Raw genomic sequence first — 142207 nt, 5'->3', positions numbered from 1 at the left:
GCCAACTGCTGGGAGTGCTGACAATCACGCTCCTAACAAATCCATGCAACAGGCAAATCCATGCCACAGACTTTTAACAAAAGTCATCCTCAATGGGTAACATTCCTGTTAATCCAAACCGTTCAAAAGTTTCAAAAATGAAAGAAAACCTGGTCTACCTCTTGAAATTAAAATGCTCCCTACTATCCTGGATCTCATCTTAAACACTTGGCCCATGTGGTCCCTACTTTTCCCAGAAAATTCATATGGCCATGAAGAGATGACACTGCACCAAAGTCAAAGGACATAAAGCAGCAGTGGAAAAACTGAATCCCAAGCTATGTGACCAACAGCTTATCCCAAGACAACAATGTTTATGCCACAAGTATGAAAGGAGAGGAAAGAGCAAATGCTACCCACCAACTCTGATATCAACAGGCCAGCCCTCCTTTTCTGCCACAGCACCAATATCTGACACAGGGTGCGCTAGGTCTGGTGTAAAAGGTCCATTGATATGTGGTTTCAGCTTTAAGAAACAGTGACAAAGTCAGAAATCACAGTAGCAAAGAAGAACCCCAAAACACAGCAGCAAATCAATTCCTCTCACAGCTCTATCTGGAAGTTGTTAAACTAGAATTCTCCTATATGAACACTGGAGCATAAGCTGTCAGTGAAGCAGACAATGTATTTCACCTGCTCTAGCACAGCACCGGGGGTGTTGCATCAAACTCCCAGCTTGGTCCTCATTCACACAAAGCAGTCATGTCACAGCACTCAAGATTGCAAGAAGAAAGGAAGCCTTACCTCACTGAGGTTGATTTCTATCACCTGGTCATACTGACAACCAGAATCTGGTACCAAGTGTTGCTTGAATTCATCTGCCAGTGCAGCTATATCTGGAATAAGAAAGAAGGAAGATCTGAAAAGTGCAGCAAATATGAGGGAGAAAAAAAAGTCTAGAACAACTAAACACAGGAGGGTCCACTGCATAATTCCCCAGCCACTTCATCTACAGACTGCCTACTTTTTGCAGATGACCTACAGGACCACACAAGGTCAAAACTCACATCAGACAACATTGCAGGAACATAGTGCTCCCAGAATGCACCTTCACTTGAACCCATACTTCTACCTATTTCAATCCCCAAATCCTCTTACCAGCTCGCCCAGTCTTGCCCAAGTATTTCTTCATACGTTGATTGTAAGGGAAGATCGATGTGGTAGCTCCAATTTCAGCCCCCATGTTACAGATTGTTGCCATTCCTAGAGAAGTGGGAGAAGAGACCACGGCATCAAAGGAGAAAGTCCAAAGCCACCCAATTCTCTAAAAGTCATGCAAAAGCCAGCAAAGCTAAAAGAGATCGGGGCATCAGCCACAGAAACCTAAAGCCACAGCTGAGAGGAGACTGACAACATAATGGCTGGCTCAGCCCCCTACGTTTCTGATCAATACAGTGCCTGGGACCAGACTCTTGTGGAAGGAATGGGCCAAAAGTTACACTGATATCTGCAGGTACTGGAAGGGATAACAAAGAACCCCTGTTTGCACCGAGCATCAAATAAATCTACAGCAGTGAGCAGTGTCTCTGCTACCTGCAATGACTGTCCTGTCCTTCCCTACCATATCTTTTACCTTTACTGGAGGAGCCAGACATTTGTGAGAAATTTAATGGGCTGAATAAAATGCTTCTAGTGACAGAACACAATAAAAAAAAAAATCCCAAATATTTGCTGACAGCAAAGGAGATCAACCACCCCTTTCAAGAACACAGCAATGAAGCTGTAGAACCTCCTGTTTTACATTTAACAAACTAGAAGCAGATGTAAAATTCTTCTGATTTCAAAGAAGAAAAATCCCAAATTGCTCTCAGTTTGTAAAACCAAGTATTCCAAGTTGTGGCCAACTTATGCAAGTTGAGAGTAGAAGTACAGCTTGAAGGCTGCACTTCAAGCTAAAGGAAGACACATTTCTTGTAATTTGGTCCTAACTAGCATATTACAGAGAACTGCAATTTTTGCTAGTTCAAATTCACCACCCAAGATCCACAATTAGCTAGTATAAACTGCATGTTACAAACTGCTGTCTGGTCTCAGAACCTCTGCTCTTTGTTTAGCAGCTGTCACACATATGTTCCCATTAACCTATTTCTTTTTTCTTTTCACAGCCTATGTAGGCTGAAATAAAAATGTCATTCCTTTATCACAAACATCTATATCCTCTAAGTATACACTGAAATACATCCACACTTATCCTGGCACATAATTTTACGGGATTCATCACAATTAACCATTCCATGGTCTCAGAATCACAGTATTTAATGGAAAGAGGTCACTTTTTCACTGAGAGGGAGTGCTATCTTGTTACACCACTTTTCCAGTTTGCCATGTACAAACTGCCGGGTCAGGCTAAGGGAGAACATTTAGTACTTCTTGTTTGGTTTCCTTCCCAGCCCCCACAGGTAGTTCAACACCCAGCTCCACCAACGATCTACTCAGATAAGAGCCCTGTGTTGACTTACCTGTGCAGGAGATTGAATCCACACCTGGCCCATGGTATTCAATGATGGCACCCGTTCCACCCTTGACAGTGAGGATGCCAGCCACTTTCAGGATCACATCTTTTGGAGAAGTCCAGCCTGAGAGCTTGCCAGTCAGTTTTACACCAATAACCTGAGTAACATCAATGAGGGGGAAAAAAATACTGATGTCACTTCCTGTCAGAAAGATAACAGGATACAGTTCTCCTGTAGAATATATTCCTGTCACAATGCAGTGGTATCTGGTGCCTTATATACACAGTGCTTGAAAATCAGTGCTCCTTACACATCACATATCTCATCCTTGGCAGTAAAGCTTAGTATTCCTTCTGCTCCTACCTTTGGACATTTGAGCTCCCAAGGGATTCCTGCCATGACATCCACAGCATCAGCTCCACCCACACCAATGCAGATTCCCCCCAAGCCACCTCCATTAGGGGTGTGTGAATCTGTGCCGATCAGCATAACCCCAGGGTAGGAGTAGTTCTCCAGAATGATCTGAAAATAAAAATGGATTGTTTGCTTGCTTGTTTTGTGGGAAAGGAGGGGAAAGACAGCAGAAAGAAGACAAGAACAAGAGTTTAAGTCTGTATTTGCAGATTTCAGTAGCAAGAAACCCCCCCCGAATCTGGGTTGGAATGGAAATTCTCTTCTGTTTCAAACTCCTTGTGGAGGATGTAATGACAGAACAAAATATCATGTCTCAACCCCAGCATCTTTGCTCATCCCAGGATAAAGAAAAAAAATTAGAAAACAATCCCCTTTTTTTCTTTTCTTCCAGTTTAGGCTTTTGCTAAGGTGCCACCTTTGTTACAGCTCAAGAGTCTGTTCCATAATCTCCATACCCTTAATGAACAGCTGAGCAAGTCAGTTCACTTATCCAACGCTATCAAGACTTTTCCGTAGCCTTTGTGCTCCCACAGCAGCAGAATACCAACAGGCTCTTCCAATCCATGCTGCCAGACAAAACTTAATTACATAGAAGAACTTCTCACCAAGACACCAAGAGGCTGCCCTTCCCTTATTGCACTACCAGTTCCATGCACGACTTTTCAACTATTAACAAAACCACAAAACCATTCTTCAATGATAAAATGAGATTTCTGTGGTAGCAACACTGTAGAGAACTCAAACTAATGAACTTCTCACTGCATGTGCCACACCAACACTAGGGACAGCCTTTCTGGGAAGCACAGAACTCACAGCACATGCATCACAGAACAGCTAAAAGAGAACTAAGGCAGTCCTTTACCAAAAAGACCAAGGCTTTGCTTTCAGAACTTTCAGCTTTATATTCTTGTAGCCACATTAATGTATTTGTGTGAGAAAGGTCACTCTCAAGGCCTCAACTTTGGCAAAGTTGTACTCAGGCTATGCAACAGGACCAGTTTCCTCCAGCCAGAGAAAGTCAGCCACAAGAAGACCGGTAACCACAGCATGGAGCTATGTTGCCGCATGACAGATGCTACAAGTGGTTTCAGAACACATATGACCTGAGGTATTCCCATAACCTCTTGAAGAGTTCATCTCTTGCATCACATTAAGTTAAGGCAACCTTAGTAACTCATTCTGCAGCTAAGAAAACATAGCAGAGAGCTCTTGACTGCACCTGGTCATAAGTTTCCTGATGACAGGATGCTTACCAGTCATCCATTCTCCTCTCCACTCCTTTTGCTTCATGCTGCTCTTCAACTTTTGCTGCCTGAGACTCAGAGGAACAATGAAAAATGACTACTGGGCCTTCAAAGCAAACCAACCACAAGCAAGTTAGGGACATCCTGACAGAGGATGGTTTTTGTTGGTTTTAAAAAAACAAAAAGCCTCATTAAGTGGTAAGTTACCTTGGGACTGTCATATTCTTTTTCAGATCCAAGTGTAATAACAAGAGAATCTCAGACTTGGAAACTGTTTTGCATTTTATTCAAATTCACCTAGCAACTCCTTATGTGTCACCACTCTTGAGTACTTGATGTACACTACTCTGTTGTGTCCTCATATACTCTTCTGGGTTTTATAGAACTAAACATACATAATAACTCTAAAAATGTATGTTCTCAAGGCTGCTTTCCTTACCACCAAAAGCAATTCACATTAACCCTATGTAGCCAGCTTCATAGCCTCACCTCACTGTCTGAATTGTACTAAGAGAAGCCAGCCCACAAGCAGTTAAGGTATTTCGAGCTCCTGTGATTCACATGGCATGCTGTTGGCACTACCTCATCACACATCAGGTTACAGTTTGACCAAAATAACCTTTAAAAAAACCCCCACTGTTGTCAAGATAACTGAGAGAGCAAGTAAGAAACCTTGCCTGCCTTGAGCAAAGCAAGTTGTTCCCCTAAACTGGTCAAATTCTCTAAGGGTTTGTACTTGAGCTCTCTTTCCACCCTAAGGTAAAAGACCCACTGCATGTTCAAAGACTGCAAACACACACACACACACTTTACCTGGTGAATGATTCCTGACCCAGGTTTCCAGAATCCCACTCCATACTTGGCACCAGCCGTTGATAGAAAGTTGTACACCTCCTGGTTTATATCCTATTCACACAGGGAAGCACAAAGCATTAGTACCACATTCTGTTCTTCCATACATCGAAAGCTTGTTCTAACACATTCTCTTCTCTCACATGCCTGCCTATAGTTCCCACTTTTGCAGCAGCTAAGGGAGAGGCACATAATTTTTCAAACCAAAAAGCTAAGATTAAAACCGTTTGACAGACAGTTGTAACAGGCCATTTAATTTCATCCCACTTGTAGCTCTAATAAAAGCATCTTCTTTTTAGTTTCTAATTCCAAACAGCACACTTTAAAGAAAACCCTGCCAATAAGGCATTTAAAAATGCTGTGGTCATTTTTCCTGTTCTCAGGGGGTTTTTTTAACCGGTTTCCCTCACTCATTCTAGCCCCTCCTTCCTTCTCTATCAGGTGTTCTTCTTCCTATACAGATGCTCTGGATATATTTCAAATCCCTTAGGTATTCTGGCTTTATTTTTAAAGATTAAGAAATGGAACTGGAAATTGTTCACTGCCAGGGGAGTTGGTGAATGTCATTTGTCATTCTAGCAAGTCCCCTCTTTAAGACTCACACAATGCTACCTTTCTTGCTATACTGTCACCATTGTTGGTGGAGGTCACACAGTGAAAACTGCTTGTCGACACTATTTTATCCTAAGAGTTCTCGGCAGAAGTGTGCTGGAGTAGATAAGATAAGCACTAGAAGGAGAGAATTTCTTAAAGACTGTTCTCATGCAGCTAAGCTTCAGAATAAAGGGAAAGGGGAAATGAGATAATTGAAGAATTGTCTCAGCACACATTTGCTGAAGTTTCCCAAGAGGCAGCAAGCAGCTCTTTAAGCCTCATTTTCCACTGGCAGTTGGGTCATTCCACACTGTTTGCGCATCCCTCCCCCAGTAAATCCAAACCACCCTCTGGCCTGCCAGCATTCATTGTGTGCCAACTGGCGCCAGCAGAAGCCAGTCAGAAGAAGGCAGGACCTTTACTTGCTCTGCTCAGAGCGGATGGCAAAGAAGGGACTCGTCTCAATTCGGGGCTGCAGCAAATATAATTGCACTATTGAGAATAAATGCAGGGATAGGGGAAAGAGGAAAACAGGAGGTGAATGGGAGAAAAGAAACTGTCTGATTTAGTTAAGTCTCAGACTGTTAATGGCACAACTTAGGCCTGAGACAAGCAGAGCAAGAACTCCCCAAATCACTCCTGAGTGGCGCAAGTTGCTTTATTGCGGCCCACTCAATAAAGCCAAAAGCAGATATTTCAACACCACAAGTTTCTGAGAACAGATATGGACTAAATCTTAAAATGCAGCTGACCCCTGTTTAGTGTTTGTAAATTATGGTATCAACATTCAAGGTACAATACCTCCTGTCTCTGACAGTGGACTTAGGCTAAGCCCACTCAGACTAGCAAGATTTCATTGACAGATGCACTGTGGTATGTCTGAGATAAATGTGTCTATATATTACAGAAGCTCATCTGGGGAGGAATAAGCAGTGAAACAGTTGAGTAAAATTTAAAAATTGCAATGAATCAGCAGTTGGACAAACAACACTTTGAAATTCCCAAATAAAACGCAACACTCTCCATACTTTTACACACATTTATACTATACCCATGAGCCACGAAAGCTGCACACGATTCAGTTATTGCTCTGCAGATAATCACTAGCAAATGATTTGGGAAAGTAACTACTTGCCTCCCCCCCACAGGATACACCAGTGCAATGCTGGAACATATGTTCATTAAGTTTTTCACACTGCCATACTGCCACACAGAAAAATCTGACTTCCTTTTTTTCCCTTTGAAATAATTTTTTTCTCTCCTTTAGATGAAATATCTTTTCTCCCCAGAACACATGTGATCTGGGCTTCCATCACTAACTTAAGACTAGCTTCTCCCACATTCATGGTCCTTTAAACCATGGACCATGGTTTGGATGAATCTGAGCCGAAAAACTCCCAAAAATCCATTTAGTCTGCTTCTTCGCTGCATCTGACCAAGAGAGCTGACCACCACAGGCAATCTGTTACCATATCTTATTCATGGCTGTCCTTCTGGGAGAAAATTTAAAATAAGCTCTTCCTTAAACCGGAAGGACATTTACAAACAGACAGAAGTTAAGTCTCTGCAATAGTGACCTTGGCTCTTTGAAGATCCTTTTCACCACCTGACTGGGCCTCGATGAGGTGATCACAGTGGATGGTGGAAGGCACAGCCACTTTTGGCAGCCCGCTGCTGATGAACTGAAGCATTGCCATCTGAGCTGTGGCGTCCTGCATGGCCACGCGGTCTGGCCGTAAGCGCAGATAGGTCTTGCCGCGCTCAATCTCCTGTTTTGCTGGGTCATCCAGGTGTCCATATACAATCTTCTCAGACAAGGTCAGAGGGCGGTCAAGCCTGTGGAGAATAATTTTAGTATCTGCATCTTGCGTACTTCAACATTTGCCCTTTTAAGCACTGTAGTGGTTTTACGTTTATTGAATTTTGGTTTTAGTCTTTACTCTTTTTTTGTGGGAGAGAGATTAGGAGAAAAGTAAAGCAGGCTTAACTTTAAAAATGAACAGATAGTTTTATTAATACATATTGAAAGAATGGAAAAAGGAAGTTTGGGGGAAAAATTAAAACAAAAGAGAGTGAAACTTTAAAAATACTTCTCTTTCCTCTTATAAACTGTTAACTTTCTTATAAAACATTATAAAGAGATAAAACTTGTAATTTTTAGTTAGTTTTACTATTTGATAATAGTGTTTTATTTTTTTTTAGGAGAAGAGGTTTTTTTAGAGTTAAGGATTTTACTGATAATTTAGAATGGGGTTTTTGTGGTCTTTTTAATTGTAACAAAAACAGTTCCTTGGAGAAATTCGCTTTTGTGACTGTTTTTATTAGTAGGTTCTTAAGCTGCTTATGGGTTTTAGATTTTTGTATATTGGGGTGTTAGCTTTTAAAGATGAATAACTTTAAAGGTAAAGGATTTTTTATTTTAAGGTACAGAGATTATTTTTACTTTTTTATTGCTGCAGAGGGTTTTATTTTTGTTTAAGTCTTTTATAGGATTAATATTACTTAGTTTATTACAAACATTTTTGTTAAAATTTACATATCATTTTAAACTATTATTTTTTAAAATGTATATTTTTTATTATTTAAAGGAATAATTTAAATATAGAGTTCATTTTTATGGCTTAAATAAGAAGGGAACAACTAATTTTTTAACTTTTTTGTTTTAATAGTTTATTTACTTTTGCTTTATTGACTTTATGTTGGGTTTTTTTAATGTTTATTTTGTCTTCTTTTTTTAGAGAAGGGTTAAGTTTTGGAACCTTTATGTTGCTAGGGTTAAATTAGATTAGAGTACTTGGGTAGTCTGGAATTATAAAAAAATAGGCACGATTATAAATGCTTTTTTGGCCCACCCCTCAGTGTAAATCAGGGGGGCATTAGTTTAAATGGTGTTTATAGTTTTTATTAGGGGTTTAGTAGAGTTCTCTCCCTGCTTTAGGGAAGGCTGGAGAAAGTAGTTGCCGTAAAGTAGTAATTTTTTTTTTTTTTTTTTTTTTACTATTTGGGAGCTGATAGAATCTGGCTAGGTTTTAGGCCAGCTCCCCCTTAAAAAGGGGGGGAGCAGTAAGCTTAACTTGATGTTACTTGTCTTTTTTTGGTTAAAGGAAAAAAGGAAAAACTTGACTTGCAGGAAATTAAGGGGTTTTTATATGGTACTTTTTAGAGTAATAGTTGATAATTTTTAGTGGTTAAAACAGATGTTATTATTTTAATTAACTTTTTGATAGGTCTTTTTTTAAAGTAATTTTTAGGTTTTGATCTGGAAAATTATTTTATATTTTTTATGACTAAAAAACTGTACTAACTTATGATAATTTACTTTTTGACTTTGGGAATATACACATAAACTTTATTACTATGGTTACATACAATATATAACTTTATTTACTTAAAAGTAGTAAAACTATTCTACTCTTAGATATTTTATTATAATCCTACTTAATTAATACTTGCTTTGCTTTTAGATTTTCTTCGTTAATCTTATCTTATAGTTTTACTAAATGCCTGCTTTTTTTACTAAATTGTAATGGTTTTAATTTTGAAAACTGGGCAGAAACACCAAGTAATGTAGTGGTTTTACATTTACTAAATTTTGGGTTTAGTATTTACTCTTTTTCTGTGGGAGAGAGACTAGGAGAAAAGCAAAGCAGGCCTAACTTTAAAAATGAACAAATAGTTTTATTAACACATACTAAAAGAATGGAAAAAGAAAGTTGGGAAAAAAACTAAACCAAAACAGAATGAAACTTTAAAAACACTCTTCCCTCCCCTTACAAACTGTTAACTTCCCACAAAACCATATAAAGAGACAAAATTTGTAATTTTCAGTCAGTTTCACCATCTGATAATAGTCTTTTATTAATTATTTAGGAGAAGAGTCTCTTTTAGAGTCATGGATCTTACTGATAACTTAGAACAGTTCTCCTGTGGGTTTTTTAAACTGTCACAAAACCAGCCATCCGGGGAAACCTGCCTTTGTGACCCCTCCCATTAGCAGGTCCCCAAGCTGCTTATGGGTCGTGGGTCTTAGACTTTTGCATGCTGGGGTGTCACCTTTTAAAGATGAATAACTCTAAAGGCAAAGGATTCTTTACTTTAAGGTACAGAGATATCTTCTTACTTCTTTATTGGCACAGAGGGCTTCTCATTTCTTTCTCTGTTTAAGCACCTTATAGGATTAATATTACTTAGTCTATCACAAACACTTTTGCTCAAATCTACACATAAATCTAAACAATAATTTCTTCAAATGCATATCTTTCCTATGATTTAAAGGAATAATCTAAATATAGAGTTCATTTTTATGGCTCAAATAAGAATGGAACAACCAACTCTTCAACCCTCTGTCTTAATAGTCTTTTTACTCTCGCTCTACTGACTTCATGCTGCTGTTCTTTATGTTCACTCTGTCCCCTTTCTTTTCTCTCTCAGAGAAGGGCCAAGCTCTGGAAGCTTCATGTTGCCAGGAAAGGGTTAAATCTGCCCAGAGTCTTTGTCTCTCCCTCTGTAGCTCATGGTATTAGATGTTCAAGGCTGCGCTGGTGAGGGAGGAAGAACTCACACAAAAACATCAGGGATCAGAGCACCGGGGCAGTCCGGAATCACAAAAAAACCAGGCAGGATCATAAATGCATTTTCGGCCCAACCCTCAGTGTAAATCGGGGTGGCCTCGGCCCAAATGGTACTCACAGCTCTTATCAGGGGCCTGGCAGAGATCTCTCCCTGCTCCTGGGAAGTTTGGAGAAAGTAGTTGTAAAGCAGCAACCTCTCCTTCCCCCCCGCTTCACCCGGGAGCTGATAGAACCCAGCCAGGCCTCAGGCCAGCTCCCCCCAAAAGGGGGAGCAGCAGGCCCAACTCGATGTTACCTGTCTCTCTCTGGACAAAGGAAAAAAGGAAAAGGCTGACCTGCAGGAAATTAAGGGGTTTTATATGGTACTTCCCAAAGTCATAGCTGACAAGTTTCAGTGGTTAAAACAGATGCTAATATTTTAACTAACTCTCTGATAGGTCCCTGTCTTTTCTAAAGCAATTCCCAGGTCCTGACCCGGAAAATCATTCTACATTCCTCTATGATTAAAAAACTAAACTGTACTAACCCATGACAAGCATGTAACAGAATGCCTCCCTATATTGCTCAGACTGCTAAGACCTATTAGCACACAGAAACCTCCATGCTCTTCTTACAGCACTGAAATATCAACTGGCACGTGGTTAAAACAGGGGTTTCAGTTCATAAAGTTCAAAAACATATGAATTGATGTAATTTTATGCTTTCCTTTTTAATCTTCCTATACTGTAAAAAAACCATTAACTACTCATTTCTTGAGTCATACTTCAGGACAGCAAATATAGAGGTGAGACAGAGGTAAGACTCAAGTCACAAATACCAGATCCTACAGCAAATACAACTAAGTGGAAGTTTTGCGACCTCAGACCTTTCATCCTGCAGCTGTACCAGCTGAGGAATCTATTCATGTATGTAGCAAGATCTTCTGAGAAGTAACTAAATCAACACAACTTGAAATGAGAGCTACTGTATTTAACAAAAGACACAAAGACTGAAGGACAAGTCATACCAACCACTGCCACAGTAAGTGGAGTAGGAATGACAAATTAGCAGGCACACAATCCTGTATCAGCAGATTAATGTCACTACGTTTACATATGCTATGAATTCCTAGCCCGCTGCTCCATCCATGTAACGCCTACAGCAGAACACAGGTCAAACCATCCATCCATCGCCCATATACCAACCATCGCCCATGCGCTGCTGCCCCAGAAAGAAGCAAGGGCCAATGTGAAGACTCCTCAATGAGGTTATTAAACAAAGAGGATGGAGCCCTTTCCAGTACCTCCTCTGCACTGGCCTGGTTCTCTGCATGTTGCAGTGTTTCCTCATATCCTTCAACCCTTCTCACAGTGCCCCACCGCTGTGACGACACTACAACTTATGCTTGACTATATTTACAGCTGCCACTGTTCAGCGTTGCTTTCTCCAGTAAACATTCCTTGTGCCAGGGCTCCACGACATTTTTTTCTTCCTCTCCTGTCACTGCAGAGCTCTATTCAATACACTGACCCTTCCCTTCTTCCCTTCTCCACGCTTACCTCTTACGGACAATGTTGATGTTCTTCTCCAGCTTTTCATAATTTATATATTCATTAGGTTCAAAGTGGCTCATGGCCACCTTGGCCCGCTGGCACAGGACAGGAGCAACATGGTAGCGTCGTACCCCGCTATTCAAGGCATGCTGAAAAAAGGAGAGTATTAGCACTGGAATTCGGCAGAGTGAATTTCTGTAACATATCAATAAAAAGTGTTTTTCAGTTTTTGTGACTGGGATTTTACAGACTGAGGAAAAGAAAAATTGTGAAAGTTTTTGAAGGTACCCAAATACATTGCATCATACAATACTGCATATGATCTTAAACAGTGAGACACCAGGGTACCCACAGGGTACCCTGCTACCAGAACAGGTAGCATTTACTAAATTATTCTGCATTTTTATTTGTTGCATCAGATCCCTTTTTCTTTCAAATGAGAAATCTGCTTTCAGGCAATGCTGAGCCAATTCTCAAGAAAGCACCACACTCTTGACACTTCAGAGATGTGGTGGAGAAGAAGCAATGCCATTTCTAAAGCAAACTATCCCTAGGTTAGGCAGGGTCCCTCCTAGGGACTGCTACAAAATACTGCTACAAAACTTACTGTATTTCCACAAGGACACTTTGGTGTATAAGCCTGGTCTACAATGTAACACAGAGAAGCAGAAGCAAGATGTGAAAAAAGCACACCAGCCCCACCAGCCTGGCTGCATTCAGGTGCTCTTTTCCCCACTCTCACAAAAGCACCCTCACATTTCTTCTCCAAAGCCTTGTACTTACTCTACAGGTGAGTTAACTGCATGACAGGTGAACTATACCGTGAGCTGAATGCATCAGCAGAAAGTGCCAGGGGGAAAAAAAAAGCACCCAAATTTCACTGGGCAGCCTCCAGAGTTAGACAGTTTCCTGGAACACGAGAGAAGGGCAGGCTATGTCGAGGTGCCTTTACAGCACCTGACCTGAAAGAGACAGATCAGTGCCCAGGGCTAAAAGCTCTCACGCAGCTTTGAAAACTGAGTCAGACAACAGCCTCCAAAAAAACTTCCAAGGACTTGGCACATGCATTTCTTACATGCTTTCAAAGTCTCACTCATCTGCATTAGGAGTCTCGAAGCAGACTGAAGAAGAGTTCAGAGTTCTTCCTCCTCCGCTATTACACCTTAATCTAAATCACACTTTTTTTATTCATCCACTACTTCAGAGTTACAAAATTTTGATAAGTACAGGTTAATATATGTAGCTGTTCTACACTAAACACCCCTTTTGCATGTGATTGTAAATATTCCTTGTTCAGAACACAATCATTGTAGCTACCACTGTTTGGGATTTCTTTTAAAACCACTGTCAAAAAATTAATTAGTTAATTCTTTAAACCTGTGCAAGCATTTTAATGTTTCCCTGTGAATATTTTTTCCAGCTTTCTTGTTACCAGCATTGAAAAGATTGCCTGAAATAATTACAATCAAAGAGACATCACCAATTTTTAGCCAAATCTTTTGTTTTACTGTCCTTTTGACAGCACTTGTTAATATCTTTTGCAACAAAAATTTTGGGAAAGTGAGCCATGATCACACTATTCAGTGCACTAGCAATAAAGGTGCAATCTGCATTTATACCATACTGTCCTAAGCCATTATACAAAGAGCTTTTGGTAGAAGCAGTACAGACCTACAGCAGCCGCACAACACTGTTATGAAAGAATATCTGAGGAAAGTGAACCTGATGGTACAAAGAGGGCACTGCTTCTCCATGACTGCATGGGAAACCCAGTCATCAAATTTCACTGTGATGCACTTTAATCTTAGAACTTCCAGAACTTGTCACAGGTGTCAAACTTAAGACCTTTCCTTCTTCCACCAGCGAAAAAAAAAAAAAAACAAAACAACACAAAACCAGAACAACCACTCACATAAAATCAAACACCACCCAGCTTCTCATTGTTTAACATACAAACTAGGCAAAGCTGCTCTTTATCTAGTAGCCTCGTAACTTTTATGTTTGCTTTGTCCAGGCCCTTTTTTTTTTTACCTCATAAGATATTCAGTGTCTTGTGAAAGTTTCCAGCTGCTAGAGTGGCTGGAAAAAAACCTACTGAGCTATTTAATCACTGATCATGGAAAATTAATCTTTTTCCCAGGCCAAGAAATGTATTGTGGTTTAATCCAGTAATTTCTTCTTAATTAATCATAGAGAAGAACAGATATGCAAATAAAAGTAACAGCAGAGGCTTCGTAGCATCTTAATCTTGCCTGGGACCAAAGCTGATTAAAACATAAATCTGAAGCATTGCACTCCAAAAAAAATTACAACAAAACTTTTCAAACAAAATTCAGGTAAAATCTTTTATGTTTGAACACACATGTCTATGGACCCTTTCACTCCATGAAATGGCACAAGGAAATGTAGTAGTATTTTTTCTAATACTATGTCAGCGTTCAGCTGATAATCACAAAATCAGATCTACAATGTAGCTGAATCCTGCCGACCACAGCTTCAGCCTACCGGAAGCAGGAAGAGAGCACGTTTAAGGTGAAGGATTCTGTCTGAACCTGAAGTCTGGAAAACTGAAGGTCTGTTTCTGTGATGGCCACTATGACCCAGGGAAAATAACTGCCTAGATCAATCAGCTTCAGCAGACCGGACAATCATTTTTCTCTACCTAAGAATTTTAAAAGGCACCTATTTAAAAAGTGCCATCTTCATTTTACTGAGATATAAATCTAACCCCATATTTCTGCTGGGAATTAATCTGATTCAATATGGTTGTTCTCATGTTTGCACCCAGCAAGTCTCCACCACCACCCACCATCAAGCTTAAACTGCCTGGTTCAAAAGTCTGATCTCTCCTCACAAAGAATCTACAATATATCACTCATCACACCTGTCTATTCTCCACCCCTGTCCTTCCATTGCATCCTCAGAAACGGAGTGGCAGAACTGCAAGATTAAGGAAAAAGTCACAAGCCTGACAGTTCCCAGCTTCACTCCCTCTCACTCTTCTCTGAGAGGCAATGTACTAGTGCTTTGCGGGGGCTTCCATGGTGTTTTTTTAATAAGTAGTGAGAAGTCCCTTGAGCCCAACAGCCAAGGGAAGTAGACAGCCACCAATCTATAAATTTTCCCTTTTATCCAGGAACTGTTTATTTCCAGGCTGACCAAGTGACCTCCTCTCACCTGGCACTGAATCCCTTATTCCAGTTTGAGTGCCCTTATTCAAATTTCAGTAAAAGGCAGTAATCATAACAGGGCTCCTAAGACTATTGGTATTTTACGAGGTGAAAGCTTCCTTAAAAGACAGAAGAAAGCCAGTCTAATAAATGGGTCATTATTTCTGAAATCTCTGTAAGGAAGCTAACACTGCTCTTTACAGATTTTAAGGTAGCTATCTTGCATTTAGCTCATTACAGTGAATGTTCCAGGATGCAAGGGAGTCTGAATTCAGGAAATAACTTGCATTTTGGCAGTCAGTAAGGCAGACGAGCCCAGTGAGCAAAAGCTCATCTTCAAAAGAGCAGCAACTGTGTTACATGCACTCCTATCTGGGAAATCTGTCCTAGAAATCCCAGCTGAAACCCAAAATACCATCTTTCCTCATCTTCCCTGATCTAAGAACACTGGCCAAGTTTCCAACATTTACCATGATTCAGCTGAGGGGCGGGGGAAGAGTAGTAATCAAATTGTAAATGCAGGCTCATTTTCTAGACCCACCTCAAAAAAGCAACCAAAATTATGGTTCTGAAGATCAGTTTAAACCTGGCCAGCATTTCTGCCAGATACACAAAGCTGCCCATGCATAATTTCAGTACTTACCCACAATGCCTTCAAACTCAATTCAGGCAGTTTAGAGACTTAGAGTCCTCCCTTTCAGTCAATCTTGAGCCAACGTGGCTCAAAAAATGAAATGCTACAAAAAGCATTATCTCAGGTAAGCAGAAAAGAGATCTTGACCCTTTGAGGCTATTAGAACTATACTTTAAATAGGACAGTCAGTCCAAATCAGGCTAATTCAAATTTATTTCCCTCAGGGGCCAGTCTTCTTTGCAGTTCTAGTTTCAAAACAGTTCCAGGATGGGAGGCAAACAGGACCAATAGTAGTAATATGTGCCATGGTCAATGCTAGCACTATCACAATGATTGACACGACGATGCTCATATTCATTAATCTCTAGGCTGCTACACAGGGCAAAAAACCCTGTCTCCTAAAGACATCACCTAGAGGCATGTTTGATTACCGTCACAGATTTAGTCTTTGGATGGGAGGGTGGGGGGCGGGGAAATAATATGCCACTACAACCTCCTGGAATACTAAATTCCCCATATCAACTGTGCCGGCACAGCCTTTGTTTTGCATCATACAATATTAATTTTAGCAAATGACTGCTTGTTCTCATGCAATGTCACACCATAAAACAAGAACCAATTTATTACCCTAATAAAAGACCTGCCTTCAATTTATGAGTAGTCATGTCTGTTCAAGGTACAAACTAAAAACTTTTTAACAACTAAGAACAAATAGACCAACCTAACTAAAATGGTGCTATTCTGTAACTTTCATTCAAATTTAAAAACCCCTACACTTTTCCAAAACATCTACCTCTAGAGTAAGACAGTAATAACAAAATTGGAATAAAGATTCACAAAAGACCTTCAGAATACTAAAAGCCAATCAAATTCTTAATTCAGTTCCCTAAGAAAGGGGAACACATTGGCCAAGGTCACAAATGGCAAACTGAGAAGTTACACTGCCTGCCTTTATCACAGGGAAGCAAAGACTTCCTTATCCCTCAGCAGCCCTAAACAGAAAATTGCATCTGGTAACAGAAAAAAAGCACCTTACTGGCTTTAAAAGATCATGAAAACTTTATTACTTAATAGCCGCTAAACACAACCAAGTCTCAAGGAAAGCAATCTCTGTAGCAAGATCATATTAATGGCAAAGGTGAGTTTTAGAGGTCATGACAGACAAGACAGAGCCTTCTCGGGAAAAATGGCAATTTATGAGCCTGACCCGCTTGCTTCTCCAGCCTTCCTAGCTCCCATTTATACAAATATGCTGGCATCTTTGTCACCCAGGGGCCTCTGTTCATATTAGGAGGTTTTTTGAAGCAAAGTAGCCAAAAGACAGCTCACTCACACAAGGAGTCAGTCACCTTGTGCTGTCGTACGCCCATAAGGGGAAGTAATACAAGACGAAGGAAAGAAAAATGCTTGCCCCGGGGAAAGACCTTTTATTTCACCGCTCGGGCTCGAGCCCTCGGGCTCTCTGCCCTGCTAGGCCGGGGCTTTGATAGCGACTCCAGCCCACCGCGGCGGGGTCCGGGCGGACGGGGGAGGCGGCAGCGCCAGGCCGCGTCGTTCACCTTGCACTCACCTTGACGACCGGCCGGGCCCGGTGGCGGGAGACGCCCGGTCACAGGGCCCGCGCAGCGGCCACGCCGCCGCCGCCAAAGCCGCGGCCGCCCTACCATTGCCATGGAAACGGGGAGAAGGGCTGCAGGAGGGACACGCTGACCTACACGCGGAGGCGGGGACGGCACGATTCCGAAGCTACAGGCGTGCGGCCGCCGTCCCAGTCGCCCAGCGGGCAGTAATCTTGTCCCTGTCGCAATTCCCGCCGCCCGTCCCGCCCGCTGCCTGCCCCGCCCGCCGCCGCCGCTCACCCTCAGCCGAGCGGTCAGCACGCAGTACGGCGCCATTTTGTTCGCTGACAAAGATGAAGTCGCGCCGCGATGGCGTCACGCAGCCCCTTTGAGAGCTCCGGCGCGGGTGGGGGGCGTGGCCGGTGGGTCCTGGCAGGGAGACACGGACTTCAGGGAATGGGTCGTTGGCTGCCACGCGGAGCTCCTCTTGGAGGCGGAAGGTTAGAGATGGAGCGGTTTTAGAGGGGAAAGTTTATCGCGGCATCCTCCGGCGTTTTCCCGCTCGGGGGAGGTGCTTTGGGAGGCGTCGCTCACACCCCGGCCAGGACCCGAGGACGGCGCGGCGGTGAGGGCTCCGTGGGGCCTCAGCGGCAGCGTTGGGCGAGTATCGCTTCGCCATGGCCAAGCACCACCCGGACCTCATCTTCTGCCGCAAGCAGGCGGGCGTCGGTGAGGCCTGGAGGATAGGGAGGGGGATGAGGATGGGGGGAGTCCCTTCGTCCCTTTTCCCGCCGCGGGGCGAGCGGGAGGTGCGCGCGCGGGCCCGTTACCAGCGGCCGTTGGGCCCGGCGGAGGGCGGGGGGAGGAGGGGTGGGCGCGCCACCCGCTCCTCTCTCCTTCCTTCCCTCCCTCTCTCCCTCCCTCTTTTATTTTCCTTTTGTTTCAACGCCCCGCCGACCGTTACGGATCCAGCAGCATTTGGGATCTTTTTCTGGCTGCGAGACAAAAGTTATCTTCCGAGTTATCCCTGTAATACAGATAACGGGATTTATCCTTGTCGCATCTGAGTCAGAATTAGGGTCGAGGTTCAAAGATCTCGTACACAAGATTAGAAGTTGAGGTATCCCTTCCAGGCTCTTGTCACGCCTTGGAAAAGCAAATTTAAGGAGCAGCTTTCTGCCAGATTAGTAAACACTAAACATTCAGCTGCGCTGTCCATGGGAAATCTCTTTTTAAAATAGTCAGTGCTTTTAACCATCTATCTACGTTGAAAAGTTACGTCCTGACAAATCACTTCCGCTAAATCACTATTTAGTCTCTCAGACTTCAGCTAAATCACTATTTAGTCTTTGTGAATGTGGACGTCTAGTCTTTGAAACTCGATATTTATGGCATTTATTCAAGTTCCTAACATCATTGTTGTGAGTGTCCCATACAAGTGACAACATTTCTAAGATACATTTAACTACCTTCATGTTCTAAATCAAAGAAGGTGCTTGGGCTGCTTTAAACAAACACTTGATTTTATCCCCCCCCCTCAAACTAGTGTAAAAGCTGTGCCAAGACTTGTACAGCATTTCCTTCAGTCAGAAACACTGGCTGTGTTCGAAATGGAATGATGAGTGTAGGTTTTCTTACTGCAGAGGGGTGTCATTGTGCATTCATACTGCATCTTTGGTCTTGGTAAATGTCTCCAGGAGGATATATATTGTTTATCATGAATGTTTGTATTTGTGCTCAAACTGTTTAACCTTTAATTTTTTAAAGGACTGGTCATTGCAGAAGATTTGACATTCAAGCTTGTAGTTACTTAGATCTTTCTCCTGCCTCAAATAATATTTTTCTTCTTTTTTTTTTTTTTTGCAGCAATCGGAAGACTCTGTGAAAAATGTAAGTATAGCGTCCACATTTAGTTGCTTACTCTGAGAAGGGAACCTTAACGATGCAAGTGTAGCTCAAGGAATACTTTAAAAGTTGCAAGTTCAAACAGAATCTCACACAAAGGTAGGTCTAGCGTACCTGCTGCCAGCATTTCCAGTGGCTGAGGCTACAGTGACTGCTTCATTGGATCCTTATAATCTGTAACACCAAAATATCATTTCTGATCATTTCAAAGCAGGCGAAAAGTGCATTTTTGGATTCTGGCTTCATTTGGCTTTCTGGTGAGAAAGGTTCCCATTAGAATCTAGTAGAAGAAGAAATGGAAGGCGAACACCTAAAGTTAGAGCAGGAAAAAACCCCAAGGAATCAAATGCTTAGCTGTGAAAGAGGAAAAAAGAGTATGATCTGTTGTTTGATCATGTAGGGGAATGGAACAAATGAGATGAGTAGTTTGTGAATCAAAAATAGTTTAAGTAAAGTAGGAGAAGGACAGTCTGAAGCAAGAAGATAATTTTCAAGAGCACCTGACAGTGAAACAGATTCCCATTGCTAGTAGCTGAGGGCTGTCATGCCAGAGATTTAAGAGCAGGTTAGGCAAGATGACTGTGGGAGTCAGGATTAGATGCATTGGGAACTGGTAATAGGATATGAAATCTTTAATCTGTAGGTCAGTGTTTTAGTTAAGGTCCAGCTCAGCAGAAGCTGTCACTGGCATCTGATGGCTCCTTGTCTGTATGATGCGAGTACTTGAATTTCCCTGAGTTCCTTGTGAGAGTGCAAGAGCAACTTTTGTGAAATGGTTGCTTATGCCAGTTTGCTCTTTCTTTGGCATTCTCGCAGATGAAAGATTAAAGGGACCATGAGTACAATCTCTTATGTCATTGAGGATAGTAACTCCAGACTTTTGTTGATGTGGCACTATGGGAGAAGCTTACACTTCTGCTTCTGTGTAGGTAAGGACTCTAGTTCTTCAGTCTGGCTTTTTTCTTTTGCAAGTGAATAAGTCAGGAAAAGATGTAGAGTAAAAGTGGTGGTACAATCTAAGCAAGTCTTAGCTAATCTCAAGGAAGTAATTTTGGGTTTCTTCTCTTGACTGTGAGTGTATGACTAAATTTAAGAAAACCCTCAAAAATCACGGCCCTTGATCCTCTCAAGTCTGTGTGCAATACAGAGTTGAGCCCTGTGCCTGCAAGGCACATTTCTGCAGTTCAGCTGTACTGTCTTTGAGTGTACAGGAAAGTTATTTGACCAGGAAGCTTTTCCTCTGACGTGGGGGTGGCAAAAAAGACATTGTGTAACCAAAGGCTGTTCTGTGCTCGCAGGTGATGGCAAGTGTGTGATCTGCGACTCCTACGTGCGGCCCTGCACCCTGGTACGCATCTGTGATGAGTGTAACTATGGCTCCTACCAGGGCCGGTGCGTCATCTGCGGGGGGCCCGGAGTGTCTGATGCCTACTACTGCAAGGAGTGCACCATCCAGGAAAAAGATGTAAGTTGCCATCCCAGCGACACATGCTTATCACAGTAGCCATGCTTATGTTGAAAGGGCTTGGAGCTGCCAAAATTAGTGCTGGGACGATTGGCACTTGTTTGTGATACCTCAGACCTTTGTTCCCCTCTCAATAGGTCCCTGTTATTGCAAAGCATTTTGGGGTATTGTAACTCTCTTCATTCTGAGGATCTCTGACTGTTTTGCACACTCAGAGTTAATTTCCTCTACACACTGCTTGTTACCACTTCAGGTTGTTATCTTACTACAGCTCCAGCCTAGGTTTCACCAGGATCAGAGATATTGCAGGCACTGCAAGGCAGTGGCAGGAGCCATTAGAAGTCCATTATGAGCCACTGATTAAGAGCACATATGGTACTGTAAGGGCAGTGGAATCAAAACCTTTGTTTTTCTTTGAATAACAAGGTAAAGTTGGTCCTTAGTGTCAGTGGCTCCACTGGTAATTGTGTTTTTCAATTTTGATGCTTCTTGTATAAATTCAATGAGATACAATTTATATTTTCTTATTCTTTTCTGAAATGGTCTATATTAAAGCTATCTCTCTTTCTGCTAGTGCTTTTTGGTGTAATGGTCCCTTTTGTCTATAGCCAGAGCTATCACCTTTTTATAATATTGCGCTGAAATCCACTGCACATGTGAAAAGAGGCAGCTGTTCACCCCCTGTAAGGCTTTTGTTAATAATCCAACACAATGAGTGCAGGACATGAACTGCAACAAAGCATTAGAAAGACCTTACAGAAGAACAAGAACATGATGCTTACAGTTCTGCTATCCCAGAATATAGCTGGGAGAGTGACTGTTAAAAGTTGTTTGATGCTTTGCAAATGTAATTTTCTACACACCCTAATGACTGTGAAGAACATGCTGAGAGAGTGGTTCAGAGTGATTTACAGGAGTGTCCTCAGCTAAGTGAGTTGCTGCTTTAATTCTCTCCAGTGCCTGTTTTCTCTAGAGGCCTGCAGCCAAATCCAGAACAGGAGCAGGTCCTCATTTGAATTTAGTTATTAGATCTAACAGGACCATAGGCTTTCTCTCTATCTAAACAGGGATATAAGTGCTGCCATGGGGATGCTGCCTCCTACTTTATAAATGCTGTGAGAAGGAGCAGTTTTGTTCAGTTGCCTTTGGAATCAAAATGCCTGGCTTTATAAGTAGTGAGTAAAATAGGCTTGGTTTTATTTTCATCAAATCATAGAGATTCCCAACAAGTGTTTTTCATAACCTAAGATCACCTGTATCTTATGTTTGGCTCAGGTGTGAAATAACCATCTGGTCTTTCAGGGAGGACTGTAGAAAATATAGACCTAGAGGAGAGTAACAAGTCTGGGGTATTTTGACACCTGGATGAATGCTGCTGTGAGTGAGGAAAGTTGCTCCATAGAAAACTCAGATGTTACGTATTATTGCAGATGTGAAGTTGCAGATCTGAAACAATAGATTTGGCATGATTTGTTGCATGATTGAAAAGTGCTGGCATAAGCATAGGAAGCCCAGAAGGAGAAAAATTAAGTGTTCTGCTGCCTGTCATAATTACGATATCTGGTGCTGATGTGAATAAGAAAAACAGATGGGCAGAGCTCTGTACCTGAAGCTTTAACAGTCCAAGGTTTCAGGTTCAGCACTTTCATCATCCTCAGAGAAAGACTGGAAAAGATAGTGAAGCAATAAAGCAAATAAAATGGACGGCAGAGGTGGAATGCTGTTGGGCACAAAGCAAAGGACCTGGTTACTCTTGGTTCATTTATTCTGGTGAAGGAAGGAATGAAGTATTGTTTCAGCTCACTTTGATCTGTGGGTAAGGGCCAGAATCCCACCTTGTCACCCAGGACATACGTGAGTTGCCAATAGTAATCTTTTCTTGGAGAAGGGTCATGAGTTGTGTCCTTAGGAGGAGGTGGAAGAATGAACAGAGCCCTGCAATAAGGCTGTCAAGATTTGAACAGACTCCATGGATCGTGGGAGACAAGGCTTGAAAGAGTTCTACTATTGAGGATCAAAATGAAATAAGGAGACAGTAGCTAGAAAAGGGTTGTGGCAGGTATATGGGGGAGGGATGATTTCTGTTTCCCACCTCTCCTGTTTTTCCTGTCATGCAGATCCTCACCACCAGGTTGCATTTCTGCAATGGGAGCCAGGCAGCTTGGGTGCAGATTCTACAGCATCTGACATCTGCCCAGGGGCTTTCTAAATCTAATGCACTCAGGCTTGTACTTCAGCCAAGGACATGTGTTCTTCTGCCTGCTGGGCCCCTCACAGCTGCCATGGCCAGCCATAATGTTTTGCCCTAAAGAATTATGCAGATGCTGGGCTCAGGTGGCCAGTGGGCAAATGTTCCCAGATACACTAAGGACAGATACCAATACATACCAAGTGCATTTCTGATTTGGTTTTGCAACCACACCTCTCAGGAGGGTCTCCCCTACTCCCCTTGCTTTTCTTGTGGCTTTTTTCTCATCCTTTACTGGAATTCAGGTACAAAAACTTATCTCTGTAGCTGTTGGGAGTAGCTGACCCTACAGCCTCTGCAGTAATCGATCCGGGATGCAAGAGATCTGAGATTCAGTTCTGCTGTTACAGCTGAGCGGTTCCTAAACACGAGAATGGTTTGGTGACATCTAGAGCAGCAAGATTCTTATTGGCTAAGGAGGGGAAAGGTTGTTCCTCTGGATCCTAGAAGTCCTGCATTAGAAAGTCCTGATTTAGAAATAATTCAGTCTTGAGGCACAGCGCATCCTTTTCATTAAATGGCTGATATTACATGAGCTGTTTTCCATTTCAGCCCCAAGGGAGAGTAGGTCCTGCAGTAATGCTGAAAGGACTTCCATACTCTTCTCTGTTCTACTGTCTTACTGGTAACCAGCACTGGAGAGGAATTTGTCTGTACAGGTGTTTGAAATGTGTTGAGGACAGGGCAAGGAACGTGGGAACGGAGAACCTACTACAACTACGATGTTCTGTGTTTGCCCATTTCCTAACTTGCGTTTTCTTTTCTTACAGAGAGATGGTTGCCCTAAGATCGTCAACCTGGGCAGTTCCAAGACAGACCTTTTCTATGAAAGGAAAAAGTATGGCTTCAAGAAGAGATGATCCTATTCATATGTGGCTACTCCTACTGGGTTGGCAAGAGAGTCTTGGAACATCTCTGGACTTTACTCGTATTGAAAACTGGTGATTATTTTTTTCTAAAGCAGTACAAATTCAGTAATATACTTGGGGAAATAACAGACTGAGTAGGGACTGAAACCTGATCAACACCAATGATGAGAGAGGGCAAATGAAAATTACTGTCTGTTGCCTTTGCAGAAGCTCTGCTAGTAGTTGTCCGGCTCTCTATACAAAACAAAGTGGGCAAGCACTTACACATAGAGGAGCTTTGTAAAAATGGAAAATGTTGTTTATAGTGTGGAGAAACACTTTGAGGTTGTTCTTACTGAGCCTTCTCTCAATTTTTTGAAATTGCCCCATCCATCAGTCTTGAAGAACAGAGTATTAATCCGCTCCCCTCCTCCCTTCCTCCAGTATATTTCCATGCTGCCCTGTTTTGTAAGGAATCTACTCATGGCTGGTATTTTCCTAGGGAGAGCACAGCTGTTTTCATGTTTTCTTTGACAGATAAATCCAAGGCCATTTCTTGTAACCATTTCTGTAGGATGCATACCAATAAAGCTTTTTCTTTGGGGTTTTTATTTTTGTACAACAAGAATTTCTCTTTGGTTCATTCTGTGCCCAGCCTCTTTCTGGGGACACAGAGGATTAGCCCAGCTGGCATTTCACAATGGGTTATCTGGTTTCTGACAGTGTCTGCTTATGGCCATGTGACCTTGCCACAAGGAGCTTCAGGGAACGGCTGTTGCTTTTGTCTGCCTGTGATCCCAGCCACTGATCATTTTGTCCCGTAGCATAAGGATTGCTGAGCTTGTAACCCTTATCCTGGCTAATACGGCTGTGGATGCTGTTTCACCATGCAAACATCCAATCCCTTTCTGAAACCTACTAAGCTATTTGATTCTCTGTCCTGTTCTTGTGAATAAGTTAAAGCCTTCCCTGCTGTAACAGGAAACCAACTATTGTGTTCTGGGCTATTGGCCATGTGCGTGCTGGAAACCATAGGCTTCTTGTTTGTCAAATACCAGTACAGGCTGAAAGCAATCTGTTGGCTCAGCAAAGATCTGAGAACAGGCGCCTTTGTGCAGAGGCGGAACTGAGTTCCCCATGGGTGTATACACCCCTCAGATGGTTAAATCAGGGTCCTGACTCAGTGTGCCCTGTACTCCTTCAAGCACCTGTAGTCTGAGCAGAGCGTGTGTTACGCTAACATGTTGTCTTTTTGCAGTCTTGGGTTGCAGAACCCCAAGAACCTTTTTATGTTTTGTGCCCCTTCCAGGATTTCAGCTATTCCCTTGAGGCTAGTACCAATTCCTCTAACTACTCTTTGGCTTAAATACCTGTTCTACCTGCTCCAGCCATTTGGATAAAAGTGAAAAGCAATACAAGTCATGATTATTCTCCCCTCAAAAGTAATTTTTCCCTGCTGCAGCTGGCTGTAGCTGTCACTGGCCCTACAGCTATCTCAGCTGCTCCTCCCTCTCCTGCCCCCAGCTATTAATTTTGTCAGGTTTCTCTTCCAAGCTTTTTGCATTTCTGAGTATCAGTATGTCTTCTTCCCTGTACCATAGTTCCCCTACACAGCTTCTGGTGGATGCCATTTGCCAAGATGTTCAGAGCTCATTGGTTACAGCAAACCTATTCTCCCAAAGTAGTTCTGTGGGCATAAGAAACTGCCTCTGCAGACTGGGAAGCCCATGTCAGACCTGTTACTGGCCATTTTAAATTCTGTTTCTGTAACATGCAGATTTGTTGTATCTGGAACTTTATCACTTCAACCAGAATTTATCACTTACCCTCAGTCAGGACTCCCAGATTATCTCACTAGGAATGCAGAAGGTTTGTATGCATTTTTTTCTTTCCCAGAAATTTGGAAGATGACAAAGTTTTTCAGTAAGGTAGAGGGAAATGAAGTAAGGAAGGGTTTTTTTTGTCTCAAAACCAATACACCCTGGTAAACTAATTTTAGAGCACCCCTTGTTCCTAATCATTTAGCAGGATCAGCTAGGCAGGGCTTGCTATAGAGGTACGAGTGTCCCCATGCCTTCCCCCATCCCCCAAATGGGCAGCTCCCCAGCTGAGCATACTCACTTTCTGGACAGTCCCAATGGCCTCATGCTGACTGCTGGATATATTGGTCTGTATTCTGAGAGTTAAGCTGCCATTTCTAGTTGTTTTGAGTCACTGGGCAGGTGGAGAGGGAAAGGGACAGGCTTTTTCCCCTTTGCCTTGTTTGCTCAGACAGCTCTGGGGAGCGTGCCAAATGCTGCTGGTGTTCAGATCAGTTCAGTGCCGCTGCCTTTCTGGTACTTTCAGAGCATGGATGGGACATTGCTCTGAAGCTACTAATTCAGGCAAGAGTAATGGATGTATTTGTGTAGCCCAGAAAAACATGACCTTGCTTGCTTGGTAATGGTTTCTGTGCACCAGTAGATGATACCTAGGCAGGGCCTCTAGAAAAGTGCATTATTTTTCACCTAAATAGATTTTAAAGTACTTGTCTAGGAGAAGGAGATTGCCTTGGAGTGCTGGAGACCAGAGCACATGCTAAAAGGGCAAGTTTCCCTGCAGAAGGAAAATGAGACAAGACACATCCTGCTGCTGTGTGCAGACCAAGCTTTAGAAGGGCTTCATCAGTCTGTAGAGTTTTATGCAGCCAGATTCAGGGGTTCCCTGGCTGCCAGCTGCAAAGTACTTGAGTGGCTACAGTAGGGAAGGCTTGGAGAGACAGGGACAGCTTTGTCGACGTGGCAGCTGAGCCCCCATGGTGCTGTCTTCAAATTCTAATGCATGGAGCTAAATGTATCTTCCTGCTGTTACTTTTCTAGGTAGTGTTTTTTTTTCATTTTTATTAAAATGTTGCATAACAAGATTAAAAATATAATTTCAAATATTTACACTGAAGGAGAGAAGGTAGGACCTCTTGGCCTATTAAGAAATTTGCCTTTGTTTCCAGTACTAACAAGACATTGCTGTGTTCTGAAATGTAGGTGTTCCCTGTTACACACCTCTTCAAAGCAACTGCCAACTACAACTACAGCTGAGCTCAGCAAATAGCTCTGTGACATACATTCAGTCCCTTGAACCACCTAGACCTTGTCTTGACAAAGCCCTTGAGCCCCAAGCATTACTTCTCTTAAAAAGAGGCAAAATAAAAATAAAAGGTAGGTGGAGGTCTGGAATCTGCCTGTGAGCTTTTCCTGTGGGAGCTGCATGGACAAAATCTCATTTCTGATACCCTATCTGCACAGGAGCTGTTATTTTCTCATTACAGACATCAGCTGGAGACGTTTGCTTCTTTAAATAGCAGGAAAAAATTCATTTCCTTGGGGTTGTCATGTGAATTGAATGTACAGAGGATTCAGGGTATGGCAATATTAATTATGCCCAATTATAACCTGACTCCCCTTCCTTGGCATTAAATAACTCAACCAAACGAGCTCTGTCCCAGTGGCTTGGCAATTGTTCCCCTCCCCATGCACACGTGACACAGGAGCTTTGCTTTGATGTAATAGCTAAATGGCTGAGAATGCAGGAGCAGATATTGTGACAGGATTCCTCTGCCTGCATTTATACAAGGGCAAGACCATAATTAAAGGAGCATGGTCAAGGCATGGGTATTTTAAAGAGCCCTGTTATGTGACACCCTCTTAGTAACACCTTATTAAAACAATAATAGAATTTTAGAAATGTAATTGCCTTTTTTTGCTTATTGATGCTAAAAATAGATCAGTCATTTTAATTTCCTGATCTCTTTCTGACAGTATGATTTTTTTCAATTATTCCCAGCAAAGCAAGGGAATAATTGAAAAAAAAAAAAAAAAAAGAAAAAGTGTTCTTTTCTAACTAAATTCCTTTTAAAATAAGAGTGACAAAAATAAGCTGTCATAAATCTTCCCCTTCTCTTTCCCCTTCCCCTGCAGAAAAAAAAAACAACTTCAAAAGTTATTGTTTTTTCTGTAATCAGTGGGAAAATGAGCAAGGCTGGCTGTCGTGGCTGGGAAGGAACATAAATAGATTTCTTAACACGTGGTGTTGGCTGGCCTCAAAAGAAATGCTCTTCCATGGCAAAGGCAGTACCTGAGGTAAGGTGTTCCTGAATGAGGGAGGACAAACCAAACCCAGAAGGCAGCTGAGGACTGTTGTGGAAATAGGGCAAGAGATGAACTTTGTATTTTTGCACTTAGGAAATGGTTGCCAGGCCAGCTACCCCTGCTGCAACAGGCACTGTGGTAATGCCTGTGTCAGCACTGAGGAGGATGAAGGACACGTGGCTGGGAGAGCCTGGAAACACCATTCTTGGTGTCCCTTCCACTAGTCTGGAGTGTTACTTGGGTCAAAAACTGTTTTATGTGTGGACAGCAAGCAGCCTTTGCCAAGTGGTGTGTGTGGAAGGTGGTGTGACCTTGGACTGTAACATACACGGCCTGGAGATGCCTGTAGGCATTTTCTTCATTTTCCTAGAACCAGTAATGGGTCTGCTTTGAAATAAAGGGCGTGTGTCTGTGTGCTGAGAGTGCCTTCAGCTTGCCAGCGGGCGGTGCAGCTCAGCCTTTGACGGTGGAGGTGCCGCGATCGACCCAGAGCCCCAGGGATGGCCGTCACCGTGGCTGTCCTTCCCCAATACAGATTGTAACCCCGAGCCCTGCCCGAACCCGCGAACGGCCCGCGGTGCGGGGCGAGCACCCGAGACGGGACAGGCTGCGGCCGCCCCGGTGACTACATCTCCCGGCAGCGCCCGAGCGGCGGCCAGCAACGCCCACCGTGCACACCCCCTCGGCTCATTGGGTGAGGCAGCACTCCAATCCGAAGGCGCCGCCGGGCCCGATCAGCCAATGGGAAGGCTGTTGCTAACACGCCGCACTTATTTTTAGCAGGGCCGGCGCTCGCGCACCTTGCGGGTCTCGTCTCCGCCGCGGCAGGGCCGGCCCTGCTCTGTTGGAGGCGGAGGGACATAGGCGTGCGGGGACAAAATAGTCCGGGAGGAGGGGAACGCGTGCCAGGGGCGGAGTGTCCGTTCCCGTTTCGGGACTGCGGAGGTGGCAGGGCTGGTCCTGTCCTCCCCGCGGTGACACCAGGCCGCCCGGTTTGGCCTTGCCCCGTTGCTTCCCAGGGAGATGCGCTCGCAGCCCCCCGTCCGCATCGGGGACCGGGGATGCCGAGGGGTTTATAACGGCGGAGGAAGCCGGGATTGCCCGTGGGCACGTCTCCTCGAGCTCCTCCACTGCAGCAGGGTGGGGGGCTCCACCACGGGGGTCCTCGCAGACGTGTTTTGGGGTGTGCGGGGAATTGTCCCTTCGGGAGTCCCGGGGCTGGCCTTGCCACTGAGCTGGGGCTTGACCGTACCCATGGTGCGTGGGGGCGGGGACCACGCCGGCCGGTCCCGAGCCCTCCTGCTCCATTCGATTCCTCTCCCGACCCCCCGTCGCCTCATGCTAAGCCGCTTGGGGGAATCCTCAGGTCAGTCCCCACTAAGGCCGCGGCCGCCCCTCTCCTTCCCTTGAGCTCAGAACCGGGATACTCTCGGTGCCCGGGGGGGGCAGCAGAACGAGCTCCGCCGCCCCCGCTCCCCCCGTACATCTCGGGGCGCTGCGGCCGCAGACGGAAGGAGGAAGTAGTCCCGGCCCGCCCACCGCGGCCGCATCACGCGGGGCGGGAGCGGATCCGTGCGCCGAGAGGTTGCTAAGGGTGAAAGTTTGCCGTGAGTTGGCTCACTTGGGGCCAGGGCGCGGGCGGCTGTGGGGGTACAGGAACGGGATCTACGCCACAGCGCCGGGCCCGCCCCGTGCTGTCGGGGACGAGGGAGGGAGGGGACGGACGAGACGGGGCAGAACAGAGACCCCGCCGGCAGCGCCCTCGGTCCCTGCGACAGCCACCGGCAACCGCCGGCCCTGGAGCCGAGGACGAAGTAAGTGGGGCCGGAGGTACTTACTTCCCTCACACCCCTTCTTGGGCCGGGACCCCTCCAGCGGGCGTACTCTTTGTGGGCTCGGTCTAAGAGGGCTTATCATCGCCCTCCCCACCAAGTACAGCAATTTGTCCGTCAGTGGAGTCACTGTGCGGCTATGGTCCCCGGGGGGGATTAATGGGGCTTCAAGGGAGAAGAATTGGGGTGAAAGTCACTGGGTCGGGGACGCTTTGCAGTGCCCCAGTTCACCATTTTGTTCCCTACAGCCCAGTTGGGGCGGGGGGGGGGGGGGGGGGGGGGGGGGAGGGGGCGGGGGCGGGATGCGGCTCAGCCCTAGCCTTGGCAGCCCCAAAAAAGGCAGACTGGGCCCGAGGGCGGCGGTGGGCATTCTGGCCTCCCGGGAAAGGGGGATGTCGCTGGGGGTGTTCCCTTTCGTGCACGACAAGCTCCGAGTGGGAGAAGCCCGGCGACAACAAAGGCGTTGTCGGGGCTGGGCTGGGCTGCCCATGTTCCCCGGACACCCCGATCTGTGGTGCCCCGCTGGGTGTGCGGGGCCAGGAGTTCGCCTTTGTTGGCATATCCCCATCCATCCGACCGCTTTGTTGGGAACCTTGTCTGTCACCTCGCGTGCCCCACTGGGGCGAAAGGGATAAGCAGCTGGGGGCCGGGGGAGAGGAACAGAAGGATACTGGCCTTCTGGCCTACCGGGCTCTTGTCCCGCTGCCATGGGGGGGAAGCAGCTGCGAGGTGGGGACGCGCCCGCCCATCGCTGCCGAGAGGGAGGGAGGGGAAGGGAAGACGAAGGGGAGAAGAGGGCGGCTGCCCGGCGGTCCCGGGCCGCGGGGCGTGTTCCCGGCCGTGGGCAGCGTCGGGAAGGGCGGGCAAGCCTCAGTGCGCATGTGCCCTGGAAAATTTTGTCCCCTGCCTCGCCGGCGGACGAGCCAGGCCGGGCGCGGGGCGCGCCGGGAGCCGCAGTCTGGGGAGAAGTAGGTCGCGGGGCGGGGAGGGGGGGCGAGGACTACAGCTCCCGGCGTGCCGGGGATGAAGAGACGACGGGGCTCGTCCCCGCGGGGCCGTTCGTCTGGCGGGGGAAAGCCTCTCCACCACCTTTGCCGGGGTGCTGGGAAGGGCACTCTCGTTCCAGATGGGTGTGTCCGGCTGTGGGACTGCAGGCCACCGTGGCAGCTGTCTGTTTTAAGTCCCGAGACGGCGGCCAACCCGTTCCCAGGGCCGGGCCTCCTCCGAGAGCTCGAAGGGGGATACCCGCAAGGTGACCCACCATGTTGGTGTAGCCAGGAGAAGAGGGAATCGTTCCCGTGTTCAGTCTTCTCTTTTGTAAGTGATGGTTTGGCCTCTCCCCTTCAGCATACCGATAAACGGGGAGTCTGAGGCGGCTTCTGCCTTCCCTCCGCAGAGAAATAGCTCTTTGTTCCCTGCCAGCACCTCGATGTCCTGCCCATGTACAGTAAACCTTTACTTCGAAAATTCTGGCGTTTCTGGAAGACTGCTCGGAATTTATGGTTGATATTAGGTAGTTCCATCTCTCAGACCCGTGCTGCTTCAGCTGTATTTTGGTGGGTTGAGGGGTTTCCTAAATTTTTTTTTAAATTATTTTATCACATTTCAGTGCAATAGAAAGAGGTTGAGGGGATTCTACAGAAGCACATCTTGCCATGTCAACAACTTGAGGAGCCAGTAACTTCTTTTTGTGCCTTCAGCAGATATCAGTTGTATGCCACTACCTTGGCAGCTGTTGGTGTTATTAGGCTAATTAACTTACTTTTTTAATTAATAAGGTAGAGAGTATCCTTTTCTTAGGAAAACAGAGAAAAGAAAAAAGGAGATAATGTATGATTGTACCTCCTCTCTGCTTTCTGCAAAAAGTTGATGAGGAATTGGGTTCCTCAGTGTATATTGAGACATTTGTATAGCAGATAGGACATTAACAAATTTTGGCCACTGTTCTTTTCCTAGTCTTTAATATCTGATTTCTTAATATATTTTGGATCTGGATTAGAATTTATTACAAGATAAAGGGCTTACAGACTGGCTGTTCTCTTCCTGTTCAACTTGTTGGGATCCCAAGGTATCCTTTCTTTTGAATGTTTGAAAGCCAGAGAAGTTAGAGAGATCTATGTAATTCTCCCTTGAGGTAGTATAGTCTATACAAGCTCTTTTTAGGATTTAGGTGTATTCTTTGGGGGGTTGCTTCATAATTAATTTCTGTGGAAAAGGCTCTGTCTCTGTGCCAAGACTTTTGCCTTCTGAAAATAGCTTCTTCTTAACTGTACTAGAAAAACTGTGGTTGCTTATTTCTTTGGTGCTCATTAGTTCTTACTTGGGTTTGGTCAGGTTGCAGTGACCTACCAAAATTTGTTACATTACAGTAATTTGTTAAAGCAAGTTTTAAATGCAAGACACCCTTGTTCCTCTGTGTTTTTATGTTGCTGAGTCAACCCCAAAGGGGGTTTCTTCCAGATCAGAACTGGCCTCCTTTTTGCCAGATCTGAGGTGTGAGATCTGTTTCTGGTTACCATCTTCCTAAAGCTAAGCCACTGTGAACATGGAGTAATACAGAAAAAGCATAGAAACTGCATCCCTTTTTTGCAGTAAAGCCTCAAAATATTTGAGGGCTTCTTTAAAATTATTTGATCCATCCTGTCCACTAAATTAGACCAAGCAAACAAGTCTGGTCAGTTTTTAATTCCTCCTGACCTAGGCCAGCATGGATACCTCGTTGTTCTGCTAGGATTTTACAGGGGAATGCTGATTATGTATGTCTGTACACCATCCCCACCCCTAAATAATTGTCACACATCATAAACATTGTCTTGAGTGCTGTGCAAGAATATCCCCAAAGCCCATTTTAGGAAAATTGTTGAACACAGTGTGTCTCATTGAGCAAGGTGAGGGCAGCTGGAGGCAGATGGGCCTCTGACTAAGCTGCCAATTAAAAACTGGATATTCTTCTTTCCCCTGGAGAGGTGTGGAGGCTACTGGAAGTGTGCTTCCTCTTAAAATATCTGTGGTATTCATCTTCTTTGGATGAGTGACAGAGTGTAGTGCTAACATACCTAGTTTGGGGTTTTTTTGTACCCAGACAAACATTGTTTGCAAATCTGTGTATAATGGGAGAGTTGAGTGTTGTGGTTTTGCATTGTGCTTTTGTGGGTTCTCTCCATTTCAGAGGCTTCCTCACAAGGCAGAGAGAGGGAGGAGGAAGGATTACTTCAATCTTTGGCAAGCAATTTCAGTTTTTATTAAGTAGGTACCTGATCCTGGCAGAACTCATCTTCCCTCTGTGCAGGGATAAGCGATGTGAACTGTATTGGACAGGCTGTTGGTGTGTGTGTATTTTGTGATCCTATGCACATTTAATGTCCCACTCTACCCCCTCAGCAGACATAAACTGAGGTTTTATGCTTGTAGCTAGGCAGCATCTCAACTGGGTACACTTAATAAGATATATGCCTGCCAGTCAAGGGGATAGTAAACATGGGCTGGCAGCTGGTGCCCTGGCACCCTTCCTCCCGCCTTCTTGTCCATTCTGCGCTTGTGCCAGCAGCATGTGGCACCCAGCACAACTACCCGGCCTCCTGGAGGAGAGGCTGGCCCTGCTATCCTGCGTGTGAGCAGGTCCCTGCCCAAAGCTGCTGAGTGAGTCATGAGGCTGTTCAGGTGCTGGACTTGGGCTCTGGAGAGACTGGTTCAGGTGAGCCATGCTGGAAGCAGCCGAGTGCCAGGGCAGGAGGAGCGTGTTAGATGTGCTGACAGAGCTCTGCCAGAGCAGACAGTGGCCGGCCGGGTTACAGCAGCAGTGCTTGGCAGCAAGGTGAGTGTGATCTACGTATTTGTGCGCGGGTGGTGGCTATACCCTTACTTCTTCTGAAAGAGGAGCAGGGAGAGTTCTCTCTATTAGCATCCCTTTGTTTTGAGGACCAGTAGATTTGTGGTGAGCCTCCTAGAAAGCATTACTTCTTGTTAGTATTTGTGCAAACTGCTCATTCTGCTTTGTTCATGAAAAGGCACAGTTATTTATCTCGATAGGTGGAGAGTTATTATATTCTCTAGTCTTCATCCATCCTTTTCTTTCTTTCCCTAGGTTTCTTTGGAGTCAAAACTTGTCTATGTTCCTGTCATTTTGTCACTTTTAATACACTGCCCTGACTTGCTTGCTGGGAAGAGAGTATGCATCTGGAGATCAAAGTTGCTCTTAACTTCATCATCTCATACCTGTATAACAAGCTTCCTCGGAGGCGGGCAGACCTGTTTGGTGAGGAGCTAGAGCGCCTGCTGAAGAAGAAATATGAGGGTCATTGGTACCCAGAGAAGCCTCTGAAGGGATCTGGCTATCGCTGTGTTCATATAGGGGAGACGGTGGATCCGGTGGTGGAGCTGGCAGCCAAGCGGAGCGGTCTGGCTGTGGAGGATGTGCGTGCCAATGTGCCAGAAGAGCTGAGTGTCTGGATTGATCCTTTTGAGGTTTCCTACCAGATCGGTGAGAAGGGCTCTGTTAAGGTTCTCTACCTAGATGACAGTGAGGGCTGCAGTGCCACAGAGCTGGACAAAGAAATCAAGAGCAGCTTCAATCCTGATGCCCAGGTATTTGTTCCAATCGGCAGCCAGGACAACTCGCTGTCCAACTCTCCGTCCCCCTCCTTTGGCCAGTCACCCAGCCCCACCTTTATTCCTCGCTCTGCACAGCCCATCACTTTCACCACTGCCACCTTTGCTGCCACCAAATTCGGCTCAACCAAGATGAAGAAAGGTGGAGGAGCTGGAGGAGGGGGCAGTGGAGCAGGGGCTGTGCAGCAGCCGAGAATGGTCAGGTCTCCCACCACCAACCTGCTGAAGCACAAGGGCCTCTCCCTGTCTATGCACTCTCTGAACTTCATCGGGAGTGCTGGGAGCCAAGCCCCACCGTCACAGCTCTCTCCCAATGCCAAGGAGTTCATTTACAGTGGCACCTCGCCAGGAGCCAGCAGTCTCTTCTTTGATGGTGTTGCCAGTGAGAGCCAGGCCAGCAGCGTTCTGCCAGCATCGCAGTTCAATGCCAGCACAGGTGGTACCTTTGATATGGCTCAGGTCTTCGGTGGCAGCACCAACAGCCTCTTTTTGGAGAAGTCTCCTTTTGTGGAAGGACTCAGCTACAACCTGAATGCCATGCAGTATCCTAGCCAGTCGTTCCAGCCCGTTGTCCTGGCCAACTGAATATAAAGGAAGGAGAGTATTTTGGGGCAGGGTGGGAGGGGGGGCAAACACGAACAAAACAAACAAGAGGGAGGGAAAAGAAAAATAGAAATATACAGAAAACATTAAAACCTTACAAATATAGGTTCTTGGAAAAAGAGAGAGCTCAGTGTTGTTGCGCTGTGCTGGTAACACTCCTGAAGCACTGCACTGTTTTTTAACTCGGTACCTGTGCTTTTTTCCTACTCAATTTTTTACTCCTTAAGATGAGCCTTGGGCTTTTTTTTTGGTTTGTGTTCCCCCTTCTTCCACCCCAGCCCAGGACTGGTGTAACTGTAGGTCACTGCTCCTGATGGCCTGCACTACCCACTGCCCCATGCTGGACACACAGTCCTTCCACCTGGGTGTAGGAATGCCATCTTCATACCACTGTGCTGGAGGAGGGACAAGAAGAGTCAGTGTTGGTGGGGACACACACTCTTGTTGCGTGCTAGCCAGAATGGGTAGGTGAGCTTGCTTTTTCTGTTACAGCTCTGCATGTAGACAGAGAACGTCCCCTGTGCCCATGGGTGCAGACCATTGTGCTGTTGTAGCTCCAGCCCAAGCTGGCATCAGCTGTTCTGTCTGTGTGCTCAAAAGCACTGCCTGTTCTCCTTGACCATCTCCCTGCACGTCACAAGTCAGGGCAGAGCATTACTGTGAAATGGCTTCTTCCTGCTCCCTTCCTCATCTGCACTTCCAGCTGTGGATACAGGGGGACAGTGCTTTGAGCTTAGTTTCTCTGGTGGTTGGACCTTGCTGTACCTGAGCGAGAGGGCCTTTTTATGCTCTCTCAGGGCTGCCCAGTCAGTCTGGATGACAGCCCCTGTGGTGTAGGAACACCACCTGCCTCTCTTTGTGGCTTGGGGAAGGTGGCACTGAACCAGCCGGACCCCATCTGCATCCTGTCCCCACTTCCCAGATGTTGTCCACAGCAGCAGGGTCCAGCATCCACTTGGGGTGGCCTCTGAGGTCAGAGTTCTCATTATCTGCTGTGAATTCATCCTCTTTTCTCTCTTGTATTGTCATCCTCTTTAGTTAGTGAGGCAGCACAACTTTTCAGGAAGATAGGGTGATGTTGTTGAAGCTGATGTCTTGAGTTGGTAGCATAAGGGTTAATACTTTCAGCCAGGTACGCAGCTGACTAAATCCCTTCCCTTGCCTTTCTGGAGAGGCGTGAGGAGGTGCTGATCCAGTGAGAAAAGGAAGCACCTATCATAAATTCCTCATTCCAGCCAGATCACATCAGCATGGACAGCAGTAAGCTCAGGGCAGAGCTGGGATGGGCTCTCCAAAAGCAGGTAGTCATCTCAGCCTGAGAGTATATGGTGCCTCTTCACAGCAGGGATGAGGTCTGGGACTCTGCAGCTTTCTCCATGATGATGTGCTGTAGTCAGGCAGTAGTAGCTGTTCAACTTGATCCCATCTGTGTTGAGGACTCCAAAAACCATCTTCACAGAAAGCCAAAGGAGGGCTGCTTCATGCCCAGGAAGGGTGGAGGCTTTTAGGTGGGAAGGGAAGTCTCCTTGGAGGCTGCTGTGTGAGTGTGGAAGTATGTAAAAAGGAGAGATGGAGATTATGAAACTCCAGGCTTTCAAGTTCTCAGTTTAAATGAAAAACAAGCTTTTGCTGCTTCTCAAACTTGAGGGTTGATTTTCTTTTAATGATGATTCGTGGAGCAGTCTGAAATCCACTCCTCCTGCACTTGTGGAGCCAATGAGCTCTTTCAGGAAACCCGTTTCAGGTGGGATGAGCTTGACCATGTGATTTTTCCTGCTCCCTTACCTGAGATGGAGGCACTCCAGCCCCTTTTGTAGTTGTGTTGCCAGTGAGCATTTGCAGAAGGTAATGGGCTGTCCCAGGGAGACTGCCTCTTCCCAGAGCTTTCCAAGGAGAGTTTCTAGTGCACCCTTCCCCTTAATGGGTCATGGGGCACATTATACTGACCTTGTGCCCAGCACGGGTTCCTAATCAGGCTGCTTGCTCTTGGGCTATGACCAATGCACCAGGTGGGTGAGGAGAGCAGAGCCCAGCCAGTTTCCCCAAAACTGGTGCCTGCAGTCTCAACCCTGCAGGTTTCTATACTAGGACAAGTTGATGAGGAATGGCCCAGCTGTTGCATTTTTTTCTTTCCTTTGAACCCACTGCTTTTAATGGATGCTACCACTGCCATGGAATCCTTCTCCCCAACAGGGTGCTGCTGGATGCCATCCCACATGCTTCACTGGACTGTGAGGGGTGCTCAGCCCCTGATGGCAGGACCTGATCCAGTTGCCCATGTCCCCACATCTGGCAAAGCTACCTGCAAGCCGCTGCCATGAGACAGCATGCTCTCCTCCAGCACAGGGAGGGAGGGAAGAAGTGGAGATGTCCCCTGTCCACCTGCTTATGTGTGTGACGCGTTGATGCTGCTTTGCCCTGCCACACATACTATACCTGCTTTAAAAATAGCGGTTTGAGTGGAAGGAGGAAAAGAAGAGGGACCAACCTCTTTGCATCTTAAAAGGAAAAAAGTGTGCTTCAGAAATGTTTCTCCAGCATCAGGCAGCAATGGAAACTAATGGCCTTTTCAAGTCCTTTCTAGTCTTGGATGTAGGCGTTCAGCTTCAATTTTATTTTTTAAAAACCTGCACTAATTTACCTGGTTTCTTAGGAAGAGAAGAGAGATTTTTTTTTTAACTTTTATTTTTTATGGGTTTATGTTCTTTTTGTTGATGTCCGTTTGTATTGAATAATTTGCTACATTTGTAAAATGTAAGAGGTATATATAATATATGTATATTTCTAACGTAAAAAAAATGTAATTTTTTTCTTTTCAAGATTTTTTCTTAAGAAGAGGAGAGAAAAAATATTTTTTCAGGAAAAAACTTTAAAAAAAAAAAAAGAAGTGAAGATTCCTTTCTCCCCACTCAGCCTCCCTTTCCTCCCACCCCTCTCCAAGGAGTGAATCAACAGTTTCCTTGTGGGAGAGGAGTGAAAGAGGACAGAAGAGTGTTTGCGTCCTAGTGGAGGGTTTCTGCGTGTGCTCTGCTTGGTTTTTGGAGATGGGGACTACTGAGAGGGGGAAACAGGGGGTTGCCGTCTTTTTCTTTTTTTTTCTTTTTTTTTCCTTTTTTTTTCTTTGTTTTTTTCCTTTTTTTTTTTTCTTTAGTGAAGGAGGAATACAATCAGAGTTTTGTATTCAGACTGTTGTGCAATATTTTGGAACAGGATATTGGTGTGTCTAGAGATTTAGTTAAAAACAAACAAAAAAACACAAAAAAGGTTGATCAAATCTGTACAGTTTCTATTGTTCCAGATTTTTTTAAGTTTGTATTAAAAGCATGGTATAATAACTGTTTGTCGTGTGGCGTGTGCTCAGTGTGTAGTGAGAACACCTCAGATGTGCCTGGTTTTGGGTAGGGAGAGATACAGCTGCCTTTGGAGGAGCTGATGCTCAATGTCAACCTTGCAGGCAAGGTCCTGGTTTCACAGCATTAGGAGTAGCTCAGTGATGCCCAGGGTTGTGCAACAGGGCCAGGACAGCTGTCTTGGTGACCTCTCCTGCTGCCAAGAATAGCAGTACATAGGGAAAAAGTGGTGATGTGCCTGGCCATCCCTGGTCCATGATCCATCTCCCTGGAGCCAGGAGGAGGAGAGCTGGCTCTCCTCTGTGCGGGACAGGAGGGAACCTTTGGTATTTGATGATTTGGGAACCTTCAGTCAAGCAGCAGAGTTTCTAAGATACGCAACTTCTGTGGCAGCTCACTAGGACCATCACCTGCAACGCTGGGCTAGGAGCCCTCTGATGTCACTACATGGGGTTAGATAAAAGCTCCCCATGGCAGTGCTTCCTGCAGAGAGGTACTGATTTAGGGTTTATTTCTTTCCCCTCTGCACTTACTAGTTTGTGTTTATCCTGGGGTGGTTGGGGTACTTGCTAAGTAAAGGGAGCATCAGGGTATATGTGCAGGCTTTGTGCTCCCTGCTGTGCATGTTCAACCAAGGTGACTTCCCATTAGTGGGGCGGGCTTGAGGCTGGGTATGAGAACATGCGGCAATGATAATGGTCTGGTTTTGTTTCTTTTTCTTTGTAAGCTCACTGCTCAGTTTCAAACAATTTCTGCTCAAAAGAGCATCTCCTTTTTAGCAAAAAGGAAGGTACTGAAATGCCTGTCATGCCCCACATATGGCCGCTGACTGTGTGACCCAACATCCCTGGCCCCACCACACCCCTGCTGCTTCCTGCTAGTGGGGTGCCTCAAGTTCCCCATGCTGTCTTCTTAAGAGGTGTTGAAGGGAGCTGCTCTGAATGTCCTTGAGGAAACCAAACAAGGAAATGGAACTGCCTCCCACTAGAATCCTTACCTATGCCCCTCAGACTCTGTAGCCTAAATTTCTTCCTGGGAGAGCTTGCTGTGTCCTTGGTTTTGCAAGCCTCCGGAGCTGGGCTGCTGCTCTTGCCTAGTGTGTGCCGTGTGACTGTCACACTTCACTAGACAACAAAACTATTCTTTTCCCTTTGTGTCACAAACCCCTTGTAATCATTTATCTGAAGCACACACAAAATGCTTGCCTTTAGACATGTTTTTGGAAATGGAAAATTGAGGGTGACTTTGTGCCTTCCTGATCCTTGCCCTGCATTTGCTCAGCTGTGACGCAGGGAGGCATAGAGCCTTTCCCTTTTTGGGCACAGGTAGGGCCTGGAGTTGGTTTACAGCTGATAGCTGCACAGCCTGGGCAGGGATTAGGGAAGTAGTTTAGTATAGCCTTGTTCCTCCCGAGGTATTTGTCACTGTGCTGTCTCAGGGAGCAGGAAGAGTGTAGGGAGCTGTACCCCACGTGACGCTCTGCCTTCCATCAGCCTTCAGAGGGGAGCTGCTGGAGCCCCGTGTTGGGCCAGTGTGGGGTAGTGCCTGGTGGGTGTGGGAATGTTTGCCGGATGTTTGGACAGTGACCAAGTCGGTACCAGAGAGCTTGCTCCAGCAAGGCATGGCAACAAGATGGGATTTGTCTCCTGAAAACTTGGAAGCGAGGGGCATGAGGCTGTTGTTTAGACACTTGTAGGGGACTCCGTTATTAAGAAGAAAACTTGCAGCTTGAGACACCGAGAAGCCGGGCTCCTGCCTGAAAGGAGGAGACAGCTCTGGTAGAAAATGCCACACTTCAGCCTTCAGCTTTTCCGAAAAGTGTGACAGCAGCAGCAGCAGTGTCTGACTCAAATTGGGCTGTTTGGGGAGTAGGAAGGGGCTGGTAGTTGGAGGAAAGCCTTATGCAAGCATGAAAAGTCATGCTCTGGACTGTGTTTAAAATATAGGTCCAGCAAAATAGCCCGAGTTTAATTCAACAGGAGAGGATCTCCTGCTACCCCTCCTCCTGGAGCCTCCTGGAGATTTGGGATTATTGAGATTGAGTAACACATGGCATGGGTGCTGCCAACAGCAGGTGTCTCCCCATGTCCCAGCACTTGCTGACATGCCAGGACTGAGAGGTGGAAAAACACCACTAATGGAGTGGTCAGGACCTGCTGAGTCCTTGGCACCCCTGAGGAGTTTCCCTGCCAATGCCATCTGCTCCAGGCTCACATGGCTGCAGCCCCAGCAGGCGTGAGGGGCAAGGTTGACGCCATGGTTGCAAAGGGCCGGACAGGTCTTTCCACCCTGTATGTGTCCTCCACTGGAGCACGGGCACCAGTCCAGCTGCAGGTTGTGGCCAAGGTTAGCCACCTCCAAAACCTTGCACTTTTTTTTTTGTTGTTTCTGTGGTGGGACTCCAGACACAGCCTTGCAGAGCTGTTCTTCCAGTGTCCCCACTGCTTCCTGTGTTGTCACCTCCAAACAGCTGATATTTTTATAAAGCTGATGAAGAATGACCTTTTCACCCTCCATCCCTAAGACACTCCAGTGAAGGATAAGCCCTGTCTGGCACACATGGTGCTTTTGAGTTGTACTGGTCAGTGAAGAGCACATTTTGTGTGTGGCCATTGCCAGTGGCAAAAGTGACTCCAGCATAGTACATGTATATGTCAGGAAGGAATGTGGGTTTTTTTCTTCCTTGAGAAGCCCTCAGAAGGCATAGGAGCAAAGAAGGAAAAGAGGATCAGTATTTAATTTTGCCTCTTTGCCTTGAGGAGGGCAGAGAATGGTACAGGTGAAAGTGGGAGGGCAACTTCCTTGTTCTCCACTGAGTAGTCCCCATGTTACTCTGCAGCTGCTGAGTCCTAGTTTAGGGGGGAGGCATTTGTGCTTATTTTTTTGGCCTTACACTGCTGGCAGTTTGACTGCTGAAGGAAGCAGAACCTCAGGAGGGAGTGTGTCCCTCACACTTCACAGTGTGTTTCCACCAAAGACAAAGTTTTCCTTCAAGTGAATCAGCTAGAAACTGCTTGCAGAAGGTGCAGCTGGGGCTTTCATCATACAAAAATGAACCTGAAATGACCTACACAAGGTGATACATAGGGAGGGCAATGGGCAATGTTGCTACAGCAGGAAATGCTTCTTTCATGGGCCTCATTTGCAGAGCTCAGCAAATTCACACAAGGACCAAGTCCAGCTTCCCTCAGCAGCAGGCATTCTTGCATTTCCTGATCTTCTTGCAACTGGGTTCAGTGTCAACACATGCTACTCTGGGCTCCTTCAGAGCATGAGTGGCATCACAACAGTCTCAGGCACCTTTCCAAAATCTACAGAGGTCATCTTCTGTCCCTGCCTATGCCCAGCATTGCTGCTGAGCTGCAGTCAGGAGGATGCTCTGGATGTCTCCCACAACATCCAAAGTGGCAGCACTCGCACAATGTGCTAGGCAAGTGAGGGGCACAGAAAAAATGGGGAGAAGACCAGAGACCTGTTCTGCCAGGGGAGAACTGAGGTTGGCATCCTTGTGAGGTCAGACCGGCAGCACAGTGGAGAGAATGTGGAGAAGAGAGCAGCAGTGGTGTCTGGAAGACCACGAACATGAGCCAAAGAAGGACTGAGGAACAGAGGGAAGGAGGACAGCACCCCAGGGACATCGGAGGTGTGTACATACAGGTGCTGACGTCACAGGGAGGCGAGACAGGAACTCTCCTTTTCCCATCCCTACCTGGTGAAAAGGTGCATGTTCCCAGTGACCCAACATGGGTGGCAGCTGCGTGGGCCTCCGTCCTTGCCAGCACAGCCAAGCAGAGCTTCCCCATCCCCTCCTGGCTCCCTGCTTGTCAAACTCTCATACATGGTCCTCCTCCAGCTCTCAATCTGGCCTGGTCCTGGCACCATGTTTCCCCTCTGGGGACCTGGTCAGATCTCACAGGGGGACCATGAGTCACAGTGCTGTGGTTGTCTCCAGTATAGATGTGGAGATGCCGAGACTTGGGGAGAGGCCATGGCTTCACTACACTCACAGGGAGTACAAGCACTGGGCTGGCCACCATCGATCTTTTCTGCTGCCTCACGCTGATCCTCCAGCACTGGGAGCTGCTCTGAATGGGAAAGGAGGTGATGCAAAGGGATGGGACAGAGGCATGCTAGGGAAGGGCAGCTTATCCCTTGCAGCTGTGCTGCTGCCAGCTGCCACACTGCTGCCAGCGGCCACTGAAGAAGGGAAAGAGCTTGACAAATCCAGACAAAATAGGATATAACAAAACAAGACCAGAAAGAGCACAGGTGTGCTGTGATGCTCCGAGGCAGAGCCAAAGGTGATCTGCACTGCTGAGGAGAGCAGTGTAAGCTGTCACTGTTGGACAAGGCACTGGATGCTATAACCCACAGTCTAAGGCATCACCACACCACCACAGGGAACCACAAACTGCTGGTTTTTAGAAACATAAACAATTTCTTATGGTCTGGATTATAAATCACACCACAGAGCAAGTGTATAAAACCATGCAAGAGAGACATCACTTTGTTCTTCAAATGAGAGACTTGACCATTGGGAATAACCAGTCAAAGCCAGCTAAGAAAGATTATTTTATTTTGATAAGGCTTTATTTTTAATCTTGGAATTATTGTCTTTTTCAAAGGTGCAGTGCTCTTTGAGAAATTCTATTTTCTTTCATGGAGATACTTGTTATGGAAATTTTTTGACCAGTCACAGAACTTAAGCAGAAACCTTCCCAAAGTCAGTTGTTACAAGAGGTGACAGTGGGGGCTACAAGAGCTCTGCTGTCAGCAGAGAATGCAGCATGTAACCAGCAGACACTCCATCAGTCATACAAGGCCAGTATTTATTGCAGGAGAAAGCCACTGACCACATCTTTATGTGAACACACAGACAACATCACAGCTGAAAAGATGTTGCTACTTTACATTTTTAAAGAAACAGGCTTCCCAGTGTGCACCTTAAAATGCTCTAAAAGGACCTGAGTCCATCCAAACTTGACTCCAGTGTTTTGTATTGTGGGGTGCCTTTGACTGACTGAACTGTTGACTCCTCTGAGTGCACAGAGTAACTGCTAAGACCTGTGAGTTTTCCGGCAGAACCTGATTGATCTCTACCTGTGATGGAGCTTTCCTGGAAAGTGGAATGAACTGGTTGAATGAGGTCATCTGAGGGCCATAATAGCACTCTTCAAACCTTAACTAGGAAGTGGAGGTCTGTGTAAGTAACTGTCCCGACCCTTGCCTTCCTAGTTCAGAACCAGTTGAAGCTGGTTATCTGCCTTTAACATACCTGGAATGTGCTACAAAGTTGCACAAGTATCTTCTCCAGAGCTGCTCTGCCCTCATAGGGCTGCAAGAGCTGGTGGGGATGGGCCCCATGAGGAAGCCACAAAAGCCAGACCACAGCACTACACTGGAAGAAGACCGTGTCACCTCAGTGGTGCGACAAAGCTTCCCACAAATGGCTGGAGGTGCCTTTGGGGTTCCACGGCCGAGAGGTAAAAATGCAAAGCAAAGGGTTGTCACTGTGTTTGCCTGGTTGACAAAAACCCAGTGATTTTATCCAGTGACGCTTGTTAACCTTGACAGAATTTGGTACAGGGAGCTGGCTCTAACCTCACAAAACCCCCCAACAAACTCTTCCCAAGTATTTTTCTGTGATACAACTCTGTTGAGGAAGGTACAATTAGTGAGGCCTCTCCACATGCCCCTACCCTCCCCCCCTCCCCATTTATTTCACTGTCTTTAATGTTACCTGCTCTCCCTGCAAGGTCTGCAGACAGAAAGGGGTCTCCACTGCAGGCTGTGCTGCTCCGCTAGCCAAAAGCACAGAGAGCTTTTCCTTTAGTCCCGTGCCTGATGACGCTGTTCTCTTCACCTGCAAATACTGGTGTGGGAAGTGGTAATTGTTCCTCCTAGAGGTAATTGGCACTTGGCAGGATCTTATTCATCTTGGTGGTGACAGGGGCTGGCTTTCTAGGCTCTTCCACCAGCAAAGCAGGCTGCAAGGCTGTGGCTCTCCACCTCGCAAACATTAAAAACTTCTTACCCAGGGGTGCAGTTGTTTTCACTCCTGCCTGGAACCTGCCCTGCCGAAGTGTTCACTTGTGCTGGGTGAATGCTGGCCTCTTCACACCTTGCCAAGCAAAGCAGGTCCGACCTCAGGGAGTTAAACACTCAAACTGGCCCACAGATGAGTGTGTCTGCTCTGCTTTGTGGATCTGTTCAGCAGGTGGAGTAGAAAGGAAGGTGTACAGATTCAACTGCACCCCTGTAATGTTTGCTGTTACATGCACATGCTGCCAAAAGCTATAGGAAGACCCCAAGGATAAGGAAAGGCTTCCCAGCCCTCTGGACATGACACCAGCTAATGCCACTATGGGTGCTGCATTCCCCAGGTAGGAGCTCATTCACCTGGGGAGCTTGGGAGACATCCTTCTCCAAAGCCCTAGCCTTCTCCTCTCCCTCACCTCTCTATCTCCCTTGCTCCAAGGGATTATTTTCCCTAAACGCTGTGGCCTGATCCTAAGAGCAAACAGCAGCCAGTAGTATGGTGTAAGGGGGAGTTCTGCCATCAGTGAGCAGCCATATTTCTCCCTTTGCCTTCTGTGGTACCTATCCCCCTTGTGCCATTCACCTGTAAGCAGCTGATTCCCTTTTTTGCCCCTCTACATCTCTTCCTGGTGTTCTCCACTTCCCACGTATGCTTTGCCTGTCTGGCAACAGCTGCTCTCCATGCAGCGAAACAGCTTTTCCAAAAACATCAGCCTCAGCAGGCTGGCTGCACTGCACAGTGGGAGAGCTGGCTGCACGCTGGCTCATCCTGGAGCAGTTGGCTTGGCTGGCAGTGACATCCCTGCTCTGCTACCACTGCTGCAATAGCCCAATTAGTAGCTCAGGTGTTTCCACAGTCTTTGGCTGCGGGCCAGGAACTAATGATGGAGCAGGTGGCAGATGTGAGGATTGCAGAAGCATGGCAGGAGATGAGGGGAGCACATTTGGAGCAGCTTGTTGAGACCAGTCTTTGCTGACCAGCTGGGATGATGGGTTTTGCAAGGTGTGTTCTTGCTTTGCAGAAGTCTCCAAAACAACCTTCAACCTCCGAAGGATGCTGCAGCTACATTTGGCTCTGCCACCCCTCCCAGGATGCCCAACATTATTTCGGGATTACAGCAGTAATTATAGCTGTGGCCACTGGTTTACAGCACTAGGAAAACTCATTAAACCCCAAGGTGTTTCATCAGAAGCAAAGTGGCAACAGGGCATTTACATGTCACTCATGTTGATGAAACATGATGATAGAGGGGAATAAATGTCATTGTTTGATGAAAGAAGCTCTGTCTTACCAAATTTCTACACTGTGTGTCTACCGCAAAAGGCCTGAGCCACTTGGGAATTACTGATCCCAAAGTAAAGCTGGAGGAGAGGAGAGGAGAGGAGAGGAGAGGAGAGGAGAGGAGAGGAGAGGAGAGGAGAGGAGAGGAGAGGAGAGGAGAGGAGAGGAGAGGAGAGGAGAGGAGAGGAGAGGAGAGGAGAGGAGAGGAGAGCTGAAGAGTGGTGGTAGAAACTACCTAGAAGTGTACAGGCGGTGCAGTGAAGAATGTGCAACTTGACACACAGCAAGAGCTTAAGGAACTTTCTCCAAGCAGGTTGAAGAACTGATTAAAAAGAGGGTTAGAGCTATGACCAAAGAAGCTGTTGATGCAGTTTGACTCCTGCTGTGCTTACAGAAGCAGGAGTTTGTAGCTTCTTGGTAGGCAAACAGGATTATGTCAAACTAGCTAATGCCATCATTCAGTTCTCTTACTAATGGAAACACTGAGTATGGGCTAATTGCTTGAGCCAAAAAGGGAGGCAGGTTTTTATGATCACCATGCTGTGTTACCGTACAAACTGCTCCTTTCAGGGCTCTGCATAAAGGAGTATAGATCCAGCTCTGCTTGCTTATGCTTGAGGAGTCAGGACACACGGCTCCTCTGAATCTTTTCCATCTCAAGTTTCTGTCCTTGCCATCCTTCCGTGGGGTCTGTTTCTGCTTCTGCTGCATTCAGTATCAGAGCTGACTTTTGTGGGATCATTATGGCACTTGGGTGTCAGATTCTCAGTGGGCTGCAAAGAAAAGGAGTGAAAAAGTCTGCTCTTGGATAACAATCCATTATACTGATGCTTCTTTCCCCCAATGACTCCTAAAACACCCACTGCTGCTGAAACACAGCACCATCTTGAAAAGAGCTGTGTGACAGTGGGTGTCATGGCAGCCATTTTGTACTAATAACAACTAATAACAATACCATGTTGTGGTAGGGAGGACAGAAATGACTAATTAAAATGTTGCAGAGATAGTCAAGTCATGAGAGCATTACTCAAGTGCAATTTAGCTGGGAAACTGCAATTCACAGTTCTGCTATTTCAAAAATACCACAGGGCTTAATTGAACACGTTGTCAAGGTATCAGGGTAGCATCCTGCCTGAACGCAGCTCCAGGCTACTCACCATTCAGACTGGGCATCGCGTCAGAGCCTTGCTGGCTCCCAAGTGGTTGGTGCCAACTCCAACAACAATAGTTTTTTCTGGCCTAATATCAGGCAGGCCTAAGGTGTCTCAGCTTGCAAACAGACTCATAGTTCAGTGTGGCATGCTTAAGATTAAGGTAACAATATCATCAGTGGGAAGTCTAGCCAAGCAATGGAGATGGAGGGAGGGGAAAACAAAGGGTAACACAAAGAGACAGATGGAAGAGAGAGCAGACTTCCAACAGGCCAGAGAAAGGAGGCAGGAAGGACCTGGATGTGAAGAGGACAACAGCTCCCATAGCTGGCACATTTCTCTCCTACTGTTACTACCTTGGAAGAGATGAGCCTGGCTTCTTCTGAAAATGCCTAGTGAGCAATTACCACAAATACCTTCCCTGGTACATTCTGTGACACTGTGAATCTAAATGACATATGTTACAGGAGAGAAAAAGTGATCTTGCATGGACTCAACAAGGCATCTCACCCCTGTAAAAAGACCCTCCCTGAAAGGTTAATGTGGGTCCAGGCATGCACAAGAGGCATCAGAAGCAGCCAGACTTTGGGGAAGGGCTGTTTTGGTCCTGAGGAGCCTGGTCCAAAAGAAGAGAAAGATGCAGACACATCCTGGCATCTCAGTGCCCTGCAACCACTGATAACATCTCTGAGCTTTCGCTGCCCCGGACTGGGAGATCAAAGGTACAGTCTCTGCTCTGGACCAGAGAAAATCACTTGTGTGAGGAAACACAGATGAGATCTCCATCTAGCTGGCCTGCACATGGTGCCCCTGCAAAACTCTGGTCTGCTCTCTCAGCTCCTTGTGCTGACTGCCAACACAGATGTCACAATCACCAGTCACCTCCTTTTCTACACACTAGAAATGCCCAGTCTTGCCTCATCTTGGCCAGCAGCAGGTCCTCCCGCCAAGGCTGACTGTTACTTACCACCTGTCCTCAGTGGGGCACAACGGCGAGGCTCAGCCTAAGCAGAGCGTGTGCCCGGGATCTCGGTGCCAGTGGGATGCAGGGGGAGAACCAGCTTCCCCACTGCCTCATTCACAGGCCAGCAGCCTGGCAGTGGGTCCAGCTGAATGATGCAAAGGCAGGGAGGGACATACAATGGGACTTACTCACTGCCCTGGGATGTCAGTCCTAATGGAAAACAGCAGTGAGAAGTTAGAATATGCCATAAATATTTACTAGCTAGGGCATCCATCTCCCCAACAGTTGTTAGAAGTCCTTAGATGGCTTCCAGTTTCACAACTGGACTCCATCTTCTCCTCCAGCATCATGAGAACCCAAGCACCATCCCAGCACCATCCTGACAAGTCCTGGTCAATGCCTTCTGTGCTGAAGGTGACTGCATGGCTGCCAAACCAGCCCCAGATCTGCTGAGTCCCTGGGCAACACAGTCAACTCCTGAGAAGTATGGTTGGTTTGTGGATGCGGAAATAGCCCAGTGTGTTTTGAGACTGGGATGAACCACATTGTTCTCCCCACTGACAGGGGGCTGCCAAGAAATTTGCTCTGAGAGAAGCTAACCCAGTCTCAGCCTTTCTTTCAGTGGTTGGCCCTCCACGTGCAAATTCTGGGGTCCAGCAGTGTGTTCCTTCTCAGGCTGCACAGCACAGGCACATGGCTGGCGCTAAGGAGACACACTTTAAATAACCACACCACAGTGACTCATGCCTTACCCAAGGCAGCCTGGCTACTGGCATATAAAGCATGAAAGCCAGTAATCTTTGGAAGAAGAGAGGATCCTACAGTGAGCAGACATATGGCTCAGTTCCTGGCCAGAAGGTGGGAGGGATGGAAGCGCTTCTAAATGAGATAGGTTGGGAGGCTAAGGCTTGCAGGTGCAGAGGAGTGGCCTCCCAGCTGCCCAGCTCTGTCCTCCTGACCTGCTGCCACATGTGCAGCCCCTTGTCTCTACAATTTCCCTAAGTTTGCAGTTTTCCAAGCTGAGAAAGCTTGGGGGATAGGGAAAAAGGATGCAGGAGCAGCGCCTGAGCCCAGTGGGGCTGACATAGGGGGACATGGAATGCTCTTTTGCCCTTTGCACCATTTGTCCTGTAGCACCGAGCTGGGAGAAAAGGATAGGCAGTTCTTGTGGTTCTGGTGGACCTTCACCTTTCCCTCTAGCACTTCAATCATCCTCCATTTCCCCAGCCGCCAACAGAACTGCCCTTCCCACTCTGCCTCCCTCTCAAAACTCTCCCCATCTACTCAGCCTCCTTCTGTTACCAGCTCCCCTCAGCATCCTTTATTGTCTGTCCCTTTCCTCCTCCCCCAGACCTATCCTCCCACATCTCCCGCACTGCTTTTCCAGCTCCCCTCCCCAGAGGGCTGCTCTGCAATCCCTGTTCTCTGCTTCTCTGTGCCATCTCTGCACCCCTCCCTCCTTGTCTGACACATCTTCCCCTCTGGCAAACAGTCACCCCACAGGACCTACTGTGAGGTTTCCCACAGACCTCCCCACAGCCTCCAACCCCTTCCCACAGCTGTTTGGTCCAGCAGCACCACAGTGGCTCAGCAGGCTGGACCAGCTTTCTGTCAGCAGCCCATACTGAGGCCAGCCTTCATCCTGGGTTGCATCCCGCTCTCCCTTGCTTCCTCTCCAAGCTGTGGCTGTGGCTGCGTTGCCCTTGACAGCTACACAAGCTGCCATCCTAAACCCACCAGCTGTTTTCAGGGTCTGGACACCCTGGAGTTGCTCATCCGCTTTGGCAGGCTAGTGTAAATGTCACGTACCTGCCTGTTCCCAACCTAATACCTGTCCCCGGCCCGAAGTGATGCCTGTGTGTCTCCCATTATACAAGGCATAATGTGGATGGAAGCTGGGAGGCCTTGGGCTGGCTTGTGAGCCATGAATGACAGCTGCGAAAAATGAGACGGGAACTATTTTTAAACTTTCCCCCGCCCTCCTTCTCCAGCTCTTTTCCCCACAGCTCCAGCCAGGTTGTGTGGATGTCCAGCCCATGGGGGCAACTGGTCCTGCTGGGTTCTGCTGAACAGATCTTGAGCAAGTCTTTGCACTACCATAGACTGACATGCAGCACCTCAGCACAGGGCTGGTGGTATCCAGAGGACATGTCCTCTTCTAGCTGTCTTTGGCCATCAACAGTCCCCTGACGTCCTCTCCTTCACCTCTCGGAGCCCTGCTTGTCAGCAAGACCAGCTGTTTTCCTTTCTTTCCACCAGCCTCGCTCTGTAACTTTAGAAAGGTCATTCCCTCCTCCTTCAGCCACGGGGTTATCACAGCTCCTTGGAGAACAGCAGGAGGGATCTAGAAGGGGGAAAACCTACCTTCTACTGTGGAAACATGATACCCCAGCACCACCCTGTCCCTCAGAGTGAGAGCAAGAGACGGATGGTCTGGAGCAGGGATCTGCATAATTGTCCCATCTCCCACGGTGCTGTCGGCACGGGGACCAGTAGGGAAGAGGCAAGGTGAGGAGCTGTCTAAGAAAGGGGCTCTGACAGTCACAGGGAGAGTTGTCAAAACCAGCAGTGTTTTGTCCCAGAATGCTATAAACAATGCACCCCTCAAGTTGCAGTATTGGAAGAAGGCATGCAGGGAGTGGACACTGCCCAAGTGTTGCCAACTTGGCTCTGAATAAAGACCCTCAATTTAAGGATTCACCCATCAAAGAATTGTCTGGAGAGACCAGCAAGTGTGAGGTAACCCTTCACCTGGCATTGCAGATGCTGCTCTCGACAGCCCTCCTCAGGAAAGATGGAGCTGACCTGTAGCAGGTACAGAGCAGGCTTGTGAGTGGCCATTTTGAGTGTGGACCTTGTTTAATCTAAAACAGGAGAGTTTGAGAGGGGACAGCATCCATGCATCAAAAATATATGCTAGGGCAGAAGTCTAATTTGTTCTCTTAGAAACTCATCTGGATCATAAGTACATTTAAACTTAAAATTAGAAAGAAATTCCTAGCCTGCCGTGGTATAAACTTGTGTGACAGTCTGTCAGGCTGGAAGGTGGGCAGAAGAAGCCTAATTTGGTAAGAGACTCAGCAGGCTGGTAGTCACTGCATGGCAGGAGAGGAGAGAGCCCAGAATGAGCCATACACAGGTCTGAGACGAAGCTTACAATCATGTTCCCAAACTGGTCCCCAGAGAATTCAGTACAGAGCTGAAACAGCACTGTGTTGCATCCTCTGTAGGTTGGTTACATATCATTAATGTCGTCCTTCAGGGTCCTCCCAGATCTTTAAAGAGGCAAGAAAGAGGTCACCTCTTTTCCTTCTGGGTTTTTAGGAAATTAATTTCCTTCATTTCTGTAACACCTCTGGCCGCAGTAGCCACAGGGCTGGGAAGGCAGGGAGGAGAATAGGGTCACTCCTGCTGCTCTTAGTCAAGCTTTGCGTGTGCCGGTTTGCCTTGCTCACAGGTTCAGGACAAAGCCAGCTCTAGGGCTAGGGAACCATTTCCCTCGGGCTTGGTTGGTGTGCTGTGGCAACCTGGGGAGCTCGAGATGCTGTTCACCATGGCAGGCAATGACCTTCTGGGACTCCTTGGCTGCATTTTCCCTATTGCAGGGACTTGGGGAACACTAGAGAGACTTTTGCTCTCTGCCAGTCACTCCTGCTGCTGTTCACATTCTCAGGTTTCTGCGGATCTTGGCGACGGGAAAGGGAGAGGGTGCCTTTAGGCAGTCAGGACGTTCCCTGGATGGTCCCCCAATCTTGCTTCGGGCAGGCCCATAGGAGTCCAAAGTCTCAGCCCTACGCTTCTGCGTGGCACGGACCCAGCACTGTCACAAGACCCTCAGCCTTTGCGACCTGCTATTTTTGCCTGCCCGTCGTAGCCCTCAGTGCTGGGCCGCAGGGCACACCTGCCCTAACGCGGGAGCCTCGGCGAGGCCTGCGGGGAGTCAGTGCGGAGGACTTCGGAGAGCTGTCGGAGCCCGGTAGGTGCCGTAGCAGGAGGCTGAGGCTGCTACTTACCCTGCTCCGACCGAGCTCCATCTCCTCGGTGGGCCGGGATCCCCGGCGGCCGCCGGGCCCGGGGCGGGGAGGGAGCGGAAGGGGCGGTGCGCGCTGCGACAGCGCCACCTCGCGGCGCCGCGGGAGGGCGCGGCCCGGCCCGGCCCGGCCCGGCCGCCATTTGCGGCGCCGCCGGGGCCGTGAGGGGACGGCGGGCGCACCGTGCCCCCGCCCCCAGACCGCGTCACACCACGGGATGGGCGCTGCCGTACGACTGCCGTCTTAGGACGTGATGAAGCCAGCCTTTCCTTCAGGATAAAGATTTGGAACGGCAGCTTATCCCGGGCTGCAAGCAGCGCGCGGGAGCAGGACACCGGAGCAACCGTGGTTTGATGGACTGAGGCAGTATGCGAACTTAGAAGATGAGGTTATTTCTCAGATTATGTATTTTACACCCTATAAAGCTTTAGGAACAAATAAGCAATCGACAGAATGAAATGAATGTACCAGTAGACAACGAAGGGCTGAAGCAGCAGCTCCTCGGGAGGCACCCGCACCCTTCTCCAGCACAGGTGGGTTGAGCAGCACCGCGGCACAAGGTGCGGCCACAGCTCGAAGCCTGGGGCGGGGTGGGGGGAAGTACTGCCTCCTCACAGCCACCGTGGAACACGCACTTGGATCTGGCTCAAAGCCTTGCTGCTCCAGCCTTCAGCCGGGGAGGGGTGGGTGGTGGTGGTGCTGAGCTTATTCTTGCAAGCTGGAAATGCATTTTGGGAATAAAGTGTACAAGAGCCAGTTTTGATCATAAAAACTGTGATCAGGCACAGAGTGATAAGGTACATGAACTCACCTCTTGGAATATCTGGAATACTGCCAGCAGCTTTCCACTCTATCTGCCAAGGCAGCCTCTTTCACCTCCTCTCTTTTCCTTATGGGAGGAAGGCTAGTCCTATATTACTCTTTTGCAATTATTTCCCAGTGACACCCCACTCACCCAAGCACAAGTATATCATAGCTATACCATCAGCTTCAGGCTTTACTCCGTTATTGTCAGTTTGATCTCAATTTCCTCAGAAGCCTGAGACATTTTCTCAGTGGTCATGTCCAGCCAACAACCACAGCCAAGGTGTTTGGTGGATGCAGCTCTTGCGCGTTTCTCAGCCACAGCATTCCACTGCCGCTACAGAGTACTACAGACCCAACTGGAGACGGATCCTTTCTGCTCTTCTGTGGATCTGGTGTAGCCAGCAGGAGCAAAACTGAGTACCACTGTATCTAAAGTCCCAAGATCAGCAGGTCTTCCCAACACACAACAGGAAGGAGGCTGAGTAAGCAGTTGCCATTTTTCAGATCACTAATAGCTACATTTCCCAAAGGGAACTAGTAATATAAGGTGCAGAGTTAGTACATTTATAAACTCACTCCCCACCCACCCAAGAGAACATTCAAGATCCCTGAAAAGAAGGCAGCGTAACAAACATTAGTGCTGCTGCCAGCTGATATCCCAATAGGGAAAAAATGCCAAATACTCTCTGCTCTGTTAAGGCCATATAGGACCAGAAGGATGCATCCAGCACAGCTTTGCATCCAGTTTTCTAGGGCAAATCCTTGGCTTGGCCATGAGAAGTCCTTGGTCTTTGGTATGTGGTAAGAGGTCAGGCCCCTCCCTCTAAAGAGGTTTTTTGCTTTCATAAACAAAATGCCTGGGTAACTCATCCTGCCATGGCTCTGGAAGACAGCCAGAGATAAACAACCCACTGACACTTAGTTTGTTCTGTGCTACCACCCTCCATCACTAATCATACAAGATACCTTTTACAAAAGTGAAGATCCAACAGAGATCCTTACTGCAGTTTATCTAGAGGTTATACTGAAGCACCAATGATCTTGTCCACCTTGAAAGCATGTATGAGATGCAGTGAATATATAGAAAACAAATTTCTTACAGGTTGATCTTCAATTACCAGCTTTTGGAAAACAAAAATGAAAAAACCCAACCACCAATGGAATACAACAATGAACCAACCAAAACCCCCAACAAATCAATCAATCAACCAACTGAGGTTTAGTTAAAAAAAAAAATAATTTTTTTTGCAAGGTACAGAGAAAGCTGTCTTCTTTGACAAAAAACTTACTTATTCAGAACCTTACTTCTTCCCATGAAAGAAAGTAAAATTCTGATTACTTTGTGGATGTTCTCAACCCCAACGTAACAGACAAAGCACAGTCCAAGTGTTTGTGGATGACTTGTTCTCAGATTTCTTTGCCTACCTGAGTTCAACTAAGAATCACTGCAGGAAAAACACAAAACCTTCCAATGCTTTTGAAATCAGTTAATCCAGAAAATAAAAACTGGGAATGGTATACCTGTTACCAGCACACTTAGCACATGGGAAATGCATAGCAAGGATCTGCTCCCGATAGAGGATCAGCTGTTTTAGAGTCTACCAACTTCACTTCAAATTGCAGGTGTAATGCTGGCAGTGGAGCTGTACACCACACAATATGCTATCTAGAGAACAAAATTACTGGATCTCAGCATAGTGGAATATACATTTTATTTTTTAAAAAGGAAGGTTACTAACAGAATTTAATACAGTCAAAATTTTACATTTTAAACAAAAGCTTTTCTTTTTCTTAAAAACCAGTTACGAGCAGAGAGGTGAGAGGACTTAACTACTCACAAAATCCAAGCCAAAGACTTTGAGAATTCAAATCTGTGGTTTATACATTTAAAAAAGTGTAATAAATGGAAATATAAAATAATACCAACTCTGTAATAGTGAAATGCCCTTTCCTCATTAGATTGCTGTTTAAGCACCTTTATTTTCACCCATCAGCTGCCAGGAGTGTTTAGATTTATGTACAAAATGAGCAGTTTGGGACAGAAGATTCATATATAAATTAAAACCATTTCTGGCAATACAGTTTTAATCCAGCTGCTTTACAAGCTTTATTATCTCTTTCACTTCTGTGGAATTTTTCAGTCAGGACGATCTCAAATGCACTTGATGGACTGCTTCAAAAAGCAGCTACATATACAGGAATTATATAGACAACCTCAAGGAGTAGACATCCAAGAGATTAAACAACATGCAGTAAAATTAAGATCATATTTATATCTTATATAAATACTGTGCAGATTTATCATCCATCCCCACTGAATGAATGGGACAGATCAATGTCATATCTGAAGACAAAAATATACTTTTATCCAGGAGGCAACAGAATTTCAGGCCAAATATAGCAGATAGGAGTTCCCTCAAATTATTTAGTTAAAAGCTATATGTGTTTGAAAAAGCTTTACAAGAACATAGTTTTCAGAGTAACTTGCACATTTGCTTAGCTGTTCCATAGCTATTTTACAGCCTAGAGACACTGAGAGAGGAGGAAAAAAATAGAAGAAAATAAAAAGAGATGCCGTCGTCTCTGCTCACTACAAAAGATATGGCTTTGTCATTTATGGAACACTGCAGACACAGCTGTTACCAGAGAGGAGTCTGCTCCAGAACAGCACAAAAGACAAAGTTACAGTATGGTTGGAGAAAGTGTAATCACAGGCTAATCTCTTTACATGAAGGCTGATGGATTAATAACACCTCCTCTTCAAAACCCAAGTGTTCAGATTTCCTAGCAGACTGCTCATGATTCTCACTCCACTGTTTTCTATTTTTTTCTTTTTAACACAAGATAGAAAAGGTCATGAAAGTTGATGAAAGGTCCAGCTGTGCAGCATCCAGTGAACATGTACTCAGCAAAACCACAAATCATAAATCAATTTCTCTCTCTCTCTCCACACCACAACAGGAAACCTGTGTCATCTATGTACATAATAGAACTTATAAAGATGTAGACTATCTAGATCACAAATGAGCTTCAATAACAATCACTCACTGTTGCACTGAAACTTGCTGCAGTCTGGCTGAAGGGTGGAGACATCTGATTGAGCCAAAAGAGAGAACAGTTAAAAAACCACACCCAACAAAAACCACCTGGCTTTAGTTTTCCTCAGTCACTAAAGTTTACAAATAATTTTAATATTGCTACTTTCCAAATGCTACTCACAAACAAATCAACTGTCCAGCTAACAGGATGGGAAGAGTACAATTATGAATGTAATCAGTGACTACTGTTAAAGAAAGACTGGAAGAGAATCAGTTCCCTCAAAATCTTAGTTTCTCTGCTTAAAGTAGCTCATTTTTATTTTTAAAACATTTTTTGTTAATAGAAAGCATCACAACTAGACTAGAATTCCACAACATCAATCTTTGTTTTGATTTCTGTAGTGCTCTAGGAAAGAAATAATCCCAAATCAAGCTACATGAAGCATTAACAATATTCAGATATTACAATGGAAGCACTTATTTATTACTTCATAGAACAGATTAGTTTTAAAAGTGTATTTACATGTTCTAAGTTATACAAAATACAGTATTCCAATAATCATGTTAATCACCATATTTCAGACAACTTCACATAAAAGTGCAGAGGATGCATCTATCCCTGATCCGGACCAGTAGCTAGCAGTCACCCCAGTGTGACAGGTGAGAGCTGCTATTATGTTTCCCATCGGGAAAACAAATCCCACCATCCCTTCTCACTGATACGTAACTGCAGATCTAGGAAAACATTCAGGCAGGTACACGAGTCGAGGTTTGTTGAGACCCACAGACCAAAATCACATGCCTTAATTTACTAGACATATGTGAAGTACATTTTAAAGTTTTTTACAGATGTTGTACAGCAAAGGGCTTCTACTCATGCCTTAGGAAAATGAAGTAACAAGGGTTTTAGCTATATAACAGGCACCCAAATTACACTTAATATCAACAGCCCTTTAACTACAACTGGATAGTGTGCTAAAGACACAATTCTGCAGCTGACTGCCTGGGCAGAGCTTCATATTCAATAACAGATCCTGTGAAGTCCACATGGTTCTCTATAGACATAGGGCTCTTCCCATGCAGAAATTACAGCAGAATTGAGGCTTAAAAGATTGGGGCCTCAGATATTAGTTTTCTCATGAGACAGCACTGACCAGTTCACATTGGCAGGTCAAGTCCCAGCACAACTGCACACTTAATTGAAGCAATAGCTATTTTTTCGGGCCTTTCTACAGTAACTCTCCTCCCTATCTGTATATTCCTTTCACTTCCTTCTGGATGGTGGAAGTAGGACCAAGACAAGGAGATTCCCAAGACCTAAACAAGTACTTATCTTCAGTATAATGCTAAGGGGATGCTGAGGGGATCCAAATTGGCCTAAAGTAATAAACAGTGAGGTGTCAGTTTTAGCAATCTCACTCAGGTCAGACTCCTGCATTACTCTCCTTTTTCATTCTTTGCTCTCCTTGCCAAGTATGTCTTTCTACATATGTATCTTCCTCAAAGGATTTCTTTTTCCCTGTAGGTGTCTGAACTTCAAGAAGTTTGCATTCCAAAAGTGACTCATAAGGGATAGCAGACTATCAAACTAACAAATTACATCTATATGACAATATGCATTATCATGAGTTAAATCACTGTAATTTCTCCATCAGCATGTTAGCATCTCCACAGATATTTAGGTAAGCCTATCCTTTCTACCTTTCTCCCAGTCTTCAACTGTGAATTTATCTATCTTCACCATGTTAACAGTGGCAGATATACAGACCAGAGTAATTATCTGAACATCTAGAAAGCCAGTCAGTCTTGTAGTGCTGCAAAGGCAAAACATTAGCACTAACAAATTATTTTTCTCTTTATGGATTTAGTGTATGTTGCCAAAAATATGAGATTTATGCACTAAGATAAATTTGCATTACTCATCTTGTGTTTAGCAGCTAAAACTAGAAGGGTGAACAAAAGCCTATCTGGATTTTACAAAGGTCTGAGATAACTTCTCCTCACTAAAAATGAAAGCACCTGATCACAAGCAACAAAGCCTTTTTATGCTCAGGTGGCTTACAATACTGAAGCAGCAATATTCTCCTCTGTGCAGGTCCATTATTTTTGCTATCTACAATTTTTTTTTTTTCTGCATAAGTGGTTTTATTACAGTATTCCCAAAGCTGCTAGTCTTCCACTGCACCTCCCAACTTGAAATTGATTTGGTACAATTAGTATCAGGCCTGCAGATAATGCTGAAACTGATTTCTGGTTAGAACACCTTGGGCTTTGAAACAGCACAGCAAGGAAATGAAATGGAGAATTGTTAGAAAAGACATAAAATGTTACTGCAAAAAGCCGCTTAGCAAAAAGCCAAACAATCCAAAAACATTTCTTCTCCAACACAAGTTTATAGTATGCTACTTTTTCACTCTGTCCACATAGGACCAAAAAAAAAAAAAAAAGCAGAATTCAGAATATCTGAGTATCAAAACTATCAGGACCAGTTTACTAACACTACACCTGCAATCTGAGATGCATCCAACTCATCCCAGCATAGAATGCTTCAGAGTAAAGCAAAGACACCCATGACTCCAGCACTTGCTGAAACGTTACAATAACCACATAAAAGTAAAGACTTTTTCCTGTAGGAGTTAATGATATCTTTGTTACTAGCTTCAGTGGGAGCAGATCTTGGCAACAGGTTAAAGATTTAGCTTCTTGGAATTTTTAGACACAAACCCACTACATGTAGATTAGATCATCATGTATGAAAGCAATACTGTATTAAATATTGCATGTCATTTATTCATAGCTGCTGTCTTCTGCAGAGTAAAACAACACTCATTGTGCACAAACCCCATCCACAGTTTATATATTTTCAAAGCTAGAACTATGAAATGGCCATGTGGTGTCAATCCACTTCCCAATGAAAGCACAGCTCTGTCATAAATGGCTCTCTTTCCTGGCAATCCCTGCAGTGATGCTGAAACATGCACATGGCCCTTTATTCTCTCCCCTTGGAGATGGTCCCTTTGTGGCTGGAATGGAGTAGGCTGGCATCAGGTACACTTATGGCCTCTAGAGAGTATGCTCCAAGGCTAGAGAACTTCAAACAGTGTCAATTCAGTATCTTTTGATATTCAAATTGAGCTAAAAGAATATTGGTTATCACTTACAGATAGGAGAGTCATCCTAGTCAAAGAAACAAAATGATGCAGTGAATTATTCCGAGAGGAGCAGAGAGCTCTGGAGCAATAAAATTAACTTCCTGAGACTGCAAAAACTGAGAAAGGAATTCAGCATTGCAAGGTATTTTTTGTCTGGCAACATCCGCAATCCTTTAAATAGTTACTACCTTCTCATCTATCTTTAAATACTTCTTAAGAACAACAACAACAAATTCTTCAGCTACAAAAGTTGAGCCTCACTCACCCTGAAGTGCAATTTTCCAGTTTTGCAACCCGTAGACACATGAATCACAGATTGTGCAAATCTGCATTGTCCTACAGGGAAGCACAAGTGTTTGCTAACAGTCTTCTCTGAAATAAAGATCTAATGAACATTCACTGCTAGTTTCCACTGTGTAAGCTTTTAAGAGAAATAAAACGACAGAATTGCACATGCTAATCTCACTGGTTGAATATTCTGCTGTTAAAATGTCACGATATACTGCAAAACCTGTGCGCAATATGTAAGTATTTAAAAGATATTCCTAAGCACAGTAGGATCCAAATGAAGCAACTCCTTGCCCAGTTATTTGGCTTTTCACTTTGTGATTTAAACAGAAAGCAGAAGTTTAAGAACTTAGGTAAGCCAGGGCTAACTGACAATTTAGAAATTATAAATGAAAAAAGGTACTACGTTTACACGCTGTCATGGTTGTTTGTTTTGTTGCTGGTTTGTTTTTTTTTTATCCATGGTTTGGGTCTTTATCACCAAAACAGAGCAAAAATGAGTACATACCAAAAACATCAGTCAAAATGAGCTATACTCAATATAGGTAGAGATATATGCTGCCATTTCAGCAACATGGAACTAATATATTCATCTATTTCATAAAAATATCCCAAGATTATCTCAGAGCTTTATAATCCTAAACTGTAATAATACACTCATAGGTATACTTTGGTAACCAGCAAAAAGTTAAAAACACTTTCTTGACTTCAGTACATTGTCCATTAAAAATGATAGGTCAAAAACAACATTTAATATATAAGCTCTGTAAAAAGGTTATGCTGTCAAACACTGGTTATGAAACATGACTTTTGAATTTTTTTTTTTTTTTTAAATTAAGCTTACAATATCAGCTGCTGCTTCTCACATTTTTCTCTATGCGTTTCTGCTCTGAAATTAGGGGTGGAATCTCTTGGGTAAACACAGTCAAAATATTTGTTAAATATGATAGCACTGAGCTATGCTGGTAACTAGTCATGCCTCATAATTTTGGCACTTGTGCTTCAGAAAGCTTTAAAGATTATTGTTCTTGAGGTGTAAGCTATTCATCAATCTCCAGGCATGAACACACTCCCGTCTTATAAGCTCCATTTTTACAAGCATGGCCCTGTACTCCTTTCCTAGAAAGTAAGTACTCTTGTTCTTTCCACATAGGTTTAGCTCTCAAGCTCCCTTAATATAAGAGCAGATTATTATGCTGATGAAACTCTTACAACGGAACTTCCACCTACTTCCTCCATCTTCTAAACAACAAAGATCTCCACAATCCCTCCAAGCTTTCATCTACCCTCCCACACTGGCACAAGGGTCCTCACACTTAAGCTGCCCTTAACTGTGGAATATCATTGGCTGTTTCACCTTCAGCACTGCAGTTGTCCTGCAGTCACGAATCAGAAAATTGTAATATGGCAGCTAATAGCCATTGTTTTCCTGGAGCTAATACTCATTTGGTAGTTTCAGACTGCCAAAAGACTTGGAGGTCAGCAACTCAGAATAGCACCTTTTCTATGATGATTAAGTCGTTAGCAGAAGAATAGATCCTGTTTCAGCAAAATACCATAAAATAAAGTGAGCCTCATAAACAAAATAAAGGAAAAGACAGCTTACAGCAGTGTAGCAAGAAAGCAACCAACATGGTTTACTATTACATGGGTCATTTGATAGAGGTTTATCACTCTCTGTATGGCACCCTGTGGTGCTTTCTGGATTATTTTGGTACATCTGCTGTAATCTTCTGAAGTCTCACACATTACAGGCTGCTGTCTTCCTGGTGTCTTTAGTTCTGCACTCACAGTACTCCACAGTATGCTACACTGCACCAGAAGTGAGACGCAGTATTAAATAAAATTCATTACACCGCAGGGAAAAGTCTTAAAATATAGCAGTTCTTTATATATACAGACACTTTCATTTAAAACTCCCTCTCTTCTTCCACTCGAGTGCCAGAACGAAGAGTCACTATTCACACAGGCTGTCAACAGACTTTGAGACATGAACTTTGAGTGTCTTGACAAAACCCCAGTAGGTAAGCTTATCGTAGTTCATAGTTACAGTGAGAAAGACAGATAAGGAAGCCATATACAGAATAAAGGAGACTTTGCACTTTTCATCATGCCCAGCCCTGGGTAGTCAGATGGGGTACTTGCAGGCAAGGAGGCAGGCAGGGTCATCATCAGTTGTTTGTGTTGGGACACCTCATAGATTTCACTGCTCACTCTGAAGACTGGCACACTGGAACTCTGGCGATTCATGTGTGCTTTTTAGTTTCTTTGTTTTTAAAAGTCTTTAAAGTTGCATCACTCGGAATCAGATAAGTCACTTTAAACAAAGCAAAGTGTTAAGTGTGACAATTTATTTATAACATACTTCCCACCATCACCACCACAAACCACCCTATGAAAGAAAAAACCCTGCTGAAAGGGTGACAATTTTCAGTATGTTTGAAAGAAATTAGACCAACACCATATCAAGAGCCAGTCTAGTCAAATTAAGAGCATAACAGAGGGAGGGGATCATTCGAAACACACATTAAGTGTTGGGGATTAGCCTGCTTCTCCACTTCCTTAAGAAGTCCACACAAAATTGCTCTAAATTCATAATTTCCACATTATGATTAAAAGACAAGCTAGTCTTTAGCACAGAAAATAAACCCTAATGCTTTTTCAATATACGTTCAGATTTCAATAGAGGAACTGCAACTACCCTCAACATCATCATCCCACATTTACTCCTTAATATAAATATTATCCCAGGAAGGATAATCTAGTTCTGACACAGTCACTATCTTAAGACAGCTTTGCATGTTAAGAGGACATATACTTCTCGTTAAGCTTCTAGTTCTTGCAGTTGTAGATCACGTAGAAGGTCTCAACATCACACACAGCATATTTTTTCTTTCAACACAGTATTATCATTGAAGCAGTGCTTGATGCTGAGAATGGATTACTTCCAAGGGGGAAAGTCTTGTGTGCTAATTTTCTATCAGGGAACATGCTGGAGGTAGAACCAGCAAGCATGGAGAGACCAGATATAGTGCTACACAGGAGATGGTGAGGTAAACTGTGTTTATAGTGGGTGTAGCTTATCCCATAGTGAGTTTACGAGGCAAAGGACCAAGACTCTTTCTCAATCTCTTGCACATCAAGTAAGGTGCAGTAAAATAACAGTGGCTTGTTTACTTCTTTAAAAAAGCCCCTTCTTTCAAAGCATAATGTGCTGGCCATTTTTTAACAGCTAGGACTCAAGGTTCAGCCTAATGAGCCAGATCTCTTTTTCTAAATCTCTCTAACTTCTCAGTTAAGTGCAACATGCTGCTTTATCAGAAGTTCAAGAGAGAAGACGCTCTAAGGAAAAAAGGAAGGGTGGTGGTAGAGATAGAGTCTAGAAACCACATCAAATTATTTTGTCCACATATATGGAGTGATTACTGTTCTGTCTCCTTGGTTTCTGCAAGTTATCCAGGATTAGAACCTATCAAGGCATATAGACAGTATTGTAATCAAAACTGCACTGACTCCATTCTGCATAACATTCATAGATTAACCTCACAATACTTCTGTTTTTGCAAGAGATTGAATATTTTCCTGCCTTAAAGGTTCCCTTACTCGTCTTCAACAGGAACAGAGTTCTATACAGCAGGAACTTTTCTAGTGCCTCTGAATGGAAGAGGAAACAATTTCATGATGCTGCCCAGCAACATCTACTTATATCCTGAAATTACGTTTTACACTTTTACCGGGAGGGGGAGGTGGAATGGAGAGGAGAAAAGAGTAAGAGTTTGAAAATTAAACAAAACAAAACAAAAATTAAAAAAAAGGAGAGAGAGAAAGAGGAGCATCACCTAGGCTCTTTCCTCTCTTAAAAATGTAAGTCAGAACAGACAGCAAAATCTCTATCCAGTCTGGAGGGATCCACATTTATTCTTCCAGACAGGTGAATCTGTTCAATTGTAGGACATCAGAAAATGTTCTATCTTGTGTTGAAAACAAGGTTGTACATATGGACACTAAGAGTTTAGACAACAGAATGATCAGGAAAGGGCCTGAATGAGTTGTGCCAACAGAAACAGGGTTTGTTTGTGTTTTGTTGTTTTTTTTTCTAGTGTAGATGCAAAATAGCAAAGCCTCCATAAACTTTATTTCTGGGAGTCTCTACAGATGGCAGAGAAGTCTAAGAGGCTAAAACAAAGAGCCCTAACAAGGAAAAGGGTGTGCTTACAAGGGTCCGTATCTGGTCTCATATTTAGAAACAATGTTCTTGCATCGTCCAACTTCCTTGCGCAGCTCTGCCACCTCCGTCCTCAGGGCTGTATTTTCTTTCTCAAGAAAGGCTGCCCGAATTGTGATCTGATTCTCCTTTAATCGCCGAGCATCACGGGAACGCTTTGCTGCCACATTATTCTTCTTTCGCCTTGTCCAGTATTTTTCATCCTGTAGTAAAAAAAAACAAAAACAAAAAAACAAAAAAAAAACCAAAAAAAAACAAAAAAAAAAACCCCAAAAACAAAACAAAACAAAAAACAAAACAAAACAAAACAAAACAAAAAAAAAAAAAAAAAAAAAAAAAACCAACAAACACCAAAACAAAAACAAAAACAAAAACAAAAAAAAAAAAAAAAAAAAAAAATTGAAAACTGTTTTGGAGACACTTCTTTATTGTATAATGATATTCACACTGACTTCTATATTGAGGAATCTCCTCAATATGTTCGCAGGGCTCTGACATCAAAATGGAGACCAGGCAGTACTGTAAGATTTCATCTTTACACAAGTCTTCTTTTAGGATAAACCAAGTGCACTGCTAGAACTAAGGAGATTTAGAGACTTGGGTATTAAGAAGCCATCCAACTGAAATGCTTCCTTTACTTAGTTTCAATTCAGGAGTGAACTTTTACATAAAACCACCTGTTCTGTTGTCTGGGTTGCTTAAATCCAGATTAGACATAATACTGGGCAAATACAGATGGTAGCCTTCAAAAGTGCAGGCGATGAGGATTTGACTTGATAGTTCTTCTAATTTCTGTATATAGCATGATCAGTTGCTCCTTGCCAGTAATTAGGTCATAATACCAAAACCTGCAAAACAGCAAGCATAGCAGCTGGCTTGCCAATTCTATTCTTGGCAGTGCTTCTGCCCAATCATGTAGGTAAACTGCATTAGTTCTGTATGTCAAAGTGTTTGGACAAGGAGTCAGAAACTTTTATCAAGGCCTAGAAGAGTTTGCAGCAATAAATCTGTTACCTTTTGCTCATCTGGGACAAAAACCTTCTTGGCTTTTTTAATCATAGGTTGTGGTTTCAGGTCCTCTTCAGTAAACTTGTGTTTGCGAGGATTGAAGAGCTCACCACCAGGCACACTGGACAACACTAAATCAGCAGGATCAGGGTTAAAATTCACCTCAACTTCTACGCAGTCAGGATCAATGGGGCTGGGTGTATTTCTCTCATTTTGTGGTGGGGACTCTGGCAACAACAGGAGAAATTACAATATATTCAGCAGGACGAAGAGAATCAACAAAGAAGCCAACTTTATTGCCCTGTGGTGAGAAATATTTAATAGTATTAGTTGGTACTTTCCTGAGGTGTGGTGGGTGCTGTACTGCTGCTGGTACAGAGAAAGAATTCACAGTCCAGTCTGTAACTCTAGGAACAGGTGCCAGACTAACAGACATGAGTAGACAGATGCAGGACAGGAGTTAATAACTTCCTTGGCAAAAATTACATGCTTTGCACACATAAAAAGCACTTTCAACAGCAGTAAGAAGGGAGAAACTTTTATCAGCCTGAGTTTTGTACCGTGCAAACCCTTACAGAAAGAAGCCTGCCCAAATACCTCAGGCCCTGGGACCTTCAAAGGTCAGACAAGTAGACTCCCAAACAACTGACTAAATAAAGGAGGTTTGTTACAAATGCAACAGTATTCTTCTTTGCCACATAGAAACAAACACTCCAACAGAATGTCTGACACTGGTAGTGTTCATATGAACGTTATCATATTAATGTATTGTTTACAAAACTTCATATACATGAATTGCAAAACTGCATGCCACTGCAGTACTGATCAATAAATAAGTTTTGCATGCACCACCTAGAAAAAAGTTACACCCTATAACTTACGGAAAGAGTTCCACATTATCTTTCCCACAGATTCATAGAAGAGGTCCAGAGCAAAATGCTTTCTGTAAAGCTTGCCCATAAAATAGTACTGTGATGGCTATCATGTTTAAACTCCAAACCTAGGACAAACTGAACAGCTGAATTCTTTAACAGAGATCTCCATACTACAAATGAAGTTTCCTAATACCATTTAAGCACAGTTTTGGGTTTTTGTTCCTCCATTCCCTCTTCAAAGCACTACAGAACATCAAACTGCATCATTAAAACACCTTTTTCAAGTGTCTATTTTCACATTCCCCAAGCTACCACAAAAAAGATTGCTTCACTGTTTTTCTATTTAACATTGTTATTTGAGGTACATTAAGTTCACATAAGAATCCAAGTTCACCCAAGCAGATCAAGGTAGTAAAAAGCCTCGTGACAAGCTATCAAATCTGATGTAAAATAACCTGAGAAAGTATTTTCTCAGTATGTCCAGCTTCTCACTACATTAGCAATGCCAAGAAAGCAAATACTTTATGTTGCTGTTTCAGCTCTTAGAATTTCAAAAGCAAAACAGACTGCACACTGATAGACAAACAGACTGCACATTGATAGACACTTATTCTTCATAGGATGGGAAGAGGGGAAGAAAAGGACAGGCAGCATCTTCATGAATTGACACACGAACTAAGGCTCTACATGGAGCATGTTTGTACTATTTAACCTGCCACAACAAACACTGACAGGGTTAGCATGTCTCCTCTTTGATCTAAAGAGGCACCTTTTAATATGAGAACAACAGAAATCCCTGAAAACCCTGTATTAGTCCATCTACCTGTGCTGGAGGCTGATTCAGATTGGTAAACTGCAGTGGAAGAGGATGATGCAGGAGAACCAGTGGAAGCACCAGCAGATTCCTTCCCTTCCAGCTCAGCCACAGGCAAGAGCGGATTCTGGTTCAAATCCAGGTGAGTAGGGCTGGAAGGAATTCCATTCTCCAGCAGGAACTCATCCAGATCCATGTACTCCAGGTGGAAAGACTCGCCATCATAAGGAATAGTTTTGTCCCAAATGGGTGGCATGAGGGAAGCTGAGACTGCCATAGTGCTGGCAGCTGCTGCCTCATCTTCTTCAAGCTTTATTTTCTCCTTCTCTTTATCTGAAAGATACAAGTAGGTCACTGTACAAGCTGAAACATGGGAGAGACTCAAGGTTTGAGAGTCCAACAAAATCCCCATAAAAGGAAATTCAGTAAGCTCATGGTTCTGCCTCATTACATGATCTGGAAAACCAGATGTTGAAAAGCAACATTTACATATGGAATGCTCTAACCCCCTGTGACGGCTGGATCACAGACAGCTGAGCAGTCTTGGATACCAGCATCTTTGCTCTGATAGCTTACCAAGGTGTGATGAAGTGCTGCATGGAGCTTATTAACCAACCACTGCAAAACAGCCTAGTTTTCACATACCTGTCTCAGAAGATAACAAAAGTGAGTGTCCCTAAGCAGGATTATATGGGAAACCAATATGAAAATTCTGAGGAAGCAGCGTAGCTTATTTCATGCACAAAGAAGGAAGGTGCAGAACATTAATTTAATTACAAACCAGAGAGGAATATGGGTTTTCAGATTACATTTGAAAATCAGTCAAAAGGTCCATAGGACACCAGAGACCTGGATGCCTATTGTTCAGCATTTTAGAAGCATTTCTCTCTGAAATGACTCAGCATGTCCACAGAAAGCAACAGCTCCAAGTGCTGCTCACTATAGATAGCTCAGAGCACCTACATACAATTTTCACTCTTTGGGGAGATGTCTAATAAGGCACACTCCCACACCCCACCCCCAAATCACAGGAGACTGATGCATTTTTCTCCATTTACTGTGCTACAGTGCACATATTACAGAAAAATGGCAGTTTCTATGTTCCCCATAGCTACTGAATCTTAACCATTGTCTGGGACAGAATCCAAGCAGAAAACTCAAGTTGTGGAATAATTACATAATTTAAGAGATAAAAATAAGCTGTCAGAAAAAAAAAATTAAAAATCCAAGTAATTTTCCTGATCCAGTTCTCCATGCAGCCATGGAGTTCTATCAGCAGCGAAGGAGGCATTCCAGAAGCAGTGCTAGTACTGCCAGCACTGAGCCAGCACTGCTGTCAAAAGGAAGGGACTGTCACCAGTTGTACCCTAATCACTTGCAAACTGGGCATTACCATGGAAGCCAGTGAATACTCCGTCCAATAGAACAAGGACTCCAAGGACATACACTGGATGTTTGGATCTCTAGTATTAACAGAGATTAGCCCAATAAAATGCACCAATCTTTTGCATTAGGGTTTTCTAGACTGGCTACAATATGCTAAAGGAGCATTTTTCTGTATTGGGAGTGGATGTGGGGGTGAAACGCGACTCTACATCAGAAAAGCCTATTTATATAAAATCTATTCTGATAAAAGTGGCATTCCTTACACTGCTGCCTTAGCTGGTGTGCAACTGCGACTGAAAGAGCTTTTTATGGCTTAAAGAACAGTGCTGCCATACAAAGTAAATTATCTACTGTATTGTGAATATTTTATACAAAAGAAGATACTGATTTTAAACCAAGCAGCTGAGAAAGCATTCACCAGCCACCCACTTGGGATCAAGAGCAAGTACCTAAGCGACACATTAAATTCAGACCAGTGGCTCCTGGACCTAAGCTTTGGTAGCATTACCTTGCAGCTTTTGGCTTTCTCCTTGCTACTTTATACTGCTGCCTCCAAACTGCCATCTTCCAGCTCCTATTTCTGCTATAAACTCCTTTTTGCAGGCAGTTTTGCAACTTTCCTACCTTTTGCTTGGGCAAAGCAAACAGGCAGGTTAACAGTAATGATGCAAATAACCAGAATGTCTCTAAACAGCTCCTACTTGAAGCCAGTAAAGAAACCGCATCTACTCTCTAAATAAGGAGAATTTCCCTTACTACTGGAGTACACCCCACCAAATTGGAACCAACATTTCACCTGCAAATAGAGATTGTGTGTATTCCCCAACACTTACATAGTGCCCAGCAGAACCAAACCCAGATTTGCACTGCGTGTTGTGGATGATATCCTCATAAAGATGGCACCAAAACAAATCGAAGCAACAATAATGATTTTTTTATAAATAACTATTTCTAAATAACATGATAAAAAACTTGTGAAATGTCAAGTCAAAATGTCAACTAAAAAGAAAAAAAAAATTTACTCTTGAAAACAGTACATCATTATACGTTATGCCAGTTTTAATACAAACCAGCAGTGCTTTCGTTTTGCAACATCTAATACAACACTTCCAAGAGATGAAAAAAATCATTAAGTGATTGTTAGACAGAATATTAGGCTTAAAAATATTTTTCAGAAGGGAGATGCTAAAAAGACTACACTACTGGCATATGTGGCTCTTCTCAGATCTTTTAGTGCCTTTTGGATATGCATGATCATCCTGCTGTCTTGCAGTAACCTGGAAAAACTGTGGTTCCTCCAATTTCCTCTTGTGATTGTCCCTGGCTCACACCAGTTTAGATCCTTCCTACAGGGGAGAAAAGCATCTGATATTTTTTTTATCCTTTTGCTACAAGGTGAGAACGTAGCAACCACTGGGCCCCCACTGCTGTCTTTGTTCAGCTATACTGTCTCTCTCTCCTCCCTCACTTCTAACAGTATCTGAAACAAAACAGCAGAAGTTGGGAGCACATATTGGGAGCCCATCTATTTCAAAGGTGATACATAACATGGTAAAAACTTTGTATGATCATTTTTACATTGATGTTTTCCCACAGGCTTTCTTTCAAATAATTTAATCTTTATTTCTGCCATACAACATCCTGCTTGGGTGCACAATATCTAATGAAACACTAATTAACTTCTTGCATCTTGAGGGGGAAGTTTCTGCCTATGTCAGTACGAGGACCTGAAAGATTAATTCTCCTAAGATATTTATAGTGTAAACAGGTATTACCTGACAGAAAAGCTGCAGTATCCTAAGTAGCTCCAATTGCAGCGATTCAAGGTCACTCTAATAACTCTGGACTGTACTTCTGCAGATGCTGGCTCATGTCTGATTTAGCCCCCTCATTCTGCTACCGTGACCTATTAACTGGGCTGTACATCTGCTGTTAACAGTGAGGACACCAGTTTATGCTCAGTGACTTAAGTGGACCGTTCCAGCTACTGACCTGTTGGAAATACTGATGTTTAAACCAAAAGCAGCAGCCTGAAAAGAGCTTTATTCCCCATCCTGTTTTTCCCTCAAAAAAAAAAAAAAAAAAAAAAAAAAAAAAAAAAAAAAAAAAAAAAAAAAAAAAACCACCAACAAACAAACAAACAAAAAAAACCCAACAAAAAAACCACACACCAAAACACCAAAACCAAACCAAAAAAAAACCCCCACAACCCGCACAAAAAAACACACACCACAAAACCCCCTAAAGATTAGAAGATTTTGGCCACCACACTGTCAAGAGCTATACCACCCACGGACAGAATAAATACATATTTGATAAACTTCCTCTTGTTCACCAAAAAACTATTGTCAAATTATACTGAAACCACTAAATATATATATAGGCTGATTGCTCCATTAATCCTTAGTTCCACTTGTGAGGACGCAACAAGGCAGGTTGTAGGGTTCCCTATCTCTAATGCCCATTGATGTGATGTTTGCTGAGGCATTTCTCCTGCCACAGCAGCATGCAACTGGTGATTAAGGCATCCTTTGGAGAGTATGCAGCAGCTTGTTACTAATGAAAGAGACCTGCATTTCTGCTCCAGAATATTAATTGCCTTCCCTTAACCCACAGAACTTCTAGTTTTTTATAAAAATACCACTATTTTAATTTATTTAATCCTTATAACACACACAACTCCCAGCAAGGCTGGTGAGCTGTACCTAATACACGCCAGGGCGTTCAAGGGGATGGCATTCTGCTGGAACTTGCTGATCTCCCTCCTTTGTTGCTCAGGAAGATTAGAAAGCTGCTTGCTTGGACTCGGTAGTCAAATTACCCACAGCAGTTGGAAAACCCACAGGTAGCTTGCAGAGACTATAAATGGATAGACACTGCAGCTAGCTGATAAAATTTCTTATTATAGTTCTTTCTTATATTTCTACAGAATAAGACAGAAAATTGTGTTTTTGTCAGTAGGCATTCCAGACAAAAGTGCAGGGTCTTTTCTCAGAAAGTTTGCTGAAACTTTACCACTGGATTAAGCAAATGAGTAATTTTTTAACATTTTGAGTGTATCACTGTCAATAGAACAGAAAATAATCAATGATCCTCTGAAGTCAGTTGAGTCAGAAGTCTTGTGTAAAGACAAGCATTTTGTAAATTAGGAGTAACTACCTGTTGACAATGAAGGCATTCTTTCTTTTATCTAGAATATGCAAACAAGGAAAGTATCAGAGACCTAAATAAACAGAAAGCAACAAGTTCCACAAAGTATGAAGTGAAACAGAACAAGGTGAACTAAGGAAATCTATGGAGAAGTTGTAGGAACAAGAACAACCTGAACTGTATTACACCATGAATGGAGAGGGATAATCAAGATGAAATGGACTCACTAGCAAGCTTTAGAGACTCCAGCTGAACACCTTCACCATCTAGAATGGGGTCATCTAGTAATCAATCTAGTATTAAATGTTTCTAATTTTAGAAAAATGCACTACCGCACAATTGTATTAATTTCAGATTTTTACATCTCCCTAGGCCACATCACATGATTTTGAACACAAAAATCACCCCCAAGACAAAGTCACCAAATCCCTATCAGCAACTACACATGAAATGAAATTGCTCCTGCTGGCACTAATGACTTTAAAAAGGCCTGGGTGCAGAAATATCTTAAGAAATCTCATGATTTTGTAGATTCAAGATTCTGTGTGCTGCAGCATCCCACACCATAGCAACATAACTAAAAACTGTATCACAAGCTAGTTTTTTTTTTTTAATCAGAAAGGAAAAAAAAGAGTCTCCAGAATCACAAAATAGATTTAAAGGGTATTGTGCAATATTAGACATGCAAGGTAGGTAGGATCCTCACTGGCAACAATCTTGCCGACCTTGCTCAGGCTGTGGTTTACCCTGGATGTTGTCTACTGCTCCAAAAAATTATTTTTAATCTCAAAATTCGTAAGTGTAAGGACTTCTTTTGTTATACACCAGTACACTGGGCATTACAGCAGTGCAGATAATTCTGAGCCTTCCTCGAAATGAAATCAATACTAAGAAAGGCAAAAATACTGTCAGATAAGAAGTAAAAAAACCAAACCAAACCAAAAAACCACCGAACAAAAAACCCAAGGGGAAAATAAAAAAGTGCGCCATCAGCACCGAAGACTATAAGCACTAGCACTGTTATTTACACAGCTGCTGTCCTCATCACCAGTGGCAGAGAAGCAGCTCCAGCCCATGCGGGACTGCATGTGCAGGCAGTCACTCATACCCTTATGGATTACCACCGGAACCTAATCTGAGGGGATCTGCTGTTTACTCGTGTCATCGAGCAACTTCCCAGCAATTAAGGTCAAGCAAGACTCGAAACCTTCTCACTGCTGCTCCCAGCTACGCATCTATAGGCGGGGGGAGGCTGCAGAGAGCCGAGAGACTATAACCACCGGATCACGTCTCGGCTCCTGCCCACCCTTCCTCCCCGCGGCGTTCGGTTCTGCCCACCGCAGGCACCTACACGCTCCGGAGAGAACGATCCCGGGGAGGCGGAGAGCAATCCCGTGCTGCCGGCTCTTGGCTCGGCCGGCCGGGGGGCGGAGGGAGGGAGGGACGAGGCGGGGGGAGGGGGCCGGGGCTTGCGGCCTCTCCCGCGGCCAGACCCGGCCTCCGAGCCACGGGGCGGTGGAGGTGGATAACTGGGGGGGGGCGCAGCGCGCTCCCGCCGCCCCCAAGCGCGCCCCCACGCTCACCCAGGCGCGCCTCCCGCGGCGGGTTCTCCATCAGCTTCTTCAGCACCAGCGGGAACGCGCCCGCCAGGCCCCGCCGCTCCTGCTGCGCGGCGGCCGCCCCGCTCCCCCCGGCTGCAGTGGGCTCTGGTCCTCCCGCCGCCGTCTCCTGGTGCGCGGCGCGGCCGGGCATACTCCCCGCGGGCGGGCGGGCTGTCAGCGGTCACCAGCGGCGCGGGGCTGCGGCGGCTCCCCGGGACCCGGCGGCGGCGGCGGCGGAGCTAACGGCGCAGGCGCATCCAGCTGACGCTCGGCGCGTGCTTCAGTATTCATGAGCTAGGGGCCCCGGCCCGGCCCGGCCTCTCCGCGCCCCGGGATTGGCCCGTGCCTCCCGACGGGGGTGGCTCCGCGCAGGCAGGCCCCGCCTTCCCGTCCCCGCGGCCGGCGCGGGCACGCGCCCCCCGCCCGCCAGGGCACGTGCAGGGGCGGGTCCTCAGCGGCCTTATTAGCATCCAGAGCCCCGCCCCCCCGTTCCTGCCGCGGGCGCTGCGTCACCGCCCGGAGAGCCGAGGAGACGGGGGGAGGCGAGCGCGCGCCTGTTCCCGCGGCCTGGCAGTGCCTGAACGGGCCGCGACCGAGCGGGGGTCCGTGTGGGCCGTTCAGGCAGCGTGACGCTTGCGAACGCCCTCCCCGCCCTGTCCCGCCGCCAGCACTGCAGCCCGCCCTTGCATATCCTCATTTAGGGTCCCGAAGTCACCTTTCGCGCGTGCCCTGGATTTAATCTCCCTCCGTCCCACACGATGCTCGCAGCGGCGTGCCCTACATAACATGGGCAGGGAGAGGGACTTCACTGCAGTGCTGGCATGGGCCGGCTGCTGGGGGAAGGGAGGAAAGGCCGCCTTTCCCTATTGCCACGATCACAAGAAATTCTTGTGAGTCCCCAAGCGGCCCCTTTGCTCTAGCAGCAGGGATGCCGTGCTGGGACTTAAGCTTCTGAACACACGAAGGCAGCAAATATTGCCAAATTCGTTCCTGAGAGCACAGGTGGATACTGAGGAGCATCTCCCACAGAATGAATAAATTCACACAAGTGTCAGATGCTGCAGCCACAGGCTTCTCCTGTCAGCAGTGGCTGCTCTTGCCTCGGCAGGATGGGCTAGAGCGAGCCTACTATACCGTGCTCCGAGCCGGGAAAGGGAAGGGTGTGCTCCACTGGGATCGGCCCGTCTCTATCCAACAGAGCCGCGCGAGTGAGAGCACAGGCATTCCCCATACGAGCCAGCAGAAAAAAAGACATCTTCCTCTCGGGTAGGCACTTGGGCATCTGCTTGGTTGAACGTCCCCCCACAAACCTCGGACATTTAATTTAACTGGCAAGGCACAATTTTACCTGACCTTTACTAATAAACCCTGATGGTCTTTGTGGGGGGGGGAAATAAATAAATAATCAGGTCTAAACTCTTCCCCAAAGGCCCAGGGAAAGGAATGGATTTGAAGTCACAGGGTTTTCCTCCATTGTCTTACTGCAATGAGGACCAGGGGACATCTCCACCCAACCTGGGCAGATGTGGAGCTGCCCTACCCAGCAGCTACTTCTCTTGTGTGGCTGGGAGGCCCAATCTGTTCCCTCCTTCACAGAGAACTGGTGAGACTCCCAATGCAACTCCTGCACACATGCTGTCCAACAGGAAGCTTGGAAAAGGACACCCTGTTCATATAGGCTAGAATGACACTGGTTAATGGATCATTTATCAAGGCTGATAAATCCAGTTGCAAGAACCAGGCAGAACAGGTCATGCTCTGCTGCCCAGTGTGCTCCAGGGCTACTGCCTACTATCCACAGACTCCCCCTGCCTTGCCAAGCTCAGCTGGCAGGAAGAAAAGGCACATGTGTGAAAGTGGAATGACAGACTTGTCTTTAGAAACAAGCAGTGGGTCTGCTAGTAGATAAAACTAGCACTGAGATATAAAAGAAACAATGGGAAGGATTCCACTGATTGGTGAATGCAAAATAAGATATTTGCCTTTACAAACAAATGGTAGGTTTGCCAATAAATGAAATTGGATAATGAAACATGCAAGAAACAATGGGGAAAACCCATAAATTCCATAAGAATTAAAAATTAAAAGGGGGGTTATACATTAAAGGGGAATCTTAGGTATTAGGCATTCCGGGAAGTCTGTACCTCTCAAGTACCTCAGCCAATGGGGAAAGAGAGAGGGAAATACGGCTGGGAAATTAGGATAAATAGGAGGCTGCATCCTCCAAAAATTTGAGAGACACCAGGGGAAATGCCTTATGGCCTCTCCCTTTATTTGAATAAAGTAAAAGGAGTCCTCTGTCTCCTTTTTGGACATAAACCTCTGGTGTTTGTTGATTAATTTTCCTAACAATTGGGAGATGCCACTTCACAGAGGGTAATGAGACACAGATGTCAGACCGCACAACAGAGGCAGCACACACAGCTTGGTGGAGGGGCAGCAAGCCCGCAGTGGTGCTTTTGTCTAGGAAATAGCTACTGATAGGTGGTAGATAGAGAACACAACAAGTGAGGTCACAAAGTAGCAGCTTTTAGGCAAGTGGATGCAGCCAAAGTGGGGCAGGCTGCAGGCTTCCAATTCAGTTATGGCTCTCACGGTCACTTTGTTCCATTGTTGTCAAGGCTGGTGGCCCAAAGGATGATGCTGTGCTTCGGTACTGTACAACACTCTTTCAAGGAACAGTATCTGCGCACATCACCCCTGCAGAGCTCAATGGCAACTGCTTTGCTGGGTAATATCTGTATGAAGGGAGGTTATTAAAACCACTCAGCAGCTTTTACTCCCTTTAGACTGACCATGTTCTTCCTTCAGCAAATTTCTACCTGTGCCCCACTGTGTTGTTTGTTCTGCACCACCATAAATTGTGACTTTTCTTGGAGAGGATCTAGACTATCAAGTGTTAGCTGCTCTTCCCAAAGGCAGGAGGGAGGGAGTTCCTGAGGAACATTCCTGTGGGTTGCCTCTCACATCACCCTGCTCCTCCATTAGCACCACCTGCCACCTAGGAGAGAGGCTGCCCTGAGAGCTTTTCCTCACTGCCTCTGGGGGTTAGGTGCTCAAGCAATTGCCGGCAGAAAGCAGGCACTGTGCCACAAGCTGTACCTTCTTGGTTAAGCTGGGATCTGCCTGAGATTTTTACATTTGCTTTCACTCTGCAGCTGAGAAGAAAGAGTGGAGAACAGTGAGATGTGAGGAGAGGAATGCAGTGTCCTTGGCTGTTATTTCTGGGAGTCTTGTCAGTGCCAGATGATACAGAACAGCCCAGTTCTGGGGTGCAGCAGGGAGGGAGGAAAGTGACAAGCAGCTCACTGCTGGACAGAGGGTGTGAAGGAGAGATGTACATCAAGCCCCACTGGGAAGTTTCAACAGCAGAACAGAGAGAGGTCTGAGAGCTAGCAAATCCAGATGAGTCCTGTCCAAGCATGGTGACTGAGGATGAGAAAACTGAGCTCTGTGGGAAGAGGGCTATGATGGGACTGCTGGTCTGGAGAGGGAGGCAGCATAATAAAGACAGTTCTGAGTACTATGGGAAGGGATGCAGAGAGGCAGGGTGGTCCTGGAGCTGGGGAAGAAAGCTGTCACAAAACAGCACTCTCAGCTGCCAAATAAGTCACATTGAGTTAAGACTAAATTATTCTCTCTTCAAATCATTGATCTCTCCTCTACCCACTACTCTAAACAGATAGGTCTTGCTAGCACTCCTCCCTTGGATTAGTTGAATCCACTTGGCTCTGGAGAGCAGAAATCCCAGGAAAGTCAAACTCCCAGCTGAGTCAAACTCAGCTTAGCCACAGCAAGGCTCTGCACCACATGAGCCCTTACATGAGTTACTGCCTCCTCCCAGACAGTTCCACTTTCTATCTGGATACTGTCAGCTGGGAAAACATGCCCTGGTCCACACAAACAGTGGGACTTCATATGGTGTGGCATTTAAACATACCTGGTAGTGGGCAGTCTCAGCCAAGAAGAGAGTGAGCTCACAGGAGGCAGCAGCAGAGCAATGTGACAAAATGAGACCCTTAGGGGTGGGGCAGTTCCCCTTGCCCTATTTTTCTTTCCCATAGGGAGCTGTTCATGTGACATAGGGCTCACTGTATTACAGCAGGTGTAGGCTGCCTTTCCTGATATGAATGTTTCACTGTCCCAGCAGCAACCTTTCCTCCCATTGACCCTGGAGCGAGAGCAGGGTCCCTCTCCATACTGTGTGTCTGGCTTTTCTGTTCCTGGGTCCTGCTGCCCCTCAACACTGCAGAGCTGCCTGGATGTCCTGGTAGCAATTCCCCAGGGAAAAGTGAACTCTGTGCATGTTTGTTTCTGTGAGCTCAACTCATGCCCAGACATAGGGATGTTCCCACACACCTGCCCAGTGCTCAGCAGCAAACATTAAAACACAACAACCAAAAAGCAGCTTTGTCAAGGGTGTGTAGCATCCTATCCAAAACCAGAGAGTACTCAAGCTGTGTGACGGGTGCTTGGAGACTCAACATTAGACTCAGCAAAGCCATCAGTGCAGCACGAGCAAAGTGTTTAGCACAGCAAAATCCCAAACTAAATAACCTCCTGGGTCCTTTCCATTTGTTTTTTAGGATGCTGTGCAGAGAGTGAGAAAGCCTAGGGGTACAGAAGTGCTCTTGCATACAAAATCTAGCATTTGCTGTGTTCTCTACCCCAGTTTATCACTGATAAACAATTGCAGCATCAAAGTTTGCAGAGTCAGCCTGCCCCATGCAGGCTGGGCTTTCTGGACAGTCTGAGGCTGGGAAGAGGCAATGTCTGGAGGCTTGGTTGTTATTGGTGGACAATGAATGGCAATCGTGGAAGTCACTTCTATGTGAGCATGAAGATTTGTGCCCAAGACTTTTCCGTGCACGAATTTTTGAGGGTTTCCAATAAATAGCTGAGCACAGAGATTAAAAGGATCAGGAGTTCAGCACTCTTGACTGATTTTATAATCAATCCATTGCTACTGTTTTTCCTCCTAGATGCACAGCATGCGCAGTGCCAGAACTCCCTGTCTGACTTGGACGCTTTGGGGAAACACACCCTTGAAGGGCTTGCAGCAAAGAAGATCTGCCCCTTTCTCACCTTGCAACTGAAGGAGGAGAAGGAGAAATGAAAACAGAACCCCCAGTACATATTTCCTCAATCCTACCTGTCATCTCGTTGGTCCAGGGCAAGGAATATTCCAGTAGTGACTTCAGGACTTCCGGTAAGTCCAGGGCAGCGGGGCCCCCAGGGTTTTTGCAGCTTGACATGTCCTGTTCTGGGAATGTGCCAGCAGGGCTAAGGGAGGGCCAGGTGCCTGGCCACCCACGTTACACCCCACTCTCCTGGGCGTTGCGAGACGGATTCAGAGGCACCGAGAGCAGGTTTGCCGAACTACTCTGGCTGAGAAAAAAACAAGAAGGGAGGCAGCCTGGCGGAGATTCCGCTTGCCCGACTGCCTTCACCTCCCCCTCTTCCACTCAGAAGTGGCCAATTGTGGAAATAGCTTGCAGCCTTGCAGGGCTGGGCCGGGCGCCTCGCCAGTGTGGTTTTACAGGGACTCTCCCAGCCAATCCGGCAGCGAAGAACTGGGCCAGTTATCTAACTTTGCAAAGGCAGCACCCTTTTCTTTCCTAAGGTGTTATAACAAATACATGTGTCTGGGGGGGAAAAAAAGCAAGTGTGCACTGTCAGGGGTACATGTTGGCTGCAAACACAAAAGGAGAGGGATCCTCTGACGAGTTCTTGGGAGGTTCTGAGGAGCTTCAAGCTGTGCAGGCTGCTACAAGGTGATACATGTGCTGCCTGCATCTGCCTGCTAACTTTTTAGCTGAGATCAGGATAGTGACATTATTTGTATGTGATGCCACAATTACTGTGTGTCCCTCCTAAGTTAATATTGATAATAGTACAAGGTTTCTTTCTTATAAAGTGTGCAGCATCCCCAAAGTATAGGATTTTTTCTTCTTAAGTGGCACAGAATTTTATCAGAAAGCAAGCAGCCTCCTCTCAGAGCAGTGATGTACAGGAAGAGAGTTCATGAACCCTACAAATACCCTGGTAACAGCTGGTTAAGTAAGATCTTGAGCACACAAAGCCTCTCCTCTCCTGTTAGTGAAATTTTAGCATGGAGAAAAGGACTGGAGACAGGAGGATAAAAGTCTGATCCTTTTTTTTTCAGAACCTGGTGTGGGAAGTAGCATCTTACATGTGCTGCAGTCTTTTCTTTTGCTGAGTGTGGTATTTCAACAGAAGTCCCTTTAGTTCTCTGTTGGATTCCAGGGCTCATGGAAAATCCCTCAAACTGCCCTGGGGGGTCTGAGACCCTGGCTGGGACCCCAGAAAAGCATTGCCTTTGACCTTAGTCCATGGAAAAAAACTTAAAGATTAATTAAAAGCAACAAAGATTTGAAATAAATAGTAGTTTAGATTGTCACAGGGTGAAAATTTGTAGTTTTGGGGTTTTTACTATGGAGATAGATGAGAGCAAGATGGATGATTTTGGGCAGTGTCTCTTCTTCTTCTTCTTCTCCTTCTCCTCCTCCTCCTCCATTTTCTTCTGTGATGGTGGCACAAAGACATTGGTAGAATGGGTTTGATGCAGAAATTGCGTGTTTAGAATAGGTAGCAATTATTGGCACAAAACTGTAAATATAGTACATTTTAAGAGTTAATTGGACTAGAAACCTTTAAAAGACCTTGGAATTCTTTGGCTGGCATTCTTGCCAGCTGTGTTTTCCAGCGCATTAAGCTAAGTGTTAGCAGTGTTCGAACCTCAAGATAAGAAACTGAATAAACATCTTTAAAGACTAAAGCTGCAAGTTCCATTCATCTTTTAACCCTGGTACAGGACTTTATATGAGAGAAAACTCTCGACTCTCACATTTCTCACTTTGTTCCTGTCTATTTTGCCAGGTTCAGCCTTATACTGCCGGTGTGATTTGGTAGAAACTAGGTATTCCAACACTGATCTGTGAGCCACAGCAACTGGACACAGCCCAGCAAAACCACGCATAAGGAAATGCATTTGATTTAACCCAATAGAAACAAAAAAGAAAGAATTACCTAGCCAAGTTGGGTGGTTGAGAATTTCAGTTTAGCTGGAGAAGCCTCGTGATCCCAATCTAATCAGGCTCTGAAGTCACACAATAGTTTGTTTAGTAGAATTTGTAATTATAGTACAACCTCTTCAGATGTTGAGCCAGCCATAACCATCAGTGGTGAAGCCATTCAAGGACAACAGTCCCATACTGACCCTGGGCTATTACAGTGTTCTCCACCCACCCAAAGCTGGAGCCAGCAGAATCTGCAGATGATTAGTGCATTCTGGCTCCTGTGAGCAAGAGACATGATCGCATCTCTCCTTCCTGGATCACAGCGTGCCAGCCAGGAGATCCATGTCCTTTCCTGAAATCTTTCAGTCCATTCTGGAACACTGGAGTCATTCAGTGCATCACTGATGTTTGGGACAACTACTGCCATATATGCCTAGTTTTGCTTCTTATCACCGGCTGGCAAGGGAAGGTGACTGGGAACATGGTAGCTGTCCAGTGCCAGATGCAGCTGGACCCCCTGGTTTTGTCCCAGGCTCAAACTTGTTATGAAAGTTGAACAAACATCTGACCACATGTCTGGAGGGACCCAAGAACTTCGCAGCAGCTGCTGCAGCAACTGACTGACATTTATGGCTTCAGAAAATGAAGACATTAATTCATAGAATCATGGAATGGTTTGGGTTTGAAAGTACCTTAAAGATCATCTAAAATGCCACTTAGCAGTTTGAATTGTTAGTCTGCAATGGACATCTTTAAGTTTTTGTCTAGAGATCTGAGCGTGACAAGATACACATCTCATCTGGCATTTGCCATGTCCACAAAATCTCCTACCAACACTGTATGTCTCTCTTGATTCAGAATCCCTGAACAATGAGCCCCTGCCCACAAGAGCATGGGTAACATCACTAGCTGAATACATCAACACCACCCTGTCTTCAAGCAAGGGAATCAAAAATTATACTATGGAGTAGAGTCATAACAGTAGGGAATTTCTGTCTGCCCTCATGTCCCTGCCATGGAGAGCAGAGCATTTGAGCTGCTTTAGTGAATGAAGCTGAAATGTCTCTGGGAAGATGCAGGCATGGCCACAGATTGCATCACTTGTGATGGCTGCACTGTTGGCAGATCAGATATGTTTTTATTGGTTTTGTGATCCCATTTTAGTGGAGGTGCTGACAGCTCTTCTCCAGCCATCATTCAGAAGCCTAGTCAGCCCTTAACAGCACATTTTCTCACAGACTCAACCAGCCGTAGTCAACTTATACTAGCTGTAAGTGGATGGCACACAAAAGGAGGCACCTAATGTAATGGAAAAGGCCAAACTCCAGGAATACCAATTTAACTGGCTGAGACCAGGGCTAACTTCACCATATTTTCTGCAGGTCTCCTGTGGCAGCTACCCACACCAACCAGCTGTGCTGGATGAAACTCTTGGCACATTTGCCCAAGGAGTATGTTCAGCAGTCCTGAGGGGAGGATTGTGAGTTCCTCAACATTTGTCTTGGTCCATACTCTCCCTCCTTCTACATTTTTATACGAAAGAATTGTTCTTTTTTTTTAAGCAACCAATTTTCGTACCTTCCCCTAACCCCTTTGACTTTCTGCAGTGCTCAGGTGCTTCTGCTGGCACCAAAGCAGAATGTCTCTTTTAAGACCTCTAATTCTACTCTTGTCTCTAACAGGACCTCTCTAGAGAGTTGTGCCATTAGGCCCAAAGTGAACTGTAGAGCAACACTGCTGAGGTGTTACGTGTAGATACAGCCTTGCTGACAGTTTGAGACCCTGAAGAATCTTTTCATTCAGACCTCTGATACAACCCTGCTCATTACGAGGGAGTTCTCTGTGCATGTCTCCAAGTTACCATCCTTCCCTAAGCCCCAGGAGTATTCCATCAACTCCTCCACAGGGCCACTTTCACAGCTCTTCTGGAGAAGCCTTTCCCATGTTTCTGCTCCTGCCAGTGTCTTGCAGCCACCCTCAGAACCAAAACAAGAGCCATTAGCACACTTGTGTGCCTTCTCAGTCAGAAACTCCTGTAGATTATTGCTGTGGGTCTTGTCCTTGCTGGTGGCACCTGTCTGCTCATTCATTTATGAGATCATCACTACAAAAGGGAATTTAATTGCTTCTCAGATGCATCTGAAAGCACAGCTGATGGGGAACCCAGTGGCAGCAATGACATTTGACCAAAGAAAGGCTTAGTGGTTATTACTACTAATTGCTGTTATCTCAGCTTCCTCCAATAAGGTACAAGTTTGTCTTGGTAATCTAATAGTATGGGTCATCTTAGAAAATAATAACTTTTTGTCTGATTGTCTAAGGACACAAAGCTTATGCAACAGCATTATGTATCCATCCATGCATCCATCCATCCACCCTAAGACCATGCTATCCACCTGGCAAATGGATAAATACATTTTAATATCTTATTCTGTTTGAAAGATAAGCTAGGAAGAGGAGTGTCTTATTTTGGAAAGAGAGGTGTCTGCCAGAAAGCCAGAGTCTCCCTTGGAATGAAGAGCCCCCTCCCTCCAAATTATTATAATTTTGAAATTGAGGGGCTTTCAGGCAAAAATATGAGAATAGGAATAACAATTCTTTACTAGTAATATTAAAAATGAAAATGTAGTAGTACAAAAAAAGCAAACAAAAAATAAACCACTGACAGAGTGAGAATACAGCCTGTTGTATACATACAGAATACAGAACAGATCCTGTTGGTGAGGGTGTTGGTAACAGTCCAATTAAGTCCTCCTGGAGTGACACATGTGGTTCTGTTGGAGCAGAGACGATCCTGTAGAGGGGTGGAGTCTGCCTCTGAAGGTCCATTGGTGGTGAGGTGAGTCTGGCCTTCCTCTGGGAATCCAGTGGAAACAGGCTGTCCTGGTGTTCTGACTCTCAGATTTTATCCGGGTAGGAATGCTTGGCTCCTCCCACTGGGTTGATGGGATGATGTAATTTTATCAGTCATGTGGTGAGCCTTAATGGCCCATTAACAGAAGATGTCCCCCGGAGGGAGGATGGGTCATGGAAGAGATAAAGAACACTGTGCCACCTGGTTTTAACAGTTGGCCCATTAACAGAAGACACCCACCCCCTCCACCCTGGAGTTATGAGGAATGGGTCATAGAAGAGATAAAGAAAAACACCTCCCCAACCGGTTTCAACAGCTGGCAATAGAATACCTACTCTTGGTAACATCTTTCATTGCAACCCAAGACACGGAAAGTCAAATTAATGTCTTCCCAGAGATAAAACCTGCTGTTATGGGTTCTGTATGATCTGGGGCACATTGGCAGTGACAAGGGACAGGCAAAAGCCAGCAGTACTGAAGGGACTTTGTGGTGACATGCAAGATGACGCTTCCCTGAAGTGAATCTGGAAAAAAGGATAAAAATGCCTAGAAAGCTCTAAAAGATTTGCAAAGTCTGCTGTTCTTGAAGCAAGAATATTTTCTTTTTTTTCTCCATTTCTTTCAGTCACCCAAGACCATTCACATTGGCAGCGCAGCCATTACTTGAAAATTTCCATACTTCCTTACATGAGACATCTTCTGTTGCACATCCCACAAATCAAGCCTATGCCTCAAACTCTGTGTGGAGGCTCCAGGCCCACCTGTAAGGTTTGATTCTCACACCAAACCCAGCTTGGTAAGTGGTTTCCTCTTTCTTTTATCCAAGCAAACCCTATGCCAGAGGTCAATCACTGCCTCTTTAAAGACATCCGTACAAATTTTTGTTCTTGTATTAGTTCCTAGGACAATTGTACATTCCCCTTACAGCTTCCAGACTTAACTATTTATTTGTGAGGTGCATTTGGCTTGGTAGAGATCTCACCTTGGCAGAGGCCTGCAGACTGAGTTTCACCTTGGCCATTCTGAAAGGACACTTGCACCACATCTCAGATACTTGTCTTCTGGGTTGAGATGCTGCTAGTGCAAACAGTTGTCCACGTTGCTGCAGGGATGCCCAGAACGGCAGCAGCAGGGAAGGCTGTGGCCAGACCACAGGGGTGTCAGCATCCACAGCAGATTACTTTGAGGAAAAGGAGGTGAGAGAACGAGTGGTGAAGCCAGCATGGGAGGGTAACCAACTCATGGAAAAGGGGGACTAGAGCTCTGTATTGGCTAAAGATCCTGCCTGGTGCCTGCAACATGGGCATGCAACCCTTTGGGTACTTTTGATGGTATCAACATGTGACACAGATGCAGGCTTGATGAGGCCTCGCTCCTCAGAGCTCCCTCCTACCTCTGAAAGGGCTTCTTTCAGTGGCAGGGTATGGCATGCATACACGTGCCTATGTATGTGTACATGTGCCTGCCTGTCTCCCTGTGTGGAGGAGCAGCACTGAGATCTCCCAACCAAGCTGTGAACTTCAGTGGAAGGAAGTGCCTACACTGCCCGCCTGAGGCAAAAGAATTTCTAAAAACTAATTCCCCAAAATGAGTGCCAAAAAGTTAATGAGCTTTGCTTCCCCACCACCCCCACCAAGATATCTCCCCCTTCTTGGGGGCTCACATGGCAGCTGGGCTCACCACAGCTCTACTTCTCTGCACGTGGCCTTCCCTTGTGAGGTGCCATTTGCCAGAGAACTAGTTGCTAGGCAGGGAGAAAATGTGAGAAAGGGCCTTGGGATCACCAGGAGTTGTACTGTCATGGGTAGGAAGGACACCTAGAGCTCCGTTTTACATTTCCCTGCTCTGAAAACACTCTGGCAGCCTTTGCAGACACAGCTTTGAGAGCTCTTGGAACAAGCCTTGGCAGGAGGCAGAGTCCAGGAGGTGCCAATAGCAGCAATAAAACAAGGAGTTGAAAGCGGGATGGGGAAATCCAAGGCCAGTGATGTTGTTCATGGTAGATCATTGGGTGGAACAGCAAGAGACACATTCCTGTGGTTGCTTCCTTCTCAGAACCAAAGCTGTCTGTAAGGACCTGGGCTGTCTATCAGCCATCTCTTCCTACTTACACCTGCTAAGGACAATGTGGTCCCCAGCAAGAGCAGGGATCCTGCAGCATCATAGCACAAGAGGTCTGAGCTTGATGGAAAGATACAGGAGTCAGCTGAGTGTGGGGAAGGCATGTGGGCTGAAAGAAAACGAATGACCCTTAAAAAAGCTTGGACACTTTGGCTGCCACTGATATCCCCAAACCGAGACATGAATGGTCTCGAACAGGAGAAGCTCCAGACTGCCTAGGAATTCTTTTGAAACATTGCTGCTGTATTGAATCCCCACCACAGCTCTCAGGGGCAATGACCAGCTGTGTTGCAATTATTCTCAAGCAATTTTGCTGAGGAAAACTGAGGCCATCTCACTCCCATGGAAGTAGGACTTCCCCTCTATGTCTCAGAACTTTGCTGAGGTTCAGAGGGGGTTCGTGCCTTGGTATTCAATTAGCAAAACTATGCAGCTCTTCATCCTTCTTAACCATCTGCCTGGAGGGCTGCAGTGCTATTGGAAACCCACAGCTAGGACAGACATAGGAAATCCACCGAGAACCAAGGAAATATGCCAAAGAACACCTCCAGAGTCCAGTGTTTTTCCAGTTCAAAGCAAGCTAAATCTACTCTGGCATTTAGGTTTAAAGACTTCTATCCCACCCCTGTGTAAATGTTATTTTTTTGAGGATTAATCCAGATGGTTATGAATGACCCTATTTGCTGTGTCTATGCTATGTCTGTACCTCCTAAGGCTCTCTGGAAAAAGTAGTAGTTTTCTGGGGCACAGATATCCATGTGATAAACTGCAGAGATGAGCATCACTGAAAGGGGCAATCTTGGGAGCTGCCAGGGACAGGACTGTTGTGGTGGGTGTTGGGGGTTAGGTGTTTTTTTTGGGTTTGGTTTTTTTTTTTTTCCCCCCTATAGAATTTTTCCCCCATAAGTTGCTAAGAAACTAAATACTGATGCTTAGAGGGTGCTTGACCCACACAAAAGAAGTGGCCTAGGGAGGAGGAAGATCACATAAATTTGGGGGAGGGAAAAGGGAAGCGGGCGAGCTGAGCGTGCTCTTGCTGCTCTTGGCATCAGAGAGGACAGTCGGGCTGCTGCTTGCTGCGGGAGGAGTCCACTGTCAACAGAAAGTACAGTCCTGGGAATTCTACCATCATCCATCATCTGCTCGTGTACCCAGGAATTTGGAGCCCCTTTGCCTGCCCTGCTGGAGCTGGGCCAGCCCTGCCCAGCCATCACGGCTTCTTCAGCACTGCTCACTTTGCCAGGACACCCCCTGCCTGCCGGGACATTCCCCCCTGCCTGCTGGGGACCCTCGCCGTTCCATTCACCAGCCTGGGAGTTTTCCACTGTTCCAGCTTGGTGGTCTTGGAGTCCCAAGAGATCAGACTGCCCCGGGTTTTGTGAAACAAAGCCCCTTGAGGTTCCTGGTTCTGTTTATTATTAATGCTGTAGTTGTTGTTCTTTGTTTGCCTTGTTATACTTACTAGTAAAGAATTGTTATTCCTTTCCCCATAGCCCTGCCTGAAAAGCCTCTTTAATCTTCAAAATTATAATTAACTTGGAGGGAAGGGATTGGAATTCCCCACTCCTAGAGAGGCCCCACCCCTCCCTAGCAGATACCTGTCTTTCAAACCAAGACAGTGGGAAATGAGTCATCTGGAGCTGTCATCTGGTCTGGTCCCTGCTCTTGTCTTTGCTGCACCTGGATCTGTTTTCAGGGAACACCACTCCTGTCCCAGCAGCACCAGGACACACTACTCTTGCCTGGAGGGGGAGCCACAGAGATACAGGAGGTGACAATCAACCTGGGAAGGGAGAGAGGTTATGTGGAATGGACAGGTCCTGTCCTATCCACTCCCATCCTGGGGAGAAAGGGGTAGGGCTGAACAAGACATGGCTCAGCTCCTGACCAGAGCCTGCAGCTTTCCAGGAAGCCCCAAGAGCTGTGTGTCCACAGGACCTCTGCCCAGAGCCATCCCATAGCACCCAACCAAGTCTGTTCCATGCCTTCCTCCACCGCATATCATACAGCCGTCTGCTTCAGCTTGCATGCCCACAGACTTTCCTCCTCCACTTCCCTCCAACTGGTCACTCCCATCCATGCCTCTTTTACTATTTAGCTTGTTGCTTTCTGCCTCGTGTTTTTCCCCCCAGCTGCCCTACATGGTTATGTCCTCTGTGCCCAGCCAGTGACCAACACACCTCCCCAGCTTATGCATGTCAGGAATTCTCTGCTGCTCACTGTGCACAGGACACACCACCACATGACCCTATTCCTGGTTGCAATGGCAGCAGCAAACCCAATGAAGAGGATGACAGCATTTGCATCATCTGCTGTCACTGCCCAGAAATGTTTCTCTATAGTGTGGTAGGCAGACTCAGTTACTGCATTGCTTAGTATTCTCATCTGCAGCAGACTCCTTCTGCCAGACTGCTGTGTGACGGCATTAACCATCTTCAAAACAAAGCCTTCCTCCCATCTCTCAAGGGTTCCTACCCTGCTCCTCTCAATCTCCCATAGAACCTGGATTTTTCTTGGCTGACCTGGGTCCCTCTGCCTCGTCTTTGTATCTGCTGAAGTTCCTAGGAAGATCTGATTACTGAAATCACCACTCCTTTTCTTCCTCTCCAAAATACAAGTTTATTTCAGCGAAAAAACACCAGTGTACAGCTGAGGCTTAAACCTGCAAGGAAAACAGGTGGGTTTTTTTCAGCTGCTTTGTCCGTCTCACAATTTGACAATTTTGGTTCAAACTGTACTGGAAAAGCTACCCTCAACTCTTGCCGGCATGGCCTTAACAATCTTTGGAATGTAAAATTAATGTGTCTCACGTTGTATGTACTCGATGCACCTTGGAAGTACGCAAGGCTCCTCATTCCCCCTTCAGTAAAATAATGTGTTCAGGCCTCTTCTTTGACCAGAAGGACATGAGTTTTTATGTCTGTATGATGGACACCTAGGAGATGTGTAACAAATCATTCTCTTCAGGCCTCACTGGATATGACCTTCTGGTCATTACCAGTTTATACAGCAGTAATGGAATATCCATGGGACGCCCCCGTCTTCATCACGTCTACAGTTTTGATTTTATTAAGAATCTAGATTAATCTGCATTGTGACGGATTAAAAAAATAAAGAAGCTGGGTTTATTAATAAATGTTTTCACACTGACCTCTTCTCCCAATGCAGTTTGCCCACACAGCATCCTCTCCAGGAGGAAAGTAAGTGCACAGATCCTTCCCATGGCCCAAGCTGTGTGAAACTCAACAGGCAGGGCTAAGGGCACGTTCCCTAGCAGGGTGCACATTGTCAGGCAAAAGAACTGTCCAACCTAGTTGAACAGAGCAGCCTACATAGAAGAATCTCTAGATGAAGGTGTTTACAACACCTGATTACTGGAGGTTTCAAAGCACAGGTTACCCAAACATCTGAAACTATGCGTTAATGCAGAGCACATGGATTCTTGGCACTAGGGGGAAAGAAAAACATCTTAAATACACCTACACAAGAACTGTGTGTCTGATGAAGAACTGCATGAACTGTTAATATGCACAAGGCAATTTTCACTCAGCAAGGAGAGCGGCTGATTATACTTATAGATGGGAGAAAGCCACAGTGGTCCAATGCTTGACGTTCTCCCTTTGCTTCCCTCCTCAGAGCAGGGAAACCTGAAAGCAAGATAAAATCCTTTGCAGATTATTGGAAAAACACAAGCACACTCTGGATCAGGAGAGGGTTTAAAGTGCACACTTTTATTTTCTATTACAAAGGATAGAAGAAGCAAGTTTGGTTTTTCTTTCTTTATTTAAGAACAAAACCAAAAATGTTGTTAAAACATCTACATAATTATCCTGATACTAGACCTTATGAAAGATATGAAGTTCTTTTTTAATAGTAAAGCGTGGTATTCTTAAATTACATTAATACAAAGACATATTAAAGGACTCAAAATCATTACTACCCAGCTCAGAACTGCAGCATCCCCTTGCTATCTTTTCCTTTCACTTGCTAAAACCCATCCATTTTTGACATACAGTTTCATACAAGCTAAGTAGGGTATTTGGGGGTTGTTTGTTTGTTTGTTTGTTTTTACTGTTCCCTGTAAAGGCCAGGTTAACTCCAATGCCAGTGTCGCCTAAATTCCTGCCTCTACCAAAGAATTTGGGAAAAGATTTTCACTAAGTCCTTCAGCATTTAATAAGTTTCTGTTCTGTGTGAATGTCTGTGGTTATTTTACAAGATACGAGATTTTCTTCTAATATTATAAAATCAAAACATCTCTTTCTTTGCTTATAACCCTCAAATTTGGTTCTGTGCTGCAGAATTTTCTTCTTCTCTCACACAAATAAAGAAGAGAGAATTATCACAGGGTGTTGTGAACATACCACTAAAGCAGCCCCTATAACTTGTGGTTTATCTGCTGTAAAGCTGCAAGCACTGATCATTTCTGCTGAGAGCACATAATGGGCTGAAGAAAACCCTCCTGGCTTGATAAAGCATGCCTGATAAGTCATGTGAAACTTCCTGCCTTTCACAATGTCCCTTTAAATACTATAAGCAAAGCCTTATATTAAAACTGTAATCACTAGTTAGCAGTATAATACTCTCTGACTGAGATGGGACTGCAAGGACATCCTAAAGGGTTTCAAAAATGTGAACAGGGAATCCTGTCCCATCTCAAAGTTTATACCTATCTATATAAAACCCTCCCCTTTTTTGTTATTTCCCTCTCCCTATCCCAGATAAAAGGCTTCATATTTAAACTGGAGATGCTGCATTTCCTGGCCCGAGTCCTTTTCCTTTACCCTCATTTAAAAGATTCCTTTGATACCACACACATATAATATTATATAGAGCGATATATTTAATACCTGTGTATATATGCTTCATGGAAGGGGTCACATATATACACACTAAAACAAGTCTGATGACGAAGTACTGCAACACCACAGACCACGTTGTCATATCAGGGAAAACAAAGAAACACTTGATGCAACCCCTGTGACCATGGGCCTACCTCACCTCACCTTACTCTCACCCTTTTCCCATCTCAGCTCTAGCCCAAATGTCATGAAGCGCCACTGAGCAGCTCAACTCTCACTGAAGAGAGGGGGAGAGGGGACAGCGACCCACTCCATAACCTAAACAAGTCATTGCATGAGAAATCACGGCTCAGCAAACGCTAGTCACATTAGAGATGCAGGTTCATTTTAAAAATAAAAAAAACACATTCCAGTATCCCTCAGTCCATATTTCCTTCCTTGGTGTCTCTGCCCAAGAAGAGCAGAAAAGATAACTCAGAAGCTGATGCTTGTCTCCTCCTGTCTCTGACCACTTGAGCACAAGGATGGCTAGAAGAAGGTACCACAGTATCATGGGTTGGCACAGTTTAGTTTTTAGTTATGGAGAAATGTAGAATGTATTTCCTGGTCAGGACGGGAATTGCTTTAGAAAGGACAGGGACCTATCATAAGGTTAGTTGGGATATTGGCATCTGTTTTGACCAGTGAGAATGTCAATTGTGACTTTGGGCAGTACCCGTATAAAAGCCCCTGATTTCCTGGAGGTCAGCCCTTTTCCCTTTGGCCAGAGAGAGAGGTACCATCGTGCGGCAGCCGGGGCTCGGCCGGGCCGCGCCGCCCTGGCCGGTGCTGGGCTGAGCCGGGCGCAGAGGAGCGGCCCTGGCCGGGCTGTGCTCCGGGGCTCTGTCTGCTGCCAGCACGGGGCCGGGCAGGCTCTGCCGGCCGGGCCGATACCAGCTACGGGCCTGGCTGGGCCGGGGCCCGCCCCGATTTACACTGAGGGGGGCATTTCTGATCCTGCCTGCTTTTTTGATTCCGGACTGCCCGGGTCCTCTGATCGGTCCTCTGATCTCTCGGCGTGAATTCCCCTGTGCCCCTCCCCGCCGCCTTGAAAATCTAACACCATGAGCTGCAGCAAGAGAGAAAAAGACTCTGGGCAGATTTAACCCTTTCCTGGAGTGAGAGTGAAAAGACTATTGGGACAGGAGGTTGAGAAGTTTGTCATTCCATCCTTATCAAGCCATGGAAATGAACTTTATATTTAGATTATCCCTTTAAATCGTGGGAAAGATATGATTGTTTAGATTTGTGTGTGGATTTGAGCAAAGGTGTTTGTGATGGACTAAGTGATATTAATCCTGTAAGATACTTGAACAGAGATAGGGATGAGAAGCCCTCTGCGCCGGTGAAGAAGTGAGAAGGTATCTCTTGAGATGAAGAATCCCTTGCCTTTGGAGTTACCCGTCTTTAAAAGGTGATACCCCAGTATGCAAAAGTCTAAGACCCATGACCCATAAGCAGCTTGGGAACCTGCTAATGGGAGGGGTCACAAAGGTAGGTTTCCCCAGGAGATTGTTTTTGTGACAGTTAAACCCACAAGAGAACTGTTCTCAGTTGTCAGTGGAATCCATGACTCTTAAGAGAAACTCTTCTCCTAAAGAATTGATGAAAGATTATTTTCAAATGGTGAAACTGACTGAAAATTACAAGTTTTGTCTCTTTATGTTGTTTTGTAGGAAAGTTAACAGTTTGTAAGGGGAGGGAAGAGTGTTTTTGGAGTTTCATTCTGTTTTGTTTTAGTTTTTCCCCAACTTTCTTTCTCCATTCTTTTAGTATGTGTTAATAAAACTATTTTTTTATTTTTAAGCTTGAGCCTGCTTTGTTTTGCTCGTAATCTTTCTCCCACAAAAAGAGAATAAACACTAAGACCACCACACTAAATTTGGCAACCAGAATTTGGCAAACGTGAAACCACCACGCATAGCTACCACAAAAAACAGAGGAGAAAATACAGCACCTGACCACTCAAAAACTGCCATGTCTGATATTGATCATAGCAAACCAGAGACTACCGTCCATATTTTAAGGGAGAGGAAAAATAGCTCAGCAGAAAAGTGGTTAAGTTGCCCAGGAAAGAGATTGAGTCGCCATCTCCAGAAGTATTTAAAAATACATGTAGATGTGGCACTTCGACATGAGACATGGTTTAGTCTGGGACTTGGCAGTGCCAGGTTAACAATTGGACTTGATGATCTCTGAGGTCTTTTTCAACTTAATGAGATGTTCAGAGGCACATTCAGTTTACTTAGAACACACCATGTCTCTGGAAAGATACCAGACCAGAATGCAGAACACTCTCTGCTCCATAACTGGACCCTAACTATCCCCGTGGAGCTGAAGCACCCTCCTGAAGTCTGGTTTAGAAAGGTGACAGCTGCCCCACACCATCTCCACATCTCCCGATTTTCACATACCATCTCTCCTGAAGCTCTGAACCCCAAGGATATGGGAGCAGAGAGGAATGGGAAGACACAGCAATGCCAAAGCACCAAGCAGTTCATGGCCAGATTGTATTTACCATGGACACAGCCCTACCAGACCCAAGGGCTCTAAAATTGCTGTCCTAGGAGACGCTGTATGAAAAAGACATCCCTGACAAAGGCTGAGAGGGAGATGTGTTTGTGTTTGAATGGATGGTCCATCCATGCATGCAAAACTGCAGAGCACTGCTGAAGAGAGGAGGAGAGGGAAGCTTAGGACAGGGGAGACGTTTACTGGTTGCAGGATGAGACTGACAGAAAGGACAAGGCTGGCATTCAGAGCAGTAATGCTTTTCACTGCTGCCACTTATAAAAGCAAAACTCCTGTCCCATAGTTCAGCATTACTGGTTACCTCATCAAAGCACACATCAGGCAGCACACATCAGGCAGCACAGGAGCAGGCCATGGCTTGGTCCTACTGTGCCACTCACTCTCCACCACTGTCCCTGCTCTCAGTTGCATCCTAGTTGCACCGTGCATCTGCAGTCTCCCTGCCCTGGCTCTGAGGAGGAGGCTGGATCTCTGGTCCTGGTAAGTGCTTCCAGCTGGATTCCCATTAGCTAAACATTGGCCATGCTGCGCAATGGTGTCCTTTTAAATGGGTCTCCACCCAGTTCTTGTGGCAGTGCAGGGAAAAAATGCAGCTCTAAGTAACCAGAAACACATGCCATTTAAAGAGCAAGAAAGGAACACCATTACCTCCCTCCCTCCCTCCCTTCAGGACCCAAGGCAACACAGAAACACAGGCCCCTTTTGGTGACCCCCTCCCTCCTGATACTGCTGTGTGGACTTCAGTGACACACAGTGTCTCACAGACTCCACTACACCTCCTAGATGGCTTCTGTTTTACTTGCACCAGTCACACCAGCCAAAAAAAACCCCACCCCAAACTATCTGCCCTGAATACCTGCCACACACACATCTAATGAGAAGACACCAACTTGCTTTCTGAGTACTGTCAGCTGAAGTTTGAAGTCACCTACAACTCAGTTCCTGCTGCAAGCCATTTCACAGAATCACAGAATGATTAGGTTGGAAGAGACCTTCAAGATCATCCAGTCCAACCCATGCACCTCCATAACACCTCAATTAAGCCATGGCACCAAGTGCCACATCCAGTCTTTTTTTAAACACATTCAGGGATGGTGACTCCTCCACCTTCCTGGGCAGACCATTTCAGTACTTTATCACTCTTTCCGTAAAAAACTTTTTCCTAATATCCAACCTATATTTCCCTTGGTGCAGCTTAAGACTGTGTCCTCTTCTTCTGTCAGCTGCTGCTTGGAGAAAGACCAAGCCCCACCTGACTACAACCACCTCCCAGGAAGTTGTAGAGAATGTTAAGGTCACCTCTTAGTCTCCTTTTCTCCAGGCTGAACAACCCCAGCTCCCTCAGTCGTTCCTCATAGGGCTTGTGTTCCAGGCCTCTCACCAGCCTCGTTGCCTCCTCTGGACGTGCTCAAGTTTCATTACATTGCCGCTTTTACCCTGCACTCCTTATACCACAGAGCTGTTATCCTCCTCAGCATGAGGGCCTCAGGGCAATATAGACAGGAGCATAAATCTAGATGTTTTAAGCCAAATCTAGTGGTTTTCCTTCTTTGCACCACAATTCCTATTTCTTCTGGTACCAAACTCCCAGAAGAGCAGGAGGGCTGCAGCAGAGTAAGTGGGGCTTACTCTGCAGCACTGAGAAAAGGAACATATGAAATTCATTATGACCTTTTCACCAGATTTCATAAAATCATAGAACAATCTGGGCTGGAAGGGATCTTAAGATCATCTAGTTTCAATCCCCCTGTCATTGAGGACACCTTCCACTAGACCACATCGCTCAGAGCTCTATCCAACCTGGCCTTGAACAGTTCCAGGTACGGGGCATCCATGACTTTTCTGTTCCTCTCTCTCAGCTTTGTCCTCCAGACCTCTGCAGTCATACTCTGAATTGAAAGACAGAGGTATGACACAAGGAGAAATTCTCTAATTTGTGGCCCAATACAGATTGAACTAATTCCTTTGAATGAAGGACAGTGAAAACAAAAAGATGAAGTGGAAGGAGAATTTGGGGGAAAGAAGAGAGAAAAGATGGATCACAAATTCAGTGAGCATGGCTTTGCTGGCCAACAAGAATCAATTTCACAAATTTATTCACCACTAATATATCATTGTCTCATAATCTTAAAACAAAAGAAAAGTTCTCTTTGCGAGACACAGATCTTACTCTCCCTGCTACTGCCACTCAGAAAACCCATCCTGTATTTCTGCAGCTGACAGACTCCCCAAGCTCATACTATACGTTGTCCCGCAACAGGAAGTTGTATTTCCCGAAGTCGTCATCCCTGGGGCAGAGCAGCATGTCCTTGCGAGCTTTGGCCAGTTTCTGTTTCAGCACTTCCCTCCGGTCTAGCCATTCCGTCAGCTCGTCCTGCCCATGGGCATAGCGACATTCCTCTCCCTCAGGACAGGCCTTGTTCTTCTGGAACCTGCCAACACAAGGAGCATAGACAGAAGGACACCCCCAGTACAGGGGTTTGAGCTCCCAGTCTGGGATACTTGATCAGGACCCATTGAAACCTGCTGTGAACTCTCCTTTTTAAGGGTGAGCTGATTCTCCTACAAACCCATGTGCAGGTGGGAAAGACATCAAGACTGGAAAAAAAACAGAGCAGCAAAAAAGACAGTGGCTACAAAGGGATTTAGTCAAGAGCACAAAAAAAGGTGAGCTGGCACTGGATCAACAGGGATAAGGAAAAACCAATGCACAAGAGAGGAAATGCCAGGTAACCAGCACGAAAGGCAAAAATCTTCTTGCTAACTAAAGTGGCATTTTAAACCATCCTTTCTGAAGGCACCTTAAGGTGCTGATTCAGAGCGTGTGAGACAGTCAAAACCATTTAGTAAAGCACCTAGGATTCCCCCAAGCACTGGGCCAAGGAGACTGCTCAGCAGTCTGAGCGCTGACAGCATCCTGGCTATGAAGGGCACAGGTGCAGACAGGAAGCTCTCCTTTTCTAAACACAAATGCTCAGGAATGTGTTTTTACCCCTCAGTATTGTGGTTGAGCACCTCTATGATCCAACAGCAGCCTCGCTGTCACCCAAACCTGTCATCTCATCCCACTCTTCCTCCATGGAGAAGTCTCAAAGAAATCTGAGAGGATGAGGAGGGATGACAGAGCCCCTGGACCTGTTAACCCATCCCTGCAGCAGCAGCACAGAAGGGAGGTGAGACAGTGGTACCTCTCGCAGAGCTGGAATTCGCCCATGGGGAAGCGGTAGTTCCAGCAGCTGGAGTCACTGTCTGAGGTGAAGACCTTCTCCTTGTGCTTCTCCGACTGGATGTGCTGCTGCCATTGCTTCTTGCTGTTGCTGTTTTTCCCACAGAGCCAGCAGTGGTAGCCCATCTAACCAGTGCAGACAGGGAAAAAGGGACAGTCAGTGCAATAACATTCACATCCGTTGGCCTTCCCTGTGCCAGCACCACCTCTCCCCGTCGCCTTCCAGAGCATCCTGGAAGCTCCACTCAGTCTATGACTACCCAAACTTCTCTGCCATATCATCTTTAAGGAATTGTGCTGACCCTAAAGGGTAAAGGAGATGCTCTGTCAGAGTTTATCTATGGCTCAAACAGGCTTATGGAACAGGGCAGCTCAGTTCATTGACATGGTCCCCCTGCCCCTGCTGATGGCCCCAGTGGGGTCTCACTGCAAGGTCCCCAGGTACACAGGCAATGGAGGGCTCTTCAGCACCACAGACCCTTACCACAGACCAGTACCACCAGCATAAGGAGACACATCTGCCTCCAGTTTTCCAAGGCTTATGTGCCAGTTCTTCTCCAAGGTTCTCCCTCTTCTCACAGACGTGCAATGGTTTTGCCAGCTTGCCAAGGAGCCGGCAGGAACCCTGGAAAGAGGCTGAGCTCGCACAAAAGGGAACCTAAGGTAAAATCCTAATGACTTGAGGATTAACAGTAAAGCCACTGTAGAATCCTGCTGACCCCAGGTTGATCTATTCTCACTTCAGTTGTGTTGCCCCTGCTGTGCTGCTCCAAGCTGTCCATTTAACCTATGTTAATACAGTCTGTTCCACTGGAGCAATGCAGTCCCTGCTAGCCACACTGGAGCACAGGTGAGAGGCAGTCTGGCAGCACTGAAAAGGAGGAGGAGGAATGAAGGACAAGAAATCAGCTTATTACCATGATGTCTGCATAGTCAGTGGGCATCTGGATCTGTTTCTCCCCTTCTCGCGAGGTGAGTGGTGTTCCCTCTCCAGGCTTCCCAGGATTGTGTTTCTTTAGCCACATGTCATAGGTCTGCTGCATATCTAGTACTGCACAAAGGCGACACATGAAGCCACTCAGACAACCTCCCACCCTATGCACAAACTATGAGAAAAGGACAGATGCTGGGGCAGCCCTTCCCTCCCCTTGCCTGTGCAGCAGCATCAGACTGAAGGCCTGTGCCCCATGTCGCCTCCTCAGATAAGACCCTTGGGGAGACGAGCCAAATTCACACCACACCACCTGGCATGGGGGGGTGTCTTCTATCAGTCAAGGGACAACTGTGACAACAGCCACACAAGCTTTTCAGAAAGGTGGCAAAGTACCGCAAGATCTCCTAAGAATTCACCCCACAAGATGATTCTCCAACAGGCCTGATTCTGCTTGACCTCAGAAGACATCTCATCCAGCCAGGAAGCTAAGGCAGGGCTGGTTTCAGATCCATTTCTTCCCTCTAAGCCCAAGCCTTACCCTCAGCACTGGACGGGGAGGAGAGCCCCTAAGCAAGCTGGCCACAGGAAGCACTTCAGAGGGGAGGAAGACCTAATGATAGCTTGCTCTAAGTTCAAAACCTGCCCAGAGAATTGCAGTCAATGTCTCTCATGGTTTTTGATTTAAAAGCCACTCGGCATAAATCTGGGAAGGGAAATTTGAGGTGGAAGCTTTAACTAGACATCTGCCTTTGCAAGATCAGCTCCTGAGAGAGGCTTATGGAAACATAAGTGTTTGCAGACATTGATATGATGCTCTAAATATGATGCATTAGTGATTTACTCCTTGCTGAATGGGTAATTGATGAACTTGAGACAACTGGGGATAATGAATGCAAATTCCCCCAAACTGAGGCAATGCTGTGGTTCGAAGATTCACCTCTGTGCTTGAGGAAACACATCCAAACTGATCTGATGTACTTTAAAGGTCTCAGCAATAAAATGCTTTGAACTGCAAAAAGTAACAGTTTTGGCTCAGCAGAGAGAAGGCCTCTCCACAGAACCATATGAACCAAAAAAACTCAGGGCAGGCCTGAAATCCTTCAGGCTTTCCAAGCAGCTCCAAGAGAGGTAGGTGAGCACCTGGACAACTGGCCCTTTTTTCCCAGCTTCCTGTTGATCTGAATAAACAGGGATTTCTGCCACAGAGCTGGCTGTCTAGGATTTGGGCAACCCCCCAAATATCACCCAAAAGGTAAGCCTGCAGAATTAAATACAGTTCCTCCACAAAGGCACCACCCAACAATGTTCCCATTCAGGATCTCAACTCCACCCCATGGCAATACAATGCCATGAGCAGGGAGTGCCACAGCCCAGGACTAAGGGATATGAGCAGAAACAGGTAAGATAGCCAAGGTAGATAGAAGACAGACAAGAAAGATACAGGAGCAGCTACAGGCCAGGACTGGTGCTTTGGCAAGGCTCCATATAGAGCCAGGCCTGGGACTTTACAGGCAACTGGAAGGACAGTACAGGGTGGATTCCTAAGTGATACAGAAAGAGAGGGCAGCAGTGAAGCAATGCAAGACGTAAAAATATTGTGCACTAGTCCCACAGCAAGAGACTCAAGAGATACACGTACATTTTAAAAAAGAGCAACTGTAGACAGACCTGACCCATAATCCCACTTAAACTCATGGCAACAGCCTTGTCCAGCTCCATCTCTGTTGCCAAGATTATGTCTTAACAGACCCTCCAGATGCCCAAGTGTTCTCTTCCCTCTTCCCAAACTCTTGGGCCCACATTTTTCCCCACTCACTTTTATTTTCCTTCATGAAGGTCCACATGTCTCTCTCCTCAGGGCTGTGGGCAAAGGAGCAATTGCCCACATACTGGCATTTCCTGCCATTCTGTGCATGGATACACAACTGTTAAAAGACAGAGAGAAAAACTTAGCATCTGCACAATCAGTCCTTGCTAGGGGGGAAAGGGTTTGCTAACCAGCCGGGGCATTAAATTGCACAGGAGAGGTTGAAAACAGGACACTTTATATATCATTAACTCATGATTCTTTTCCTCAGTCTCCTGATGACATAAACACGCAGGCAGTTCACCAGCTGCTGCCATTTCCATAGGTGAATGGGTGCAGGTACAGGGCAACGGCAGGGAGCATCCTGGATTGACTCAATAGTGTCTCCTGCTGATCAAGCTGCTGGTCCCCAAAGGTGACTCATTCTCCAGCCATCTCTGAGTGGGTGAAGAGCAGCCTTACGGATTGCTTAGACCACACTGGTGCACACACAGCTACCAACAGCATCACTGACAGAGAAAATGAGAGGCTTTCTAAACATATTATTTACTGATTATCTCTTCTCCCCTTGTCCTGGCACAAAAGGAAGACTACAACAGGGGAGGGGGAAGGAGTTTTCTCCTTTCGGGAAAAAGAAAAGGAGAGGGAGAGAGAAACTCTATATTACCACATGTGGACCTGGGGTTAGAGGCTGGATATCTGTAATTTTCCTCATAGCACGTGGCTTTTTTGATGAGTTCTCAGTTTTGCTTTCAAAACCTATTGTGAACAAGTTTCACAATCTAAAGCAGCACAGTCACAGCGGAGTAGGGGTAGGCTTCTCCTAAGCGTCTTACCTCTTACCCACATTGAGAAACCCTGACATAAAGGGAATCTTAAATTTCATCTGCAAACCCTCTGCCAGCCAGACATGCATTAACAGTTCTTGTTACGCATTAGCACAACACTGGAAACTCGCATTTGTGCCTAGAGCGACTTAAATGGGTGTTGCTCCTTCTTCTGCTCCATCTTTTTGCTGGATGTGTTTTGCTGCCATCAGTCTATCCTTACCTCCCATCTCAGCCATCATGTGCTTGCCTCCCTGACAGGGCTTCAGGGGAGCAGCCCTCAAGGCACTGCACCATGGTGGAAGGGAAAGGGATGGGGCACCTGGCCATGCCAGGCACAGGGCTTACATCATACTGCTGTGGGAAGTTACGGATGGAAGGCAGTGGTCGGACTGACACCCACTTCTTCTTAGCTTTGGACATCACCAGCAGGACACGGCGTTCCTTAGTCCAACTGAAGAAGAGAGAATAGATCAAGAGAGGCATAAGGAAGAGCAGGACAAGGGTTCTTTACCTCAGAGACTCTTAAATATTGAGAGATGAGCAGACCCTCCTGTCCAGCTTGGCCCTGCACTATCTGGCTGTTCCTAGACATGCACATCTGTGATAGAGAAGCCATAAGAAGGCTGTTTTAGGAGGACTTCTCCCTGTACACACTACATATTTCCTGGGGTACTTCTTTTCATAAAGCCACAAAAATCTCCCCCAAATCTCATATGGCATCATCACAGATTATTAAATAGCTGCATTCCACCCTTTGATACAGCCAATTCTTGTGCAATCAGATCCATGAAAAACACTTGGGAATATTTTCTGCTTGAAAGGTGCAACAGAAATGCAAGTCATTACAAGCACTGCCCTGTGAACAGTGCCCGGAAGTATTTATTCTCCTGTAGCTCCAGCAAGGGATCACCAGGAGATACCCTAAGCAAAAACCCCAGCTCTATTCAGCAGCTGCACAAAGGGTGTTATTTTTCTCACCCCATGAAGCCATCCTCATCATTCCTCCAGAAACTGCTCCTTCTGTCTCTTCTTCAACAAAAGTCTTATATTTACAGTAGGAAGCAAGACTGTGTCTTTGTGGCTTGTGTTATGGGAAGAGAAGTTCTATAAACCCTTTCCATCCTATCCCTGCAGGCTGCCTGGGTGAGACAGGCCACAGTTTTCCATAAACAGTGACTTTCCAGCCAGTATTTCTCTTCTAGAGCGTTTATAAGCCAGATGGGGACAAATTTTTTTTGCTAGGGCTGTAGTGTTGCAACAAGAGGTAGTGTCTTGAAACTAAAAGAGGGTAGATTCAGACAAGATATAAGGAAGGAATTTTTTATGATGAAGGTGGCACAACCTAGAGAGGTGCTGGATGTCCCATCCCTGGAAACATTCAAGGTCAGGCTGAGCAACCTGATCTAGTTGAAGATGTGCCTGCTCATTGCAGGACAGCTGGATTAGATGACCTTTAAAGGTCTCTCCCAATCCAAACTGTTCTATGATTCTATGCCTCTATCACACCAAACATTCTTATGGGCCCTAAGGAGTCAAGAGGTGCAAACAGATATGACATGCATCACAGAGGAGCAACCAAAGCAATGAAAGAGCCAAGGGAATCTAATTTAAAAGGAAGCAGAATATCTTAAATCATTGTTAGTTGTGACCAGACAAACATCTGCAAACAGCTAAGAGTATAAACATGTGCAGAGGAGAACTCTGTTTGTGCCCTTGGTAAGAAGAAATGATAGGAACTGGGAGAAAAGGGAATTGTGGGAGCTGGACTGCCTGTGCCAGGAGTAACAGTCTGCACAATGCTGGCAGCAAATACACAAAGTAAAGAGATAAGGAAGCTAGGAAACAGCTATCTGCAATGTCTGCTATAGTGACAAACACCCCAAGCAGTGAGAGGCTGCTAGGAAACCTTACAGCCTCTTCCAAAGCTGCCAAATGAAGCCAAATAGAGAAGGTAGGATGAAAAATTCCTGCCCTTGAAGAGGGGTAGAGGAAAGAGAAGGTTGAATTGCTCACCAGTGGGGGGCTTTGGCACTACAGTACTTGAGGTCTTTATCTGGCTCCACCAGCTGCCCATTCCTCCAGCACTGGCCACACACAAATTTCATCTGGAGGTCAAAGGTGCTTGACGTGGGAGTCCGGGGAGAAGCCTGGGGAAAAGAACCACAGCCTCAGGCGAACAGAGGCAAAATGCACCCCCAAACCTGCACGGATGCTGGCAGCTCCCTGCATGCCTGTGTGCCAGTGACAAGCCAGACTGAATCAGCTCTCCTTTGCCAGTGTTAACTGGTGGCCTGATGAGATACTAGACAAGAGCAAAACCACTGCTTGCTTCAGCATGACTCCCTGGGCTTTGACATCTGGCCAAAAGCACAGACAGCCTGGAAGCTTCCAGCACTGAACAGGCGTGGCTGTGAGATCCCTGCAGCGTATATCCATGTACAGACAAGCTCTGTGAAACCTGCCCCAGAGCTTAATCCCCGCTTCCCTGCACTGAGGGCAATCCATGTCCCACTCTGCCTGTTGGAAAATGCTTGGTCACACAGCTGAGAGAGCCCCCTTGGGAGGAAGCTGGACCATATCACAATGCAAGACCCAAAACTCCTGCTTTTGGACCAAGAACCTTGTGTCACACCCAACATTTGACACAACGCAGTCAGAGCTGGGTCCTCTTGTTTATATCCTTCCAAGTCTTTTCTGCATAGTTCCTCTCACAGTTCCTCTGCATTGGGTTTCACAAGCAGTTAAATCACAGTCTCTGGACAGAAGTACAATGCACATATTTCATATCTTCTCAGCTATGGCACTTATTGCCCCCACCCCACCTGAGAAGGCTGGCTTGGAATTATGACTAACACATTGCGGAGAAGGGAAAAAAAATGGAGCCAATCTCATATCATTGTTGCCTCATGTTTTCTGAGCAAATCTCTGGAAAACTGTTTGCATTCTGTATCACCACTGGAAGATGAGGCTGGTGTCTCCAGTTCATTTTCAAACTGAAAAATAAACCCGACTGGCCCTGGGCATGGGAGTATATGAGAGTACAAGAGAACACTCTGGTCACTGAGCTTGCGATGAAGCAAAAAGGTCATGCACCAGCAAAACATTTCTCTGACTGTTAGCCACATCAGCAGCCTGTCCCACCTGCCCTGCCATGCCTTAACTTTAACTCCGAGCATCTCACAATAACCAGACATACAAGCTGTGTCTCTGAAGAGCAGGTTTCGTCAGCAACTGATTATCAGCAGCATGGAGCCTGGCTGCATCCTTTGGTGAAGGGAAAACAGCAAGCACAGACAACATAAAATCAAAGCATTTCCCAGGAGATGCCACATCAGCTATCAACTACCATTCTGCATCCTCCAGACCTAGTCTTTTGGGGAACCAGAGCTTACATATAAAGGGTCCTCTGTCACTGTGAAGAGCGGAGTTGAGATCTGGGCAACCGTGGAAGGCAATAAGCTGCCTCCCTCTCAGATATATGGCTTTTGAACACTAGCTTTAATCTCCACTTGGTCTCCAAAGGAAATTCCACTACAGCTCACTTCAGTCTTTCTTCTGTTGTCCTGCCCCAACCTTTGCCCGGTCTGACTGCCAGAATCAAGAGGCCAGGTGTGGCTTTGGCTTATATCCAGGGAAGGGGCTATGGGAGGGGACAAGCCAATACCCAATCAGGGATAAGGTGGGAGTGGAACAGGGTTGGATTACATTCAAGGAAGGGGACTGAGAGGGATGTGTGAGAATGGGCTGGGGGAAGGGCAGGTACAAACTTCGGGATATTACATTTTCCAGGAGAACAGGGAATACAGAACAGGCCATTATAAAACCCAATGTAAAAATGAAATACAATATGAAACCAAATAACACACAGCAACAGCTCACTACTGACCCATCAAACCTATAGGCCTACGGTTACAAAACTGCACTGCTGGCATATTCCCTTTTATCAATCCCATGCTATCCTGATGGTGATGTATCCCTCAGCACAGTGAGGAAGCTTTGCTCAAACCTACTTACCCAGCACAATTAAACACTGAGTGTCTCCAGAATGGACAAGAGATTAGAGTGTAAGAAAATATCTCTCAGGTAGCTCTGGTAATCTGGGCTGCTTTTTCTACAAATTCTTAACCAGAAGAAGCCCCGTACATTTCTTCATCTGAGTCATGCACACTGCTGGTCAATTCAGTGGGCATGTATGCTCTCAGGGGATTAGGAGCCAAGCAAAAAATCCAAGTGGCTGCTGTTAATGTTACAGGAGTGTATTTTTAAAGGCAAAACACATAGCTGGCAGGCTGCTGATAACCAACAGTGTGGAAATTATATCACATGAGACTCTAGCAGATGAAGCCAGGCAAAAGTGCCATGGGCTATGGCACCACCCCTTGATATGAAGTCAGACAATATAGTGCTAGCTATGCACCATGGCAACCAAATAAATACAAGTCTCTGGCACGACAGCTCTCCACTTCAGTCTTTCCAGAAAACAACACACCCTGCATTGGCCACTCATGTCTCTCAGCTTCAGGAACTCCTCTCAGCAATACTAAAATGTTCTCTGGAGGAGCCACATGCTTCAGGAATTATATGAGGAGCCCAGGTTAGTTAGCCACCTAACTGAGTGGGCAGTACTTAGGTGCAAGTACTCCTTAATGGAGACCTTTTTTCCCTCTCCATGCTTAAATTGATAATTCTGCGGTCAGCTTTCATGGGGGTTCTGGTGTTGGCTAGGGGAATAAAAACAAGACAGCTCTTGAAAACCAGAAAAAATGAGAGCTACAACCCCTCAGTTTGCAGAGATGCGATGAAGAGTACATCCAGATACCCACAACAGCCCATTCTGCTGACTGGCTCTTCAATCTGTAGCCACTGGGTTTACACCTACAGCAGCTGCTGTGAGGCCAAATTTGTGGGACCAAGTGCAAGATTCGTGGCAGGTGCTTGGATAAGCAGTGCATCTTCATTTTTCGTTTCTTGCTAGGCCTCCTGACCTTCACTGTCACAGCTACTGGGCCCCTGTATGCTGCCTGCGTCTTTTCTCCACAACTGGACAGCCCTGGGTGCTGTTGAGCTGGCAGCTGTGATGAAACTGCAGCAAAAACCCCCAGAGTGACTTTGCTTCCACTGACCAGAGGGCACTGGAGTGAGAGTGGATCACACAGGATGGTGGGAAGGAGGGGTCTGTTTTTACAGCACTTCTGGGAAGTTGTCTTTGCCAGGCAGACAACTTTGAAAGCTGGAAGGACACTGAGAAAACTGAGTCACATTAGCCTGCGTAGACAGGAGAAAACAATAGTAAAAGTAAACATCTCTCAACAGATAGCTAGTCCTGCCTGCAGGATCTTAGGCAGCAAGCCAGAGACTCGTCCCAAAGCACAGCCTTCTGGCTGAAGACATGCTGTTGCCAAAGCCATGGTGTCCTACTGCAAACACATGCACCTGACTGACTTGACTGTCTTCCTGCACAGTGCCAGTGCCACTACCAGGCTGCCAATCCTTACAGACAGCTAGTGGTGCTGCTGGTAGGTATTTTATCACTGTACCAACACGGCTGCTGCTTTGCCTCTGTACCTGGAAGGGCGGTGGGTTGAGGCCAGTTCTGTGACGGGCATTTGTGGGGCACAGCCAGACTTTGCCACTGGTCATTAGCCCTTGCACTGCCCAGAGGGCCCAGAAACTGTAGCTCTCTTGCCCATCCCCTGATGTAGCAGGCCCTGGCATTTCATTTCCTGATCCTCTGCCCCCTGCAAGCCCCAGCAGCCAGAAATGGATCCTTCACTTAGCATCCAGATCCCACATCCTTCAGAGGACATGCCCCGACCATGCCTGCTGTACAGCTTATTCTTCCAGCAGCAGCACCTCCAGACAAAGGTGAAGTTGAAGCTGCAAGGCTTACAGGAAAACAGCTGTTCATTTTTATTTTTATTTTTAATCCCTTCATTATGTACAGAGAATGGCAAGACAGAGCTTTCTTGAAAATATAGTTAAATTCACAACAGGCAGGACAGAACCAATCTCTGGACTGTGCTCTTGGGGCAAGGCACCTACGGAGCAGGGATTGCTGATACAAATCCAACTGCTGTCACAAACTGCTGTAAATTCACATTTAGTTTCCTCCCATGTGGAGATGCAGGCCACTGCCTTTGTCCCCACACCAGGCAGAAAGAGATCACAGCCAGCTCTGGTTGCAGGGACCATTCAGATCATCCACTTCTCATATAATACAGGATGTAGAAACTTGTCCTGCTCAACTTCCTGAGAGGCTAGAACATATTCCTTAAGCAAGTCAGATAGTTCTGGGAACTAGAGACCTTGCTTATTCTGGACTGCTGCTTCCCACTCCTCTCATCCAACCATTTCAGAGCACAACAGCTGCACAAGTTTATTGCTGAGTATCCCCTCGAAGATGAATCCATCTCATGCAGCACAACCAGTGCATAGGTGGACACAGAGTCCATTGCAAGTGTCAGTACTGTCACCTGCATCTTACTGTTAGGCTAAGCTATGACCTTCCCACAGATGCTTCCCCAGCATCAGTGCCCTAGAGCCTTCAGAACACTCCTGTTAGCCCACAACCAAGACAGAAAACAGCAGCTAAACATCACATGAGTGACTCAGATTCTCTCCTATAAAACACCTCCTCCAAAGGGTGTTCACAGACTGCACTCAGCACTGATCTCTGCAGAGGAACTCCTGGGTAACAGATCCCACACAAAGGTGAAACACTCTTATTTGGACAGTAAGGCACAGGCCAAGGGATGGCAAGCTCAGGTATGCCAAGGTTACAGAAAGCTGTCAAGTGGGAACAAAAAGGATTTACAGCACTTTCCCCACCATTCTCCTGTTCTAATGGCAAAAAATGCTTTAGTTCAACCTCAGGACTGGACTGGGAATTGTCCTCACTGGGTGGGCTCTATTCCTACAGTACAGAATTCCCCTCTGGGGTTAAATAAAAAATGGTAAGACAGCACTGCCCATAGCCAGCAAGACAGAGGAAAGTAAACACGGAAGAGCCCTTTGCTTGTAACCCCTCTCACACTACCCTGGTACATTTGTGGTAGTGCTGGAGGGTGCAGCCCTCCACACTGAGAGACTGGTGGCAAAGAAAAGACAAAGCTCCCAGCCTCCTTCTGGTGAAGCACCACTAAGGCCTGTCAGCCTCAACAGCACCTGGGCTGCCAGTTCCACCCACTACTGCGTTTAGATCAGTCCCATAGGTCGTGAGTCTTTCCTCAAGAGTCCTTCAAACTGCTCTACCATCCCTTGGCCACTAAAGAGCAGCAGGACACATTTGGTCCCTACTGTGTGGCCACTGCCCCAAATCTCCCAGTTTCACCAGCACGGTGTCACAGGAAACACCATTCTCATATGTGTTGTCCTCGGTGACCTGGAGGCTTCACCCTAGCAGGGAACAGAGCAGATAATAACACTGCAAAACAAGGCACAAAGCTCAACACCAGCACTGCAACTGGGAAAGCTCACAGCTCCCCTCCACTGCCAGTCTGGTCTGCCTGGGACCTGTCAGGCACAATAGTGGGAAGAAAAGAAAGGGCTGGAACCACTGGGAGCAAAATCTGGCTCCAAGCCCATGATGGACCTTACCACACTGTTGGCTGGTTTGCTGGCATGCGCCTCCATCTGCTGCCAGTACTTCTTAGACTCCTGCACTATATCTTCGTGGGTCATTCCTGAGAACAAAAAGGAGAGAGAACTGAGCTACTTTGGCCAAGAGAAGAGAGGGGTTGCAGGACCTTTTAGTCTGGGCTTAGTAACCCCTGAGTAGCTGATTGCTCCCAACAGTCCCCCCCGGTAATGTCAGGACTCAGTTGTGACAGAACCCACCACGGAACATGTCTAATCCCTTGCTAAGGAAGCTCCTCTCTATACAAGCCAAACAAAAGGAGAAGAATTCGGTCTCCTGGGTATGTTCAGACCTACCTTTTTGCTCAGGCAGTCTGCAAAGGGCCCAGACACTGCTTCCAAGCCAATGATTCTTCACAAGAGTCAAGAGCTTGACCAAGTCTGTCCCACAGCCACATATCAACAGATTCTACCATAGTTCTAAAGGCAATGCTTTGTTACTATTGATCTACTGTTTGGAGTTTTTGCTTCTAGCTTGGAAGATCACAGATACCGACTGAGACATCTAGCATCTCTGAGACCCCAGAATTCTCACCTATTACCTGCTGGGATTAATTAATCTGTTACACCTTCAAGTTGAGAGGGCTCCCCATCAATCAATAGGCAAAGAGGAAAAGTTGAAATTCAACACATAGCAACACCAAGCCCAACCAAAGCAGCAAGGAAAGACCAGCAGTGTAAAACCAACCAAGGGAACAGCTTCTAGTAAACAACCAGCAAGGAAAGATCTGCAAGCTGTCAGATATCAGAAATACTACATCAGACAATGAGAAAAAGGACTGGTCAGACCTTATCTAAGGAATTAGTTCCTGACTAGCTCAAGTGATGAGGGAACAGCCTCTCTTAGCACCAGCCAGCTAGATGGGCATTCAAGTTATTAAGTGCTCTAATGACCTAGACAGCTGCCAAAACAAACTGAAGCAAATATCTTGCACAGATAGCTGATTGCAACAACAGAGGTGCTGAGGATGGCCTTGATGCAGCATCCCCAGGACACAGACATTGCAAATTTGATTGCTTTGCTGATGCCTACAGCTTTTATTACTAAAGTGAGGTGTTCCCCAGGAGTATTACATAAACACAATCATTGACCTGGGAGACAGCATGTTCCAGAACTCAAGGGCCACCAAAATTTTCATCCTGACCTCGGTTTTCCTGTCTATGATTTCAGCTGCTCATGTCCCCATCAGGCAACACTACTGCCATTTGCACAGGGCTTGAACACGATGAAAAGCACTCAGAAAACTTCACTGCTCTTCAAACGCATTTGCTCAGGTCTTTAAAATGGCAGCTACTGCACAACTGTTACTGCTTACAGGCCAGAGCTGCTGCTGAATATTCTACCTCTTAACCATTAATCCCAGAAGAAATGGTGTAGAGTTAGAAAAATTGCAACTCTCTCTTCCATGTCCAAATATTCCAGGGTTGGACACAATGATGATTTGTATTTTGGAGACAAAAGCTCTAAAGCTGGGAAAACCACAAGAAAAAGTTAACATGCTGCACTGGACCTGGCAGGGAAAGGGCTGAAGCAACTCCCACCTTCTCCATTCTGCACACCTGTGATCTCGGGGTGCAGAACCAAAGGGAGAAGCATATACAGGTCTTGTCAGGAGACTGAATTCGAATGTGTTTCTTGTGACTACCTTCTTCCAGTTCCAGAATTCTGAACTATCTCAACAATAGTCTAGAAATGTGGTGGTTGGGAAAGAAAAACACTCCCAAATGTGAAAGGATGGTTTCCAATCTATCAGCTTTTCAAAGAATGAACCATCAGAAAGAAATGAACTGGGAACCAAAAGGCCCATGGGTTGATTACTTATAATATTTCAGCATCTTTTGCAACATCATTAGTGAAGACAAAGAGTCTGTTATTACCACTGGTGGAAGAAGATTCCAAGAGCTGTTTGTGAAAAGCCACAATGAACAAGAAAACAGTCCTGCCTGTCTAATTTTCAGATCCTGGGAATCTTTACCCCACTAATACAATCTTTTATCCCCATAAACAAAGCCAAAACCTCTGTAAATGTTCAAATGGCTGTAAAGTGTTTCAAACCTAAGCTGCCCTCTTCCTATTCTTGCTGAGCAAACAGCTCCTAAGCAAAACTTCCTGCTCCAAAGCTAAAGCATTCCCAGAGAATGGCAACAACTACCTTTAATCTCAGTTTCCACAGTGAAGGCTGCACTTGGTAGAGGGAAGCTCACAGGGAAAGCAGGCTCATATATACAGCCCTGCAGAAAAAAACCCCACAAGATAACGTCTCTCCTATTGTTGGAAAAGGTGGAAGTAGGCACAAGGCTTAACGATCAACTATGCAGCTTAACTCATGGCTTATTTCATCTCCTCAGCTTTCCCTTTGAAGTAATTTCTTCAAGTAAAGAAGGCAAGAAAAAAAATCAGTTTATTTCTTCTGCAGGATGAAGAGGAAGGAACACAGAGGGAAGGAAGAAGGGAGCAAAAAACTTTTTCAAATAACAAAACCAGACCAAAACAACAAAACTAAACTAACCATGGGATGGGGAAAAAAAGCAAGGTACTTGAATATTAGTGCCCAGAGCACAATGAGCAGCACCACAAGCATGTAGGGCAACAACGGTGGCAACAGTGGCCCATGACTCACATGCAATGTGCTATCTTCGAAACTACAGAGGTGTAATTTTTTAATTTCCTAAGGCCACAAGTAAATGAGGGCAAATGGAAAGATTAAAGATGGCATTTGCCATAGTGTGCTACTTGTTCATCACTGTCCCTCATGAACTGAAGCCAAGGTCAAGGACTGCACTGAACATCAATTATGATACCAAAGAATGGTGATAAACTTCCATAATGTGCTTCCTCTCTGAAATGCTCCTATTACCAGGCTGGGTGTTGCACTAATTCAGACCCTGTGGTGAAAAAACATGTAGGTAGCACTGTGGATGGACTAATATCTACACAGCCAACAGGACAGCAGCCAGAGAAAACCTCCAACATATCAGACAGAGACGAAGAGACAGGACTGAAAAGTGCCAGATGTGGCAGTGTCACTATATGATTTCCCTGTAAAACCGTCTCCTGAGGCATGTCATCAAAGGCTTTTTCAGAAACACCAAGTATCTCACAAGTTCCTGCTTTTGGTAAATTTGTTTTGACAAACTGGAAATCCACAGCCTTCTTTATATAACCAACTGCTCTGTCACCTGTGCATGCTGCCATCCTCACTGCAAGACATGTTCACACAGGGGTCCAACTACTACTTGTACAAGATCCAAGTACCAAACACCTCTTTGAATTCAGTTCTACCTAATTATCATTTTAATTTATTCAGCTGGTCCCAAGGGAAAGGCTTTCTGCTCTGCAAATTACAATAGCCCTGTTCCTGTAAATGGAAAAGGACCAAATCACCTCACAGAACACCTTAGTCCTCTTTTTTGTGTCCCTGAGGAGGCAGTAATAATTACTTACTCCCTCCTCAGGGAGTAAGTAATATTCTTGAGCGAATGACACCTTCTCAGTACTCCCAAATCACCTTCTTCCCCTCACAACTGGCCCTGGGTTCACACCAGAAGAAACACAGGTATACACAACACCAGCCAAGTCACACTCACCTGAATACTGCTGCAGCAGCCAGACCTTGAGCTCAATGAAACTGTGAGCAAAGTGGCAGCTGTCCTCACGCAGGCAGCCGTAACGCACCTCATGTCGGCACACATCAAACTGAAAGTGCTCCTGGAACTGACGGATCTTGGAATATTTCAGGGAGGTGGAACGCACAATGTGGACCAGACACCTGCAGAAAATTACAAAGCACCAGAGGATCAAACCCTCCCCACCTCCTCCTCCTTACATATGACGTCCAGACATTTGACTGGGCAGGCAAAGGACACGAGCAAATCAACTCCAGGAGAGACAGATTGCCTCTGGGAAAAGCAAACCCCTGTCCTCCCACCCTATCAAGCCTGGGTAGTCATTTTCACCCTCAGCACATGGATGTTGCCCTGTCCAAGTTCAGAGATCAGACAGGTTTCAAAACAGGCAGCAGAGATACCAACTCCTCTGGTTCAGCATCTCCCCACATCTCAGGTTGCCAGGAACCTGAAGGAATTGTATGACTGTGTACTTGACATGTTTGTTACACTTGTTTTCCTAAACATTCATTACCAGACAGTCAGAGGCAGGATCCTGAGCTAGAGTATCTTTGTTTTGACCTTTTTGTAAACGCCAAACTGAAAGACAAATTAAGTCAATGGAAAACTTAACAGACTGACTCCAAAGGGCTTTGTGGATGCCTCAAATCCCTCAGCACTAGGAGCAAACATGCAGGGTGAAGCCCATAGTGCTGTTTATCATAATTTGAGCTGTCCTATGACTGGAACCCATAGGGAAGAAAGGAAGAAAGAGACCAGAGCCCTGGAGTTAAACTGGCGGGACTTGTGAGAGATTGTTCCCATCAGGAGAAAAAATTGTTCACTCACTTGTTGTCATGGAAACTGTGTTTTGCAGAAAGGTTGGAGCAGACAGACGGTGTGTCCTTGGTCCCTTTGCTGATAATCCGGGGTTTGCTGTCAAAGCAAATCTGAGAAGAGAAGAATTAGCGTACTGGGAAAATCTTAGAGAGCAGTGAACCAGAGCAACTTTGCTAAGAGGAGGAAGAAGAACCAGAGCCAGCCTATTCTAACGTTCAAAGTTAGAAAGAAATGTGGTGAAAACTTTGTGGTAGGGCTTTAAAATAAAGCAAGTCAGTCTCTAAAAAGCCTCCAGACAACATTTTTTGGCTTATTCTCAACAGTATTTTCCATTGTGGTTGGAAAAATTTTGGTCAGAACCGCGTATTCTTTCCCTGTTAGCCAACAGAACAAGAACAAGGGAGAAATAAAAGTACGGCCACTTCACAGCAAAGAACATATCCCTTTACATGCACTGCCAACATGGGGGAACTCAGTGCTGCAGAGCATTAAGATGATATGAGGCAATTCTCAACTGACCGACTCAGTACCTCTGCACATACATCAAACAGGAGTTTGTTGCATTATGGAGTTCCAATTTCTAAAGTAATTGAGGCTAAATTACAATTCAAAGCAACCTCTCAAGATGGAGGAAGAGATGGGTGATCCCATGAGGCTGTGAGCACCTGGTTCAGCTTCAGGGCTAAGGAGGAAAACTACTCCTTTCTCCTTCACATCTGCATACAATGCTCATTGTCCTTCTGGGAGAAGGGCACTGGCTAGGGCACACAAACAGGTGGCTTCCTACTGCACCTTTAGGATTTTCTTCTTGAAGAATGTGCAACATTCTTGGACTCCTTTTCCCTTCAGGACTGCCTCCCAAGGTATTCTGTCAACCGGGCTCCTAAAGGGGCTAAAGTCTGCCCTTCAGGAGGTGAAGTGACAGAGTGGCAGCTCTGCTGACCCCTCTCCTTACTCCAAGAACTGAAAACTCTACCATTGCATGATCACTGGGCCCAGGATGGCTTCCAACCATTTTATCACCCACCAGTCCTTCTCTGTTCACAAACACCAGATCTGGTGGATGCCCTCCCTAGTTGTCTCCCTCACCAGTTGTCTCAGAAGTTATCTTCCACACATTCCAGGAACTTCCTGGACCTTCCCCTCTGCTGTGTTGTACTTACAGCAGACACCTGGTAAGTTGAAGTCCCCCACAAAAAAAAGGGCCAACAATTACAAGACTTATCCCATCTGCCTATAGAGTATTTTGTCTGCCTCTTCAACCTGGGTAAGTCTCTAACAGACTCCCCCCTTGTTGGCCTTCCCCCAATTCCTACCTATCATCATCATTGCTACACTCTAGACAGTCAAAACACTCCCTAATACACAGGGCACCCTCACTGCCTCTCCTTCCTCATCTGTCCCTCCTGAAGAGTTTACAGACATCCTTTGCAAGCACTCCAGTTGTGCAAGTCATCCCACCATATTTTTGTGGTGGCCACTATCAACGTATCAGTGGTCTGGATACATATTGAGGAGATGATGGATGCCTGTCCCCTCCCACCAGTACTGTACCTCACAGAGGAAGGTGAAGATGCCCTGATGTTCCTTGAGGAGTTTGGCAATTGTGAGGCTGCTCTGCTTGATCCCACCTAGTGGGTCAAAGAGGAGGTCACGGTTGAGGGTCCCCTTCCTCTCCTCTGTCCACACATCGATCTCTTCCTGGTGGTACGCGAAGGTGCAGTTATCCCCGTACTTACAGTCCTGCTTGTTAAGCATATCTACAAAGCAACAAACAGCACATTCCACCACACAGGCAGGGCGGCCTAGTCAGAAACTAAACTCTCTCTCATCTTCTCCCACTGCCTATACCTCACACAGAACTGAAAGCAAGAAAACCGAGAGCTAAAAGAAAAAGGAAAAGACATCTCTGTTGTTGTGCAATATTTGGGTTTATACTGTATTTCATTTTTATACTGGCTTTTGTAATGATTTCTTCTGTATCCACTGTTCCCCTGGAAAAGGTAACATGAAGTTTGTCCCTGCTCCTTTTCCCCACCCATCCTCCCACGCTGGAATGTAATCTGACTGTTCCACTCCCACCTTGTCCCTGACTGGGTAGTGGCTTGTCCCTGCCTCTAGCCCCTTCCCCCTGGATAAAAGTCAGGAGACCACATGGGATTTCCTCTCGGCTTGGGGGACAAGGACCAGGACAGAGCTCCGGACCCTGCAGGGGCAAGACCACAGGAGCAAAGCTCTAATTTCCCCCCGAATCAAGTGCACACTCTTTCCTTTTGCCATCGACGGGTGCCCTCTCTCTAAAGGAAAAGGTTCCAGCAGCCTCTGGGATCTTTAAGGCCTTGAGGAAAAAAATCCTTCCAGCTGTGGCTTCTCTCTCAAGCTAGCTGAGGCAAAAACGGAGCTAGGGCTCCGAGAGAGAGAGACAGGGATAAGAGACAGTGATGCAGCACATCTCCTCCGAAGTTCATCTACACCAAGATATCCAGGAGTTAATGCAAACTACTGAATGGTGACAATCCCCAGTAATGCTGCTATGGGGGAAACCATCTCAAAATAAGAGGTCAGCTTTAATTCAGTGCCTGGCTAGGGACAGATCATGACTTAATTAACCCCTTTTAAACCATACAGATTAAGTTCTCCCATAGGCCTAGCAGTAAGAGCCATTTTAGCTTGGCTCTTGCTATCTCCCCACCTCATTTAGGTACTTTGTAATGACACTGCCTTGGGATACCAGTCTGGTCACATTGTCTGCATGCACTGTGGGATGGGCTGGAGCAGAAGAACAGGCAGAGAATGCTTTTCCCTAGGCAGAACCACAGCCCTGCCATGGGGCAGTTGGGTTGAGTGGGACTAATGTGAGTACATCTACAGGAAGCAGGTTCTCAGTAAAGCCCCTGTCAGCAGAGCAGCTCTGAGCACTCAACTGAGCGCAGCAGCTCACTGAGCCTTTGGAACTCTTCTGCTCCACCACTTTAGAAGCTGCCTGCTCTCCACAACGTGGCAGCTCATTGCCCATCACTGTACTGAGCCATCCAGTCCATAGGCTACTGATGGAACAGGAGACCCTAGAGCCAGCAGACAATATCAAACTGAATTTCCCTCCCTGTCTCCTCTGGTAAGCCCCTTCCCAGCAACCAACCGCTGCAGATCACCTTTGCACAGATAATAGGATCCTACAAAGTTGGTCTTGGTTGGGCGAGGACGGATCCTCTTCCAGGTCTTGTCTTCTGAGTTCTTCAGCCTGCCCAGCAGGATGTCCCGCTTGCACTTATGCTCCAAGCCTTCCCGATAGGTGTAATCGCCAGCCTTGGGTCCTGCCAGAGAGAATAACCCCATCAGCCTGGGGAAAGCCAATTCCCAGTCTGTGCCAGTGCTCTGGTGGCAGAGCAAATGCATTACCTGTTTTGGGGTAGCAGATATGACAGGCTTGTTTGAAAATGTGAGTAGATGCCAGGGGGTTCTTTACCAGCAGAGCTGTGTTGGGCATTACTGGTTCTGGCTGGGACAGCAGGCGCTCAGTGGCCTTGGGCACAGCTGGGTGACTCACTCCACCAAGGCTGACCTGAGTGAAAACACACACACCTCTCTATTCAGCTCTGCAACCACATGGGCAAGAAACCTCTCTAACGCCCTGCCCCACTCCAGTCTCTCAAAACCTGTCTTGTTTCCTCTCTCATCAAAATGTTCACATCTGAAATGACATTTCCAGAAGAGATGCACGCAACTTTTTCAAAGAGAATGAACACTGTGGTGTGTTCACTTCAAAGACAGGCCTCTTTCCTTCTGGTAAGAGACCTTAGTTTTCTATCACGAGCCACAGAACAAAATCCCCTCCTCACTCCTTCCCATTTCTTCCATCACAATCTACTCTGCAATGAAAGACTTTAAAAATCAACCTTATCTCAACCTAAGAAAAAAACCAAACTCCTTATCAGCCAATCTTCAGGGATATTCACATTGATGTTAATAAGGCCATCAGGTGACAGGAACTCAAGAATAACTTTTGTTCCAAGCTTACTAATCCTCCCCTTTTTCTCCAAGACATAGGACAGAGGCAGAATATCTGGAGAAGCCTCTCGACAGAGGCAGAGAGCAGCAAAGAACTTCAGTAGCCTAAAGTCAAAGTTGGCTTACTCTGCCCCATCTTTGAGCTGATTGTGGCTGCCACATACAGTGGGACCCCAGCCTCCATGATCCCCTGCTGAACCTACAGTAACCTTGGTCATACCATGTTTACCTTGGCAATATGGAGTCACAGACAAAAACAAAGAGGGAACAAATGTCTTCTGATGCTGTGGGAATCTTTACCTGCCTTCCCACAACATGGGAGGCAACACTCACCAGGGCAGGGTAAAGAAGAGGGGCCCAAATTACCTACATCACCCATGTGACCACTACCACCATCACTACTACCTTGGCTCCAGAGCACCGTGGGACATCAGCACGGGGCAGTAGCTCACTCACCACTGGGGCTGGTTTTTGGCTGCTAGGTGGGTGTCGCAGTTCCTGAGAGGTAGTTTCTTCTGGGCAAGAGAAGGGTAAAAGAGCCCCACAAAACAAAAACAGTCATTTCACTCTCAGAGGCAGTTCTAGTCACAAAAGGACAAACAACAGCTTATTAAATTAATTTACTTTATTTCTTTAATAATGCTTTAGTACTTTCTTCCCAAAGCATCTTTCTAGACTTGGAAAAACTCCAGGAAAGGCTTTCTTGTCCCAGATATCCTACTGAACCCAACTCTATGCTGCTGAGAACTGGCATTCCTAAGGCGGCAACCCAAAGCTGAGGTGAATGTGAGTGTTCAAGTGCTGATTGACCAATCTCTGCTGTTCTCAAAATACTTTTGCTGCCAATATACTGCAATACTGGGAACAAGTTAACCAAGAAGAAGCCCACTTCCCTCCTGAACAGGAGAGGACTTAAGTCTTCGCCCACCATTCTCTACAACTTTTTCTCCTTGTGATGTGAGAGTTCAGAGCCCCATTCCAAAGGACACTCATTGCCCTGAATCCAGAGACGGGAAGGACCTACCTAGGCCTCTGCCTAGAACAACAAGGTCCTGTATCACTTAGAACAGTCATCATCATTCTGCTCACTTTGTGCAAAATGTCAAAGAGTCACTGAGGAGGCAGGTGGAGGAATCATATTATAGTCCAGCAAATAGTGCCAGGGGAAGTGTTCTGGACACAAAGCCAAGCGGAAATCTCATCACTCATCATTATACACCTTTGTGTTTCTTTCTCCGCTTTAGATTTCACTCCATGCAGGTACTGGTTATCTGGGATTACATACCTACAGCTTTTCTCATTACTTTTGAACTAAACATAATGAGTTACCCTGTCCAAGAGAATTCCCTGCTCTCTTCTACATTTGTATTCCTGTTCTGACACACCATCAGAGAAAGCTACAAGACATATGTCCTCAGCATTGAAGGAAATAATTTTAGCATGCATTCACAGCTAAGGCAACACAAAACCACATCACCCTTGCACTTACCAATGGCAAAGGAATCCAAGGTATCCAGAGACCCCTTGCTTGTCCCAAAGGAGTCCAGGGCATCAAGCTGTGTATCTGTGTATGGAAGCAGATCCAGGGAATCCAGCGAATCTAAAGTGGAGCTGCCACTTCCTCCTGGTGGGGCCTCAAAGGCATCCAGGACAGAGGAGGAGGAGTGCTGCTTGGTGGGATCCATTACCAGGCCAAAGGAGGCAGGTGGCAGAGGGGTGGAGACAGGGATGTTGGCTGTCACAACTGGAGGCAGCAGTGGAGTTCCCCCCGGAAACACAGGAATCAACTGGGGCATCTCTGTTGGCAGGTTGGTAGGAATGGTGCCCTGGACCAGAGTCTTCAGGGGAGCAGGAAGGAGGATAAACAGCAAATTAATATTGAGGAGCAAAGACTGAAAAGAGATGTCCTGGATTTGCCCAGCACAGAGTTAATTTTCTTCTTAGCAGCTGGCACAGCACTGCGTTTTGGATTTAGTATGAGCATAATGTTGATAACACACTGATCTTTTGATTATGGCTAAGTTGTGCTTACTCTAAGTCAAGGACTTTTCATTTCCCATGCTCTGCCAGTGAGCAGGTGCACAAGAAAATGAGGGATCTGAACAAGCCGTGGGGATATTCCATACCAAAGAATATCATGCCCAGGATATAAACTGGGGGAAGTTGGTCAGGGTCACTGACTACGACTCAAGGAAGGCTGGGCATTGGTCAGCAAGTGGTGAGCAATTGTACTGTGTATCACTTGCTTCTCTTGGGTTTTATTCCTCCACCTCTCTCCTTTTCTATTATTATTGTTGTTAATATTGTATTTTATTTTGTTTCAATTATTAAACTGTTCTTATCTTAAACCACAAGTTTGGGTTTTTTTCAATTATCCTCCTCATTGGGGAAGGGCCAGGAAGAAAGTGAGTGAGCAGCTGTCTGGTACTTAGTTGCTGACTGGGGTCAAACCATGAAACAGAGAACAACAGTCTCCCGGTGAAGGTCATGTTGTATTAGTTGGAGCAAAAGGATACCTGGCAGCTCAATCCACCTGCACACTTCCCACAGACCTTCCAATTTTTCTGTACTGCCAACAGTCTGGACCAAGATCCCTAAGGAGGTGTTGGGATACCTGAATTCATCAGTCTGCAAGGCAGTGCCACGTGCTGGGCACTTAAACCAGCTCAGGTTGAGAAACAAGGCAGTTGAGTATACACAAGAATAATGATGACAACCCATGGCACCTCTCATCAGGGCTTTTCTAACATGAAAATCACTATACTGCCTCCAGACCCAAGGTGGCTCACATAAGCAACACTGGCAACTAAAATCCAACATAAGAACCACCAAGGACTATTTGGAACAAAGAAGCAGCAGACCCCACGCAGTGCCCACACTTACCAGAGGGTATGGTGACCCTTCAGCAAGGGAATCCAACAGGGAGTCTAGCTCTTCCCCAATGATGTCGCCATCTGTGAAGTCTTCCACGTTCTCAGAAACTGGCAAGGGAACACAGTCTGGAGATGGGAGCAAGCTGGCAGCAGGAAATGAGGTGGGCAAGCCCTTTGCATCTGAGTTAGAGGGCAGAGGGGCCAGCCCTTCATTCACAGGGATGGCCACAGGACTTGGGAGGCACTGCAGGTCCATAGAGCAGTCTGTGATGAGAAACAGAGCCAGTCACCAGGAGAGCCTCTTGCAGGAGGCAAATAGAGCACAGCTTGACAAAACCAATATTGTACAACTCCATCAAATCACAAAAACCAAGTATGCCGATTTTCTGAGAGGAGAGGCTCTAGTCTGAAGAGTACTTGACCTTTCGTTTTTGTTCCCATTCTCCAATGGCTCGCCAATAGCTGAAACACATTCTAAGGGCCAGTGCCCAGTATGACTGTCAGGATCGGCAAGCACATACAGCAACCAGGAACAACACAAAATCTGTGGCTGAGCAGTTACCACAAATTCACTATGAACAGGACTAAAAGCTAGGGGCACAGAATACAATTTCTCTATAACCCACCACCTGGTGTTTTCTTTAATGTTCCTCACTAATGCATTTGGCTGCCTTCTCCAATCTTTGAAGCTTTGATATCCCAGCTGAAAGCTTGCTTACTTGTACACCCTCTCTAAAACCCCAGGCATCCTAAACGGAAGAAGATAAACACATGGTCCTTAGAATGGGACGAGAGTCAGAAATTTTGCGGTCAGATCAGGTTGTGCTAACAATGTGTGCCAAAAATCTCCATCAGACTCACTCAGCTGTCTATACCCAAGTAATTTCCCCGCTTTTGAGTCTTTCCTGTTGTCCAAAAGTGGGAGGTTGCTACCCATTTTCCCCCTCAATATCATCTGATCAGCAAACATGCCCTTGAGAACTCGTGTGAGGTGGGGCCGAGGCAGGAAAGAGGCGGTGGTTTTCCCTAAGGTTTCTTCCCCTCTCGAGTACATTACTCAAGTAGTAAGATGTTCCCATCATGCAATATAAACCTCTGTTAAGTAAAGTTAAGGTGGCAAGCATATGTTCTTCACAGAAGAGCATTTTATTCTCAAAAAAACCCGAAAGGTTAAAAAAAAAAAGTTCAAATGTTAGAAATTTGATAAATGCAGCATTACATTTGCAGTTCTCAAACCAAGCACCCAAACTACCTTAATTCTGCCCCGGTGCAGATGTCCTGGAATAAAAGAAAATAAGTAAGACAAAGATGCTACCTTCTCCAGCCACTGGCTGCAGCCATTGGCTGCACTGTAACTGCAACAGACTAAGGCTATAAAAGCAAGGCAAAGTTTGGAATGAGGGACAATGGCTTTATTAGAAAGACTTATAAAATTGGGAAAGAAACTAGACAAGCTTCAGAGACACAAAACTTGACCCAGCAAGAAATGCTGCATCCTGTCTGTACCAGGCCTGTTCAATCAGCCCCCAGGAGAACTTGGCCATCCCTCTGCATTAGGGACCAAGTGAGTGGACCCTGTTAGTGGCTGCAAACAACTTGTTTGCTGGCCCACAAATGTGCTGGTGCCCTCTCAGAGAGCTCACCAAATTAACAATTCCAGCAAATCCCCAAGTTTTGAACAAAACAACAGAAGAGATGACAAACGTAGGCATGCCCTCCTTATCTCTAACTCCACCAGAAGCACAGCACCAACCCCTAGTTGGTGCAACCCTTCCTCTAGTACTCATTGTGAATGGTCCACAGGGGTGGACCACAGCAAAGGTGATTGTGCAAGGCACTGGAGGCTGAGCCACAACAAAAGACAGGGAAGCAGGGGAAGTGGCACGGAACAGACACAGGTTCCTCTCCACATCCTCAAGCATGCTGTTGAAGGCAAACACACGTTGTACTATATGGGATACAACACAGGATTTCAGTGCTGCAGCTGAATGTATTTCCCACAGGCTGTGACTCAAAGGAAGGCTGTGCATGTCCTTAGTATTGCAGCTGCCCCACCAATCAGGCTCATCTCCAAACCCATGCCCCCTTGCAATGACTCATCTCATCTATCTCAATCTCCCTTTGGTGCAGAACCTCCAGCGGCCAGGGAGACAGCTATCCAGCTTTTCTCATGGCTGGAAGCTTGGCCAGATTCCCTGCAGTACAAAGGGATGGCTTGTGCCTTCCGATTTTTCAGATGTTTAAATCTGGAGTACTGTCAAGATCCCTACAGAGGCCAACAAGAAGTCCAGAACATGCTGGAAGGGATGAGGACACGTGCAGTGGGGAGCAAAAGGGTGCACAGTGACAGGGCCCCAAAGGATCCAGCAGTTCAGACCCTCTCTGAGGAATGAATGAGGCCATGCATTTTCCACTCAGACTGGGAAGGAAAGAAAAGTGGCCTTCACACACCCTAAGAGGCCCCAAACCTGGAAACACTGAATGCATGACCAAAAGGCAGACCACGAGATCCCCACAGCTCAGTGCTGTAGTAAGGAAAAGATCAGAAACAGATTCTACTACTTGCAAGTGGAAGAGGGAAGATGTCCACTCCCCTCTCCCTGACTACCCAAACCCAAATCCTTCAGCCACTTCCTCCCACTCTACTCTGTCCAATCTTTTTTTCCTATCTCTCTTTCCCATTCCTGCTTTCCTCAGAACACCAGATCTGCTGACCTCACACACCAGCTGTGATACCCACGTCTCACATACTCTCCTTACAGAATGCTCATGCATCCTCTGCATTCCCCTGTTTGCTCCATCTTAAAGGATTAAAACAGCTTTCTTTGATGAATAGCTCACAGGCACACCCACACCGGCTGATTTCTGCCCCTGCCATCACACTCAGCCCCATGTATTATTGTAAGGTCAATGAGGGGCTTGTCCATACCACCCCCATGAACCAAGTTTCCCATACCAAGCCCCCCTAGCTGGCCATACACCTGCCTGTCCCCAAGGGGCAAGTAGAGAGCTTTTAAAAGCACTGTTTCTAGGTCCGCTCTCCAAAACAGCAGTGTTTCGCTAGTGCATTACCTGACCAACCGCCATACCAAGACAGATCTGAGCCATGATCTCTCTGCAGGGCTGGGTTGAGTTAATCAGATGACTTCAACCAAACCAAACCAAACCCAACCCCACAAAAACCCTTGCTAAGAAGACTTTGAATCTGAAACCCTCAGGGTACCCAGCACCCACAGCCGTCCTGGTGGCACATCACTCTCAGGGCAATTGGATAACATAATTCCAATGCTTTTACAAAGATTTCCTAGCAAGATTTCCTAGCAATCTTTTGCAAAGATTTCCTAGCAGTAAAGGCTCTGTCTGCCTGATCTGCAGCAAAAGTGGCATGCTGCTCTTACACCAAATCCAGATTAGATAACGAGCTTACTGGATGCGATCATTTGTTAGCCTGTAGCAGGAGTCCAGTTAATTTTAGCACAGCAAGATAATGTGAAAACTCTCCTTAATTCACAGAACTGGGTCTCATGATCTCGTGTAGCTTTCCAAAGCACCCTAATAATGAAATGAGTTTCTTTCTATAAAAATAGCAATTGCTACTTGTGGTGGTATGTCCTCACACTTACCTTCACACAAGAGCTACCTTACAAAGGAACAAAGATGCATGTGCTCAAAGGCAGAAGTTCAGTGCTCCAGCACACAGGGTAGCAAGCCTTTCTACAGGGGCAGAGTTAAGGTCACTTGTTTCTCAGCACGAGAAAAGCAACCTTGTTAATCTTCCTTCCTCTCCTCCTGGCTGCCTAACCTTGAACTCATCTCTCCCTGGGCTGCACCCAACTCCTCTGTTTTCAATTCCTCCACCTCAATGTCTTGGAGGACCATATACACTCAGAGCATAAACAACCTTAACTTCACTTTATCTGGACAGTTTGCCTTGGAGCAGAGTTTCAGAAGCTTTGCCTAAGAGCAGCTTTAAGAAAGCACAACTGGAGGGAGCTGTGTACCTCAGCAGACCCTTTTAACTCCCAGATGCATCTCCCACTGGGCCTGGATAAAAAGCTGTTTTTTTAAGAAAAACACTCCTACTTTGCACCACTTTCTCCTTCTCCTAGTTACCAAGGTCGGGAGTGTGTGGAAGAGACACAAATGCAGGTGATGAATCTCTCAAGCCTGCCAGCCTGGTCATATATCATACTGAAGCCACAAAAGTCTGAGGAGAGAGAGATCTTTACCTGTTTCGATGTCATCTATTGAGCCCAATCCATTAGAAGTAGTCTGCAAAGAGGATGTAGTAAAAGGGAGAGGAAAAATACTGTAAGAAATCAATCTTTAAAAAGACATCCACACTTCACACATGGGATTCTTTACTGCTCCTAAATGTATATGACTCTTTTCCTTTCTGTTCTGAAACAGTAAAACCAATGAACTTTAGGAGGCCATTGATCCAAGGAACCTATTCATGTTTACCTTCAGCAGCCAACAAACCCTTTTGCTGCAAAGAAAAACCATGCCTACACAATATCCAACCATGTGAGCAACTCCATATATAGAATGGAGTATTTCATGTGCGGAAAGAACACTGTGTCCCAAGTCCCAGGACACACCAATCAGCCCACTGCATGGGAGATCTGATTAGCCTGATCTTACACAATGTTACTTTTCTTAGTTCGCATATTTTCCAATCGAACAACCACAAATTTCTACAGCAAATTCAAAACAGGAATATGTTTCCACCAAGACAACCGCTGACTTTGAGCTGAAGGCAGGAAATACAGTCCATATTTTACAGAAACATAGAGGTAAGTATGTGTGCCTTTAGCTTAAGCTTAAAAAGGCACAAGTAAAACATTTGTCTTTTGATATTGCATCTACTACAGTGGATTTTGCACTATTTTCAATTCTTATAAAAGGAAAAGATTTTTAAATTAAAAACTAGGCACAACGATTAAAGAAAACTGACTGGCCTTCCTAGAAAGATGGGAAGCCAAATCAATAAACAGTGAGAGGTAAACTAGTTCTTTAGTATCCCATCTCACTGTACAAAATTACTACGTTTACAATTTTATTGTTTATTTGTTTTAAGGAGCATTGTGAAGTACCAAAAAGCATGTAATAACAGTAAGTGCTAGTTTGTTGGGATGTTTTTTTGCCCAGTGGTAGAATGTTGGCATCTAGATTTCCCACAGCAGAAGAAGGAAACTAGCAATTTCTTGTATTTTACCTTAGTATTTGTACACTGCCCTACCCAGCTGGCTCTCCCAGGATTATATAAACAATACATAGATTTTGTATGTACCTTGCTCAATACCCCACAGGACTGCATTTTTTATGTTTCTTCAGCAGTTGCACTTTCTGACTTTTACTTAACATTGCTGTTAGATACGCAAAACTTGAAAACAAAAATTTCTTTAAAATGCAAGAGAAAGCAAACATTAACAATAGCTAAGAAAAATAACCATCTTTGGTGATCTAATTACCAACATAAAAAAATTACATCAGTAGAAATATTTTCAAATAAATTAATTTCTGGCAATATCCCTTAAAAGCAGAAAACACTAATTAAAACAGTTAAAACCTAAAAGACAGTTATAAATTTGCACGTAAATAAAATTTTAAAGCACTCTAGTAGCACAATCCATAAACATTAACCACCACAGGATGCAAACTCTACCTGGTTTGATGAATTGATTGATGTGCCATTACTGAGTAGTGAGAATGTTTCCAATTCCTGCTGCAAGAAAGAGAGGGGTCTTAGAGCAGAATTCAGCCCGTGAATGCTCATAAACTAGGTAAAGCTGGGTTACAACATGGCTTCTTTCCAAGCACTACCCAAAAGTAAAAGCAACCTCAAAAGGCTACCCACTGTGACAACACAGGAGTACATATCTGTCAACACTGAAAAGGGACATTTATTTGTTCTGTACACCTCAGAACATCTGACCCACAACAAGGAGGCAAAAAATTTCCTTGAGAAACAGATGGGTTTGCTTTTCCTTGAGAAATTACTATTTTGGGAAGGCATTACCACACTGGAATGAACGCTGGAACTCAACATGAGATCACAAAGTGTTAACAAAACACCAATCACAGAATTTCAAATAATAAAAAGCATTCTGGAGTTTAATTTTTATATTTCTAACATACAGATGGTTTAAGCCCATCTCAGCGGAGTAACATGACAGCAGCAGCAAAAAAAGTAGCAAGGCCAACACAGTGCACAGCTACAAAAAGTATTTCTTCTCCACATAAACTTCCCTTTCTTTGAGACAGAATAATTTTTGAGTGTGGAAAGCTGCTACAAGATCAAGGAGTTTTCTTAGGGCAGGCAAATCACACATGAAGTTTGTTGGGGAAAGGATTAACGTGTTTCAGCCAGATTTACCCTAAAAAGCTCTCCGCAAACTGGATGCCTACCTCATGCTACAAAGGTCCCCCTACGCAGGTAGAACAAGCTGTTTGTTTAATACACCCCCATGCTTGGGTCCAAGGATGCAAATGTCATCCTCCACTACCCACTCACGTTCTCTGCTCCTGAGAACAAAATGCATGACCAAAGTAGCTTTATGGGAGAGCAGCTTTATGGCTAGCAGTGGCCTAATACCCTCTAGCTCCATCCCAGGGTACACATTTAAACACCCACAGCATTTCCTTGTACAGCCAAGTTATAGATCCAGCCACTGGTGTCAATTAGCTTCTGACCAAGTGTGTATCCGTTGTTCTCCCAAAGCCAAGCCCTTCCCCTACCACAAAGAAGTGTACACCTAGAAATGGGGCAGGAACCCTTCATGATCCATTGCACTATAAAACCAGCCATGCCTCCAACGCAGCAGAGGATGCCATCCTTCTCATTGCATAACAGGGAGAGGCAAAACCTGCTTTGGGATCAAGCCACATATTCCTCTCCTGCAAAAAACACAGTAGGCATCTACTGTGTCAGAAATTTCTCCTGCAGCACCAGCTGGGAACTGAGAAAACATCCTGGCAGTAGACACAGAGCAGCAATGGGGTTAGAAATGGATCAAAGTAAAGTGAGTCAGAGGGTCAAGACAAGGAGGGTTGCCAGCAGCCTGCTAGAGTTTGCAGGGTTGTGTACACGTCTTGTAACTGCAGAGCAACACCTACCACTTCTGCAAAAGTAAATATGTACAAACAAAGGATAGCCTCTAAGACAAAAGAAGTCATACCTGAGGTCTTTTGTATGCTTTTCGAACCCTCAGTCCCAGCTTCTGGGCAAGCTCTTGTCCCAGCTGTGTGACGCTTTCATCCTGGGGACAAAATCATTGACGGGACACTTTCAGATTTGCCTTTGTGGCACACAGAATGAAATAAAGAGGAATGCAGTTATGCACATTGGGCTGCACCAAGAAGCCTCAACTTCAGACAGCACCAGGTAGGTAATTTCCAGAACAGCCCCAGAAGAGTCCACACAGACTTCAGCATTCTTGTCATTCACTCCTGCAAAGATGCTGCAGCTGCACCAGGAGTTTTGCCCTACACTCATTCAATGCTGCAGAAAATCAGAATCAAGTATCTCCTTCCAACAAAGTACCCGCTCTGCAAAAACAGGGTTCAGGAGTCCTGCTGGCAAGTTGGCTGAAGGAGCTCCCAAGGCTGGCTGCTGATACAGCTTCCACAAGGTCTCCATGCCTGGGATGGTACTTGCATGTCCTCCCTCTCTTCCAGCTGCACAGTTAATAATCAGTTTTGATAGGCAGACAGTACCCACTAGCCTGTTTTGCTTTTTTGTTTTTAAAGCTGAAACTAAGTCTCAGTTTTCAACCTACTAACTAGAAGGCATTTTGACCGTCTCCAGCTCCAGTTAAACTGCCTCTGCTTAGTCAAGCAGATCCTTCACCTTTCCCCACTGTGTGGCATTTTACCATCCTCCCTGCCCAGTGTCCATGCCCACTCACACACCATGGGCTTTCTGCCCAGACTAACAACCTGCCACAGTCTTCTACACTTCTTTACCACCAGCAACTGTCTCCTTCCGTTTTCCTCTCTCTCCCTGTTTGCAAAAAATATCAGAGTACTTTAACAGTTTTCACAAAGAAGAAAAGAAGTATCTTCCCAACCTGTTGTGACAGCTCTTCTGAATTTTCCAACATCTCCCCCTCATCTCCAATCTTGAAGCTTGCCCTCTTCTCTCTACTTGCCATGCTGGTCTTTCCAATCTCCTTCTCCCTGCAGGTTGAGTCCTTTCCTTTCAACAGCTGAGAAACCTCTGGTTCTTCCAGCCCACCGTATCAGTAACTTTTCCCTTCAATCCAGAGTGCCATTTTTCAATTGTACTCGCTCCCCCACACCCTTAACATTAGTCTTGGCACCAACTTCACTGAATTCAGTGAAAACAAAATCTAGCTTGTCCATTTCCTCTACTAAAATACTCCATGACATACCAAATGTAAGCATATCACAGAAGTATTATTAACTTCACCATACTGAGAACTTCTGCAAACTAGCAGCACTGAGTATCTGCACCCAGAAATAAATTCACTCTGATAGACAGTGAGCCAAATGAGTGGCAGATCCTTTATCACCGAAGTTTTAAGACAGGCTCTGTCTTGACCACAACAAAGCTCTCAGCAATTACAGCAATGCAAAGATGGAAGTACCTGTGTGCTCCAGAGGGTAATGGAAACAGGAGTCAAATGGATTGCAGAGGGCTCCCGTTCTAAAGAGGCAGGAATTCTCTCTTACTCTTCTTGTATTAACTCCTCCCTTGAGCCAAACCCTAAACTCCACCCCTGTGATACTCTATAAAAACCCCATGACCCTCCCTTTGCCTGGTCTTTCGTCTTTGTCTCCATCCCTGGGGGTAATAAATGCATTCTTGAGCTTATGGAGACCCGTCTTGTTTGTTCCCATGCCCGGCACCAGCAGCTGCATCCTCCCTGGATATGAACTCAGTTGCAACGCGATGCAAAAATAGATAGATAGCATGACTTGCCTTTGATACAGAGAAGGCTTATGATTTCTGTTAAGCAGGAAATAAGACAATGGGGTGTGTTAATTTACACGGCTGAATTGCTTAGAATAGGAAATACAGATCACTCAATATCCAGTTTTTTAGGCTAACTTTCCTGGCACTGAGAAGTTTGATAAACTAATGATAATAATGGCAGCTATCTAAATATAACTATATAGTTAAAATACAAATTAAATCAAGTGGCTAAACTGCAATGTCAAACATGGCCACATACAGCTTTACAAGAACACCTGCATTAGATGCTTTTGTTAATCAAAGGATTTGTTTATAAAACAGTTCCTTGGGACTCCCCAGACATAGTATCTAATATATTTTGGTCACCCTGTTCTGCCAAGTCAAAGAAGCTAGAATTTACAAGCTATACACAAGGAATAAATAACTGCTAATAAGGCTTTCAAAGATTGCTTCTATAACACTAAAGGGAAGTAAACTTCTGCTGAGGTGAATGCATTTTTCTTGTAATAACATTACTGTAATGGATCAGAACAAAGATCAGCACAACGCTCACTTGAATCCATGTAATCAGTTTGGTTTCCTGATCAATAACTGGCCTAAGAGGATGCTCAAAAGCACTGTCAGGAAAATATTTAGTTCCTAGTATATGCAGATAGTCCTTTTTGCATGCAAGAATTTATACACCCTTGAACACAAAAATAACTATGCCATATGATCTCAAGGACACCTTTAAATGTTCCTCAAGAAATAAAAAGTTTGATCACTTTGCCTTAGCAATCAGTAAGTGAAATGTGAGGCATTTGTACCCAACACAGGAAAACCATATGTGTTTTTCTTTCAGAGCTCCAGTTCCCATTTATCCCATGCTCCTAGTCATTTCCATTAGACATATGAAAGCAACCAATTAAAACATTCTCATGGCTTTAGTTCACCTTTTGTTAAGAGTAGGGGTTTGCTCTTCACAAACAGACCATGAACCTGCTGTCACTAACTGGTGTTCCTGGCTGGCACTATCTGTGAGAGGTAACTTGGCCTGAAGAAACATGTGTGGACAAACGTCTTTGAGTCAGAGAGATGGAATTTCTGGGCATAAACATGTTCTTGGGGGGAACAGCCAAGATTTCTCTTCCACTATCCTCTGGCCTCACGCTAAGCATGTTGAGGAGAGGAAGGTTGTGAAGCACAAAACCCAAGATGAGTTGTATGTCAAAAACTTACATGTGGGAGGGACAGCAAGCATCGGCTGTTGCACTCATATGCTTCTTTGTGTCTTCCAAGTTCATTTAAGGAACGGGCTTTCCGGAATAGCGCTCTGATGTTCTCCTTGTCAAGTCTTAAAGCCTTCTCACAGTCTTCCAGTGCTTTCTCATACAACCCCTGTATGGAACAGACCATCTGGAGTCAGCTGAGGCACAGCAGACTAACTTGTCCCTCTCTGTGAATGCAAATATTCTATCTCTCAACGGAAAACAGGAATACAAGAGGCAGGTAGAAGTACATATGTTACCTCATGCACAAATATGTGCGCAAACACACCTATGTTAAGAGAACATTTTGCCAAATCTTGCAAAACTCGAAACACTTCAAAGTCAAGGAATGACAGAACTAAGGTTGCTTGAGCAACCCTATCCTGTCTTCCCCTCTACCCTGAGCATGTTACACTTGAAAGTCTTTAATTATGTGACAGCTTGCTAATTTTCAGGGGACTTGGTGTCCTTACAAACAGGATGGGCCTGCTGTGGGGTTGTGCCATAAAGGAAAGCTGTTACATGCCTTAGTAAAATGGAAGCATGCAGCCTTTTAAAGCCTGGCTATTACAGAATCCTTTTCCACGTGTATGTTCAAGTTTCTTCAAGACCCAAAGCCTTCCTACTATCTTCCAGTGTCTCAAAGGAGGAGGCAAGAGCCTCTAGAGCAATAAACAGTATTCCAGAAAAATACTTGCTCGATACTGGAAGACACTGGGCGGTGCTAACTCCTCACCACTGAAGAGCAGTACCTTGGGCCTGGTCCCCTCTCCTCACATTCTTCCTCCAATCTCATAGCGCAATTGTGAGCAGTCTGCAACTGTGCAGACTTTTCTGTGTGTTGTTGTCTCCTCCAGTGTTTGAACAGGGAGTGGACAAAACCAGCTGAAACACCTCTTGACATCTTTTCCAACTGCACAGCACTGCAACCCTGGCTCCTGGGGGATGACTTGGAAAAGCACTCACCATGGCAAAGTAGCAGGCAGCTCGGTTGACATGGAGCTTGCAGAGGAGTTCCTTTGGGATGGTCACCTCGTCAGAGGCAGCATAATCTGCTATGTTCAGCCCTTCTACGTACTGTACCAGGGAAAGCTTGAAATCCTTCTCTCGGAACAAATCATTGCCCTCTGCAAACAAGTTTCTCACTAGCTTCTGCAAAAAGGCCTGGGCAGCAGGGAAAGAACAAATACACTCAAGTGGATATTCAGAAACAGGAGAGACTTCCCAATTTCCCATTCCTTTCCACATCTTTTAGCAAACTGCTTGCCCACTAAAATACTCCTGCATCACTACTCTCCTGTAAAATGTCAGGTTTTTTGGTAGAGGAGAATAATATAGTCAAATCCCCATTCTTCTTGAACACTCAAGTGTCTTCTCCTCTCCCTGAAAGTTGTCATCGTTAGAACCCTAACACTTTAAATCACAGACAAATTGTGACAGACCATCCCACATTCTTCAATTTTGGTATGTAAAATAATGGCTGTGCAACAGAACAAATCTTGCTAACCAGAGGGCTCCCGCTTTCAACAAACGAAACCTCCATTACCTCATAATCTTCTTGGCTTAGGGGTAATGTGGACCTGAAGAAAAAGAAGAGAAAATACTCATGAAACAGGCATCTATGCAAACAACGGGTTTTGTCTGATGAGGAGATCATTTTTCTGGTCCTGTGTTGGTGATCTCAGTAAGTTAGTGAACATTTTATCACTGCAACTGAGGCAAAGAGAACACAGTTAGGGAGCACTATGCTCAGTGACAGTCACAGTGCTGTCAAGTGATGGTCACATCTAAGAGGGACCTGAGACAAGAAGAGTTTTATTATCATTTACTTTCTATGCATACATGATCCTCTGCAATGTGCCTTCAGGCAGTCACCTAAAAAACCCATGTTTCATAGAGTCCCATGAGAGACCGCCATGAAGAATACAAGTGTATTTTATGTGCATCTAATGAGAGGCACCAGAGTGGCACTCCAAGACCTCCTCAAATCTTTTGTGAGACCAGAGACATACAGAGTATCTTGGTTTTGAAAGACAGTTGCCTGCCAAGGAAAGCTACAGCCCGCCTTGGAATGGAGAATGTAAACCCCCTTCCCTCCAAATTACTGTAACTTTGCAATTAGGGGCTGTCACGCAAAGATATGGGAAATAGGAGTAACAGTTCTTTACTAGGAATATTAAAAAAAAAAAAGAAAAAACAAATGTAGTAGTACAAAAAAACGAGCAAGGAAACAAACAAAAATCCTGGAAGAAGCCCTGACAGAGTCAGGGATACGACCAGGCACCCTGTTGGTCAGGGTATTGGAAGCAGTCCAAATAAGTCCTCCTGGAGTAACAGATGTGGTTCTGTGGAGTAGAGATGGTCCTGCAGAAAATCCAGTGGTGGTGAGATGGGTCCAGTCTTCCTCCAGGAATCCAGTGGAAAAACAGGATACCTTGTGTCCTTCAGTCCCAGTTTTGATCTAGCTAGGAAGAGTTGGCTCCTCCCCCACTGTGTGGAGCATCTCACAATGGGATGATGGAATGTGTCATGTCATTGGTGGGCCCTAATAGCCCATTATCAGAAGATGCCCCCCTGGAGGATGGAGGAGTGGTGAAAGGAGTAAGAAACACTGTCCAACCTGGTTTTAATGGCTGGGCCATTATCAGGAGGCATTCTCCTCCCTCCCCCCTGGAGTTAAAAGAGAAGGACAAAACATCTCCCCAAAAATAGCCTTCAACAGATGAAATAGAATACACATTTCTAGGTTACATAATCCAATATACAGAGATAAATGCAATCACTTTTCTCTGCCTTAGCCACATGCCTTAAGGCCTGCCCCACCAAAGGAAGGGAGAAAACAATGAAGGTTCAGGAGACCATTTAACTACAACTTTCTTGGCCAAGGCTGAGCCACAAACACTGGCAGCGCTTGTGAGGATAACACCACCTACCTGTTGTTGTGTGCTGTTTGGTTTCATATTGTACTTCATTTTTACACTGGGTTTTATAATGGTTTGTTCTCCCCTGTTCTCCTGGAAAACGTAGTATTTCGAAGTTTGTCCCTGCCCTTCCCCCAGCCCATTCTCACACATTCTTCCCAGTCCCCTTCCTTGAATGTAATCCAACCCTCTACCACTCCCATCTTATCCCTGATTGTATTGGCTTGTCCCTGCCTTTAGCCCCTTCCCTGGATTTAAGTGACAGACCACGCAGCTCTCTTCCTCTTGATCGGGGGCTCCTGGTCAGGCCTCTTGATTCGGGGCTCATGACCCAGGCTAGGTCTGGGGCAGCACCACAGAAGAAAGACTGACTAAAGCCCTGGTTTCACCTCTGGATCAAGCACAACACCTCCTTCCTTTGCTGTCGACAGGGTCTCGCTCTCTCATGCTAAGGGAAAGGTTCTCAGCCGCCTCCTGGCTTTCAGGACCCTGAGGAAACTCCTTCTAACTGCATTTTGTCTCTTGAGCTAGCCGGGGTGAGAACGGAGCCAGGAGCTCCATGAGAGAGACAAGCCACACCTACCAACAACAGCACAGAGACTTAAGAGAAAGGTTCTGTTCTTCAAATTGGACCACCCAATTCATCCAGGCTTGGTCCACATATATTTTATTTTTTCTCTTCAAGGACAAATCGATAGGCTCTAGAGGAATCCTTAGCACCTTTCATAGCTTTTCTTACCTACAGTGCATACATGACCTTACATGGTTACAGAATAAATGTATTTTAGATTTCATCTAGTCACTCGTTAAAACTAACTACAGGAAATGTCATGGCTTTGTAAGAAATACCATGCTGCTTACAAACTTCGACTCCCTCCTCCGCATCAAACTCAAATTCTCATTGTTCAGAGTGCAAGATACGCCCCAGATGCATGAACTACACCTCATATTTCTAAATTATTTCCTTCCCCAGAATCTTGTGCATTTTTATAAGTGCTACCAATATAAATCTCACAATTACTTCTCCAAAACTGGTTTATCAGCCCTATTTAGTCTCAGACTGGGATGAAAGTATCATGGCCATATTAGAAGATACAAATATGTAACACAGAAGATCTGGGGGGGGGTTTCCTATAGCAGCGGCACAGATTTCAGGCATAATAATTGCAGGACTCAAAGCAGACCTTAAAAAAACCCACACTGGTCTGATTACAATTTTACTACTTCCTTACTCACCATGGAACGTGGACCTGAGTTTGAGGCCTCTGCCAACTCAAACACTGGAGGGAGAAATACTAATGTATCTTAAAAGAAAGTACTAGGATTTGTATCTACTACATACGCAACCACTTCAAGCCATATAAGGCCACATGATATTCATACAAGAGGGATCTGAGACATCAACCAGGCTGGCAACTGTAAAAGAAGCCAGGTCATCTGCTTTTCCTATAGGCACCATATGGCTGCCTAACAACTTATGTACCTTGTTTCCTCACCTACAGAACTGAAACACTATCTTCCTTCCTAATAAAGGTGGGATAACCTTGTTGAGAAAGCACTTTGAGATCTTCATGCTGAAGATGATGTAGAAGGTTCAAGTACTATTAGCATTATGCTGGCTGTAATGAACATCCTGGAACTGCAGTGGGGGGCAAAACCAAAAGATATTAAAACAATAGAATTTCAAGTTTAGAGAGCTGACAGGACAAGAAACACCCTGAAAAATCACAGCCAAAATCCTCAGGACAGTATCTCTTTCCCATGCAGCAAACCCAAAGCAGTGAATAGGAAAAACTCAGTTCCTGCAATCCTCGACAGAAAGACAAGTGCCTCCAAATCCACAGAGAACACTGAGATTGTCCACTTACTGAATGAACTGAAGTCCTTTCTCTATTTCTTGTTTTCTCTTCTGCCTCTCCATTATAGTGGCTGTGGAGGAAAAAGAGACAACACAAAGTGAGTCATTTTAAGTTTTGCTGGCAATTAAACACCACAGTATTTTGTTTGTGTCTGAATTTACTACTGAAAAAATGTTCCAGAACAGATGCCCTCAACAGCGAAGCCCTGATTTATCCACACTGCAGGTACAGCTTGGCAAGAAGCTCACTACCAAGTATCTGCTTTTTCTCACATGCCACTGATAGGATACATAGGCAAAAAGGAACTACTTCAATTTGAGCTCTCTGCTTAGGCTGCCAGTAAATAAAGGAATGGGAACCAACTGTTACCATGACTGCCTTCTAGGAAAGAAACCCAATGCCATCTTTGCCTACACTGGTAGTCATTTCAGGAATTTGTGCCAAGACCCTCCCATGATAAGCAATTCTGACCACTATTTACCTGGGACAGATTTAAACTGGTTAACTGCACAGCCTATGAAACATATCGTATCTACATGAGGTTTATGGAAGTACAGCACAAAGGAAGATGCAAAGGAAGGAGATGGAATTGCTTGCTGTGGTCCACATAAAAGGACAGCACTGAATCCATGCAATGGGGATTTCATGCTGCAAATCAGCAGGCAAGAGCAGTACAGACTGGGGAACACTTCTTTAGAGAGGGAACAGACCCCTATCCTGCAGTGTTTTAAACTGGAGTGGGCGGCACCCTAGGAAGGCTCAAGAGTTATCTGCACTTCCTCTGCAGTTCGGAAGCAAGTTTTGGAATGGCTCCCCAGTGACTTTTCTCCAAGGTACGAAGGTCTGTCACACAAGAAAAGAATAATGAAGGGGAGCAAGGATGGTACTTTGTGGCAAAACTGAGTTGCTGGTGATAGCAAATTTCACTTCAACCAGCTGTGACCACAAATAATACTCAGCATTTGAGGAATAGGAACTTGGGGACGAAGGCAGCAAGTACAGAAACACTGAAATGAGATGCAGATGACGACCCTGTACCTTCCCAACCCAGGAATGCCTCTGAAAAGATACTAAAGTAATTTCTCCACCTCTACACTACAACTCGGAGAGCATTACCATCCAGCTTCCTTTTACATTAAGACCACCCCTATCATTCTAAGATATCTTGCAGTATCAATGACGCACTCAGTCTGAACAGGATGAAGGGGCCTTTAAGGTACATAAAAATCAATCCTGTCAACTCAGCAAGCCCTTATTGATTGTGCTCTGTGCCACACAAAACACAGAACTGATACCTGCCCTTTACCAAAAAGAAGAGTTGGGGGAAGGGGGAAAAACGAGTGAGATAAAGTGACAGCAGAAGGAAGCAAGAGCTTGAAAGCGACACTGCAGTTTCCAAGTCATCAGATAGTAAATTTGGGAGCAATCTGGTTGTCGTGGTTTTGAAAGACAGTTGGCTGCCAAGGAAAGTTAGAGCCTCCCTTGGAATGGAGAATGTAAACCCCCTTCCCTCCAAATTATTCTAATTTTGCAATTAGGAGCTTTCAGGCAAAGATATGGGAATAGGAGTAACAGTTCTTTACTAGGAATATTGGAGAAAAAAAAAAAAAAAGGAGAATACAAATATAGTACAAAAAACCAGGCAAGGTAGCAAACAAAAATCCTGGAAAACCCTGAGAGAGTCAGGGATATGACCTGGCACCCTGCTGGTCAGGGTGTTGGAAGCAGTCCAAATTAAGTCCTCCTGGAGTAACAGATGTGGTTCTGCGGAGTAGAGATGGTCCCGCAGAAAATCCAGTGGTGGTGAGATGGGTCCAGTCTTCCTCTGGGATCCAGTGGAAAACCCAGATACCTGGTGGTCTTCAGTCCCAGTTTTTATCTAGCTAGGAAGAGTTGGCTCATCCCCCACTGTGTGGAGCATCTCACAATGGGATGATGGAATGTGTCATGTCATTGGTGGGCCCTAATGGCCCATTATCAGAAAATGTCCCCCTGGAGGATGGAGGAGTGGTGAAAGAGATAAGAAACACTGTCCCACCTGGTTTTAATGGCTGGGCTATCATCAGAAGGCATCTGCCCCCCTCCCCCGCCCCTAACCACCACCCCCCCCGCTTCCCCCCCCCACCCCCGTCACCGGAGTCACAAGAGATAAGGAAAAAACATCTCCCAAAAACCAGCCTTCAACAGATTAAATAGAATACACATGTTTTTGTTTACGTAACCCAAGCCACTGGTTCAAGCAGCAGGTAGGAGATTTTTAAGCAGCTGAACTTCGAACAGGATGGGCAGTATAGCAAGAAAGGGAAAGCCAACAGACAAGGTGAGGGATGATCAGCATCTCTACAAAGGCTTTCAAAAGAAGTGATGGAGAAGAGCTGGTATACTTTAGTACAACACCAACAGAAGGCCTGCATTGATTCATAAATAGCTTGGATAATGAGCAATCAGGAAGAAAGAAGGAAATTTAATAAGGAGATTGTGAGGTTAATATGATCACTAACAATACAGACAGACAGGCTTGAGAGGTAGACAAGGAGAGAGAGGTAATTAATTTTTTTTCCTTGTGTGAAATTCTGCAAAGACAGAGGAAGTAGGAGAGAACAGAGAAGCGGAAGAGGAGCAATAGGAACAATTTCCACAAAGGCAGCAGTGAAAGTCATGAAAGAGGACAGAGCCACCCCAGAGCACTGTAGGAAACTGTGAGAGCCATCAGAGACAAGAGTGAGGAAAGAGTCTTCACAGGAAACAACAAGAGAGAAACTGTGGGGAAGAAAAGGAGGCAAAAGAGTCAAGTGAACTTTCCCTAAGACTCATGGGGAGTCCACAGGGAGGAAGGAAGAATTCCCAGCTGACTGGTCCCTGAACACACTAAAAGGTTTAAAGTACTCCAAACAGCATCACCTTGGACCCTCACCTATGCCCCTCTGTTCCAGGTCTAGGAGCTCCATTTTGGCTGAGGTCCAGGTCCTGCCTCGTGTGAGCTATGCTGTAGGTGAACCTATCCTCAGTTCTATCTCTGGGACAAACTTTAGACCTCCACTGCAGGCAGCTTGTCTCCAGTCCCGTCTCTGGCACCATCTCCTACCGCTGGACTTGCTGGCTGGACCTGGACCAGATTCACCACCTCATCTTTGGGACTATTGATGGGCCACTGCTATTGACATCTAGTTCTGTCTACACTGTTCAGGTGTGGCAGGACTGCATCCTATGAGTGAGGGCATTGCTGGTGCCATCACCTTCAGCTACTCACTTGTCCTGCCTGATGGTGCAGCCCTGCTCTTGCTGCTCAGTGAGCCATGCTGGAGGGAACAAGTCAGGAAAGTGAAGCAGCACCCCATGGATCTGATGAAAACGGTGACTGTGGGAGAGCAGTTGAACACTGGCTGGTCATCACCAAGTCAATGGCTGCATTCCAAAAATGCTGTGGCACACCTTTAGAATTGTGTATATCCACAAAACAGATCACCACCTTGAAAAGGTTTTGATACATACATCTACTTTTGTTTCTGAGCTCAACCTTTAAAACACTCTGCAAGGAGTGAAGAGATCAGTACCAGCTCTCACAGCTGCCCTGATCCCCCTGCTAAAACATGCCACACAGCAGGATGTCAGTCTGTTACAGAGCGAATTGATTACTGTTGCTTGCCCAGAGAGAAGGACATTCAAACATTACTGACCCAAAACTGGAGTGCAGCCAAAGGACTACTTGGAATGACTACAGAATTTTCTAGAGTTACCCAACTTTTCTTGCAGCCTGACGCTCCCCTTCTGTTTATTCTCTCCTTATCACTATTGCCACTGCATCCAGCATGAATATCCTCACCCTTGCTTCACAGGCTGACCAGCCTATTGCATCTCTGTAAGTCCCACAATACAAAGCTACAGTTTGATCCTTGCTACAAAACCCTCCTAAAAGGCAACCTTCTGTGCATGCTGTTTATGCACTGCAGTTCTACCTTATCTTCCAGAGAGAATGTTCTTCAACCCCAAACCCTCCATTGCCTTCTTTAGACACAAACTACAGGCCTGATCTCCCCTCTAGACTGTTGCTCCCTGGTACTGCTCCACATTCCTCCCTCCTTGCAAGTGCATGACCAGCTTTCTCTGCTAAAGGTCTCCTCCAGGCTTATGTCATGACTTTGCACAGTAAGACTCATCCCCTCATGGCAACACTTTCAAAGTGCACACTATATGCTGCTGCCCAACAACTTCTTGCACATCTCTCAGGAACAACTACCTTCTTTCCCCTTTGATGTGACTCCACACCTACAATCTCCTTCATGTATGGCCTGTCTCCTGTCCTGTCTGCCCCAACCACTGCAGGAGGCTGCCAATCAGACTCTTTTTGCTCCTTACATCTCCTCCCCCACCAACTCACAGCAAACTTGGTCACTTCTGTCTCCCCTCATCATTCCAGACTCTTCACCATGTTACATTTAACATTCAGACCAAGCCATGCACTTGTTACACCAGCAAACCCAACACACAGTGAGCTACCCACATGAGTAACACTTCAGCTCTGCTGCACATTATACCACAGCTACAGCCTAAATAATTTTAAGCACAAAGCTTGTTTAGCTTTTGTTTTCTTGGTCTTTCAAATATTTTTGGAAACACAGCAGAAACCATTTTATGTACTGTGTCTAAGTGTCCCTTCCCCCCCCTCCAAATTTCCCAGTCAAGACTTGTTCACTCAAATCACCAGCAAAATTCAAATACTGAGTACTTTTATCTCCACTACAAAGCTCTTATCCTTTCAGTCCAGAAACATTTATCCTCTCTTGTCCAGCATCTAGAGAAAACTTTATTCACAGTTCATCAATAAATTAAAAACCATTTGCCAGACAGGAATAAAATGCTACAGGTGGGCAAAATGGTTTTCTTGCCTTCAGAAGGAAGCATGAGTCAGTGAACTGGGTGACTGAATCACAAACTGGGTAGATATCCTCTAGATGGGTAGATGGTAGAAACATGAAATCAATGGAAAGGCTTGAATTTATCTTATCAAGGACACAGCGGTTATTCATAACTCTGCCAGAGCTGAATTTGGGCAAAGTTTTTCATACTCTGTTTCTGAGATGGTAATGAGCTGACACTTGACTGACTTCCAGGCACTGACTGTAACTTTCAACTAGAAATAAGTACAAGTGGCAGGTCGTAAAACTGAGACTGGAGCTCCTCGGGAAAAAGGCTCCAGGATACACCCGTCTGAAACATGGGAGTCTTTCACTGCCTGCAGTTTGGCCACCTTAATGGTGCAGCAGAATAGCTAACTGGGCACACATCAAGCGAAGAACAAACTGTAGAGCCCACCACAAACTTGGGCTCTTGCTCACTCCTGCAGCTGCTTTCTGCCATGCCCCATTCCCTGGGTTTCACTGCTTCTCACAGCCAACCGATCTTGGATTCCCCACCACTATGTTGTGCCTACCACAGCTGACTCCTCTGTCCCTCCCCTCACCGGCGACCTCAAGGTACTTTCATAGCCACGGTCTCACATCCCAGCACCCCCTAGTGCCACTACTGCACTGCAGCATCACTGGGGTCATTGGGGTGTCACCAGGTGCACTCAGCAATATGCACTCTGCTCAGGGAATGCAGAGCAAGGTAGCAACAACCAGCCCCCACTGAAAATAAAAGCATTGACTCTAAGTTTCCCTGAGAGGGGGGTGGTGGTGGGGGCTAAAAGCCTCAACTGACCTCATCAGCCCCCATGACCTCATTTTCCACTCCCTCCAGCCTTGTGTTCCACACATAACACTTTCATGTACCACAGGGTCACCCTTCCTCCTGCCCCCACCTGCAGCACGGCCAAGGAGCAAGGAGAGAGTTGTGGGGTGATGCTGCCTTTCCCTAAGCCACTTGCTCTTAGTTTCCTGCCCATCCAGCTCGCATTCCCACGCCTCATTTGAAAAATTAAATCCCGGGGCTGGTCCCACACGGATGGCGCGGGAACCCTCGCTCGCCTCCTCCCACAACTGCCAGTACCAGGCCGCCGATCCCCGGCCTTGCGTAAAGGCCGCTGCTGGGAGGGGCGCCACCTCGGCGGCTGGAGCGGAGAGGGGCCGACGGCGCCTCCCGCAGCCCCGCGACTCTGCCGAACTCCGGCACCTCGGCACTCCCAACACCGCGGCCCCGCTAGGAGGGATCTCCCGCGGCAGGAAACATCTAGTCTTTCCCGGCAAAGTGAAAACAAATAAATAAAAATCACGCATCTCCTAGAGCCTGGGAGACGGCTTTAAGAGGAAAAAAAAAAACCCCAAAACTCCAACGCATAACGTCCCCTGCCACCCGGAAACTGTCTAAAACATTAAAGAATTAAAACCAAAACAAACAAAACCAAAACACGGTCTTCTTATTTGATAAAGTTTAGAAGACCCTACGGAAGGTCCATCTAAAAAGCAACTCCAAAGCCGTTTCATGGGGTTTGTACCAAACAACAGGGGGAAACTGCAGACTAAATAGACCAGAACACACATCCCGAACGTACAAAACACAAACAAGCACAAGGCACAAACGCGATTAATACTAAGTTTTCTATGTAAACCCAGGGTTTTTTCCCCTAGCTATGCAATTTTAGACTACTACCACATTTTTTTCCAGGGGGTGGGATTAGGTGTTTTTTTTTTGTGGTTTTTTTTTTTTTTTTGTTTTTTTTTTTTTTTTTGCGCAAACCCCACATTTTTGGCGGAAGAGGGTTTAGTTTAAAAATCTCACTCGTATTATTTTTCACCACTTTTTAAAAAATATTATTTTCCAACTACACAGTCTTTCATCTATGCAATCATTATCTGAAACCTTTACTTTCTAATGAAGCAATATCCAGATTCTCTTGTTTCTCAAGTCCACCCCTTTCTACATACACAAACACACAGAGAATTGATTTAAGACAAAAATAATCCCCCCAAAATAATAATAAAGAACTCACCTCTCCTCGGGTTCCCCCCCCCACACTCTGTATAAACTTTCCTCGATAAATGATATTATATTACTAGTTATATTATTAATGTATTATTACTAGAAGTAATAATAATAGTAAATGCTATTTAATTATAGAAGGCAGCATTCTGCTTCTGGATCGGCCGCCCCTGCAGCTCCCGCCATGTGCCTCCCGATCTCTTTACTTTCATTTCCAGGTCTCGCTCGCTCTCGCTCGCTCTCAGCTGCACCACCAAGAGAAAATACCTCCCTGCATGTCCTCTGGGCCCTAGAGGCTACTGCTTTCCATTACAGGAATTCACAAATCTCTCCCTTGCGGCTAGTTTTGAGATTATTTAAGATGAATTAGGCTTAAAAAATAAAATAAAATAAAAATCTAAAAAATAAAGCGCTTCAGCAGTCGACTCTCCCTTCTAATCTTAATGCAACGGGTTTTTTTTCCTGGTTGTCTTTGCTGATATAGAAAAATATACCCCAAGAGAAAGCAAAGCTGCCTCCGCAGAGGTTTGCATGCATCTGAACGCGGCGAGGAACTGAACTGTGAGACCCCCCCAGCCCGGGATTATCACGTATGTGTAGCAGTGACCCTTGTGCCCACCCATTTCTGTTCGCTGGACAGGGACCAGAGCCATCGCTGATGGCAGCGCAATTATCTGCTCCAACCAGACCTTATGTACTCCACCCTGCACTGCTGAGGGGGCTCCCTGTAAATAAAATCGTCTAAAAACGTAAATCTTTGGGTGGAAATGAATATGCAATTAAAAAAAAAAACCAAACCACAACACCCCCCTAAAAAAAACAAAAACAAACAAAAAAACCCCCCACAAACAAACAAAGCAAAGAAACAAACCAAAAACCCCAAACAAACCCCACAAACTAAACACAAAAATGAAACTAATAAACAAATATATATCTATATCTCAATATTCTATTTTATACAACCGGTCCTTGCAACCTACATGTATTTTATACATACACATATATATGAATATATGTAATATAGAGATGTAGACACATGCAGCATTTGTATATATACAAACCCCATTAATATTAAATTTTATATGATTGGTTATTATATGGTTACATATATTATATGTATGTAGAGGCATATATATTTTTATATTTACGTATACACATGTGAATTTAGACATTTTTTGGAATCAGATTTTCGGCTTGTTTTCATCCCAAATCCCTCAGTACTTCCAGAAAGTGGACTGAATCTCTGTAGCAGCCCATACTGGCAGAGCCCCAGGAAGCGAGCTGCTGGTGGGAGAGGTTGAGTGGGACATGTTCTACCACGGGCAGTGGTTGTGAAGACCCAGATACACAGACCATCTTAGATGGGGTGGGGTCACCCATCCCCACCCAGCTGCACTGTCACAAACTTCAAATAGCCCTGTGGAGTGAGTTTTATGCTTGTACATCCTCCCTGGTAGAATAGTTTCCCTCTCCCTAAAGAATTCTGTCTACCATTGGATTAATAATTTCTGGACTGACACTGGCTTAAATTACTTGTCGCAGTGTCCCAGGAACGCCTGTGAGGTGCAGGCCGCAGGCTAGCTCCATCGTTCCACTGCAGCTGATGCGTATAAGGTTGGGGCTGCAGGACCGAGCAAGCAGCCTCCTCCCTGTGGGGACTTGGATCCCCACACCGGCAATGGGACTTGATAGCACATAGGACAACAATGGCAACCAGAAAAGAGTAGACTCTCTTGAGGGGATACAACTGATGGTTTATTAAGGGAAGTCCAGCAAGAAGCTCCGCACCTTTCCACACCCACTCAGGAAAGCCGTGACAGGCCCTCCGACCCAAGCTTATAACCGGGGGAGGACCAAGGGGTGGCGACAACAGGTCAGCCAATGGGGGTGTCAGAGGGGCGTAACAGGGGAGTTAACTTCATAACTGGGAACAAATCACAAGATGTCGGAGGCGGGTTTCCCGGGCCCCAGCCTATCACTCGATGCCCGCCCTGGAACTTTCCAGAACTCAGGGAAGGGCCCCGAAGTGACGGACAGGGCGCCCAAGTGGAGAGAGAGAGAGGCTTGACAGGGGCATGTGAGGGAAGGAATGATTGACAGATAACAGTCATTATATAGCAAACAACAAGGGGGAGAGAGAAATCATTGGAGAAAACCTGGGGCTACAGAGAAACAGTCCATTATAAAAGTTCATACAAAATACGTTAAACATAAAACAAAAACTTGCCACAATTACTAGTTTTTCCCAACATAATCAGTGGCATGTTTACTCCTGAGTGTGTCACTTCTCTGTTTACAGCGATCCACAAGAATGTCACCTTTGTAACTGTGTGCTCTGCCAAGCTTCAAAGGCAGATAGAAGGTAACCATCTGAAGTGTACTAAATTTGCTTGATATTGAAAACATCTTGATCAGAAAAGGAAAGAGTTTATTATATGGAGTAAGATTGGCATCCGTCCGACAGCATTGTCAACACAATAAACTGATAATTTATGAAAAATAGGCTGTAACTTGTGCTTTCCTCCATCCCAATTTCCTTTGTCTGTAAGACTGACAGGTGTCCTGCAAGGTCATGATTTGGGATGTACTCTCATGAAGTAAAATCTTTCCTTAGCAGTTAACATGAAGATTTTCAGTTTGCAAATGCAGTTATTGAGGTCTCAGTCTCATGTACAGGTAGTCAGCAAGAGTCAAACACAGCAAACCCCTGCTACAAACCAGATACAGTGACGTTACTTTGATTTGTAAAGCTATTTTTTAGGAAGGATGAATGTATACAATGGCATGATACACCTACATTCCAACACAGCTGCACTTATAGTCAATGCCTTTATCCTTGTCCCTCTGGCACAACCAATATTTGGGAGAATGACAGGGAAGGGAATCTGATGTACTTTGATGATATTCTGTTTATTACTAAAAATTGTGAGGAACTATCATCCAGCACCAAATTCCTTGCTTATATTTTCCAGGTTCAAGCTCCTTCTCGAGATCATACTAATTTAGTTCCTCATCAGCTCTATGTATTCTGGCAGATTTATGCTTCTCCCATATAGCCATAGTCTAGTGTCTAAGTGGTTCTAAATTTTCTTCAGTTGCAAAAGAAACTTCTCTTACTTTTTATCAGGTCCCCAGCACCACCAACTATTGACATTCTTTTCTTGGGTCCGTATAAGCATTTGCTGTTGCTTATTAAAACCGCAGATGGGAAATTTGTGAGACTGGAAAATGCCTCTTACAATATTTTGGGACTAAATAGCAGAATAATGGCCTACCTATGGCCCACCTCAATAGTGATCTCACCAGGTATCTGCCCCC

At 45.5% G+C, this 142207-nt stretch overlaps 5 protein-coding genes and 1 long non-coding RNA gene across 23 annotated transcripts in view; 3 read left to right on the top strand and 3 right to left on the bottom strand.

The window, feature by feature from the left end:
• ACO2 (aconitase 2) overlaps positions 1–17511 on the bottom strand; it is a 24975-nt gene extending 7464 nt beyond the window's left edge. The window contains exons 1-9 of the mRNA XM_040061575.1: positions 17363–17511; positions 11706–11848; positions 7174–7432; positions 4964–5056; positions 2856–3014; positions 2499–2649; positions 1138–1242; positions 784–875; positions 400–505 (exon numbers count right to left, since the gene is read on the bottom strand). Coding sequence (XP_039917509.1) covers positions 400–505; positions 784–875; positions 1138–1242; positions 2499–2649; positions 2856–3014; positions 4964–5056; positions 7174–7432; positions 11706–11848; positions 17363–17398 — 1144 coding nt within the window. The 5' untranslated portion in view covers positions 17399–17511. The remainder of the gene's footprint in view (positions 1–399; positions 506–783; positions 876–1137; positions 1243–2498; positions 2650–2855; positions 3015–4963; positions 5057–7173; positions 7433–11705; positions 11849–17362) is intronic.
• On the top strand, positions 17508–24156 carry PHF5A (PHD finger protein 5A). Of its 3 annotated transcripts, none has more exons than XM_040061579.2 (5): positions 17508–17562; positions 18929–18952; positions 19784–19896; positions 20266–20432; positions 23451–24156. In XM_040061579.2, the coding sequence occupies exons 3-5, from the start codon at positions 19803–19805 to the stop codon at positions 23538–23540; spliced, it is 351 nt and encodes a 116-aa protein (XP_039917513.1). In that variant the 5' UTR covers positions 17508–17562; positions 18929–18952; positions 19784–19802; the 3' UTR covers positions 23541–24156. The 3 variants fall into 3 exon arrangements, with proteins under 3 accessions (XP_039917513.1, XP_039917512.1, XP_039917514.1); XM_040061578.2 differs by lacking the exon at positions 17508–17562 and adding an exon at positions 17571–17791; XM_040061580.2 differs by lacking the exons at positions 17508–17562; positions 19784–19896 and adding an exon at positions 17580–17791.
• A 4683-nt stretch (positions 24157–28839) lies between these two features.
• TOB2 (transducer of ERBB2, 2) lies at positions 28840–38032 on the top strand. Of its 4 annotated transcripts, none has more exons than XM_040062693.2 (2): positions 28840–29018; positions 33569–38032. In XM_040062693.2, exon 2 carries the CDS (start codon positions 33655–33657, stop codon positions 34675–34677), a length of 1023 nt encoding a protein of 340 aa, XP_039918627.1. In that variant the 5' UTR covers positions 28840–29018; positions 33569–33654; the 3' UTR covers positions 34678–38032. The 4 variants fall into 4 exon arrangements, with proteins under 4 accessions (XP_039918627.1, XP_039918625.1, XP_039918626.1 ...); XM_040062691.2 differs by lacking the exon at positions 28840–29018 and adding an exon at positions 29270–29466; XM_040062692.1 differs by lacking the exon at positions 28840–29018 and adding an exon at positions 29289–29584.
• Positions 38033–51284: 13252 nt separating this feature from the next.
• On the top strand, positions 51285–52784 carry LOC120751364 (uncharacterized). The gene is made up of 3 exons (XR_005700413.2): positions 51285–51457; positions 51938–52045; positions 52548–52784. It is a non-coding gene; the product is annotated as an uncharacterized LOC120751364 (long non-coding RNA).
• Positions 52785–54014: 1230 nt separating this feature from the next.
• TEF (TEF transcription factor, PAR bZIP family member) lies at positions 54015–77359 on the bottom strand. Of its 3 annotated transcripts, none has more exons than XM_040060951.2 (5): positions 77009–77330; positions 65729–66052; positions 64037–64257; positions 63014–63225; positions 54015–61114 (listed from the first exon to the last, which is right to left on the bottom strand). In XM_040060951.2, the coding sequence occupies exons 1-5, from the start codon at positions 77109–77111 to the stop codon at positions 61093–61095; spliced, it is 882 nt and encodes a 293-aa protein (XP_039916885.1). In that variant the 5' UTR covers positions 77112–77330; the 3' UTR covers positions 54015–61092. The 3 variants fall into 3 exon arrangements, with proteins under 3 accessions (XP_039916885.1, XP_039916883.1, XP_039916886.1); XM_040060949.1 differs by lacking the exon at positions 77009–77330 and adding an exon at positions 71839–72022; XM_040060952.2 differs by having other exon boundaries at positions 54015–63225; positions 77009–77359.
• A 10222-nt stretch (positions 77360–87581) lies between these two features.
• ZC3H7B (zinc finger CCCH-type containing 7B) lies at positions 87582–139174 on the bottom strand. Of its 11 annotated transcripts, none has more exons than XM_058420469.1 (23): positions 138900–139174; positions 131981–132041; positions 128738–128771; positions 128158–128355; positions 127163–127321; positions 124185–124265; positions 122672–122731; positions 121233–121275; positions 117014–117267; positions 115620–115968; positions 114533–114645; positions 113522–113684; positions 113275–113436; positions 111677–111882; positions 110132–110232; positions 109265–109446; positions 105638–105723; positions 100055–100188; positions 98387–98492; positions 97221–97329; positions 95388–95521; positions 94433–94596; positions 87582–93676 (listed from the first exon to the last, which is right to left on the bottom strand). In XM_058420469.1, the coding sequence occupies exons 2-23, from the start codon at positions 132031–132033 to the stop codon at positions 93484–93486; spliced, it is 3084 nt and encodes a 1027-aa protein (XP_058276452.1). In that variant the 5' UTR covers positions 132034–132041; positions 138900–139174; the 3' UTR covers positions 87582–93483. The 11 variants fall into 11 exon arrangements, with proteins under 11 accessions (XP_058276452.1, XP_058276449.1, XP_039917042.1 ...); XM_058420466.1 differs by lacking the exon at positions 138900–139174 and adding an exon at positions 134886–134904; XM_040061108.2 differs by lacking the exon at positions 138900–139174 and adding an exon at positions 134886–134904 and having other exon boundaries at positions 114536–114645.
• Positions 139175–142207: the final 3033 nt, after the last annotated feature.

Source organism: Hirundo rustica, chromosome 4 (genome assembly GCF_015227805.2).
Source record: "Hirundo rustica isolate bHirRus1 chromosome 4, bHirRus1.pri.v3, whole genome shotgun sequence".
NCBI lineage: Eukaryota > Metazoa > Chordata > Aves > Passeriformes > Hirundinidae > Hirundo > Hirundo rustica.
This window is presented reverse-complemented; position numbering and strand designations above follow the sequence as displayed.

Coding starts and splice junctions, on each gene's coding strand:
- PHF5A (XM_040061579.2), top strand. CDS start 19,803: ATGAGTACAATCTCTTATGTCATTGAGGATAGTAACTCCAGACTTTTG. Junction 19,897..20,265: donor ACACTTCTGCTTCTGTGTAG/GTAAGGACTCTA, acceptor CTGTGCTCGCAG/GTGATGGCAAGTGTGTGATC. Junction 20,433..23,450: donor GCACCATCCAGGAAAAAGAT/GTAAGTTGCCAT, acceptor CTTTTCTTACAG/AGAGATGGTTGCCCTAAGAT.
- TOB2 (XM_040062693.2), top strand. CDS start 33,655: ATGCATCTGGAGATCAAAGTTGCTCTTAACTTCATCATCTCATACCTG.
- TEF (XM_040060949.1), bottom strand. CDS start 72,007: ATGCCCGGCCGCGCCGCGCACCAGGAGACGGCGGCGGGAGGACCAGAG. Junction 66,053..71,838: donor GCCGCGGGAGGCGCGCCTGG/GTGAGCGTGGGG, acceptor TGTATCTTTCAG/ATAAAGAGAAGGAGAAAATA. Junction 63,226..64,036: donor TTGTCCCAGATGAGCAAAAG/GTAACAGATTTA, acceptor TTTTTACTACAG/GATGAAAAATACTGGACAAG.
- ZC3H7B (XM_058420469.1), bottom strand. CDS start 132,033: ATGGAGAGGCAGAAGAGAAAACAAGAAATAGAGAAAGGACTTCAGTTC. Junction 124,266..127,162: donor GCTTGCTGTCCCTCCCACAT/GTAAGTTTTTGA, acceptor TTTTGTCCCCAG/GATGAAAGCGTCACACAGCT. Junction 122,732..124,184: donor AAGCATACAAAAGACCTCAG/GTATGACTTCTT, acceptor TCTTTCTTGCAG/CAGGAATTGGAAACATTCTC.